This window comes from Podarcis muralis, chromosome 2, assembly GCF_964188315.1.
Source record: "Podarcis muralis chromosome 2, rPodMur119.hap1.1, whole genome shotgun sequence".
In the NCBI taxonomy this organism is placed as follows: Eukaryota; Metazoa; Chordata; class Lepidosauria; order Squamata; family Lacertidae; genus Podarcis; species Podarcis muralis.
In genome coordinates this window covers 62,962,272-63,084,477 of record NC_135656.1, presented here as the reverse complement: position 1 = coordinate 63,084,477, position 122,206 = coordinate 62,962,272, and the positions used below count along the sequence as shown (strand labels likewise).

The following is a 122,206-nucleotide window of genomic DNA, read 5'->3' as shown; positions in this document are numbered from 1 at the left end:
ACACTCAAGTGAGTCGGACACACTGTGAGATGTGCAGCTGCAAGTGAGAAGGGACCTTTTAAGAAGGGAACGGCTTTGTCTAAGAAAATGGCATTGATGGAAGTAGCACCTCATTGCCCACTTTCCTCACACCCTGGTGCACTGCAAATGTCTTTTCAGAGAGCCTTCGAGTTCAGTGGAGAAGCCTGCCTTGAAAAGAGCAGCCAGTGGTTTGTTATTTCTCCCCAGCCTTTTGGCCGACACAGACAGGGGAAATAAATTGCTATTTTAGAACAGCTTCTCTCTCCCTCCCTCCCTCCCCAGCCACTCTCTCTGACCTACTGCTTTGAATGTAAGAAACTGGGTTGCTTTGTGAGAGACGGGTGCTTTTTATCTGCTCCTAACTAGAAGCCTCTGCAGGCGTTCCAAGATTATAAAAGCAAGACCCAGGTGGCGAACTTGTGGAAAGGAGGTCAAACCAAACTGTCTTCCTCCCAGTTGCCTTTCTAGGGAAGTCTCCTTTGATCTTGGATTCCCGTCCATGGCCACTGAGCAAATCCCTGCCCCCTAAAATTAGGGAATCATAGCGTTGTAAAGTTGGGAGGGACCACGAGGGTCATCTAGTCCAACCCCCTTCAATGCAGGGATCTTTTGCCCAACGTGGGGCTTGAACCACAAACTCTGAGACTAAAAGCCTCATGCTCTACCAACTGTAAGGTAAAGGTAAAGGACCATTAGGTCCAGTCGTGGCCAACTCTGGGGTTGTGGCGCTCATCTCGCTTTATTGGCCGAGGGAGCCGGCATACAGCTTCCGGGTCATGTGGCCAGCATGACTAAGCCACTTCTGGCGAACCAGAGCAGCGCATGGAAACGCCGTTTACCTTCCCGCTGGAGCGGTACCTATTTATCTACTTGCACTTTGACGTGCTTTCGAACTGCTAGGTTGGCAGGAGCAGGGACGAGTTCACCCCGTCGCGGGGATTCGAACCACCGACCTTCTGATTGGCAAGTCCTAGGCTCTGTGGTTTAACCCACAGCGCCACCCACGTCCCTTTCTACCAACTGAGCTGTCCCCTTAAACTGCAATCCAATCAGCTTCACCATAGAGAAAAAGAAGCCTAGTGTCCATGTGCCTTTCTCATAATCCTTTGCTGAAAATGACTGCTGCTACTTCACAACTCACTTCAGTGAATACCGGTACTTACAGACTCCAGTGCCTACTCAGAGATCAGTCCTGCTGAGTAAATAAGCAGGTCTAAGATTGCAGCCCCAGCTTGTTCATTTTAAACATTCATTGCCTCAAGAAGCCCATGGTGACAAACAGCATGGATTAGCAGCCCTAATCAGAGTGGGACTGCGGGTGGACTATGGGTGTAAAGTGGTTTGTGTTAACCAAGGCAAGAGGTGAGAAAATGTATTAGTAGTAGCATTCTCCTAGTATTTTTATTTTATTACGGCCTCTCCAATGGGGTGGGTGGTGGCTGGGGATCAAATACACTAGATCCAGATCCGGTGGTTAGGATTATCCACTTAGCAACATCTGAAACAATTTGACTGCAGCAATAAATGCAACAAAATAGCCGGGAAACACTAAAAGGGCAGAGAGAAATGTGGCAACCCTTAATCATGGAAATCAAACCACTTAAAAAAGGGAGCAATCATTTTGTGACCCTCAAAAAAATCCTAAAAGGGAAGGTTTTAACTAACCTGGGGGTTTTTATTATTATTATTATGCTTTATTGGTTCTAAAAACAACACGACACAAAGCAATCAACGGGGGGTGGGGATAAAATATTCATTCCAAACTTAATACTTATTGTATGTGACCTTTTGTGATCATGACCTCCGGTCATCCCATTGTGATTCCCAAGTTACATTCTTAAACTACAAACTAAGCTTTACCTCTTCTAAGTTGTTTCGGTAACATTAATATTGTAAAGTACTCTTAATTCATGCAGAAAGTCAATCAAGGCCTGCCAATGGATTTACATTTTTACAGATAGACTCTGTATACGTCCCCATTCTCTATCAAATTTTTGGTCAGTGACATCTTGGAATTTTGCTGATAATCTAGCTAGTTCTACATATTCTCGCATTTTGTTCTGCCAGTCTAATTTTGATGGGATAGCATCTCCTTTCCTTAACTAACTTAGGTCAGGCCAACAGAATGGGGAAGTTCCAGAGCTGGGGTGAAGCCACTGGAGATCCTCTTCCTGGTGCCAATTAGGAGGCATCTGCAAGATGTTGGGAAACCTAGGAGAGCTTCTGATGATGATCTCAAAGGGGGGGGGGGGGGCAAGTTTTACTTGTTTTCAAACATTTTTATTCCACTTTTTCATAGGCGCTTCAAAGAGGTTCCAAAATTAGAAGAGGAAAGCAATAGATTATCCATTCAATTAAAAATCTAAATAAGCCTGAAATAAATAAATGTTTGGGCCCTCTGCTTCTTTTAAGACACAGGTGCACAATGGAAAAGGCAAGCCCTCCGTGTCTAGCCATTGCTAGCCAGTGACTTTATCACATGAAAATATTTGTGGGCTGGGGTAGTGTGTGATGCTGGTCTCCCCAAGCTGATGCCCTCTAGATGTTGTTGGACCCCAGTTCCCATCAGTCCCGGCCGATATGGTCAGAGGTGATGGGAGTTGTAGTCCAGCAACAGCTGTTGGACACCAGCTTGGGAAAGGCTCAACCCACTCCATGACATATTGGGGTCCAGGAACAACCTAGCAAAAAATTTGGAAACCTTCTGTTTCCAAATGAACTCCCCCCACACCAACACCTACAATATCCCAGCACAATTATTAATAAGGTCTCAGTCCTGTGCATACTTCGGAGGTCACAAATCTCACAGAACAATGCAATAGGGTATACTTGGATGTAAGAAGTGCACATAGATTTGAGCACAAGAACATAACAGCCTAGTGGATCAAGCCAAAGGCTCATTGCAGTCGACTATCCTGTTCTCATAATGGCCAACCATATGCCCAGGAAAAACCTGCCACCAGACCCAGAGCACAAGAACCCTCTGATTTAAGCCATTTAGGGCTAACCGGTATTTTGACATGTGCCCAGAAACGAATCAGTAATTTTGTAAAACTAGCACAAAACTTTGGCATAGTTTTATTTGTGGGTGGGGGGAGATTTGTGGGGAAGCTAATTTTGCTTCCAGGAGACGGTCATAAAAGACTGTAACTCAGTCCTAGACATGTCTACTCAGAAGTAAATGGTCTTTCTTCCTGGCAAGTGCATGGAATGACAGCCTTACTCCCAAAAGTAAGTTCCACTGACTTGGAAATATGTTATTTTGTTAAGGCTAAAGTCTTATTTTGGAAGCAAGGCTCGCTGACATACACAAGATTCAGTTCAAAGAGAACGTTTTAAGCTTCAGGTAAGAGGAAACTTCAGTTCACGGAAGGTTTTGGAACTTATAATCAAACTTAGAATGCTATTTCTGCCTTGGCCAAATTCGTTGTCCTGATCAATGACATCGATGCCCATGAAAAAGTCCGCCTATGAGCCGTTTTCAAGAGGACTGAATGGCAACCAGACAAAATCAGGTGCGGGGTGCGGGGTGGGGAGATGTTCAGGAAAGAAAAGACTTGTGGGCTTCATCACATCCTCCCACTGGCATTCAAATGTTTTTGATGGAATTCGTAAATAGGAAGGAAAAGGTGGTAATTCATTGCAAAGAAAATATCCCACTAAATTGAGAATGTGTGCAGACGTAATCATCGAGCAGCCTTCGAGCAACCAAAAGCAATAGATAGAATACATAGGCTTGTTTTGAAGAGCCCCGGCCAGACATTCTGTCTGCCTCGCGGGCTGGAAGGAGTTAATAGCCCGAACTAGCGTCCGCAGGCAGCAACAAGTGCAGGGACAGCGACTATATAACCGCAGGAAGCGGGCTGCAGTCCATCACTGCCTCCGACGCGTCCAGAGCCGAGAGGAGGGTAGGAAAGACACCCCCGAATCGTAGCCCCCTCGGGCCAGACCCGGGGCTGTTCTGGAGGGAGGAGAGAGAAAGAATTGATGGGGTGGTTCTCAAAGTAAGAGGGCAAAGAGTTGGCAACTTCGCCTCGCCGACGCCTTTCCCGCATCTCCAGAGAACTTTGCCCCTCCAGCGCGCGTCCCCTCCAGCCTGCCAGTGCGGCCGGCAGCGCGCAAGAAAGGGAGAGGGGCGGATCGCGAGTATGAATGGAGGCAAATCCATACGAGGCGAGTTGGTCGGCGGTCGCAAGGCGCGTGCATGACAAGAGCAGCTACGGGGGATAGACACAGCCGCGGGAACCTGGAAGCTGCCTTCTGCAGTCAGAGCATCCGTCCCATGCAGCTGAATGTTTGTCTGCGCCGAGAGGCGGCTCGACGGCCCTACTTGGGCACGCTGGGGATTGAACCCCACACCTTCTGCATCAGGCAGGGGCAGAGCAGATGGTCGGTCCTTCCAGTGCGTGAGCGCGCCCTGAACTGAACGGGAAGTGTGGCCATAGCAGCTGCGGCGTGGCGAGGCTCCCTCGACGAGCCCACACTCCTCCTCCTCTCCAGTGTCCCGCGGTCACTCTCAGCTGCTCTCCCCGCTGCTCAGCCTCGCTTGCATGACTTTAAGGAGCCGGGAGATCTCGTTGGGCGCAGCAGCTTCTGGGCGATCCGTCCGCGGCTCATAAGAAAAGGCGAGACGGGATCCGGGAACGGAGCGCTTAGACGAAATCCGCCGGGAAGATTTTCCCGATTCCTCCGACCTTGCCTTGAGTCTTTGCCAAACCCCGGAGTTGTGGATCGGCCGGCAATTGTCTTTCCAAAGAAGCCACCCGGCTGCCTGCGAGTCACCAGGATTTACCACGAGGCGAGAAGGAGGAGGAGTCCAGGCCATGCGCCTCTCCCCGCCGCGAGAAACTTCTCTGCAAAACTTCTGCAAGGCGGCGCGCAACGCTCTCCTCCGGCCTTAGTGTTTTCTGCGCCGGTTTCCAAAGGGGCCATGCAGCGTTGCTGGGCTCTTCCTTCGCGCCCGGCTTTGGCAGGAGCCTGGGAAGCGTTGCCCTCGATCCCCGTGCGATGAGCTTCCTCCTCTCAAACTGGGGGTCGCCCTCGATTGCCCTGCACGCTCACCTCCCCCCGCCCGGAAATCGGAGGTGGTGGGCGCCCCCCCACCCCAACCCCCGATAAGCGAGGATGGAAGAGGAAGGGTGGCTGCCGCAGAAGAATCAGTCTGCCCGGCTGGAAAGGGAAGAGGCTGGTCCCTATCCCGTTTGGGTGGCGGCCCTCCTCGCTGTCGTCCTCATTGTCACCATCGCCGTGGACATTCTGGGCAACCTGCTGGTGATCCTGTCCGTGTACAAGAACAAGAAGCTGAGGAAAGCAGGTAATGGCATTGCTGGCCAAAGGACACCTGTCCCCAGAGACAGCATCCCGCACCGCTCTCGTTCAGCCTCCGATGCTGCCATAACTGACCGGGGTTTGCCTGGGACGGGGTTACCTGCGCATTCTTTAACCTGCCTGTAAAGGTAGCAGGATGCAGAAGAATCTGCCCTCCTTGTTCCAAGTTCCCGTTCTCCACCGCCTGTCTGAGGAACTGCTGAGAGTCTTCACTCCAGCAGAAGCAGAATATCATGCTGTGTCTGCCCAGCAGGATCTCCAAGATAAATTTTCTTGTAGCACCAAATTAGATTCTGGAGAGGCATTTCTCCCCCACAATTTATGATGAAATGCAGAAGACATTATGTTTATTTTATTTAGGCATGCAGATATTTGCTGTCTGAGCAGGACCCTCCTTCTTGGTCAGAAGAAGTGCAGGATGCCACCTTGGGTTCATTCAAGGGCACCTGCGTCCTGAACAAACTCCCTTTCTAGGGTGCAGGTGGCATGTTTATTGAGCACTGTTTGCAGGGACATTAGATGATACGGGCGTAACCCTAGATCCACAAAAAAATTTGAAAAGCAATGAAATAACTCAATTAACTGAGGTTGTGCTCATCCCTCCCCTGGAGAAGCCTGCCTTCGTTAATGTCCTCCTTGGGGCAGGTATATTTCCCCCAAAAAGCTCAACAACTTGGGGGGGGGGCATCTCCTAAAAAAAGCTGAACAACTTTGGCTGCCTCCCCCCTAACAAAAATCCATGCATCAAAACAAGTGTGTTAGCCACACTTTCCAGCACATTTCCCCTGCAACTTTCCTTATTGCAAAACACACACAGTCCCAATCCAATCTTTTAGGAGAGTGTGTCCGCGGTGCAGGAGCATAAAATCAACGTTAATTGTGCAGCCTGAATTAGCTGGTGCGTGATTGAATCTCACTCCAAAATAGCTAGATGGTTTGAAAGTGCCCTGGTTCTTAAATACCATCATTCTAAATAGCAATTCTCTCTTTTGAAGACTAGAGAGATTTGCTTTGGAAAGATATTTTTAACACCCTCACACCTCATTTTCTGAAAGATGTCCTGCTTTCTAGAAAACACAACTTGTAAAGCAGGGGTTGGGACCCTGTGGCTCTCCAGTTGGCAGTGGCGTAGCGTGGGGGGTGCAGGGGGAGCCGGCCGCACCGGGCGCAACATCTGGGGTTAGGGCAAATCCACGGGTTAGGGGGCGCAAATCCACAGGTTAGGGGGCGCAAATTACTTGCCCTGCCCCGGGTGCTGACAACCCATGCTACGCCACTGCCAGTTGGCCATCCTGGCCAGGGCCGTCTTTAGCAGATGTGGTGTCAGGGTGAAAATATCCACTCAGCGCCCCCCAAATTGCCACGGATAGTGGGGGGATAGTGGGAGGGAGCCAACCATGGGGGGTGCGCAACTCTTCCCCCATGCCTCTGCGGGAGAGCGATCCCCGCAGAGGCTTGGGAGGGAAGCTGCGCACCCGCCAGCCATATAGTTGGTGGGGCGCAGCTTCCATCCTAAGCCTCTACGGGGATTGCTCTCCTCCTGCGGAGGCTTGGGAAGGAAGCTGCACACCTGTCAGCCATGTGGTTGACGGGGCACAGCTGGCGGGCATTCAGGGAAAGGGGAGGCCACCAGCAAAGCCGTGCAGTTCCCCCACTTGCTGGGGCGCCCCTGAGAGGCCAGCGCCCTGGCACAACGCACCACTAAGCCCTATGGGAAAGATGGCTCTGATCCTGGCTGGGGGTATCCAACAATATCTGGCCATAGGCTTCCCTGTCCCTGATTCAAAATTATCTGAAGTTGCCTTCAAAGTGATCTCCAAAACACAGAGACTCGGAATCAGCTACATGAAGGTGGGGAAAGTGCAGGGTGTTTTAGTACAGTTTTGCATAATTTAATTTTACTCAATAATGTATATACCACTTAACTGCATGCATCTCTGAGCAGTATACAAGGGATGCAATACAGAAAAGATTAAAACTATAAAAATTAACATGTCTGCTGGAATTTTTAGAAGACCTTAGTAGGTGCTGGAAGTTCAACAGGAAGGGATCCTGTCCGACCTCAGTGGGAAGGGAGGTTTGACAGAATTCCCATAATACTGAATTTGTGGTTGTGGGGCATGGTGGACTCAGTGGGGCATGAAGCAAGCACTGAAGGAATTTAAGGAGATAAGCTACGAGCAGTGGCAGAGGAAGCCTTCTTGGGCACCTGGGGCGGTCTGCATGACGCAGCATAGCACCCATAAGGGCTAGGGACAGAGCCCACCACGCAGTGCTCATAGGGACGGGCAGAGGTGGAGCCTGCGGCGATGTCACACACACACCCCGAGATGACACCTGGGGCGGGCCACACACACCTTGTTCTCCCTCTGGCTACAAGCCATAGGTTACTTGATAATTTCTGGGCAGCTTCACCTGTGTGGCTGTTGTCTGATATGTAAACATCACTAATCCCTGTTAATGCAAGACCAGGCTGGTGTCCCTCCCCCCTCCTCAGATGCTGTGGACTACAACTCCCATCATTCCTGATCACTGACTATTCTGAATGGGGCTGTTGCAAATCCAAAACTTCTAGAGGTCATCAGTTTGGAGAAGGCTGAACTAGATAAAATGGGACGGAAACTGGTCTCACCACCTGGCTCGGAATGGCTGTCCTTTTTGTGCTTACACGAAAACCCCGTTGAGCCATAATATCTCAAGCACACTTCTGCACAAGTAGTTTGAATTCATTGCATGTTATCTTCAAGTAGAAAACACAGCTGAAGCTTTTGAGCCTGAGGATATGGCTGGCTCTGCTGCGTCCACTTGCATTCTCTGCTTAGTTTTGCTTGCGCCTGACCCAGGGTGTCTGGAACAAACAGCCTTTCAGTCTATTGAAATTTTGCTGTGAGCAGCTTCAGCAAACAGCAGCTGCACTTCTGTTTGGGGATAAACATGTAGGGCTCTCTTGCTGGTTTTGTCCATCTGTAGACACTGCAAACAGCTTGCGTGCTTGCAGTGTTTCTAATATAAAGTAGCAAAAATAATGACACACTTCTTATAAATGCTTCGTAGACAAGGGGTGGCGGGAAAAACACAGAATTATAAGCTCTGGGGTTACTGCTGAGATCCATATCTGGAATAATAAATACACCTTCTCTGTCCTTGGGTCAATTAAACAGCAGGGGCTTTCTAGCCATAAACTATAGTGAAACAGAACCAGGCGTTCACAATTATTAGCATGGGTGACCACACTTCTGTTTCACTTTCCGCTTATACCAGAGGCCTATGATCTCAGTATTCAAAGTAAGTTGTGAAATGGCAAAAATATTTTGATTAAGGGCTATTTCATTTAACCTGTAATTAAAATAAAACAGGCAAACCTGTTTAGGGAAGTTTTTAATGTTTGATGTTTTATTGTGTTTTTAATATTCTGTTGGGAGCTGCCCAGAGTGGCTGGGGAAACCCAGCTGGATGGGCGGGATATAAATTTAAAAAGTATTATTATTATAAATAAAATTCCAGAACATCAAGTGCACAAATGCCTTCCTCTTGTTTTTGTGCTGAGTGACAAGGACACAGGTGAAAGCAGGCCATTTTTTTACTGAGTGGGTGGGCTGTTTACCCTCTGAGAGTCTGTAGAGCATGAGACTCTTAATCTTAGGGCTGTGGGTTCAAGCCTAACATTGGGCAAAAGATTCCTGCATCGCAACAGCTTGGACTAGATGATCCTCATGGTCCCTTCCAACTCTACAATCCTAGGAGCCAGCTCTCTGTTCCTGCATGACTCCTGCTGTCATGAAATTTAGTCCCTTTTTCTGCAGCGGAATGAAAACTCAAGCTACGGTCGTGCCTTGGATCTCAAACACCTTGGCTCCTGAACAAATCGGCTCCCGAACGATCGAAACCCGGAAGTGAGTGTTCCGGTTTTCGAACGTTCTTTTGGAAGCCGAATGTCCAACACGGCTTCCGATTGACTGCAGCCAATCAGAAGCCGTGCTTTGGTTTCCAAACATTTTGGAAGTCGAACAGACTTACGGAACGGATTCCGTTCGGCTTCCAAGGTACGACTATATTTCAAATATAGACAAGAAGCTTAAGGGTACAAGTATGCAGTCACCAGTAGTTTCTGTTTAAAGAAGGACGTTGCTAATTGTTTATTAACAATGGTTACTTTTCAAGTGCCTTTAACTGTTCAACTTTTGAATTCTAGGGAATGCCTTTGTGGTCAGCCTGGCTTTTGCAGACTTGCTGGTGGCTCTGTACCCCTACCCGCTGGCCCTGATCGCCATTTTCCACGACGAGTGGGTCATGGGCTACCTCCACTGCCAGGTCAGCGGGTTCCTGATGGGGATGAGCGTCATTGGCTCCATCTTCAACATCACCGGCATCGCCCTGAACCGCTACTGCTACATTTGCCACAGCCTGAAGTACGACAAGGTCTTCTCCCTCGGCAACACACTAGGCTACGTGGGGGGCGTTTGGGCCCTCACCTTGCTGGCCATCATGCCAAACCTCTTTGTCGACTCCCTCAGGTACGACCCGCGGGTGTACTCTTGCACTTTTGCCCAGTCCGTCAGCTCCCTTTACACCATTGCGGTGGTGGTGGTCCATTTCTTCTTGCCCATCGCCATCGTCAGCTTCTGCTACCTGAGGATCTGGGCCTTGGTGCTCCAGGTGCGGCGGCGAGTCAAGCCCGACGTCCGGCCCAAAATGAAGCCACATGACTTCCGGAACTTCCTCACCATGTTTATGGTCTTTGTGCTTTTCGCCATCTGTTGGGCGCCACTGAACTTTATTGGTTTTGTCGTAGCTCTGAATCCAGCGCTGGAGCCTTCCATCCCTAAATGGCTCTTCACGGGCAGTTACTTCATGGCGTACTTTAACAGCTGCTTAAACGCCGTGATTTATGGAGCCCTGAATCACAATTTCCGAAAGGAGTACAAGAAAATCATACTAACCCTTTGCCAGCTGGTTTGCAGAACTGACTGAAAGAAATCCACCAAAGCTCAAATGGGTTGGAGAGGTTGGGTCTCGGATAGCAAAGTAATTTGCAAAAGAGTTGTTTGTTACTTGCCTGCAACAGGATACTCAATGGTGGCTTGTTCAATGAGGTTTGAGAGTAGCACTTGAGAGCTGTGTTGGCATAGCAAACATCAGCTTCCTTAAATCCTTCTCTCCCACCCACAACCTGCCCCATTTTTCTTATCAGTAAAATCACTGTGGTGGCTGATAAGAGCTGAGCCAAATAATTCTTAGCAAATAATGCTTGTAATAATTTTGACCTGCTCTCCATACGGAACATCTTGCTGGTTTCTCCACTTGATTCTTAAAGTCCCACGGCATTTAAGATTGTTTTTGAGAAGCTATCCAAAAGCCCCAAAATGGGCTTTGTTGAACGAAGTCCAGGGACCTTGACTAGGAAAGAATTAAGACTGGTGCTTGCTTTCTTTCTTGGTAGATTTCTTTCTTCGGTAGATCCTGAGAATGCAATCTGCAAAGAGCTGTAGGTTTTTGTACATGGATCATCAGCTGTGCTGAGTACACAAAAACAGTGTGGGGTTGAGAGAGAGAAATGGACTGCTGAAATTGAAATAATCCTGGTATGAACAATTTTTTATCACAGTTCAAAAATCTATGTTCACGCATGCATCGCGGACCTCCAAAAGTGTGCACAGATTTTTCTCTTGTGGTTTCTTTGATGAAAAGTGAAATGATTTGGAAAATATCTGTGTAATTCACTTTGGCTACCATCTTTTTTTTTGTGGAGGAATGCAATGCAAAACTGAGTGCAAGCTAGGAAAAAGGGACAGGAGAAGGCTAGCTTTCAGGAAGACCGCTGCAAAACCTCAGGCTGAACTTTTGGAAAGTCCCATATTGTGAGCTAGAGGAGTCAGTGTGCCTGCTCCAAAATGCTGTGGTTTTTCCCCAAAATGAAAAATAAGCAATTATAGGGATCTAATCTCTGAGGCTATTCCTTGACTACCTGAAGAAGTGTCTCCCTTGGCTCTTCTTGTTTGGAGTGAAATTGGGAATGAGGCCATGTCCTTCCAGGCAATGCAGAAATCGGCTTTCCATCCTTCCATTGTTCATACTTGTCCCAGAGCAGATTTGAACTCAGCAAGGCAGGGGATGGAGTCAAGTAGGGATAGGATAGTCAGGCCTTACCAGGTCAGTGCACAGTCCAGCAGGATAATCTTTCCAGTTTTCTACTGCCCACATTTTGCTCATTTGTGCCAAGCACAACCAAGCATATGGAAGAAGGCCAGGTCCCTGTCTGTCTATCTGCCTAGTACAAAGACACTCAGAACATCTCCAGAAAGGGTAAGAGAACCAGAGAGGTTTATATAGGGCCTTAGCTTGGTGGTAGGGATGCGGGTGGCGCTGTGGGTAAAAGCCTCAGCGCCTAGGGCTTGCTGATTGAAAGGTCGGTGGTTCGAATCCCTGCGGCGGGGTGCGCTCCCGTTGTTCGGTCCCAGCGCCTGCCAACCTAGCAGTTCGAAAGCACCTCCGGGTGCAAGTAGATAAATAGGGACCGCTTACTGGCGGGAAGGTAAACGGCGTTTCCATGTGCGGCTCTGGCTCGCCAGAGCAGCGATGTCACGCTGGCCACGTGACCCGGAAGTGTCTCCGGACAGCGCTGGCCCCCGGCCTCTTGAGTGAGATGGGCACACAACCCTAGAGTCTGTCAAGACTGGCCCATACGGGCAGGGGTACCTTTACCTTTTACTAGCTTGGTGGTAGAGCATTTGCTGTGAATGCTGAAGATCCCATTTTCAGTCTCCAGCATCTCTGGGTAAAGCCGAGGGTCTAAAATCCTAGAGAGCTGCTGCCAGTCAGTGTAGACCCTACTGAGCTAGAGAGGCCAATGGTCTGATTCAGCAGAAGACATATTTCTGCAAACTTTCAAAAGAAGTTGATGGTCAAATGTGAATACTATTGAGATGGATGTTAAAGGATAATGGAAAGCCCTTAAATGAAAAATGAAGGTAGTCAGAAGGACACTCTACAACCCAGCCCATCGTTACAACTCATTTGGGTTAGATGAAATTCCACAGAAAATGATCACCAACCTTTCCAGGTTGATAGAAGAGCAGCAGAACCCAAAGACCGAGCCAAGTTTCTGTGTGGAATCTTCAGCAATCCTGGTGCAACAGGCTTTAAGAACATTTGCTGCTGAAACAACTCTCATGGATATGGATCAGAATGCAATAAATCATTTTTTAAAAAAACAGAGGGTGACCTATCCAACAAGCTGAAAGACTGGTGGTGAGAGGAGATGGTTATGGAACAATTTGAAGCCTTCTCTTGCCCTCTGACATATAAAATGCAACCCGCTACTCTCAATGCATGTGTATTTCTTTCTGTAGCCTGCACTGGCCATTTCTATAAACACAAGAAATTTTGCTCTGAATGCTTTGAGTAGCCACACCTCTGATGTCACAGGTGCAAACTAGTCCCAGCTCCCTGGTGTCCACACTTACAGCACAAACATCTGCAAGGATGGAGCCTTGGTGTGCATAGCTACATGTAGTCCCCAGGGGTGGGGCTAATTGACACATGTGACATGGAGGCTGTGAATGTTCTGGTCCCATCCCTGTACATTGGGGAAATGGGAGAGTAAGACTTGGATTGGGCTAAGTCTTCTTGTGAATCTGCTTCCTCTTCTGGAAAAGCAAACAGCTGCATTGCCTCCCACCGTACAAGGGGCTTTGTCATTTTTCAAAGAGTGTCAGTGTTCTGTGGAAATAGGGTTCGATTCAGTCCAGGGCTTACATAATTCGCACTTTATGGAACAATACAGAAACCAAAACACTGCCATCTTTCAAAATTCGCATTCTCTGAATTTTGCAGTGCAGTTCTCCAGCCAAGCAATGTGCACAAAACTGCATATACGAGGGTAAAGTGTGCACAGAAATGCACAGATTAGTGAATATAACATACAAAAATGTGTTTTATTAGGGAAAATCACACAAAAATAGATTACATTAGGGAATATTGCAGGCAAACATTCACATTAGGAGAAATGTGGGTGAAGGATTCTTAAGGGGGGGGAATCACAAAGGGATGCAAAAATATGGATAATTTAAAATTGGAAAAATGAGAAACTGAAACTGTCCTTCTGTGTGTGGAGAGAGCACTGCCTTCCCTTCCAATACTAAGAGCCTGGAAGTTTCGCTGCCTTTATCTGTTACATATATCCCCCTACGTCACTAAAGAATAACAGAGAAAAGGTTCTCTTGGCCCCCATCTTTCCTGCCTTCTCTTTAAATTCGCTTCCTGGGACACTTGCAGTATTTTTTTAAGGTAACATTTTCATCTCACCTTTCTTTAAGCAAAAAACAAAAAACCTCAAGGTGGCCAGCAGCAAGTTAGAAACTGTTAACTGGTGTGCAGAGTCCCCGCAACAAATGAAACTTTAAAAAATGATAACACATGGAACAGAGTCTAGGGATGGGTCCTGGGTTAGGAATGAGAGCCCAGCCAATCACATTTCTAAAGAAATGTGTAGGATCAGATTGTCTTAAATGTTGAGAGGTGGCACATCTTGCAGGAGCATTGGAACAGGTATGGATTTAACACACCTGCAAACAAACGTGTCATACACATGGCAAATTCCCTGTCAAAACGGTGTGTGTGTGTGTGTGTGTGTGTGTGTGTGTGTGTGTGTGTGTGTGTGGATGGAGATAGAAACAGAGATGATAGAGATGGAGAGAGAGAGAGAGAGAGAGAGAGAGAGAGAGAGAGAGAGAAGAAGAAGAAGAAGAAGAGTTTGGATTTGATATCCCGCTTTATCACTACCCGAAGGAGTCTCAAAGTGGCTAACATTTTCCTTTCCCTTCCTCCCCCACAACAAACACTGTGAGGTGAGTGAGGCTGAGAGACTTCAAGGAAGTGTGACTAGCCCAAGGTCACCCAGCAGCTGCATGTGGAGGAGTGGGGATGCGAACCCGGTTCACCAGATTACGAGTCCACCGCTCTTAACCACTACACCATGCTGGCTCGATAGATGATAGATAGATAGATGATAGATAGATAGATAGATAGATAGAGAGATAGAGAGATAGAGAGATAGATAGATAATAGATAGATAGATGATAGATAGATAGATAGATAGATAGATAGATAGATAGATAGATAGATGATAGATAGATAGATAGATAGATAGATGATAGATGATAGATAGATAGATCGATAGATAGATAGATAGATAGATAGATAGATAGATAGATAGATAGATAGATGATAGATAGATAGATGATAGATAGATAGATAGATAGATAGATAGATAGATAGATAGATGATAGATAGATAGATAGATGATAGATAGATAGATAGATAGATAGATAGATAGATAGATAGATAGATAGATGTAGCAGCTATGGAAGTCACAGTACACAACATGTTTTCCATGATTAAAACTGGAAAATTTGGGTTCTCCCCATTAAAGCAAGAGTGGGGAACCTGTGGCTTTCCAGATGATGTACAACAGCTTCTATCATCCTTGGTTATTGACTACACTGGGGAAAGGGCTGCTGATGGAAATTGGAGCCCAGCAACATCTGGAGCGCCATGGGTTGCTTGTCCCTACAGGAAAGTGGCCAGATGCAGAGGTGGAGAGAACCTCTGTGCATTTAACCGTAATGCAAAAGATGGCACTTGGGAAACTACAGGACCCGGGGGAGGAAAACGTAACCTCTCCACCTTCAAATGAAGCACATCTCATTACTATGTCAGCCAAGTTTTTTTCTCACTGTTTAAAAATACAAACCAAGCCCCTCTATTCTCACAGCCATCTCAAAACCGCAGAATAGAATTCAGGCAATACAAATATTTTCAGTACAAGGACATGAGGAGAAATTTGGCACTGGAACATGGAAGCTTTGATCAGCAGTGATGTAGAAAATTGCTCTCTAAATATCTGATGAAGCCCAAAAGAAATGGGGGGAGGGTGTGCTTATCAGGATTTGAAAACCATGACACTATTTAACATTTCCCAGAATCTACAAGTAATGTTCAACTTATGTTGAGTTTCAGGGCATGAAGAGTTCAAATCTTTATGAAAAGCCAGGGACTTAAATCATCCCATTAAAAATCGGAAGCAGCCAATCAATGGTTTTAGATTTTTAATGGAATGATTTATGGATTGACTAAGACTGCAATCTTGTGTGCACTTATATGTGAGTAAACTCCATTGAACTCAATGGGTCTTATGCCTTCCAGTTCTTAGGACGCTATGTTTGCTGGAGGGAAGGATTCTGTTTGCAATTTGGTTGCTGGGAAAACATAACCGAAATAGAAGAAATTATGGGAAGATGCTTCAAGTCCCCTTCAACAAATGATTGACAGATTGTGCATTTTCACACTGTACACTGATTGCCTGGGGAGACCAACTTGGACGGCTGTGTTATTCCTGGCACAGTTGTCAATTGTAAAGGTGCCAATGGCACATTCGAAACCAAGTGAAGTGCCCTCTGGTGGACAGAAAGCACACAGATTCTTCCTAACGGCACAAAAATTTTCCAGAGGCCAATGTGGGAACATCATATTTCTGATGCTTCTTCCTTAGGATGCCAAGATCAGCTTCCCAGGCATACAATAACTGGACAATGGAATCTGGCTCAGACTTCAGCTGAACTCATTTCAGCTGAACCCTATGAAAAATTCCAACCAAAAATCAATTTGAGGTTCTCAGGCCCTAGGAGTGATTTAACAACAACAATAAAAATCTACCACAAGCTCCAGATTTTTCTGCTTCCCCGCTCCTACCACATTTGTATCCTAAGTCTGCTTTCCCCCCTAAAATGAGTTTTGACTTCTGTCCTGAAGTCCTGCCTTGGTAGCACCACAGGGAGGGAGGGAGGTGAGGATTTGCAGTTTTGCCTGCAGCCACCACTACCCATCCTGTTCCAGAAGTTTGCCCAGAGAAGAATGTGAACTGCAGGGGAGGAAAGAGGCATTGGTGAGAACAAGCCTCCCCATGACCCCATTCCTCCTCCAGGAGTGTCCCCTCTTAACAGAGCAAAATTCCATCCTCCGAGAACTCTAGCTTCAAATTTCTATCCAATACTATGCTATAGTACACAGAAGAGGTGGGGAACCTCCACCCTGCCCTACCAGGTGTGTAAAGTCACAGCTGGGGCAAAAAAGGAGGTTGCACCCTCAGAACCCTTTGAAAGGCACTTTGAAGCCCCAACTACCAGCTGATTGTTGGGGCTTCAAAGTGCAGCACAGGGGTCTCTGCAAGCATCAAGGATCAGCTGGTTGTTAGGGCTTGCCAAAGCTTCAACAATCAAGTGGAATCGGCTGCAATACTTTATCATAACCTCTCTCTCTCTCTCTCTCTCTCTCTCTCTCTCTATCGGCTGCAATACTTTATCATAATCTCTCTCTCTCTCTCTCACACACACACACACACACACAGATGCCAAACATATGTTGCCAACAAATGTTCCTAAAGTAATGTTATGAGTTGTGAGTGCCAGATTTCCCTAAATTCCTGGGGCTGGTAGGTGCTAGAACTTAATTGATGCCTGGAGTGTTAAAATTGGCTGCCGGACACTGGATTTGGCAAAGCGTTAATATAACAGGCCATACCAACTTCTTGTGTGCAGGAAATGACCTGGGAGATCAGCCCTTAACCAAAAACATAGGGTAGGTAATAGGCCATCAGGAAAGCCAGAGAGAGGGGACTCTGTGGCAGATATGGAACTTGGGACAGGCCCCTCCCACAGTTCTGAGTTAGTTTGAAGACAAGATCAGTATTTTTGAGTTGATGGGCTTTTGGCAGTGATGTTGCAGGCAGCAAGCTGAGAAGAAGGTCAGAGCCACATGTTTGATTTCTGTTTGAATCCAAGGTTGCAGCTATGGGAGAAGCAAGACCCTTTTGGGGTATCAATGCTGCGAGCCCCACATCATCTTCTTCTTTGGTGATCACTCATAGCCGAGTAGGATTGTCTTCCATGAACACGGTCTTAACAGTGAGTCCGTAAGTGACTGTGGAGGCCAATTCTGGATCCACATGTCCTTCCACAGTGGGGACATTGGTTTCCGGGCGGGAGTTATTCACGGTGAGGGTTTGCCAAGTGTGCCTTCCTCTTAGCACGCTTCCCCCTTGCGTCCTGAGTTCAAGTGTCTTCAAAGCCCATGACACCTTTGGTAAAGGCTGTTCTCCAATTGGAGAGCTCACAGGCCGGTGTTTCCCAGTTGTCATGTTTATGCCACATTTTTTTTAGATTTGCCATGAGAGAGTCTTTAAACCTCTTTTGTGTAAATAAACGGTATATCACAAGGACACCATAGTCTTTGCTGTGCCTCAAAAGGAAACCTAGACCTCTGGTAAGTGCCTAGAAGCTCTAGATTCTTGCATCGCTCGGAGAGTGGGGTGGCGTGCAACAATAGTCTTTTGAAATGATAGACTAAGATGTTGCTATGCCTCATACTTGGAGTATCTTAAAGAATCTTGCAACTGGGTCACATAGAAGGACATGTGGTCCAGTCCCGTCCCGTCCCCCGTCCCCCACACCAAACTGCTCCCCAACATCTGAGGGCAAGACTAGGCATTCCTGTGTAAATAATCAACCCATGGAAAGTATGATGTGATGATTGCTAATTCCTCGGGGATGTTTTTGAAGTCATTTTGGGAACTGTAGAAAAATAACCAAAAAATACATTTTGTCAGAAGAGTAAGCCACACATCTGACATACAGAACTGGCAAAGTCCCATGTGTCGGACTCATTTCTTGTTTGCCATTGGAAAAGGCCACTTGACACATTCATGGACACCACTCAGTTATCCAGCATTTTGTGACTTGCAGCAGACAATGTGAACTGCCTCCACTGAGGTTTCCCATGTAGGGAGCTACAGTTTTTTGATGCATAAAATTTACATACTGGTTTATCTGAGGTTTGATACTTGGTATGGGTATTTTTACTTAGGTTCATAGTTTTATAGGATTGGGGTTGGGTGTCCTCACAGGCCCCCTCCAAACATCTAGGATTCTAGATCCTAAAAGTGCCAAACTGGAGATTGTTTTAGGATACGTTCACTATTTTGCAGGTGGGATAAATGCACATGTCAGAAAAAATAGCTTTGCATAATGAAAGCGGGTTAAACAATTGTTGTCTTAGCTCAAAAAATCCATTATTAAAAAAAACCCATTTAGGAAAGAGGCTGTAAAATGTATTGAAAAATTTCGGATGAACAATTAATCAGAAGATGTATTAACAACCCACTAGCAAAGTGGGATGAATACTCCTTGTCATCTAAACCCTCTACAAACAAGTTGGGATGCATGCTTAGAAAGACTAGCCTAACCTTCACATATGCTTTATGCAAGCAAATCAGGATGCTCAGTAAACAGGCTGTTGGAGTCATTAACAGAATAGTCAAGTATGTTTCCTTTGCTAGGGAGATTGCTCACCACCCACTGGACTCTTTTGCAAGAACTTTTGGAGTCAGGGCTTCATCTCCTCCCTCACAGCAACGGCCCATGCAAACCAGTGTCTGCATAAAGGCAAGCAGCTTGAAGCTGCAGCTGGAGTCTGTGAGTTGCTTCAGGCTAAGTCACACCCAGAGCACAACCACTGTAATCAATGGACACGAGTAATGTTAAATCCATTTATTTCAGTGGCTATATTCTGAGTATAGGTAAAGGTAAGCTAAAGGTAAAGGATCCCTGGACGATTAAGTCCAGTCAAAGGCAGCTCATCTCACTTTCAGGCTGAGGGAGCGGGCGTTTGTCCACAGACAGCTTTCCGGCTCATGTGGCCAGCATGACTAAACTGCTTCTGGCGCAGCAGGACACCATGACAGAAACCAGAGCGCACGGAAACACCATTTACCTTCCCGACGCAGCAGTACCTATTTATCTACTTGCATTAGTTTGCTTTTGAACTGCTAGGTTGGCAGAAGCTGGGACAGATCAACGGGAGCTCAACCCGTTGCACGGATTTGAACCACTGAACTTCCAATTGCCAAGTCCCAGAGGCTCGGTGGTTTAGACCACAGCGCCACCTGCGTCCCTACATTCTGAGTATAGCTTTATACAGTCCACTATAAGGCAAGGTCAGTGCTGGGTATTTCTTTGGCACTCTGAAGGGGTCCCCAATCGCCAAAATATGATAGGGAACAGTGTTTTGTGGTGTGATTTGAGCACAAGTGGCAGTTCACAGCTTAAAACTGCATATTTGTAAATAAAAGCAAATCTTTGAGAATGCCGTAAGCCTTGTGTGGTCCTTTTAAAAATGAAGTGAATCTGCATACATACAGGAATCCTTGGAATTTTTCACCTCTCAGATCATTGGTGCAAGCATAATGACGTTTTAGTTGTTGCCCATCATCTACTCAGTCCCCAGGAGGGGAAAAAATCACTTGTTTGAATGTCTGACATGGCCAAGATGTATAGACACAGAAACCCTGTTTGCTCATTTCTCTTCCCACACCTCCGAAGTATGGTTTCCATTTTTCACTTCAGAGATTAAATGTGCCAATCTCAAAATTGGGTTTCCAATTTTCAGTACTAAAACATTCTAATTTCACAGACTATTAGCCAGTGGTGCCATGTTCTGAATTCTAAATGAGAGATCATAATGAAAAATTAGATCAATGGCAGCCTTAAGTTGTTGCAGTCCTACTCTCCAGAGTGTGTGAAGTGCATAAGAAAAAAACAATTAAGAGACACTGGATCGTAGCAATTATGCTATGATATAACTTACATTATACTTCGCAGAGCTAAATTTTGTGATGTAGGTAATAAAGCACTGCTTTTATAGGTGATGTCACATTTTAGAAGATAAACTGAAATCAGGGAGCAAAGAAACTGATGCAAGAAGTACTTTGTGAAAAGTGTTATACTGGATTAGAAGTCCAATTCTGACAAGATCAAATTACCATATTTTTCGCTCTATAGGATGCACCCAACCATAGGACGCACCTTGTTTTAGAGGGGGAAAACAAGAAAAAAAATCTCGCCCTCTCTGCTCAGTGCCCCTTCAGTGAAGCGGCAGGAGAAACAGAGCCCCTTCCATTTCTCCTCCCGCTTGGCTGAAGGGGTGCTGCGCAGCTCTCCCTCTCTGCTGAAGCCAGGAGAGTCTTGCTCTCCCGGCTTCAGCAAAAGGAACCTGAAGTCTTTGGAGTGCAGCGCGAGGCCCCACTGCGCTCCAAAGCCTTCAGGCGGCTATCCCTGAAGCCTGCGCACTGACCCCTCTCGCTCTCCAGGCTTCAGTGAAAGCAACGCGTAGCCTCCGGAGCGCAGAGGGAGCGCTCCCTCTGCGCTTCGGAGGCTTTCCATTGCTATCGCTGAAGCCAAGGAGCCTGCATTCACTCCATAGGACACACACACATTTCCCCTTAATTTTTGGAGGGGGAAAAGTGCATCCTATAGAGCGAAAAATACGGTAAGTATATTTATCCCAAACACATGAGATGGTAGACACTCACTGGACTGCACTCCTCTTCAGAGTGCAGGTGGGAAGAGGGTTAAAATGATAAAATGCTGTCCCATACAAAGAAAACAAAAAAAACAAAACCCAACCCGAAAAGTAAGATAAGGAGAAAGTTCCCAGCTTAGTTTTCTTCTTGAGAAGCTAGGTTACCATGTATCTAAATTTTCCTTCCTTCAAAATGGGCAATATCCCATCACATGAGCTCCCAACTTGCAGTCAAGTTCAATTCAGATACAGTACAGCTCTTAACCACATTGTCTGTGGGAACAAGGCCTCAGCGCAGGGAGGAGGTTAGGCTTAGCCACAGCCAATATGGCCAGTGGTCAAGGATGATGGGACTTGTAGTTCAACAACATCAGGGCCAAGGGATTGCACAGGTTGCCCGTGCCTGCAACAGCGGGTTACCTTGAAATGGCTTTAGGACAGCCCATAAAAATATGGTGTCTAAAGCACTTCTGTAAATTGATCAGCAAAAGAAACCTCCATTCTGAGAGAGGAAAACCAATATATTTTTCAGAATGTGAGAACTGTTTGCCTGAAAACAGTGCTCTCACAAAACAGTGTATCAAAGGTTGATGGTAAACATATCATTAAGGCATAATAAAGGAGGACTAGACAGTTTTGAGTTTATTTTTCTTCATTAGAACCATGTTTCTTATCAATATCTCATATTCAGAAATCATCATACCATTATTGTAGTTGTTATTATTATTATTATGTTATACACAAAATTTCCCGGGCTATTTACATAAAGAAAAACACAGTGACAATTAAAATCCAGGTAAAACAACCCAGTTCTTTGTGTGGCTACCCAGTCCTCACCCACAGAGGCTTAAAAACTAAAATTAGTAATCTGCTGAAGTTAGATATTAGGAGACGTATACAAACAATCCAAAAACATTCCAAACAAAGTCATTGTTGAATACTTATAAAGTAAAAAACAGACTTTATTGAATAATATATCCAGTAAAGAACATGATTCAGGTACAGCACCATTATACACACCTACACAACTGAGCATTTCCATTTGATATGCACAGTAGCAGCAAACAAAATATTTGCTTGCAACAGACAAATTTAGGCACAAATAAATACATAATGAATGACTCCATATACACACACACAAACACACACACCCCTTTGCCCATCTTCAAAGCTACCTCTTCTTTCACAGCCATTTTGCGGATAATCCTATATATTTCCTTCTGCTTGGTCATTTTTGAGAAACAACAACATATTCCCCAATTTAACTTGCCATAAAAACTGGTTTGTTTGAATCTGCCCTATATTATATATATAAAAAAATGAGACAACACAGGAAGGTCCTTCAAAGGAACACAGACATTCCCATATTCTCCTCTAGGCAAACCCAGAATAACCTCATGGGATTTCAAAGTAATCCCAGAGGCTGGATCTGCAATGGCAACAAGGCTCTCCCATAGTCTTTTATAAGGAGGCAGATAAATGTTGTGCTTCAATCTGGCAACCATGTTGTCTGTGTCATTGTGCAGATCGAAAGGTTACCAATTTGGAGCTTCTGCTGTAAGTTTATGAAGGTCACAGCCAGCAATTCTCCTCCTATAGAAATTTAATGGAAGACCTGAGTTGCGTTTGGATCTTGTAAGCATCTTTTCCCCACAACTCTGATCACCATGGTAGTATTAAAACAACAACAATAAAAATAAATGAAGCATACATTTGGTTTGAGACGGAAATGCCCTTTCTATCCTTTTTCAAAGTCAACACAGAAATAACAATACAGATGACTTTCATGGAGAGAGTTTGTGAAAGGTCAGATTACTGTCTCAACTAGACCAAGAGACTATTTTGAAACTTCACGAGATATCAACTGTCCATAACCTGGGACATAGAAACCCTTCTCTGGATATAATCACAAGGTGCTGGAAATGTTTAACAGGGCAAAAATATTCAGTTCAGTGCCTCTGGAAAATCTCCTATTGTCTGCATTCTGTACAAAACACAACTAGGCCTTGGTTCACCTGCATGGTACTTTGAACAGCAAGTAAAATGGGTACTTCATAAACCATAGATCTCCAAAGACCACGATATACCCAGTAACAGTAACAGGGCTGCACAGATAAGAGTATTTGCCACCACCCAAACAATGCATATTATATTTAGCAGTAATCCAGATACTAATCTGTGGTGTCCCCCCACAATCTCCAGTTAAAGATTCATGGCTGTTAAAGCAGTTTATTTATCTAGGAGTCAGGTAGAACCATTATTCCCACTGAAAGGAGCACTTCAACTAATATTTAAATAGACTAGAAATTACTATGGTACCATTACAGTAACAGATTAAGACAGATTAAAATGTTTCTAAATGCAGTGGTATTGAATGTTTAATTCAATGTTTATCGATGCTGGACATTATGGGAGTGATGAAAGTCAAGGAGGACACATCATAATACAAAGAGAAAGGAAGAGGGCAGCATTCTGACCCAGAGAATGCAAAAACCATCTTCTTCCAGAAGGTTATTTTTAAGAGGACATGCAAAATAGTTTAAATGGCACTCAGTTGAGAAGCTGGATGAGCTCCAGGGCTAAACGAAGGCAACTCAGGTTCTCGGATGATTGCTTCATCGCCCCTTTAAAGTTCCCTTGTTCTGTTCACCCTACAACAAACAGCTGCTAGTCTTTAGACACTAATCGGACACTAAAATTTAAGATACAACATTGGAAGTGAAAGTCCCTACGAGTTGTAAGCCTAATGATTCTAGTAAACTAATACGAAACAATCAGAAACAGTCTTGAAGGAATGGACTGCCTAAATGCCAGCTCATAAAAAAGGAGTCCCTACTGTGAAATTACTGCTTAAAGCAATTTTATTTTTATCTCTTGTAATTCTTACTTAAAGCTGTGCGAGTGTTCTGTAAAATATAATCTAAAAATATTGTGCCCTAATTTCTACCTACCGACACAGTGGGGTTCTGCACTGTTAAGTGCCCACACTGAGGTTCTGGATCCAGTGGGCAAAACGTAAGTAATTTCAATTAATATCTCAGCATTAAGTAACAAGACAGTACAGTGGTACCTCGGTTTATGAACTTAATCCGTTCCAGAAGTCTGTTCTTAAACCGAAACCGTTCTGAAACTGAGGAGCGCTTTCCCTAATGAGGCCTCCTGCCGCCAGTGCCCTTCCACCATTCGACTTTCGTTCTTAGACCGAGGCAAAGTTCACAAACCGGGACACTACTTCCGGTTTTGCAGAGTTCGTAAACCGAATAGTTCATAAACAAGACTGTTCTTAAACTGAGGTACCACTGTATAGTGAATCTGTCCAGTTTTTAATTCTATTTCTCTAAACTCCTGCCTTCCTTACCATGTAGGAAGAGAAATGCTTTTCCAGTGTAAACCTAAAGTCTACCTCAAAGGAAAGGAGACATTTGTAGTAGTGTTATGAGAAGAAGAAGAAGAAGAAGAAGAAGAAGAAGAAGAAGAAGAAGAAGAAGAAGAAGAAGAGTAGTAGTAGTAGTAGTAGTAGTAGTAGTAGTAGTTTGGATTTGATATCCCGCCTTGAATTAAAAAGGGGCATAGAAAGCCATTCTAAATTTCTCTGAGAGTGGTAAGGTAAAGGTAAAGGTACCCCTGCCCGTACGGGCCAGTCTTGACAGACTCTAGGGTTGTGCGCCCATCTCACTCAAGAGACCGGGGGCCAGCGCTGTCCGGAGACACTTCCGGGTCACGTGGCCAGCGTGACATCGCTTCTCTGGCGAGCCGAGCCGCACACGGAAATGCCGTTTACCTTCCCGCTAGTAAGCGGTCCCTATTTATCTACTTGCACCCGGGAGTGCTTTCGAACTGCTAGGTTGGCAGGCGCTGGGACCGAACAACAGGAGCGCACCCCGCCGCAGGGATTCGAACCGCCGACCTTTCGATCGGCAAGCCCTAGGCGCTGAGGCTTTTACCCACAGCGCCACCCGCGTCCCAGAGTGGTAGTAGGATTTATATTGGAGACTAGTAAATAAAGTGTCATGATTACATATTTAAAGCCAGACTATATATATATTTAGAGAGAGAGAGAGAGAGAGAGAGAGAGAGAGAGTTAAAGGAACGTTTTTAAAAATGAAGTATGAATAAGTACTTCCTTACACTTACACTTGGGCAAAGCTATCTCAGAAACTTATTTTATGAACAGTAAAGTACAATGTCTGAAGTGTAATCTCTGGCACTCATGAAATCTCCCACTTCTAACCCTCTGGCCTGAAATTTGGGGTTTTATAGTTCTGTAAAGGCAGCCATATTGCTTAGCTGCTCTAAGTTTCTAGCTGCCATGCACATCATATATTTATTTCTTTAGCTGAGAAACTAACAGTAATTCTGCACAAATTTACCCACAAGCAAATCCCATTAAACTCAATAGGTCTTATACCCAGAGAAATAAATACAGGAATCTTCGGAAGCCTTGACGAATCAAGACAGAAGTGCAAGACACTGCAATGTAAGCTGTACGTATGTGCAAGGACTTTAGCAGTTATATTACATACTCAATAAATTAATGCCGTAACAAACAATTAAAATATACTTCTGAGCAAGTTTTTTAAAAAAGGAAGTTGGTCTGCTTCCACTATAAAGTTTTAAATGGGTAAGTGTACAATACCATGCAACATACACTGGAAGTTAAGTTGAACTCCGTAAGAGTCACTTCTGAGTAGACATATTTAGGACTGCACTCCAAGTTATGGTTAGCTAATGTGCAAAATTTGGATTTTAGACAAAATAACTCCGTCAAATCAAGCTGGCACATTAAGTTTTGCTTTTTCTGTAAAACCTGTATCAACAGAAGAGGAAATAATATAGTAGAAAACAAAAAACGCAAGGTTTTTTTAAAAAAGACTTTTCATGTACATATTCAACACCTTTATTTTTTGGTGGGGGGGCTTTGATTGGTTAGTTTTTCAGGGCCTTTTAACATAGGACATTTTACTCAGCAGGTGTAGTAAAAAATATACACATGTGAAGACCGCACAGATGAGAATAAACGAAAGTCATGTTCAACAGCAAGCTCCCAACAGTGCGCATAGGAGTCACAAGAGGGGCAGCCGAAATCATCCCACATCTCTCTCTCTAGATGGGTGTGCTTATTTTCCTCTCTCATGTAAAATGGCTCTCGTATGTAGGCAAAGTGAGATTCCATTGAATTATGACCCAATACATGGGCACAGCATCAACAGTTTTGATTTCTATACATTTTGTATGGTCACTGCTTCCTTTTCTTCAAAACTGTTATGTTTAGTAACTACTCGTTGCAACTTCCATTGCAAAACAGGAGAGGATGGCTTGTATCCTACGGTTGACTATGTCCTGCCGTGAATTATAATAAATATTATCTCCCTCTTTGAAATTATTACCGTATCCTATGCCCAATTCATACATGCACCTTTCTCCCAGTATGCTTGAAACCACAGAGTCTCAAGTATACCCTGCCATGGAGTACTGCTGAGAAGCAACAGAAACTGCCATCTTTTGCATACAGCCCAATTAGAGTGGTTCAAGTACTGTGAATTGTATTTTATTGTGCTTGAGTCTACCTACAACTCCGTCGTTCCTGCTGATATGTACCCAAAGGTGGAGAAGGGGGCAGGGCAGAAAGCAAGAAGGGAACATAACCAACAGGCTCTTCAATCTGTGCAATCCACTTTAAAAACTGCTAACAGACTTCTGCTGGTTTCTCTCCTGTTCTGTGCTTGCTGCCACTTCCAAGTTATACGTCATTTCCCCAAAAATGCAGATACACATTTGAAGCTCAATGCAATCAGTAAGCTGTCAGACAGAAGCATTTCAGAACAGCAGCAAAGAGATTCAAGGGTTTTTGTTTGTTTCAATCAATCCCATCATACTTCTGTCATGGAATCCATGGTGGCATTCAAGTGGTTTCCAGGCGGCCTCCCATCCAGACACTGACCAGACCCGACCCTGCTTAGCATCAGCAAAGTGGTGGCATCTTGTGCCTCCAGCCCATACACTTGGTCTTGGGTTCTCTTCCCAAGGAATGGTAACATGATGTTTAAAGGGCTTTGTCGCCCTTCTGACAGTATTGGAATTATTCATTCTCTAGATTCCAGAGGAGACTGTATAAACCAAGATCCCTGCAGACCATTCAGCATCATTCTATCAGAGAGACTCGCACTGGCGCAGACAACAGTATTCCACTCTTATCAAAGACTAATAACTGTGCTGTGAAGGTTCTTAAATCAACCACCCCTGACTAGTGCATAAAGAAGCATAGACGCGGATCGGAGTCCTGCCTTTCCCACTGTCCGCTTGCATTTAAATCAGCAAAATAAATACGGTTGGGAAGCAAAGAAGTCACTGCAGTTGCTACAATGGAAACCAGGATCCAGCCAGGCTGACGAAATATTCTATAGCAAAGAAAAATAGAAAGGTGTGCACAGGTTTAGTGTGTCATTTATAAGGCACGGGTGGCGTTGACGGCAGTGGGAGTTGGTACGATGAGTTCAAAGAGAGACTCATAGGTTCCCACCACAAACCCAGCAAAACCAATGAAACTGATCAGGATATCTTTGGCAATGGTCAAGGGATGCATGCCGTCGGAGTAGTAGGTGGCAATGTGCAGAAGGGGCGGGATGATCAGGGCGAGGGCACTGCTGCTGATTGAGCCCACCAGAGAGATGACAATGCCCAGTCGAGGAATCAGGATTGCTAGCAGACCTGAGACACAAAGAAACAAGAGGAAATAAAAACTTGGTTAGGAATGCATCTAACTGAAAACATTTACTGTTAGCCAAAGTAGATGCTACAACAGGGTGCCATCAACTTTAAATGTATAAGAGAAAACAGAGCACTGTGGCTGCTTTTTTTTAAACTGTGAATTTATCCAGCACTGGATAGCATAGGAGCCAACTCCTAGGAGCCAAGGTCTCTTTGCCCCCCCAAAAAAATATTTGAGGGGCCTAGCCCCCAACCAAGGTTAACAGGCATTGCCATTCAAATGGTGTGCCACGTCATGTGATCGATTATGTGGGCATGGCTTACCTGCCCCCCCATATTTTATTCAAGTTGGCACCCCTGCTGTAGAGGGAGGCTGTAGTGGAAGAGATCAAAACTCAGCAGCAGAATGTTTCGCATGTGTTAAGATCCTGGGTTTAATCCTCAACATCTCCTAATTAAAACTATCTCAAGTAGCAAGTAATGCAAAATAAAATATTCCTTCCTGAGACCTTGAAGACCTGCTGCCACTCTGGAGCACACAACAGGGCTCACCCCAGAGGCCACTGGGTCCCAACTCTAGTAGGGCACATGATGAAAACTATAGTCCAATAATGCTGGCTACGCCTGGAACAGACAGTATTGGGCTAGATGGGCAAATGGTCCAATTCAGTGAACAACAGCTACAAAATTTCCAAAGAACCAGTCTAGAGGTTCCTTCTAGCAGCAGAGATGGTACAGTGATGGGAAAGAGGCTGGGCAATTTGGAAATTCAATCCCCAGATCTATCATGCCACTGAACTTTAGAAATACAGTGGTACCTCTGGTTATGAACTTAATTCATTCCGGATGTCTGTTCTTAACCTGAAACCATTCTTAACCTGAGGTACCACTTTAGCAAGTTTTCTTGCTTCAGTTTAGCTCATTTGGGAGCAGCATAGCATCTGTGTTCTTCCAGGAAGTTTTGAGGCTAGGTTGAAAGGACCCACACACCAACAACCTCCCCTTCTATTATCCATAGATGAACAGGGATGTTGTTTCAAATCCATAGCACAGCAAACCCCAAGACTTCCCTGCCAGAGCTAGAAATTCCCAAAGAGTGCGCAATGGCTGGGTGAGTGGACCTCCAGAGACTTGTAAGAGCAGCTGCTTCATACTCAAGGGGGATACAGGCCTGGGAAGGACATGGCTAGAGACTAACAGGGCCTTTTCCCACTAAAGAACCACCAATGAAGTCAGCTTGGCTCGTTCCCCAGCTCCAACCAGCCCCCTGGGTCTCAGCCCCAGCCAGCTGCTCATACCACTCCATCCTAACTTCAGAGGCTAGGCTCATAACCCCAAATAAAACCCTTGCAGCCTTAACATCTGGAACGCCCAATCACAGGTCCCTGGGGCCCCAGCCAAGTGCAACTCATCCCCTTCTGTTTGAGAAAGCCACTTGAGGATCTTAAGGTATTACTTGTGCTACTGGCTTCTGGGCAATAAGTTATGAACAAGCAGCACATAATAATATTATTATTAATAATAATAATTTATTATTTATACCCCGCCCATCTGGCTGGGTTTTACCAGCCACTCTGGGCGGCTTCCAACAAAACACTAAAATACAATAACCTATTTAACATTAAAAGCTTCCCTAAACAGGGCTGCCTTCAGATGTCTTCTAAAAGTTTGGTAGTTATTTTTCTCTTTGACATCTGGTGGGAGGGCGTTCCACAGAGCAGGCACCACTACCGAGAAGGCCCTCTGCCTAGTTCCCTGTAACTTGGCTTCTTGCAGCGAGGGAACCGCAGAAGGCCCTTGGCACTGGACCTCAGTGTCCGGGCAGAACGATGGAGGTGTAGACGGTCCAGGTATACTGGACCGAGGCCGTTTAGGGCTTTAAAAGTCAGCACCAACACTTTGAATTGTGCTCGGAAACATACTGGGAGCCAGTGTAGGCCTTTCAAGACCGGTGTTATATGGTCTTGGCGGCCGCTCCCAGTCACCAGTCTAGCTGCTGCGTTCTGGATTAGTTGTAGTTTCTGGGTCACCTTCAAAGGTAGCCCCACATAGAGTGCATTGCAGTTCTATCTCATCTCATTCTATCTCATCCTCAGCACAAGAATTTGAGCAGGTAATATTGTAAGGGAGTGACAGTCTTTGGAATTTATTCATGTAGGATTCTGACATATTCTGTAGCTTCATTTATCTACTATTACATATGCATCCTGCCTTTCTTCCAAGAAACTCAAGCAGCCACACACCGTTCTCCTCTTTCCCACTTTATCCTCACAACAAACCTGTGAGGTAGGTTAGGTTGAGAAGCTATGACTTCTCTTTTAAAAATGCGCCAAGAAGTTCATTTGCGCCTGAAGACCAACAATACTGGACTTCAGGTAGAAGAAGATATTGTATTGAAGGAAACGAGAAATCAAAAAAGAACAACTAGGCACTCAGGTTAGAAGAAAATAGATATTGAGCTAAACATAAGCCAGACCATTTTTATATTGGGGAATTTGATAAAATGATACACAAATTTGCTCCAGCAAAGGCAAAGCTTATCAAAAACATGTATATCATGAGGTTCCATAAACCTCTGCCATCTTGCTCTCGCCTCTCTCTTCTTCTCTCAGCAGTAACAGTTTTGGAGGAATGTAAAAGCCCGTCTAGAGAGAGACAACCCTGCTTGAAAAATCTAAGATAAAACAAGTCCCATCCTGACAAATGTTTAAATGGGCTCATCTGCTGCTTTTATGGATTGAATCTAATTGGACTGCGGAACAGTGGGGCTGTTCTTCTGTTTTATGATAATGCCAGGCTGATTGTGATTTATGCTCCGACCGTTGTTTTTCAGGATCTTGGGCCTCTTAATAAGCTTTAAGCAGTGTTTTCGTATTGCATATTCGTTGTTCTTTTGTTTGTGTGTTATGCTCCTCCTTTTGCGAGGATACACTCCTTAAAATAAAATAAAGATGCCTGTAAACAAGTCTATTAAATAATACAGGGCTGGGGAAAGCCGTGGCCCTCCAGCTGATGTTGGGCTACAACTCTCATCAGCCCCAGCCAGCATGACCAAGTGCCACAAACAAGGAGCATATGACGCAGATAATTTGTTCTGTTGGGCTTGCAGTATATTAGCAGGAGGCCTGTGTTGTGCATGCTGACCCACAGCAAATATGCATTTAACACTAAGCCAAAATCCCTGGCTTATTAACTTCTTCCCTGCTCCTCTGTTGTATCCTATGCATGAGGTGTAATACAAGCCAGGGCGCAGCATGTTGTAAACTTAGCCACGGTTTGTGGGTTTGCATGTTATGGGAAGCTATGGGTAATGGTTTCAAAAGAAGAAGAAGAAGAGTTTGGATTTGATATCCCGCCTTTCACTCCCTTTAAGGAGTCTCAAAGCGGCTAACATTCTCCTTTCCCTTCCTCCCCCACAACAAACACTCTGTGAGGTGAGTGGGGCTGAGAGACTTCAGAGAAGTGTGACTGGCCCAAGGTCACCCAGCAGCTGCATGTGGAGGAGCGGAGACGCGAACCTGGTTCCCCAGATTAGGAGACTACCGCTCTTAACCACTACACTACACTGGCATGAAGCCATGGTTGAAAGTTGGCCAAAACAACACACAGCACACAATGTTAATTGTCCAGATGTTGCATCCAGAAATTAAGCCCTGAAACAGATGCTCTGAAGGCACAGTGCGTCAGAGAATTAAGACAGAGGTAAACCTTTAAGTGGGATGCTGGTGGTGCTGTGGTCTAAACCACTGAGCCTCTTGGGCTGGCCGATCAGAAGGTCAGCAGTTAGAATCCCCGCGACGGGGTGAGCTCCCGTTGCTCGGTCCCAGCTCCTGCCAACCTAGCAGTTCGAAAGCACGTCAAAGTGTGAGTAGATCAATAGGTACCACTCCGGCGGGAAGGTAAACGGCATTTCCGTGCGCTGCTCTGCTTTCACCAGAAGCGGCTTAGTCAAGCTGGCCACAAGACCTGGAAAAACTGTCTGCGGACAAACGTCGGCTCCCTCGGCCAGTAAAGTGAGATGAGCGCCACAACCTTAGAGTTGTCTGTGACTGGAATTAACTGTCCTTTACCTTTTTTTAAGCCTTTAAGTAACATTAGCGCACATTTTAAGGTGCTCATATTTCCGTCTTCCAGCTCCTTCCTTTTCTACCATTTTTTTTTTTGTCAGAGGCCAAAGACACCTCAAATTCAACCAAATACACATGCGTAAAATATGCAGCAATGCACAGGTTTGTTTGTTTGTTTGTTTGTTTAAAGATGCATTTCCCCTTTTCATGCCATTGCCCCCAAATCCCCTTTCTGGACACTCCATATACTCCATGCCGAGTTGGTGTTGAGTCGTGGCAGGGATTTTTTGGTGGCAGCTCCCCATATATGAATGCCCCCCCCCCCGAGGTGTGTCTGTCCCCCTCTTTATTTTCTTTCAAGAGGAATTTTACAACATACTGAAAGTTTCTGTGCATGGCAACCTTGAAAATATCTCTGTGAATATACATGATTGTCTTTACTATGCTTTTAATAGCATTGTTTTAACACATGAGTTTGCCACCCTGGCCTTCTTTAGGGGGGGTATAAATTTAATTCATAAAGTAATATGAGCCCAGCCAGATGGGCAGACTATATTATTTATTATTATTATTATTATTATTATTATTATTATTATTATTATTAGTTGTAACCTGGGGGTGATTCTGCTGCCTGATGCTTTTGTGGTATTTTAAGGCATAGACAACTCCTGCTAAAATGAAGCAGTAAAAGAGGAGAATTATCCATAATAAAGCTTGCTTTTGTTGGCAAAGAAAGTAGGGCACTTCAAAGAGAAGAATCACTATGACCAGAGAGAAGGAGGAATTGGTTTATTTCCTGAAAAAATCTGGTGTGTTTTCAAAGTAGGATGTTGCTTTGCCGTGTTTACAGACTGTCCTCCAGCCTTAGGGATGCTTACAACATCAAATCAAAAATGCATACATTCTATGTTTAGTGTATGCAAGGACCCCTGTCAGCAAATGCATCTGAAGTCTCAAGCTCCCATGTGTCAACTTGACCATATATGTATGCATGACTTGAAAGCCATCAATGACCATTCACCATGACAATTAAATGGGTATTCCATGTCCAGACCCAGAGAACCTCTGACTGTAGTCTGCTGGAGGCAAAACAGAAGAGTAGGGCTGCTATCCTACTTGTGAGTTTTTCAGAAGCTTAGGGTTAGCCACTAGTGGAGGAGATCATGGGTGCAGTTACATAATTTTGAACACTGGATTTAATGGCCTGGGGCGATACATCACTTCACTTACAGTGGTACCTCGGGTTAAGAACTTAATTCGTTCTGGAGGTTCGTTCTTAACCTGAAACTGTTCTTAACCTGAGGTCCCACTTTAGCTAATGGGGGCTCCTGCTGCCACTGCGCCGCCACCACACAATTTCTGTTCTCATCCTGAAGCAAAGTTCTTAACCCGAGGTACTATTTCTAGGTTAGTGGAGTCTGTAACCTGAAGCGTCTGTAACCTGAGGTACCACTGTACTTCAACATGTGGCAAGTCAACTCTGCTCTGTTTGGGGGCCCTCTTCCTCATTCAGCTGAGTGGAGTTTTGGTCTTCTACTCCAAAGTCCTGCCCTACCAGATCCACAACTGGACATTGACCAAAGCCCAGTGTTCTAAGGGATGCCTTACAATCATGGTGCCAGAACACAAACGCAACAGAAGGTGCCTTTCCCCCACAATTATTCAATGGTAGCTATTTGACGGGGATTGAGGGCAAGCAACTTCCATTGAACTCTGCTGTCTTGGGCCAGAGCACAATATTGTCTGGCCGTTTCTCAACATTATCCACACAGGTATCTACCAAAGAAACGTCCAGGTAAAAAACAAAAACAACGTGGGGACTCATTTTGAAGATAATCTTGTTTTCATTTTATATGAAAGCAGTGCAGTGTGTCTGGTGTGACATCGAAGAGACAACCTGACCTGGAAACACCTGAGGAGGAGTTTGTGTGAAACTTTGACAATTGCCTTCCTCATCCACAGCACACCTCTCAGATTCTGCCTTACAAAGCAAAAGCTTGTTTTGACTTAAGGAAGCAGGTTTTGAGGAGGACTGAAATGTGGGCTCCCCATTTTTAATGATTAAGGGCCTAACTTTTTAAATAAGTGTGCACATGAGGGCCAGACTGGACAAATAGCTATTGAAGGTGGAAAGGGGGAAAAGGGGAGAGTCTATGGCTAGGGGTTGAGAGGAGGAAGGCGCTGATCGCAAGGGGAAATAAGCGCAAGCAGATTCATGTTCTCCCTTTCATCTCTACCTTCCCTCCATCCTCTCAAGAAACAGCCCCCACCCAGGAGTGCTCAGCAGGACCAGCGGATTAGCTGCCTGTCCAAACACAGCGTCATGAGCCCCTTTATGACTCAGCCAATTGTCTCATCTCACAGCAAACAGGATTTTAAACGCCCACTTAAAAAAATAAAAACAGATAGGCAGCAAAACTAAATTACCCAGCTGCAGCTCTTCAGCCCTCAGGAGACAACGGTTATGCTTTCCATAGATATCAATTCAAAGGGCTTTTAAACTAGACCTCTCTTTCCTTTTGCTCAGCACTTCAAAACCCAAAATTACATCCTCTCTTCAGACACCCAAGCAGTGACGCAGACATGCTTTGAGGCCAGGAGATCATTTCAATTAATATTCATGCAACCCACTTAATTGCTTTTATCCTTGCTGAGAGCCCAATAAGCTTTTACTTCCTTGCCTCTGACGGCACAAAACCGATCAGGGATATCTTGTAGAATGGAAAGCGTCCTTGCCCTGAGCACCTTTCCAGCACAGGTCTACTTCTTCCCCATCACAACATCTGGGGGAATCACTTGCAGCCACATGCCATCAGCTACCTAAATCCATTGCCTTAAATCTTTGCCCTTCACTCTTGTTTGTCCCTGGATTCACCAAAGCCCATCTTTCTCAGTTACATGAACCTCCACCCACCATCCTGTTGGCTTTCCAACCAAGGCTGACAAAAATGTAAGAAAAGACTTGCTGGATCAGGCCAGTGGCCCATCTAGTCCACTATCCTGCCCTCTCAGTGTCCAACCAGATGCTGTTTTGAATCTCCATGGGGTCCTTCTGTGACCCCATGAAAATTGACTCTGGAGGTTTGGGGGACCCTCCAGACCAATGTGGGAAGGGTGAATTTATTCCAACTCCATCTGTGGGCTTCAACTCAAAATAAGTTATAGAAATGATTTTTGTCACGGAAACCCATGCTAGCAACTTTCCCTTCACATTTACAAGGGCTTTTAAAAAAACCACCAAGTAACTTCTTGTCAGCAGCAATCATTATTACTTGCTTCAGACGCCTCAGTAAAGCAATCTCACTAAGTAAAAGTGGAATAAAGGTAAAGGTACCCCTGCCCGTACGGGCCAGTCTTGACAGACTCTAGGGCTGTGCGCCCATCTCACTTAAGTGGAATAAGTAGTCATAATTTTGCAATTCCCCTGTTCAGGACACTTATTGCGTGCCAAAATGGAATGGAAAATATACAGCCACTGTGATCTCTTACTCACATGTTACGCAGACCAAGGATGCCCTCAGCAGCAGATTGCACCATAATGCCCAGCGCTCAGGGACCTGAGCGATGGCCGTAGGAATGATTATTTCTGCAGGGACGTAGAACTGTAGTGCGTAAGTGAAGAAGATCCCAATGGAGTACAGCAGCTTGACAGACTGATACAACCTGCATAAATAATACAAGAACCAAGAGTTACATCCACTCATCCTCCCAGGTGAAGCATTCATGTCAAAACCAAAAATGAACACAACCCAGAGACAAAGCATATTTGGAATGTTTCTGCTCCCTAATCCTGTGAGTACCAAGGGACTCTGGCATGCAATTTCCATTTGCAGGGGAGAGAGAGAGAGAGACTATGAACACTGTTCCAATCCCGGGCTTTGCAGAGACCAAGCTTAACACAGAAAGGTACTTGCCCTGATCTAATGACTTTGCTACTGTATGATGAGGCATGGACTTCTTTGGGCAAGTAATGTCTTTTTCAGAGTCAAGAGGACGGATGCTGAAAAGCTATCTGTCCTTAAGTGATCTCAGAATCACTGAAGTTCTTCTTTCATAAATAATCACAAGTTCATGGGTTGCAAAAATCAAGGGATTGTGTCTAATCAAGTCATAGTCGGAGAAGACCTACAGCAAAATCAGTGGGCTTAGGTTACATGTGTATACCTACAGTGGGTCTACTTAAGGGTATAACTTAGTGGGAGACAACCTAAGGATCCTTCTTTGAAATGGACGCTGGGAAGTCTCCCCATTATGTACAGATGTTTATCCAAAGGGTTAATTTCTTTCATAGACTCTTCCGTTTGGATTTTACTTTCATTAACGGAGCCTGTGAAGTGTCAGAAATCAATCTCCTAAAGTTCATCTCCAAGCAAAACAAGTAGATACAGCAAAGATAACAGCAGGCCATCAGATCACAACATGTGATTGGGCTGATGAAATCCATCAACGCCGAAAAATTAGACGGCCTTGCTAAAAGACAATAAATAGATATGAAGGGTGAATGGGGTGTTTTGTTCTTCAGAACAAAAATAGAAATAAACAGAATCCTTGGAAGGAACTGAAGTTCTGCATGTAATTATGCATTTTCATTACTGGCTGGCTCAACAGCTGAAAAGAAACGAGCAGGAAAGATTTCCGGATACTCTGCAACTGCAGTGTGTGTGAATGGAGGATGAATTAAAACTTGCCAATACTGTAAGGTCCCTGTGTAACTCAACAGCACACTGAAATTTTGAATACTGTGCACAGCTCAGGGTAATTTTATCTTAGTTATGTATAGTGATCACAGTGAAAGTGGACAGAAAGGGGTTTTCCTTCTTCTCTCATAATACTACAGCACCCAGGGCCATCCACTGAAACTGAAGGATAAAAGGTTCAAGAAAGGCAGAAGGAAGCACTTTTGTCACACTATAGAGCTCACAAGATGTGGCTGCCACCACCAACTTAGATGGCTTCTAAAAAGTCAGCAGAAAAACCCATAGAAGATGAAGTTTAGGATTAGAAATGCTGGGGAACAAAAGCAGGAGAGGACTATTGCTCATGTTGCTTATTTATTTTATTTTATCTACTGTACATACAGTAAAGTTGCAACTTAGGCACATTAAGCACCTGGCAATTTTTTATTTATTTTGTTGAAATTTTAAAAAAGGGAGCTGAAAGGGGGCAATCCCACCTGCCAATGCACCCAATGGGTTTTGACAATACGCAGTTTTGGCAATCCCCGGAACATAACCCCTGTGTAAGTTGAGGGCTTTCTATATATAAAGCTGCCCACAAATGTATATAAAAGCTGCCCACTGTTCTCTGAGTGGCATACGGAATGTTTTTTAACCACAGCATCATGAAACAAAGCTTTGCGGTATATATAAAAAAATATTCTGGTGGTAGACTATAAACAGTGGTTCAGAATGCCCAAGAGGCATGTGGTTAGCCACTGTGGGAAACAGGATGCGGCCCTAGCAGGCCTTTGGTCTGACCCAGCAGGGTTCTTTTTCTCTTTTAATGAAACAGTATTGATGAAAGGCACTGGGTGGGGCCAGTGAATGCTACATCCTATTTGGTTGATCTGCTTACAACAGGGATGGGGAACCTCAGGCCTGGGGATGGGGGGCAAATGTTGCCTTCCAGGTCACTCTCTCTTTGGCCCTCTCTTCAGATCACACACCTACTTGATTCACAACCTTCACCCTCTTGGAGGGTTTTTGCCTGGACTTGAACTCCAATAGAGCTTCCTGCTAGCCTGGAGGAGAGAGAGGCATGTGTGTGTATGAGTGTGAAGAAACTAGCCTAATGTACAAAGGTAAACGTTACATTTAACGCTCTGCACATTTCTGCCTTGCCCACTGCAGGGTGAGGCCATTGGAAGGGGAAGATGTGATCTCCAGGCTGAAAAAGGTTCTCCTTCCCCGATTTAAAAGAGGAGCAGGTGGAAAGAGGAGTGGCCAAGATGGTTATAAGATTAGCTGGACTGCAATAATCACAATTTCTGTTTTTCCCAAAAAATTAAAGTTTTGCCCAAGAACAGCTGTAACATTCTGGAAGTCTGCTTTCACACTGTCAAAAGAAGGAGCCAGCTACCAGCCGCATTCACAAGCCAACACTGGGTTTTGAACCTATAATTTGGAGCCATATGCCAAGGGTTATACATACTGTAAACAATCCCTCCGAAAACACAACGATTACGTCAAGGAAGCCAAATTTACATGCCCGCAATCACGCAGATTAAAACCCAATTTGCATATTCTTATTTTTTTCTCTATAGAGCATCAAAATGCGTTAACATTGTTTTGGCATGTGAATGAAGAAAGATGGGCATGGAGATTAGGCGGGGGAAGGGAAGAGAAAATTTGAAAGAGCACCCAGAAATTGATCAGGCCACTAAAACTGTAGCTCCACAACAGCACCATTCACTCCAATGTTTGAGCTGTGCCAGATGCTGTAACTACACACCCGGCTACTTCGATGATCAGTAACCTAAAACCTTTGCATTGCATCTTTCTGAGGAATTTCTATGTGCAGTTGAAAAGACGTCCGTCCCATCCTGCAGCAGCAAGCATGATTTTACCCTGACTTTATTCTTTTTTAAAGGAAAAGCTGAAGCATACCTTCAAAGTGTTTTTTATCAGTTTCAGTCATGAATATTTCACAGTTTTTGATTATTCCCTTTCTCCCACAGCCAAGCACTTGCCAGCTTTAGCGCGGGTGTAAGTCCTATGCAATACAGACGTCATCGCTGCTTGCACTTTCACCAGCTCGGCTCACAGGCAAGCTATTTCAGGAGCTACCCATAGAGCATGTTTACGTGGAAGACAGCGTGTTACGTAAAAATGGCAACGATCAAAAGTCCGGAAAAGAACAAACAAGCAAAAAGAAGGAAAGCGAGCCATCGGTGTGAGAGGAGCTGGATCTCAGTGTCCAGGCTAAATGAGACACTCCTTCAGGTATATAGGGACAAAGCTGCTCAGGACTTTAAAGGTCAGCACCAACACTTTGAACTGAGCTCAGGGAACCAGCATAGGTCTTTTGGGACTGGTGTTATATGGTCCCGGCAGCCGTTCCCAGTCACAAGTCTGGCAGCCACATTCCAGATTATTTGCAGTTTCCGAGTCTATGCTGAACTGAGCTTGCTTCTCAGCCACTACAGCTGGTCAGAACAGGCATCTCAAGAGAGAGGAGGGTTCAGTAGCAACACCTTGACACCTTGACAAAGGATCCAATAGGGGCCTATAAAGAGCAAGGCAGCCACTGGGGTGCAGCACCCCAAGAGGGACTTGCTACTTTGGCAGGCAGCTTTGGCAAAAAGTGAGGCGGCAAGGCAGAACGCCGTGCAGCTTAAGGAATACTTTGCAGTTGTAAGAAGAAGAAAAAAGGCAGCTGGACATTGAACTACAGGAGCGAAGAAAGAAATAAGATCAAAGTTAAACGAGGACTTGGTGAAAGGAACAAGGAATGTACAGAAGCTGAAGATATAAATTAACTAATGATAAACTGATAAGGAAATAGTGGATCAAAGATTTCATACACAAGTGATAGGCATATAAGGAACGGAATTACTAAGCCAAGTCAAACAAATGAACTTTGAACTGAAATAATAAAACAATAAATTGGATTACAAAGTGATTATTTAATGAATAATTGAATTACTAACTAACTCTAAAGTGATAACTTAATGAATTGGATTACAAATTAATTAACCCCTTGGTTATTGAATTACAAAGAGAAACAAATAAACTGAAATTAATTACGAATTGACTATCCACAGCAACAGCTGAAATGTCAGATTACAATAAGTAAATATATCAACTGCTTTACTGAAAATCAAACGCATAATTTACTAGAACGAAGATGAATAATTCAGAAGGCACATAATGAGTTATATGTATTATCAAGGAACTAAGCAGGAAAGTGAATGAATTGGAATTCTCATTTGATTAGCATCTCAGTGAAAACAGAAATAAAGCTAATACAAATAGAAATATTAAAGTGAATGGAAAGTCAAGGTAACCAAACAAAGGTAAGTGAGTATCTAGAAAACATGGGCCCCAGACAAGTGAAAGAAAAAGAGGATGGAGTCTCATATATTATTGAAATGGGGTGAGGGGGATCCAACAGATGTTTAACAAGGATATAAAATCTATGGAGGGAAGACTTCAGGAAGGGCTAAGTAACAAAGAAGTAAAAGTTGACCCATGGATTATATAACAAGACAAACCTCTGAAACTCAGACAATAACTTCAGCATAGATCTGGGATGCATTTGTGTATGTAGAGCTCTCTCTGTCCTCTGAGCCTTTCAGCTTGCAATGCATGACAAAGCTCTAGGCTAGTGGTTCCCAATTAGGGGTCCGGGGACTTCTGGGGGTCCGCAGAACACACCCAAGGGTCTGCAGCCCCATTCCTTGCCTCCCCCACAACTAAACTTTTGCCATTTTTGCTGTTTAGCTGCTGATATATCACAATGTTGAAAACTAGATATTGCTCAGTCCTAGTCTGTTTTTTAGTATACCTAAAATCCTTTGCTATTAGAGGCTATCCCACATTTTCTTCAAAAAATTGTTTTGCAGAGGTAACTACCACAGAGTTATCAAACATTTCAAAAGTAGGCTTGGCTTTTGAAAAATAGGGGTTCCTCAGCAATTAGCTCCGTAATGGATTTAAGTATAAGATAAACAAGCTATAGCTTAGGGCCCCACTCTTTTGGGGGCGCCAAAAAAATCTAAAGGGGGGAAAAAATGTAAGTACATTTCCAAAATATAAGATAAAAAACAAATAAAATAAAATCTACATACAGCAACAGTGTTCTGTGTTGTGTAGGCTCCTATGATGTAAGTAATGGACCCCGCCTGCTAGCCTGCTCCCTAAAATATCACTGGTTTCAGTTCAACAATTACTTTGATCAAATACATAGTTTGTTATGTGCAAATGGCTTTAGATACCTATTAGGTCCATAAATTACCATACAGCATATATTCAACACAAAAAACAGAGATAATTTGTTGTTGACAAAGGACAGCAGGACATATAAGGGGCCTTGTTACCTTCAGTAGCTCAGGGGCTCATCAAACCTAAATACGGCCCTGAATTAGCTAATGGGGAACCCCTGCTCTAGGCTATTTTCTCCAGAAAGAGGATCAATAGGAGCTGCATATAAGGTCTGACTGATGGGAAAGATGTGGACCCAGAGAACTAGGCCTTCTGGTGATCTGAACAAATGCAATGAACAGTAGACAAGAGGAGATAGTGTTCCTGCCTTGCAAGGAACAGAAATAATATGCCATGCAGCTGCTTGCCACAGGACAGGAACAGAAATTTGCACAATCCTCGGTGGCTTCAAAGTCCATGTTCGGCACAATCCCCGCCCCTTGCCCTGACTGAACAGTCTGTTCCCTGTCTTGCAAAAAAGGTCTCTAAGCTCCGGCAACGCAATGGAACACTTCCCTAAGGTGTGTTCCGCAGCACAGCACAGCTTCCCAGTCCTAATTAGAAGTGCTGATTTTGCACATCCCATGCCTGGAAGTCATATGGCGTACCCACTCTGCCTACAGAGTTGTTCCCTGCCCATCTGCGTGGCAGGCTGGTAGCAGCGATACGCGGCGCAAAATGAGCTCAGAGCAAGCACCGAAATCCACATACACAAGCGGTGCTGCTGGCAGAGAAAAAGCTTGTATTATATCATACCTCTCCACCCCCAACACCCAGCAATGATTTCTTCCAGCACTTCTGGATTTAGATTGGGGGGCGAGTGTTGCCAGACTCCAACTCCTATTAGCCCCAGTCCATGTGACCAATGGTCAGGGAGCAGTAGACCAGCAACATTTTGTGTGCTGCAGGTACGCCTAAAATAGATCTTCTTTGAACAGCCTAAGGCACCTTTGTGACATGAAACAGCCCAAACCAATGAAAATGCAGTGATAGGGGGCGGGAATCGACCTTAACTCAGTGCTATTTTCCAAATCTCCAGCCAGCATCACAGCCAAAGGAAGTTGCTGGGGGGCATGTATTTTTGTCTCCAGGTATAGCCAGTTTGGGGGCCATTTCACACACTACAAGACACTTTTTGCAACCTCACGCAACCTCCTACGACTGATGCTCCCCATAATAAATGATGACAAACCATGTGTCCGAATACACACATTACGATGGTGAATCAGCGTCCCCTTTTACCCGAGATCTGAAATCACAGTCTAAAGTAAAAGTCAGATCCAGGAGAAATCTGATCAGTGTTGGTGCTGTCATACTATTTAGCTACCATGGATAGAATTTGTGAACACGCCTGATGCTGGTGTTCAGTTTGTTAAAATGTAGTTAAGAGAGATCCAGCTTTGCATCCGCAGTTTCCTCAGATGCTCCATGTTAGGTGACTTCTTGGCTGCAAAAGCAGTGAGCTCATGCAGACCTGAGTTCGCCTAGAAGCATCTGAAGCTGACCGACTGGCATCAGCCAGGAGGAGGCCCTAAGTTCAGGCTAGTAGTTGCGGAAGAGAGACATACCCCTTTTCTTTGACCTCGATCGCCGACACTTTAAAGTGTGCTGACAAAACGACTGACCAATTAACATGGCCTTTAAATTTCCGAAAAAAAATGAACAAGCAACCAAGACTGTCAGCAAAAGCAGCCACCACTAGGCATTTAATTATATATATTTTCATCTGACGCAAACCTCAGCTCTGCTTAGTCCCTAGAAATGGGCTTTGCACAAAAGATAAAGCAGCTATGTAGACATTGAGGGCTTATAGATCAAAAGCTTTGTCTAGGGCCTCCTATGGAATTCCAATTTTAATGTTATTCTCTATGAAAATGCAGCTCTAGGCGTCATCCTTTTAGCCAGTGTGTTTAAAGATCTGATTGTGACACATATCTTTTAAAAACCAAGACACAAACTACCTAATGCCGTGTGCTACAAGCGGCACAGCTTGGGCCCATTTGGCTTTGAACAGTATCTTCATGAGTTGCCTTTGATTACTAAGAGAAGTGTGTCACACTGCAACGCACAAGGGTAACCTAATGTGATATTTTGCACTTCTGATTTCAGAGCGCTGTGGAAACTATTACCCTTCATTTTCAGAAAGATTCAGGTTGAAGCAGCAGGTTGTAGAGCAAGGAATCCACTAGAGAGCACCACAATCCCTGTCTTTCAATCCTTCCTTCATTCTGATTGGGTAACAGACAAGTATGCAAAGTGTTAGCTGGTAAAAACTCAGATGACAAACAGAAACTGAAAGAGTTCCAGTTTAAGCATCACTGGCAATGATGAAAGATTATTTCAACATCCTTTGAAATACAAGAATGGACTACTGCTTTCAAAAATCAGGTCCATCTGAAAACCAACGTTTGATGCAAAAGTTCTCATAGGTGCACAAAGAATTGCACAGCTAATGTCTGAATAAGTATGGGAGTCTCTTTTCTCATTATATTCTATTAAGAAATCCTGACCTGGCATGAATACATCTCTCCCTTTCCTGCTGAGACAAAGTAGTGACTGAAAGTCCCCATGTTGTGTTTCCTTGAATGCAGTATTCCCTTAACCAGCTGAAAACTCTCCATGCTTTCCTGGAGAATATTAGGTTGTCAGGAAGATCTTGCATCCAATAATATGGCACATACGAGTTCCTTTATTACTTTCTTTCCAAGGGAGAGAAGGGCTTGAGAGCCCAAGAATCACACTAGGTTAAAATATATCTCTCGAATGTAACATGCAAACAAGTCCCCTTAGTAGTTCTGGATTTAAAGATGCCCCATGTTGCATTGTGCCTTCAGGTTCAAAGTAGCCTGTAAAGTATATATCACAGGAAGGTGGAGAATAATCACCCCCAAAAAAGCTTCCATCATGAATTGAGCCGTGCATCAAAGAAACAAGGATTTAAGTTAAGTTAGTGCTTGCAGACTGGGTCATAGTCACTGTTTCATAACCAGCAATGAACTTTCAGAAGAGGCAGTGTCCAATATGTGGCAACACATGCAGTCAAATTACTTGAATAGTAAACAGATTTTCAGGGACATGAATAAGGAAGGAGGAAATTTTGCAGGTACCGGATCCTAAGAAAGTCAAATAAGAAGTAGGCAGGTCACTTGCAAAAGCAAGATGACGTATTGCAATTACAGGTGTTGGCTGCTCTGTTTAATGCTTCCATGGCAGCAACCCATTAAATATGTTTCCCCAGAGCGATACTAGCCTCCTGTATGGCTACACCCAGTGCAACTCAGAAGTGTTTGTCTTTATCATCAGTTTTTGACAGGAAGTATCTGCTTGGTTATAGCACCACAGCCGGTCTCTGGATCATCTCAGTCAAAACACAAAGATGAGTGGAAGAAAAGTGGACTGTTAAGAGTGATTATGCAGAAGGCAGAAGGATGACTCTTGAGGAGCCTGAACCCATGAAGGCTTGACCACAAACACAAACAAACACACACAGTGCACTCCACTTGAACATCTTCTGGCCACAGAGTGAGTGCCTTAGGTCTCTTGCAAATTGTTTCCTACACCTCAGCATCTATCTGCGTATTTTCATTCTAAACCAACCAAGAGTAACCTGTCATTCAGAAGCTTATTTGCACAGGGAGAGAGACTTCCCCTGACTCAACTCACCAACAGTTAGGCAGATTGAGAGTGATGCTGGCCTGGATGTTTTCTCCAAAGCGCAAATATCCCAGGGTTCCCAGGCTGAGGTAGAGGGTGCTGACAATTGCCATTCCCACATAGAGGATGATGGGGAAATGGTGAGGGGTCTTCATCTTGTTTTCCAGAGGGAGCACCTTGGTGGGGAAAGAGGAAAATCTTTTAAGTCACCTTACTCTTCACTCGAACGACGCTTCAGCCCGTGAATTCTGCCACAGAACCTCAAAAAACATAACACAATGCACCAGGGCAGACCAATTTCATCAATCCAGTCTCCTCAGGATTCAGCCAGATGCCAAAAATGTATTTTCAGTATCAACCCGCTGTTAATTCCCAGCATCTGATAACAAAATACACCATCTCTTGAACACTGAAGTTGTCTAGATCTTGATAACTTATAGCCACCAATAAATCTACTGAACAGTTAGCTGTCTAATCCAGTCACCAGGGAAAGACCTCTGGAGTACCACTGAGCCCCCAGGCAACCCCCCAATATATAGTTTTTTTAATATAAAGTATCTTTTGGTGGCATACGAGATGCATCTTATGTTTCACTAATTATGTTGCACCTTATTTTTAACGGGCTTCTATTTGTGGAAGAAAGGACTTCAAAAACTAAAAGTTTTAATTTCTTCTCACTGCTCATTTAAGGAACACATATTACTGGCATTGTTGTACAGGATGTTCTGTAACAATGAAGAAATCTTAATCGACTTTGGGCTTTGATGTTTACACAGTGACCCAATAACGATAAAGGACATGAAGCACAGTTGCTAAGTAACATTCCATCCAAAGCTTCAGATTCCTCCCCCTTATTCAGTGGCTCATGTTCGGATGTTCTGGGCAGCTAAAGCTACCCTTCCTGGTGTACCAATAATGAAAAGCTCAAAGTCCATTGGGATATTTCAACAGTTTAAGAATACTGAGCCTCAGTCCATCTCTAAAAGCTGTCTGAAAATCATTTTCTGCCATTCTAGCCCTTGCCAAATAAATGTAAGACACTTTTCTTGTGTTACAGGATTCAAAAAGACACACACACAAGAAGCAATCTGCAGGGACTCAAATACAACTGCTGGTTCCAGAGAAAACAAGCGTACATAGGTCAGAGGAAAAAACAACTCTTCAACATTGTGTATACTGTACCGTATACACGATACAGCCCTGACCCTTGCTGAAATCATAGACCAATGAGCCAATCTGCACTTTACAAAGAAAAACAGAAACAAGCAGAGATGCTCTATATAGAAGGGACTTAGAGATTTCAAAACCAAACACAAGTAATCATGGATGAAACCTACAAGTCACAAATTCATAACGTTACACGACTTAAATTGCATTTCTGCCATATATGCATGTATATGTTTTAAATATTGGCAGTGGCAAAGTTTTTATCGGTGGTTGCAAGAACAAATGGGCCCTCTATTCCAAACAAAGTGCTTGATTAACCTGGAGGAAGGCTGTATGAACTCTGTATTGATTTGTAATGTTTTGTTGGTCTCTGGACCGTAATAAAGATTGTTGTTGTTGTTGTTTTAAATATCCTGCTTTCTTTAAAAAAAAAGAAAGAAATCTGTGGACCAATCAACAAAGATCAAAACAGCAAAGATGCAGGTCAGTTTTCCAACAGAATTTTTAGTTATTGAATTTAGATATTTCACAGTGTGCACACATACCAACCCAAACGTTGCTATCTTTTTCACTCAAATCTACAAACGTGCAAGTCAACCAGAACAAGAGATTCTATAAATGTGCAAATCAACTAGCTTTTCCAGTTAAGAACATTCCTTGCTGTTCTGATCAGATGTACTCAACATAACCTCTTTGCCTCTCCACCTCCCTACAGCGATCGTACAAACCCATTTCATACCTTCCCTCTCAACTAAACAAATATCTACTTCCTTCAGAGTCTCATAATACCCCTTGCACTTTAAGCCTTTTACTACCTTGCCTGCTCTGAACCATGGCCAATTTGTTGACATACTTCTCAACGAGAGAACTCAAAACTGAACTCAGTTGCTCCAGCTGTGACCTAACCAGTGTTGATTAGAAGTGTACTGTTGTGAACGCAATGCTTCTTCAGCTAATGCATCCCAGAATGGCACCAGGAGCTCAGAAACAAGATCGCCACTGAACTAAATTGAAGCTAAAACCACTGCTCCATAAAAAGAGACAATTACCTGAGGAATAAAGGGAAGGATGGGAGAGATCAAACATTTCCCATTTTACCCCACTCTCCTCCAGCAAGCCACCTCTGAAGACCACGAAAATAAAGCTATGCAGGCAAGTCAACTCACATACATCGGTTATGCGTCACAACTACAAATACAAATTTTAAGCTAGAAAAATAATAATCTAAAAGTGTTTGATCCCAGTACCCCAGACCATTTTTCTGCAGGCTTATCAATAGCCTGCAAAGGGAAACATGGACTCTCTCCAAAAACTGAGGCAACAAGAAAATATCTATGACTAGAATGCATAGATTGCCTTCCCATATGTTCAGCAACTGATGCCTAAGTGCTACAGGATTCACAGCACGCCAGGGAGCTGCTGCATCCAAACCCCTAATTAAATGTTTATGCAAAACAAGCCAAGCACACACAAGGGAAAGACTTACCACTCCAATGCCTTCGAAAGCAAAGATGGCTGTGCCAAAAAACAGAGGATAGGTCTTCCACTGGGACACCAGAGGCAGATGGGAAGGATCTGGGATGCCCTGGCAAAGGGCAAGAGAAAAGGTCATTTATATTTGAGAGAAAAGGTCCCAAAGACTTCCTTGGGGGAGTTCCAATAGGAACATAGGAGCTGTTTCATCCCAGCTGAGACCATTGGTCCATCTAGCCCAGTGCCCACAAAGGCTTTCACTGGTGCCCCCAAGCAGTTGCCCCCAGACTCTGAACTTTCATTTTTAAAGAGTGTTGTTGACCCTCCTAGGAAGCTATGGGACAAAATGTGCAGGTACCTTTTAAGCAAATGGAAGAGCTTGACATCAAATTCTACCCTTTGCTTGTAAAGCATCAGCTGTACCACACAGCTACTTTGTTTTTTAGCTCATCTGCTCTGAGAGGAAATGTAGAATATCTAATGTTTATCTACCACTCCTACACCCTACTCACAACAGAACTAATGCAAGGTAAAGCCAACTAACATTAGAGAACTTGCCCATGTAACACTATGCTTATTCCTAAACTTGCCTAACACATTACCAATATCAGTTCTGCAACACTAGCGGCGGCTAGTCTTTTGGGATGTATTGTAGCCCATGTGACAAAGTGTTTTGTCTCTCTCTCTCTCTCTCCTTGTGTTCAACCCATAGCAAAAGCATTCTGCTTCTTCCTGTACATCAGGAAAGGTGAGCCTCCAGCCCTCTAGATGTTGTTGAACTTAAAAAAAAAATCTAACTCTTTGCACTTTTTCCTAGGTCAGAATTCTACTCAAAATGCAAAAGGCTTGGTTTTTAACCTCTTAATCTTCACCTTTCAACTGTAGCAAAACACATTTTGCTTGCCATTCTCTGTTGAAATTTAAATCATAAGCTGGTAAAGGCAGAAACCCGTCTTGTTGTTTACTTATTCTATATAGCACCATGTACATTGAGGGTGCTATATTAAAATGGAAACACTCCATCCAAGGGACTGTGCTGATCTTGGAGCTGCAGCAACCTCCTACAATTGCAAGAGGCCCTGCAAAATGGCACCACCATTGCTACAGGGAAATTCTGAGAAGATTCCATACTGATCTTTGTACATACCCTCACAATGTACTGGTATATCATTATCAGGCTGCTCAGCATGAGAAGATTGGCCAGCATGGAGAAAATGGAAAGGAACTTGAGATTCTGGATAAAGACGAGCAATATCACAAATGGCAACAAGGACAGGATGTATAACTGGGAGCTCATGGTTGGAGCCAATAGCGAAGTTTCGTTGGCACTGCAGTCGTTGGTTGTGCCATTGGCCGCAGATATCACCTAAGGATCAAGAGAAAAAGAAGAAGAAGAAGAAGAAGAAGAAGAAGAAGAAGAAGAAGAAGAAGAAGAAGAAGAAGAAGAAAGTTGAATGGGTGATTAACAAGCAGGTGGTTTTTGCTTGATTTGTAATACAATGCTGAGTGTGTGATTGTCAGTAAGTTAATATGCGACTATCTAATTCTAACTAGGGGACTATAAGGAGCTAGGAATTAGAGCAGGAGTAGCCAATGAGGTTTTGGTTGGCCATGCTGGCTGGGGCTGATAAGCATTGTAGTTCACAATATCTCAGGACACCACTATTTCTGGATTTTAAAGGTAAAGGTAAAGGGACCCCTGACCATTAGGTCCAGTCGCGGACAACTCTGGGGGTGCAGCGCTCATCTCACTTTATCGGCCGAGGGAGCCGGTGTACAGCATGACTAAGCCACTTCTGGAGAACCAGAGCAGCACACAGAAACGCCGTTTACCTTCCCGCTGGAGCACTACCTATTTATCTACTTGCACTTCGTGCTTTCGAACTGCTAGGTTGGCAGGAGCAGGGACCGAGCAACGGGAGCTCACCCTGTCATGAGGATTCGAACCGCCAACCTTCTGATCGGCAAGCCCTAGGCTCTGTTTAACCCACAGTGCCCATGCATTTTACCAGTATAAAAGGGCTTTTAAGCACCCTGACTTTCTTGGGAGCAAGGACCTCTCCATGTGATGGCTCCAGTTGGTCTCATGAGATCTTGCGGGGTCATCTGAGCTCCCACAAGATCTCATGGGAGCATCCCAGACCCAAGGTGCAGAGAAGGCCCTACTTCCCAAGCAAGGCAGAGAACTTGTGTTTATATAATTTGTATTTGCAGGTACACAGCCACAGGGTGCCTGTTGGGTACATTACCCTATTCCAGGCCAGGGGCAACACATTATCCAACAGGTCTAAGGCAAGACCAAGCCTGATATGTAAGAGGGTCCTGAGTTTTGTATATCATAGCCAAGCCATGCATTTGTCACAAGTTAAAAGGAGAATAAGAAGGGGTGGATTTTTTTACCAGCTAAGACAGCTCTAGTCGTAGAAACAAGTCCCTTCTCTGCCAGTCTTAGCATTTTCTACTAATTACAGCAGTAATGAAGATGCTAAGATCTCTTAAATCCCTGAATTCTCAACTATGCTGCCTGCAGACAAAAGAACCAGTAAATTATCTATAGACTTACCTGTCTCAGATTGTCAGCTAGGAATACAAAATATACGCAGCAAAACCCCAGTTGAGTGATAATCAAGAAAAAACCAATCAGGTACCTGAAAAAATAATGAATTGTAGCAATTCAGTCTAAATCAGTGGTTCCCAACCTTTTTTGGCCATGCCCCACCTAAGCATCTCTAAAATCCCGAATTCCCTCCCCCCAGTGACATATAATTCTTATTATACAAAAAGTGAATTCCTACTCACTTGGAGAAAGCCTAAAAGCCATTAACTGTTAATAACTCCTTCTTGAATTGCTCCTCCTTAAAAATCAAATTGCCCCCTGCTGGGCATGTGCCCCATGTTGGGAATCACAGGTCTAAATAGATAAATTCAGCATTCAGCACTAGTGTCAGAACTGCAACTTCCAGTTTTTAAAAAGCCCTCATGGTTTCAGAAATTTGAAAGCTTATTTGCCAAAAGGGACGTCAATGGCACTAGTAGATTTGTTTTTTTATGTTTTCTATTATAATGATTACCAAGTTAATATATAAATGTTTTCTGAAGACCCAGTCAAGTTTTTCATATTTAGAAAGCTGATTTCATAGCAAGAACTCTGCAGAATAAATGCAACATACCTTATCAATCATCTACCATCTGCCAAATATAGGAGATCTATACATTCTGTGCCAAACAGGCTGGTTTTTACTTACAGCTTAATGCAACTAAGTCACATAATGCTTATAATCATTAAGCCAACAATAAAAACCATGGGGGGGGGGGGGACAGACAACCATGAACTTTTGCAATGAATGAGCACCTCCCCGCTCCATGAAGGAAATATTTTAAAAGCATTGTTAAACATAACATTTGTCTCTCCCACCACAGTCACTACCCGCCCACACACACTTAAGATGCTAAAGAGATTGAGGGGGGTCAAATCTGTGTCCTTTCAGATGTTGTCAGACTCCAACTCCCATCAGCCGAAGTAGCATAGCCAAAGCTCAGGAATGATGAGAGCTGCATCCTTCCAGATGTCGCTGTAATGCTTCCCTAGCCTCTTCCACATGCACAAGCTGCTTACACCCAGACTCACACCTCCAGCAATGCAACTAAGGTGAGCAAGTACCTTCCCCAGATGGAGTGAGCCCTAAGCCATGCAACGGGGCTGGCTTCCAGTCCATGCATCACAGCATCGCCATAATCCACAAATCGTTTCTGATGCCTATTTGAAAAGAAAGGGGACAAAAGGACACGTGAGCAAGGAGCAAGAAGGGAGAAAACGAAGACAATTTGGAAGCCTCTTAGACTGTTTGCTGCCTAACGCTAGGCCTCAAGTCTTAATAATAAAAGTAATTTATTATTTATACCCCACCCATCTGGCTGAGTTTCCCTAGCTACTCTGGGCGGCTAGCAATCGAGTGTTAAAAACAATACAGAATTAAGTATGAAAAACTTCCCTAAACAGGGCTGCCTTCAGATGTCTTTTAAAGATAGGATAGCTGTTTATTTCCTTCACATCTGAAGGGAGGGTGTTCCACAGGGTGGGCGCCACTACCGAGAAGGCCCTCTGTCTAGTTCCCTGTAACCTCACTTCTCGCAATGAGGGAACCGCCAGAAGGCCCTCGGCGCTGAATCTCTGTCTTGGGTGGGCTTCAGTGAGACTCATAGAAAACTTGCCTCTCACACACTTTCATCAACTTGGTTCATGTTGTGTGTGTGTGTTTGTGTAGGTGGGCCTTAACAGAGAAAGGCAAGCTACCTTGGGCTCTGGAGAGAGAGAGAGAGAGAGAGAGAGAGAGAGAGAGAGAGAGAGAGAAGCAAAAGCTGGATGCTCTTTTTGCTTCCCCTCCTAAGTATTTGTCTTGGACCCCCCTGAAAGCACTGTCCCATCCAGGGATAGAAGGATCCTAAGAAGAGTTTGGTGGCAGCCTACCTGAAAGCCTCTGGTACAACTAGTCTACCCAGACTGGCAGTCATGGAAGGAAGGGAATGGAAGCCAGCGTCCCTGCCCCCCCCCCCCAAGTTCCATTATGTTCAAAGAATGGAAAGGGAATACAGAGAGGGATGTCACTGACAGGCAAGGCAAATTCATGTTCTTTGAGGAATAACAGTAGTCAGAGTTTCTTCTTACTTGTTGCAGAAGTGGTGAGCACACTTAACCAGCATCTGCATGCAGTGCACCGCAATTATTCCAATCCCAAGCAAGCTGAGAGGACCCATCTAAACAGCGCAAGAAAGAGAAGAGCATTAGGAGTACACTCTTGTGGCTGAAGAGAGAAATGCAAGTTCTCATTTCAGTAAACCCAACCGTAGCCACTCGTCAGAAAGAGAAGCTCACGCTCTCCAAGAGGTTTGTTTCCGAGGGACTTACCATCACTGGGTTAACAATGATAGAATGTTGCATGTGCGTGTGTTCTTGTATCTTCTTACAACAGGAATGGGAAAGTCATGGCCCGGGAGATGTTGCTACGACTACCATCAGCCTCAGCCACCACGGCCAATGGCCAGGGATGATGGCGTTGTAGTCCAAGGCCATATGGAGGGCCTTTGGTTTCCCATTCCTGGCTTACACACCACCTTGTGTGGCAACTTAACATTGCAGGTGGGAGGCTACCAGATCTGGCTTGCCTGGATGGCTATGTTATGCCTCCACCATCGGAGACAGTCTGCCTCTGAAGAACACAAATGGGGAGAGTGTTTTTGTTCACTAGTCCTACTTATGGGCTTCCCACAGGCAGCTGGTTGGCCAATGTGGGAAGAGGAGGCTGGATTAGTCTGATCTGGCAAAGGCTCTTCTTCTTCAATACTAGTTGATGACCTAAGTCACATTTGAACTGGGACTTCCTGATCGACAACTTAGTCACTCAGCCACTATGTTGCACCAACTCTAATGGAGCATAGAGGTCTGTGTAACTGAGAGGAGCTCTGAAGATGGGCATCAAGTGGTCCAGTTACCACAGTAATCAAGAAAGGCACGGAAAGGGCCTGGTGTCTTGGTAAAGGCCATTTCCCCTCATTATGGCACTGCTAGGTTTCACCTTTTGGGAAGACACACAGCTCAGCCTTCCACTTGCAGGAGTCCATTTTCTGCCAGCAATGCTGAAGAAGGACAACCACCTCCTGCTCACTGCTGGCTAGGAAGGACCCTTTGTTAGAGGCTCTTCCTACACTTCACGGGCAAACCAAGAGCAGCAGATCATCAGCAGCTCAGAAGGAGGAGGAGACCGCTTGATAGATCAAGGGCTAAGGAGGAGGACTAGAACAAGGATAAGGAAGGGGGAAACGGAATCTCTTCTTAATGCGCAGGCTCTTTGCCTCACATGGTTGGGGTGGAAGGCGCATGCACCAAACGCAATCACAGAGGTGCTGGTGCTTCGAAATGCAGGCGTCTGAGGTTCCACTGTTAAGTAGAGGGGGCACTAGTTGTTTGTGCATGCCTGTTGCTTTATTTAAACACAACTATATCCTGAAGAAACTCTTTTCAGTCCTATTTCACTTTTTTCACCTGAAAAAGTTCAGTTTCTTCTATTACTTCTTTGTTGGCTCCTTTTGGTTCTTGTTTTCTGCTCTGACCATTCCTCCTTGGAAACATGGCGTATGCAAAAGGCGGCTCACGATCCAGTCACGCTTAAGTGCCACTCTCAGCCAATTTCACTGGGAGAGTTATGTACCTGCCCCGGTCCTTTCCACTCCCTTTTCCAAATTGCCTTGTTTGCTGGTAAGCCCATGGGTAGAGTTTGTTCTTTTAAACTCAAGTTATTTACGGTATCAAGCACTTAGGATTTAAAAACAATAAATATTACAGATTAACTTGTTTGTGGCTAAAATATTGCTAATAGCTTGTGTGTAGCTAACATAAATTCTTTTGTATACAGTATCTCGTAATATGAAATTAGAACTATTTTGATGCAACATAGCTTAATTGCAGTTTTCATCATCTTGATTATGTGTCCCTGAAGAACCTTGTTGTGTTGGAAGAATCGCAGAACTGTAGGGTTGGAAGCGACCCCGAGGGTCATCTAGTCCGGCCCCCTGCAATGCAGGAATCTCAGCTAAAGCATCCATGACAGATGGACATCCAACCTCTGCTGAAGAAACCTTCCAGGAACCTCTCATGGGAGTCTGTTCTACTGTCTAGCAGCTCTCACTGCCAGATAGTTTCTCCTGATGTTTCGTCAGAATCTAATGTTTAGCTGGAATGCCTATGCCCACATTGCATATCCTAGAAGAAAGTTAGGGAGCATAATTTCAACACGCTTGAGGAAATTTTTTTTTAGGTTATGGCCTACATCTAATACCTAAGCAATGTTACAAAACAGAGAGTAGATCTGTTGCTCAGGCTGGGCTGGGCTGCTGTTGCATAATGCACAAACAGGCACTTCCCTGCTCTTGTGGGGACTTACTAGTAGAACAGGAAGGAGAGAACCCCGATAATGTTTTTGGCTTAGATGTTTTGGATGGCTCCTTTGAAATTGCTAGAAATCAGCTCTGTGGCTGAAAGCTTCCATTTATTTAAAAGGGCGGGTAGTCTTAGTACATGCTTTCTCTGTTCTGCTTGCAGCCTGAAGTAGGATGCTGGAGCTTGCTAAAAGCAGTCAAGGACTACTTCCCATGCTACAACTCTAATTAATGAAGAAATTGCTCCCTTGATTTCTTCCATTCTTTCCTTTGATTCTCCCTCCCACAACGAGTGAATCGGTAACCAGACGCAGGTACACAGAAAATGCACCAGCATCTCAATATACGTGGTCTGATATAGAAGAAAGGGAGAAAAGAAAAAAAAAGGAATAGGGAGAAGTTACCCACAGATTTCATTTCACCTTTGCTGTCTTGGTGGTTCTTCCATGCCCACCAGAAAATGAATGTGCAGCTTACCAACTGCTAGTGATTAGATTATTTTGTGACTGCGGTAGCCCAACTAAAATTAGAACCGAGAGTTCAGATCTTAGGGATGGTGGGAGTTGTAGTGCAAAAATATATGGAACCCCACAGGCTCCCTCTTCTGTCCTAAGCCATCAGAACAAACGCCATTTGTCAAACAATGAAACCTGCAAGCTCATCTTGCCTTGTACAAAAGCTGGCTGAGAGTTAACCACAGAATCTGAGCAACTGGAACAAACGCAAAAGTCTTACCACAATGCCAGCATTTTTGATGGCCAATGGGAGCCCCAGCAGGCCGGTACCAATGTTGCCTTTCAAAAGGTGTATTAAGGTTTGAAACCATCTGAGGAGAAAAGAAATGGAGAGAAGGCCATCAATAACTTTCAAGGGAGCATTCCTATTTCTCCCCAGTGGAGACAGTGAATTGTACATAATCTGAGAAACTATTTTCAATTGTGGTTTAAACTCCATGCAAAAGTTAAGATACAATTAAGGATTAGGATGCACTAATGGACAAGCTGAAAAACTGATTCTGTTATTAACTTATATTTGAACTTATTTGTTTATTTCCACTCAGAAGATGCTCTAAGTGGTTAATAAAAATAAAAGGCCAACTAACATCTTTTTTATTTTTTACTTTTACTAACATATTTTATAAACTTCGTAGTAACAAAGAACCATCATGATTAAGAAAATGTGGACAAAATAAAAAAGGTGAAGAAGTAGGAAAGATGGAGGTGGATTAAGTTCATTTGAAAGAAGGCAAAACAGATGAATCTTCACTAGACACTTACAAGGTTTTGATGCATTAGACAAGCCTCTCTAGAGAGGCAGCTGCATAAACCACCAAGAGAACTGAATTTTGGGGCATACAATCTTATTTCAGGTCTTACATTTAGAGCAGAATAATTCCCATTAGTCTTCTCTCACAAGTCTTCTCTCACAGAATATATGGGAGAAGACACTCTTTAAGGGTAACCCAGGCCCAAGCTTTAAGCAGTCAAACACATTTAGTGTAATCTGGAAACAAATCAGTAGGATGTAGCCAATGAGCAACTGCTCTCACATGCTTCTGGCAGCTGGCAGCATTCTAGACCAGCTGAGATTTCTAGAGTACAGAGAGCATGCTATAATGACATATCACAGCCTTCAGAACAACGGTCAGATCTTTCGTCTACAGCAGGGATAGTCAGGATGGTGCCTTAACCATGCTGTTGGACTACAGCTTCTATCAGCGCCAGCTGGCATGGACAGTGTACATGGATTATAGATGCTGTAGTCCAACATCACTTGTAGACCACCATGTTGTCTATCTCTAGTCTGCAGGAAAGGTGAATCAACAGGTGAATCAACTGAAGCTGTAAAAACAAACTCCAGGCTGCAGGTAGGACCCTGCTCTGAAGCTTCCTCCAAGTTCTTCAACGGATTAACCAGCTGCACCTGAAACTCCTTTTGTATGGGAAAAGGGTGATAAGAACAATAGCCAGGGCAAAGAGCAAAATCACATACGATATAAGTTAGAGATGTTTCGGTCATTTGAACGAAGAACTATGAAATCAAATACTTTTTGAGGCTGGGAAGCGTTGCATTTTCTCCTGGAAACTAACACAAATTTATTGCATTTCTCTATAGCAAAGTCTTGGTTTGCTCCTGCACATAACTGTTACTGATCAGGGACACCAAGCCTGGGACTTCAAGGAACCAAATACATAAACAGAGAGCAAAGCAAAGTAGGGCTCATTATTTTAATTGGTTTCAGTACACAGAACGTGGGCAGAGGGCAGGTTTTCCAAGTTCAGAGTAGCCCAGAGGAAGTAATGTAGATGTGCAATGCCTCTTGGAAAAAAGGTGTGCTTGCAAATCATGGAGTCCTGCGGAAATAAAGGGGCCAGAAAATTTATAGAGCCCTGGTCTTAAATAATCTGAAACTTCACAATAACCTTGGTGGACTGAATTCATGCACCCAAGGGTCTAAGAAGTGCCCCAACAAGTGACATACCTGCTAGATGAAAGAAGAATTTGGGTTCAAGTCTGAATGCTTACTCCCAACAAACTTAGTGAACTTAGCCATGCATAAGTGGTGCATATGATTACTCTCTGAGGGTTTGTTTTTTTGTATTTACGTCCTGGATAAAGCCTTAAATGATGCAATGTCCACTAATTTTATCTCTCTCTCGCCTCACTGAAAGCAATTTGTCCGTGCAACAGCAAGCAAACAGATTCCGATGAATCACTTACGTTGTCCCGTTTGCTTCTCCAAACCGCTGATAGGACGAGGGGCTGGAAAAGTTGCTCAAGCCCTCGGGAGGGCTACCATCTGGAGACGCTTCTGTGGAGCTGTAGTCATTGTAGTCTTCACTGCGCAACCGCCTGGTGGACATTGTGGCTGCGGGAGAAGAAGCATTAGAAACCACAGCCCCTGCCAGCTCAATGCTTCCTCCTGGGGCTGCATCCATCGCATGAGGTTTCTCTGGATGGGACATTGCTGCAGCACCGGTGCCCTGCTCTGATCCCGTGGAGCAGGAGCTGCCAGGGAGAGTTATTATATAGTGGCACACCTCCTGACCCACGCAGGAGGAGTTGCAACAGGAGCAACCTCAGAGGAGAACTCCAGATCAGAGGAGTGCTTTAGCACCAGCACTTAGCTATAATTATCACTGGAGTCAAAGAGTAACCCTGTCAAAGTCCGGGACACCCACACTTTCCCCCTGAAGGCAAAACCAAGAGAGCCACTCTTGATTTCTTCGGCCATCGCCGCTACCTTGAACGTTATCAGTATAGGTATCCAAATTTAGCTGCTGAATTTGTGTCGGTTGCCTGTCCCCCATAATCAGAATAAGAGGCACGTTAGAAGTCAGCACCTATTTCCTGAATCCTGCAATTTGCCCCTGAGTGATACTGATGAAAAACTAAAAAAGGGGGCAGGGGCTTTTTCTATCACCCAGGTTAAAGAGGTGGGCTTAGATTTCAGGAAAAAGAAAGTGTTCATGCAAAGAACTGAAAGTTTTGCTTCCTCTTCCATGCACACTGATCAACTTGGGTACAAAAGAGTTTACTCATACCTTTTTAAAACATTGCAGTGATTAACATCAGATACGGCTCCCACATGTTTCTAGGTTAAGCAGGTAAATCCTACAGTACTTTCACCTACAAAGACTGTGATCTATCTCAACCTCTGCCAAGGTGATGTCCTTCAGTTGTTTCAGACTACAACTCCCATCAGCCTCAGCCAGCAAGGCCAATGGGAGCTGTTGTCCCTAAACAGAGGGGCTGATGGGAGCTGTAGTATGAAACACCTGGAAGGCACCAGATTGGCAAAGGTCAATTCAGCTACAGTGGTGCCCCGCAAGACGAATGCCTCGCAAGACGGAAAACCCGCTAGACGAAAGGGTTTTCCGTTTCGGAGGCGCTTCGCAAGACAAATTTCCCTATGGGCTTCCTTCGCAAGACGAAAATGTCTTGCGAGTCTTGCCATTTCCCCCCCCCCCCCGCTACCCCCCCTTTTTCAAAGCCGCTAAGCCGTTAATAGCCTTTTAGCAGCTTAGCTGCTAATCCTTTAATAGCCGCTAAGCCGCTAATAGCGCTAATCCGCTTAGCCGCTAATGGGGTTGCTTCGCAAGACGAAAAAACCGCTAGACGAAGAGAATCGCGGAACGGATTCTTTTCGTCTTGCGAGGCACCACTCTATTCCTGTTCTTCCTAGACACCTCCTGTTGCTAAAATATACCTTTCCATTGGGAAATAAAATGCAAGAAAACATAAACAGATGCTACTCAACACCTTTCTTTTTCTCTTTTGGAAATGATAACCATAGCTGTCAACTTTTCCCTTTTCTTGTGAGGAATCCTATTCAGAATAAGGGAATTTCCCTTTTAAAAAGGGAAATGTTGACAGCTATGATGATAACTGATACTCAGTCTGCAGAAGACTGGATGTAATGAAGTTCACTGTGGAGATTGAGAACTTCTTTCTTGGCTCCCCCCCCCCCCCCGCCAAGCTTTTATGGCTTTTGATTTCCAAGAAAACAGTTTTAGCAAGTCTGATGGTTCCTTGTGACTTTAGGAGCAACAAACTAGAAATATGTCAGTAGGCTTGATGCATATAAGTGGCATGACTAATAAGGACTAACTAAGAGGGAGGCACACCCATTGAACCTGTGGCCCGTGCATTGCCTTGTCGCAAAGGGGGAGCAAGACCAAAATTTGACACACACATGCCCTCATGCTGCTAAGCAAGGTGCAGGGATTTGGGAAGGAGGTGCAAGGCTCTGGCAGGGTCCTAGACCCCTCCCACCTTCTTCCCAAAAAGAAAAGCACTTACCAGGCTTCCAGAAGGAAGTGGAAGGACTCTAGGACCTTGGCAGAGCTTTCATGCCTCCTTCCCAAAGCCCAGCACCTCCTTACCTGACTTTGGGAGGGGAGCATGAGGGCTGCCAGGGGCGTCAAATGTTGCCAAGGGCTGCCAAAAAAAGCCTAGAGAGCCACATGTTGGACTGCCTTGCTTCAGACCTACTATTCCCAGTGCTTCAAACCACAGTTTAGAGGATCAAAAACCTATTTTGTGATTCTCTGTTCTCTCCTTCCAAAGAAATAAATTCTCTCCTGTTATTCAGAGTTAGTGATAAACTACAGTTTGCCATTACAGCCAAACGATAATTTGTACAACTAGACAGAGGAAAGAATGAGAAAGTGGAATACTCATTCATGTACCACCAAATCATGGTTTTGTGTTACATCTATCTGAGCCATTGTTTAAGAAGAATTTAAAATATTTTTTTCTATTTTATGTCCATGCAGCCCATACCGTTCCATATACACACAATGTGTGAACCAAATTATTCATATATTTATTTAATTAACAACAGTTTCTGTAGGTTCACTTCCCTTAGGTATTATAAGTTCTAATGTGACTTAAAATCTGCCAAGATTTTGGACTGCCAGGTGCAAGTTTTTTGATATTTTTTGCTGCTCTTCTGCTGGCAACTGCTTTTCTGCTGGAATTTGTCTGGCACCTATTCTGCTTTATATTAATATGTTTGTTTCACTCTTCAGCATAGGGCTATCTTGCTGTAACGCAAATTCAGTGCCAGTAGTAATTGTCTAATTTATTTATCTGGATTTCTATTCCAACAGCTCATATCTTGAACCTGCAATAGAAACGTACTACAAAACACACCTCAGAAATATGCAAGCTATGCAAATGCATAGTATAGAGATAAGTTTTCACTGTACACAGAATGGAATGGAAGTTTCAGTTTCATCATTAAATTATCACAAAAACAATTGCTGCACCATCTTAGCTGAATTTAACATACATCCAGAATATTCCAATAACCTGCCACTGCCAAAACATATTAAACATGGAGCAATCTCAGCCTTTTCACCAAAAATGGACCCTAAACTCTATCCTTTTTTGCAATTGTAAAAGGCTACAATTTCCAACCTTTATATAACAAAGCAAACCCTAGTTACACAGAGCCTAACGACTTAAACTGCAAGCTGTTGTGCACAAAGAAAACTCTTGCACAAAGTAGTCCAAGTACAGATAATTACACAGCAATAGCTGTGTACTCCCTCCTATCCCACTAGATATATCATAGCTGAAGTGGAACACTCAGCAACTAGGAATTAGAGTCTGAGTACTGCAAGGCACAGATAATCACTCTCTTATTCTCCTATCCACCCCTGGCATAATGCCATCCTATAATTACCCCATCAATAGGTAGTGGGGTTCTTCTCTTTTGAAAACTAGCCAGGGAAACTAGCCAGGGAAAAGTCTCCTCCCCACTGATGGCATGGATTAGATTAGAGACTATGAAGTAGCAGGAAGCACAAGAGGCCAATTCCACTACAATCAGCAAGAACAGCTAGAGGAGGTGAGACCTGGAAAAGTACTGGAGGAAGGGTTACAACCTCAGATACAAGAAGAAAAAATCAGAGAACAGAGAGATCCTGAGAAGATATTGACATCATAACTGGTCATATACCTTAGTGAAAAATCAATCGTGGCAACAGTACTGTAAAAAGAAAAAAGTTTACATAGCTTTGTTGTCTCCTAGGTGACTGCCTCCTCAGTACTGCAAAACAGCTGCATTATTGGTCCCAGTGCTTTTTATCTAAAAAAAATGTTTAAGGGTACTCTCATTTTCCCACTCATATTGAAATACTGCCCCACAATGAGGCCAAACTTAGATTCACAAAATGTTTAGGGGTATGTGTCCCCCCAGAAAATGAAATGAAAGCAGTTCTCCAAGGTTTGGGACATTTTTTCCCCCAGTCCTACCTGGATACCATCTGAAGCTGGGATCTTCCACATACAAATGTTGGATTTGCCAGTGAGTTACGACCCTTCGCCAATTCTTTGATAATGCTGTCACTCACAGGGGCCTTCACTGAAGTGAATGCAAATATCTACTTGCCACGGAAAATCACAAGCTTGTGAATTGCTCCAGATTCTGCACTGCTTTTAATCACGACTTGGACTCTCCCTCCCCCCCCCCAACCCCCTGTCCTTCCTTTAGTTTTTCCCCCATTGTGTTTACTTTGATATCGCACTACAAATTGCTATGATCCATTGCAGAGATTTCTTTTTCCTTTTCTTGTTTTTCTTCATTGGTTGTATTGTTAAGGAAAAACCAAAACCAGCAACAGTAATAATACTTTGTAAGGAGTAAAGAAAAAGAAAAAGAAAGTATTGGAGGAGAAATGCCCATAACATACTTACATGACCACCCTTGTGTACACACAGTGCTCAGGTAGCTCCTAGAAGACAGCAGTTCAATGACAGCCCCAGTCCCTGAGGCATGCTTCCTTCCTCGCATCCTCACCTAAATTTAATTAACCTAGCAGTGTCTTCCTACTGAGCGCTGTATCCCAAGCACTTACTGCTGAGAGATATTGTCTATGAGATTCAGTTGGCACTTCAAATCCACCATATATTATCCGCCCGCTCCAACCTCTCTGCTGGACTACATTTCTTCACAGCTTTCCCAATCTACACTGGTTCCTCAGCAAGAAAACCTTCTTTTAGCAGCTACTTCCACCTAACTTGCGTAACTACTGCAATGTACCGGTAACTGGATTCCAGTTCTGCTATGCAACTTCCTCCACTTGGGCCCTCGCTTTCCCAAACAGAAATAACTTCTGATTAGAACATGAAAAGGACATCTCCGTGTGCAGTCATTTGCTGCGGCTACTAATTTGGACATTGCTGCGTACAGCAGCGTCCAAGTGCATTAAACAAAGAATAATAAAATGACACCTACCCGATTCGCAAGTGCCGCCTTCTCTCCTCTGTTAAGCAGCTCTTGTTTCCCTCCTTCATGATTCCTGAACTGACACTCCAATGACTGCTACCCACCCACCCCAGCCCTGCAGGGCAAGCCAAACGTTATCCTTGGCAAAGAACAAAGTCACCCATGACATCTGCATGCTTAACGTTAAAAACAACATAATTCGTCCTCGCCAAGCATGCATCTCATGATCTAGCCTCTGACATGCCCTTTTCTGGGGTACGTTGTCTCGTGACCCATTCCAGATCTGTACGTTATTCAAGACCATAACAATAAACAAAAACAAAAACACGGCCAATCAATCCCTCCCACACCGATGCGCAAGCACATATGCAGCTGCACCTGACAGGCTCCTGAGCCCACACCTCTGCGCGCACCCCTTGGGCTGCGCACCTATCCTTGGAGCCGAGTCACTACACCACTTAACTTTGCTGCCTGGAGACACCTACCGACTTAGCATCTCCACGTCGTGCAGCAGGGAACGCGCGTGGCCCCCTTTGCCAGGCTGCGTCCGCGCCCACTTAGGCTGGCACCAGCCCCAGCAACCCCCAGCGCCCGTCCCCCCGTGCCAGCTTCCCCGCAAGCCTTGCAAACATCCCCGCTCTGACCCCCGCTCCATCACTCACCAGTCCCACCCCGGCAGGCAGTATCCTTGTTCCGCCTTTCCCCTTTCACCGCCTTTCCATCTTGGCCTCTTCCTGCGGCAGGTCATCTGATCGAACCGGCTTTGTATGCTCACGTGGCTCAGCCGGAGACGCAGACGTCACGCCGAACTCTTCCTGCCCAGGGTGGGGATTTCTCTGAAGCTGCCGGTTTCCACTTCCGCCCGGACAAGGAGCGCTGCTGGGGATAACGCGGGTGCGCAGCGCCGAAGCCGGCTCATCGCCTGGGTTGGACGGCGAGGCTGCTGCCGGTTAGGCGCGCCTCCTAGAGGGCAGCGCCAGAAAGGAACTCTTCCAGGGTTGTTCAAACTTGGATTCCCCCCTCCCCAGCCGTTGTTGGACTACCACTCCCATCACCCCTGACCACTGGGGCCTGCTAGCTAGGGCTGATGGGAGTTGTAGTCCCAGAACAGCTGGGGACCCCAAGCTGGCTAGCCAGCCCCAGAGTGGGAAGGAGCGCCTCTCGAGAGCAGGGGCGTTTGAGGTGCCCTGCAATTGCAGGAGCCCCACCTGGTCGTCGCCTTCGCCTTCTTTGCATCTGGTCCTGGAGTTGGGACCACGAGGGTCATCTAGCCCAACCCTCACAAAGTTCATCTTTTGCCCAACGTGGGGCTCGAACCCACAGCCCTGAGATTAAGAGTCTAATGTTCTACCAACTGAGCTGTTTCAAAGAATTTTTCAACAAATGCTGCAGGCCTTTTAAAAGCACACTCTTTCCCTCAGAGATTTCTGGGTACTTATCGATTACCCCTTACAGAGTGACTTCTTGTTGTTATATATTTATTTACACCCTGCTTTCCCCCCTGATGGGACTCAAGGTGGCTTGCAGATAAAAAGAAGAACCGCCAAAGACGATCATTAAAAACAATTGAACATGGCTAAAAATTAAAACATATTAAATTAAATTAAAAAGAATATATATATTCTATCAAAATTATATGTGCTTAAAAGGTGTGGTGTGTGTAAACAGCAATTTTGACTCTCTCTCACAACTGCTAAATGGCTTCCACGACAATTTTCAGCAAGAAGCTGAAAATTGCAACTTGCTTTAATGACAAGAACAGAACCACACCCAAAGAAAGAAAGCCAAAGCTTAGGCTGGGTGGAGGGCCGGGCTCTGGCCATTTCCACGCAGTGCTCTCTTCTTACCTTATCTACAAAAACTGGGAGCAGTTCGCCTCAGGCCAGGCTTGTGCTAGGCTCTGCCTCATTCTATAGCTGACCACCACAACAAATTGCACAATGCACATTGCTCCCATTCTACAGTGAGAGAGGGTGATGGGGTGTGGGAGCTTACCTGCGTTTTCTCCAGGACATTTCCTGAGCTTCCAGGTTGGGACTACAGCACCAAACCAGACTGGTGAAGGGGTGCAGCTCAGTGGTAGAGGACTTGCTTTGCATTCAGAAGGTGCTAGGTGCAAGCTCCAGCTATTGGGGGAAAGGGGCTTCTGTCGGACACCCTGGAAAACCAGCTAGTGTTGGGTGAGTTGGGGGATGTTTGGCTCTCCAGATCAACTCTCATAATTCCTGATCATTGGCTATGCAGGTTGGGACGGATGGAAGTTGGGAGTCATACATATCTTGAGGGCTACAAGCTTCCCATCCCAGGTATAGACCAAGGGTCTAACTTGGCAGAAGGCAGCTTCCTGCATTCCACGGTCACAAAAAAGCTGATTTCCAAATTCAGAATGGATGATTTCTCAGATGCCACCACCAAGCAGCATTCATCTCAAGGTCTGAGACTCAACTGAGCTTGTGTACGCATTGCATATTCACTTATAATGGGGTTTCCATAGCGTTGTATTCACTGCTACATCTAAACAAGAATACAGTGGTACCTCAGGTTAAGTACTTAATTCGTTCCGGAGGTCCGTTCTTAACCTGAAACTGTTCTTAACCTGAAGCACCACTTTAGCTAATGGGGCCTCCTGCTGCTGCCTTCTGTTCTCATCCTGAAGCAAAGTTCTTAACCAGAGATATTTCTGGGTTAGCGGAGTCTGTAATCTGAAGCGTATGTAACCTGAAGCGTATGTAACCCAAGGTACCACTGGATTCTGTTTGAGGCTAAATGGACTACATAATCTCTGTAACTATCAGCCACTCTATCCAGATGTAGTTATGTAGAGTAATGGTAAAAATCCAGCGCAAGGCTCAGTAATACTCCAGTCCTCAACCTTCAGCATATCTCTCCTATCTACTTTGGCATAATAATAAGAGGAAATAGTGGAAAAAAAGATGCAGCATCATTGCAGCGTGGGTGCATTTTGTATTATGCCTAGGCAACCCCAGTTTAGGCCAGTCTTAAAATAAGCCTTGCATTTGAAGACTTGAAGAGAAATGCAAAACTTACATAAAACGGAGGTGTACGCAACTGCCGAAAAGTGTAAGTTAGAAAGGATCCTATAGGGACGATTGATAAATTTTTGGCTCCGTGTTGATAGTGTTTTTTTCTATTCTTGCATTTTTACCGTTAGGTGGATTCACATGTTGAAAAGATGTGGCAGCAGCTTGTGGTAAGAAACTATAAATACAACTGCCTGCACAACAAATTGCCAGTTCGACAAGCTCCAAGAACCCAGGACCAGACAACAATGTCTTCTGAATTTGCAGTGGGCTCCTTCTGTATGTGATCATTGTAACCTTTGTTCTTTGTCAACGAAATCCAGTGTTGCAGCATGTGTCACTGTGACCCTCTCAAAGATTTGCATGGCCGCACTTCCACATAAGTACACAATCGTAGACCAATCAGACACTAACACAGCAGCTATGGAATAAAAAGATTTTATTCAATACTCTCTTATGGCACCAACACTTAAGGCCACTTGATTTCCCCCCCCCCCCCATCATAAAGTTGGATACCACAAAATAAATCAGCTAGCCGCTGCTAAGCATTTAGGGTACAGATAATTTAAGAGATGATTAGAATGCAGATGAAATCAGTAGGAAATTGTGATTATTTGTGAAATGTAGCTAGCTCAAAAAGGTTTTTTTTTTTGAAGAATGAAAGGTGTTTTCCTAAGTAATATATTCCACAGGTACATATGCTACATCCGTCATTTTCTATACATCTATCCATGTGATTATATCCAGCATCTGGACACACCACGGCCATTATTATTTAAGGCTTACAAGGCACTTTAGCAACATGGTCATAGAAAAATATGGAGTAATACTAGCAGGCTGCCATATACCCAGGGCACAGGTCTGACAGTTTAACATGGGGAGCACAATAACAACTGCATGCTTACATTGCAAGACAGCACAGCAGTGGTTTTGTGTGCAAACCTCTTAGGCAGTGCTGTGGGGAAACACTTTTTATTGATGCATTTGGGTGCAATTATTTGGAAGAGGCTGTGGGGTTATTGTATGATGCAAGAGGAAACGAAAGAGTTGTTTCTAAGCTAGAGGGCAATATATTTTCTTGTGCCACTCCCCATAACTCTGGACGTGTGCACATTAAATATATTAAATATATTTGAAAACCTACGCAGATAAAGCAATGCTGCCTTGCCAAGTCTAGCGCTGACAAAGGGATTTGTCACTAGGACTTAGGCCCTCCAGGCTGATATTTTAAGTGGACTGGAATCATGATTTGTTAGGACTAGAGACGGAAGTGGGCTGGAAGGACTATGATGGTACGGTAGTTTTTCCTTTAGACTCTTGCTCCTCTATAAGTTGCAATGCATTTTCCCCAGTCTCAATATTTGTTTGCATAGGAGGGGAACAAGAAGCACATGGTGCATGGTAGAGATGGGTTAGACACAAAAGTATGTTTGGAACATGGAAGGACCAGCTTTTGGGGAGTTCAGATATTCAAGATGGCACTGTGAAATAAAGTGCACAGTCATCGTCGCCTATCCAGTATGGCACAAGGTAAGGAGGGTTACTACAATTAACACCCCCACTGAATACATCAGGCAGAGTTCTATTAATGTCAGTACCAACAAGGGTAATAAAACAGGGCAAAGTATGTTGTATACCTGGAGTACAGGTACAAATCCTTAAAAACGTGTGAGGCTTAAAACAATCACCCTACAAGCTTAAGGTCTCATTGGGAGGAAAGCAAGGTGGAGGGAAAGAAAAGGAGGAAACACACCCAAGGGCTCCATCACACATTATGGAGGTTGAGGGAAGAGTTTCCATGAGCACCAACCAAGCAGGCGACTAATTCTTAGTCCAGGCTCATTGTAACAGTCTCTTACCAGTTCCGCACATGCAATATGTATTTGGCAAATCTGTTCATCACCTCAAGAACACAGAAATTATACACAGTACTCAAACTGTCACCATATGGCACAACAACTATACATCTTATATTCATGTCATCAGATTACTTGGCTGATTCATGCAATTAGATTACTTGGTTCATAATGGTACCATTTAGAATGTTAGAATTTTTGTTCTCCTTCAATCCAGAGCACATCTCCTTGAGAATAATAGAGATCTGTGATTCCCCCGCCGCCACCCCCCGACTCCCATCAGTGTGGGATTAATTGGTTCCTTGGGAAATAGAAGTTAAGTAAGCATCTTTCATTTTCTAGTTGAACAAGAAGAGAAAATTCCCACAGAATTGGAGATGTGTCACTTTGCCCAACAGTCCCCAAACTGTCCACAGATACCTTGGGAGAGCACTGCAAGCATTTGGTCCTTTTCCAGAAATGTTGGCAAGAGTCTTGCATGAAATACCATAGAGATCTTTTATGTTGAGCGTTTTCCTTCTGCTTTTATCAGAAGCTAACTTGAACAGATACCGGTAAATCCCACCAAAAACCCCTCTCTCTGACCAAGCACCAAACTTCTGTTCAGAAGATAAACAGGAGCATGAAACAGCATATACGGTTTGGAATCAGGAGGTGTAAAGTGTGTGTGTGTGTGTGTGTGTGTGTGTGTGTGTGTGTGTGTGTGTGTGTTGTGTGTTATAGAAGGGTTAGTTCCCTTCATTGTCCCACTCTCTTGGTTGGATCTAGTCCTCATGCACAAAGTTCAACTTAGGCAGCACAAGACTAACAGATATGGGCCTTTTGAGGGACTGGAACTGCTTGATCATATAGCGTGCTTGGTGTATGGCAGAGTGAAGGAGCCACCTTGACCAAGCAGGGGTTGCAGAAGTAAATACAGAGGAGATGGTGGAGCCTGCCTGGCTATTTTGATCTGTGATGCAGAAAGCAGGAAGTGTGGTTTCTTCCTTTGGTTACTGCTTCATGAGTCTGCTCAAGCTATCCTGTCAGAATACCCCAACAACCTTTCAGTATTCTCACAACCCCATAGTCTGAGACCCTGGGGGTGTAGAGGAATCTTATGGACAGTGATGCATAAAGATTATGCATGTGTCACTTTACCAAGCTGAGAAGCTGTACTTACATCTATTCACATAGCCATTATGCACTCCCTGCCCCTTTGTAGCATATATATCCAGGGTGATGTGGTCCTGATCCAGCCTTCCCCAACTGGCTCCCCTGGGAATTATTGGACCACACCTTCCACCATCCCCGGCTGGCCTAGCCAATGTTTAGAGATGATGAGAGCTCTGGTCCAACAGTGCCTTGGGGGAGAAGGGACCAAGGTTAGGAAAGCTGCCCTCATTATAACCAATGCATAAACACTAGTTAGGCACAGACATCTCAATTTCTGATTTTTTAAAAAAATATTTCTGAACATTTCTTCATTGAGTTTGGTGGTTTTTCCAAGTGATTAAAAGCAATCAGCAGAAGTAAAAAAAAAATTTTTTTTAAGCAGAGTGAAAGATAGAGGCTGCTGTTCACATCATCATCTTGGCTCCTTCTCAGAAGCCATCATAAAAGCAGTTGCAGCTAAGAAGTCTCAGTATTAGCAATTCAAGGGGGGGCGGGGAGAGTAAGAAATGTGGCACTCAAGCCCAAAGATGCCTGCGTTGTAGTCACCAATACCACCGGCTCTCAGAGTGCAGGGAAAGCGACAACCTGAGACAGCCCAGCTGTTGGTCACCATTGCTCAGCACAACCTGGAACTTGTAGTCCCCATTGGTGAGCATGGGAGGCAAATCCAAGGTGGGGATGTAGAAGGTGGAGGAAGGCAAGTTGTAAGAACCCTGAAAGGAGAAAACACACACAAAAATCTGTCAGCCCATATCAGCCAACACTTTCTGCTCCCTCCATCAGGTATACTAAGAGTGCCAATAGGTAACACTCAATAAGCAGATCTTTTACAGTATGAAATCAAGGAGAAATTACAGGTTGATAGGTATGGCCACTGAAATATTCCAGCCCCTCACTGGGAGCCAGCAGGCTCACCCAGTTTGCACAACTGAAAACATACAAACCAATGCACTCAAGCCTGTCAAAATCTAGAAGATGATCTTTTCTAGAAGCATGAGTGGGTTAGCTGGAGTCAGCAGCTTCTGACTACTCCATCGCATATAAGGCCCAAGCTGCCGCCTAGAGATGTCCCTATATAAGCAATGCACTAACTCTGAACCTTGCCTTAGGACACAAGGAGCTGCTAAAAGCATCCCTGAAAAATACCTCGTAGGCTGCCCCTTTTCGGTTTACAGGATGCAGATGTGGAGCAGAGTTGGGCAGAAATTGGACTGAATTAAAGGTCTGCAAAACTTGCATGAGGAATGCCATTTTAAAACTCATCTTTCCGGCTCCAAGTATTGGTTTTCCAGAGGAAACCCAGCTATCTGTTGGAAAGACAGCCAGCTCCATCATTCCTTTACTGAACTTCATCATTCTCCCTTAATTTCTTTTAATGCACATGGGGCTTAATTATAGGTGCAGTGCACTGCACTACGGGGGTTTCAAATCTTTACATGGAGATGTATCTATAAGCTTTCTTATCTGCTCTGCCCCCGTACTTCCTTGATTATTAAACATGCAGCAAATTTGACTGCAAACCTTGGTTAAGCCTATCAGCTGTATGGAACCCCTGTCCTTCTCTGATGGGCCTGCACATTCCACAGGGATGTGGAATTTGGTGGCATGCCTTGCAGCTGCCCATCTCATGTGGGATTTGTTTCTTTGGTTCCCAAGAGGGGGAAGCTTAAACTTACCGCTCTGAAGGGGCAATGGCAAGGAATGTCATAAGACTGCAATGGTTCCGGACATGGCTGGCCGGGAGGAATAGCCTGATCCAGTATGGCACACAAATCTTTATAGGTGCAGCTGCCAAGATCTTGCACGCAGGGGACCTTTATCCACATATCGCCAATCTTCTTCTCCAAAACAACCTCTCCCTAGAAGTAAACATTACACACAAACATTAATTTAACCTCCGACTTTCCTCCTCAAAAATGCTCAATGATTACTATAGCTTGGACAACTGGCCATCCTACCTATAGGCCAAGGTTGGGGAGCCTGTAGTCCATCACCATTTGAAAGACCGCAACTCCCATTATCCCTCATCGTTGGCCTCATCATCATCACCATTGATAACATCGATATATGGCGCCTCTTATTACCAGAGGCTGGGAAGTTGTCAGTCCCCAGAAGCACCTGAGTGGGCTCTAATTTGCAGCTTTGATTGGAGTCAGCTCTTAGGTACCACCACAAGAGGGCAGTAAGGAGCAACAATTCATGATTTCTTTATGCTTTTCCCCCCTGACTTGACCTTCACTGTAACAGATTACTGGGCAGTATGCAACAATAAAGAAACACAGAACAACACCGCAACATTCGACAGGCAGAGGCAATACGTAAAACTGAGAAGAAACAAATGAATGGCCACATTAGAGCAAGTTCTTGTCCCAGATATGCAAGTTCTTGTCCCAGATATGAAAAGCTCCTGCTTCAAAGTGTGCTTGTGTACAGAGGAACTGCTTAACCATTTCCTTCCCAGACACTGAACTGCTCAGAATTCCTTCTCCCCTCTGCATCTTCCCTCTCAATGAGAGAAAAACAAATGTGGGTGGGTGGGTGCGCATGGGTGTGCATTTCTGAACAGACAAAGTGAAGGGGTAAACAGCTTCTGTTAAACCCTCTCAATCTGAAACTACCTGCTGCTTCTTCACAGGGTTTTTAAAAAACAAAAAAACAAAAACCAATAATATATTTGAAGACGGCTTTCATATCTCCTCTCAGTCTCCTCTTATCCAGCCTAAACATACCCAACTTCCTCAATTGTTCCTCATAAGACTTTGTTTCCAGACCCTTGATCATCTTGGTCTCCCCTCCTCGGCACATGTTCCAGCTTGTCAATATCCTTCTTAATTTGTGGACATAGTACTCCAGGTGTGGTCTGACCAAGGCAGAATAGAGCGGGACTATGACTTCCCTTGATCTGAACACTCGACTTCTGTTGATGCAGCCTAGAAGATCATTAGCTTTTTTTTGCTGCTGCACCACGCTATTGACTCAAGTTAAGGTTGTGGTCCACCAAGACCCCTAGATCTTTCCCACATGTACTTCTGCCACACTTGGGTTTAAACATGCAACCTGGCTGAATAGGCAAGGAACAACCCTAATTAAGCCTCCCAGCTCCAACTGGTTTGAAAACAGGCCCTACCTGCATGATAGCTCACAAGGCCTCTCTTGCTTTCAGAGATGTTTCAGGAGCAGCTGAGCTTAGCTATTTTCCTTCCTCTCACTGAACATAAGGCTGCTCTGTATAATAATGCCAGGCATTTCCCTCAATGAGCAAAGTTCCATTTTTCTGCAACATCGGAGAATTCAGGCATTTGCCGTGGCGCCTAAGTGGGCCCATGTCCCTCTGCCCCAGCTGCATCTTCACTGTCATCAGAACATAAGAGCCCTGATGGATCAGGTCAAAGACCCATCTAGTCCAGATTCCTCTTCTCACATCCAGATGCCTGAGAGAAGCCCCTAAGCAGAACCTGAGGGCAAGAGCACTCTCCAGGCTTGCACTCCCCAGCAACTAGCTTTCAGAGGAATACTGGCTCTGACAGTATAAGGAGAACATACTGTGATTATTAGCCATTGCTAGCCTCATCTCCTCCCCATGGATTTTTCTAATCCTCTTTTAAAGCCATCCAGGTTGGTGGTGAGCACTGCCACTACAGTTTAACCGTGAAGAAGAAGAAGAAGAAGAAGAGGAGGAGGAGGAGGAGGAGGAGGAGGAGGAAGAAGAAGAAGAGGAGGAGGAGTTTGGACTTGATATCCCGCTTTATCACTACCCGAAGGAGTCTCAAAGCTGCTAACATTCTCCTTTCCCTTCCCCACAACAAACACTCTGTGAGGTGAGTGGGGCTGAGAGACTTCAGAGAAGTGTGACTAGCCCAAGGTCACCCAGCAGCTGCATGTGGAGGAGCGGAGATGCGAACCCGGTTCACCAGATTACGAGTCTACCACTCTTAACCACTACACCACACTGGCTCTCATGCTTTCCTTTGCCTGACCTGTCGCTTTGCATGGAGAGTTTGAGAAAACCAGAGGCAGTGTAAGGATATTCCCAGGGTGTATGCCCCACCTGATCCCACTGCTCAAGCGCCCGCCATTGCCTCCCCGAGTCTCTTCTCCAGCAAGCTGTTCTCTGACAGTGTCCTTCTTTAGGAATTGCCATTATGGACCAATGTGCTCTTGCTAAATAGGACGGGCACCAGGGAGAGTGCGCCAGCCCCAGCTCAAGGAGGATTCCTGTCCCATGTGTGAGAGTCCTAAAAAGCAGCACCGGACAGGAACACACAAGCGAGTCATGCTACCTCTTGTGACGCTTCTTCCCCATGTTTCAAAAAAGGAATCTTGCAAAAAAAATTAGGGAGCTTGCTGGAGGGGAGATGCAGGAAAGCAGTGTAAGTGGAGGGGTGGCAAGGCGTCCACTGGGGTCCCAGAAATGGTGGCACCCACAATGAGAATGAAGCAAAAGGCCACAGCTTTCTGAATGGGAAACGGGTGGTGCATGCATGCATACACACACACACACAGGTTCCTCTTTGGAGGTCACCTCCTCTTTCCATATTGCATCTGAAGCCTCGTAAAAGGAAGTGAAGCTCACTTGCACTTCCTCCGATGCCTCACGTTTAAACTCTCTACATCTACTTGGTTATAAAGACTCATTACAGCCTTCTTTCTCATATCTCAAGTCCATTCGAGAAAGGTGCATGCTTTTGCTGTGGCAAGATGGAATGGCAGACCACGGTTTAGCATTACAAATGTGAGCCCGGACTGAGCATCCAAGCACACACTTCTCCCTCCCTTGCAGCAATTTCCCGCCTCCTTTCCTGGTTTGCGGCAACCTCGGTTTGCCATTTTGGCCTAACGGGCCAACTATGGTTTGTGCTTGCCCTGCAGGAAAGAATAAGGAACCAAGATCGAACCCTCACACCAAGTCCGTGCGCTTGACAAATCATGGTTTGCTGTGGCACCTGGACCAACCCAGGAAGAATTCCATCTCTGCAGCTGTCCAGGGAATCTGTCACAGGAGAGGAAGTGGCAAAAAACAATTGGTAGCCTAAAGGCCCGATATAAGCTCAAGTGTGGAGCTGCTTATAAGAAAGGTCTTTAAGGAGGTTGAAGGGCTTCCCTGCTAGTTAAGTCCTATAGGTTATCTCATGGTCAGTGGAGTGCATTTTCCTCTTCTGCTTCAGTTTCCCTGCAGGTCATCAGACAAGCTGGAACGTGTGCAGAGGAGGGTTTGGAAAGCAAGCCTTAAGGGGAATGGTTGAAGGAGTTGGATACGTTCAGCCTGGAAAAGAGGAGACTGAGAGGAGATATGATACGATAGCCTTCTTCAAATATCTGAAGGGCTGTCACATGGAATAGGGAACATGCTTGTTTTCTCCTGCTGTAGAGGGTAGGACTCGAACCAACAGTTCCAATTTAAAAGAAAGGAGATTCTGACTAAACCTAACTCTCTGAAGGGAAGAGCTGCTCAGCAGCAGAACTGACTACATCAGAAGGTGGTGGACTCTACTTCTTTGGAAGTTTTTAAACAGTGGCTGGATGGCCTCAGGGATTCTGTAGATGTAAATTTGGCATTGTAGGGGGACTAGAGATCCCTTCCAACTCTATGATTCTACACACAGGAGCTCTGTGCTCCTGTTTCCTTCATCTCTCTAAAGCAGGAATACCACCACTAAACAAGAGCATGAGATTAAAGACAGCTCTGAAAATCACCAGTAGAATTATACAATGGTACCTCTGGATGCGAACGGGATCCGTTCCGGAGCCCTGTTCGCATGCTGAAGTGAACGCAACCCATGTCTGCGCGTGCGTGCGTCGTGATTCGCCGCTTCCGCACATGCGAGTGACATCATTTTTGAGCGTCTGTGCATGTGCGAGTGGCAAAACCCAGAAGTAACACGCTCCGTTACTTCCGGGGCGCTGCGGACCGTAACCTGAAAATGCTCAACCTGAAGTACATTTAACCTGAGGTATGACTGTACTAGCAAGAGAGGTAAAGACCCAAGCGACTTGCATCATCGAAGTCACACAATCAAAGTTTCCAGGCCTAGGGCCCGGAAAGAGAAGGTGTTTGTGTGTAGGCATTTGACATACAGTGGTACCTCAGGTTAAGTACTTAATTCGTTCCGGAGGTCCGCTCTTAACCTGAAACTGTTCTTAACCTGAAGCACCACTTTAGCTAATAGGGACTCCCACTGCTGTGGCTGGTTTCTGTTCTCATGCTGAAGCAAAGTTCTTAACCCGAGGTACTATTTCTGGGTTAGCAGAGTCTGTAACCTGAAGTGTATGTAACCTGAGGTACCACTGTATACATATCTTAGCTACCAATATTTTGATCAGATGTGTTGCTTCAATGCAACCCACAAACACAGACCAGCATGTTTTCGCCTGCGTTAGGAGTACTCTCTATAAATAATCACCATCTTTCCAAAAGGGAGGCCATTTCAATACTGACACTGCCTCTTCCAGGGTTCTCTGCCAAGCCCCCAAGCCCACCCCCTACCCCGCCCCACTTGACTGCACTAAGAGGTAAGGTTGAGACTTAACACATGCAAATGAAACAGATTTCAACATCCAGTGCAGGGGGTGGAACCCCCAAGGTCCCTCCCAGGTCTACAATTCTATGGTCGTGCAGTTGCTTAACAGGGGAGGATGCGGCTGAGCCCAGCCCAGTTCCTGCTGATAGGCAGTCAGGTGCTCAGCGGTGGTTAGCATAGCAGGAATTTCGAGTGCTTCATACCAACACCAGCAGAACTTGATCCCACTGAAAACCGCACAGTAACATTTCAGCATAGGTGGTCGTGGTAAGGCCAGCTCCTACCAGCCACAGGACTAAGGGGTTTGCTCAACTCAGCACAACATGCTTCAGTTTCAAAAAGGGGATTCTGGAGCACTAGCTTGTCCCAGTTTTGTTTCTTTGGCCATGGCAGCCTGTTAAGGGGTCTGAATTGTTGTGTAGAAGAAAGCTCCCATTTCTGCTCAGCCTACCTGTGTGACATGTCAAGTAGAAATGTTCATATGTCGTCTACCTAATGACTAGATGTTTTAGGCTCAAATTACCCCACAGTAGCACATTAGAGAAGGGAAACCTCTTATTAGGGAAAACATCCCTCAGGAGCTTTTCACAAGCCCTGTCCCATCTAAAGATTTGTATTATGCTGGCTGATTTACAGGGAGAAAGGCAGTGCACACCCCTCTGCCTTATCCTAAGGGATATTTCCCATTTAAACACAGGACTGGATAGCTCAGCTGGTTAAAGAGCAGTACTGATAATGCCAAGGTTGCAGGTTCAGTCCCTGTATGGGACAGCTGCGTAGTCCTGCATTGCAGGGGGTTGGACTAGGCGACCCTCAGGGTCCCTTCCAACTCCATGATTCTATGACTTCAGTTCTCCATTCAGAGACTCGGACGGAGATGCTATGTCAATGAGAGAGACTCGTCCCATCTAGTGAAGTCCTTTTTTTCCCAGATCACATTTTCTTGGCTCATATTTTCTTGACATGCACTTACATATCAAATTCCTTTACTTGGAAAAGAAAAACAGAAAAGAAAAGAGGGGCCTGTAAATCTCAAATATATCCTCTATGCTAGCTCCTGCTACTGAGCTCTTATTCCCACCAGCCCCAGCCAGCACGGCCAATGGTCAGAGGTGATGGGAGGTCTAGCAGTGTCTAGAAGGCCACAAGTTCCCCATGCCTGTCCTTCTGGAAAAGATGTCTTCTTTCTGACCACAATTCTGGAGGGGAAGAAAAAGGAGGAAAGTGGGGAAAGCTATGGTCCACACCTGGATTTGGCATTCCTGATGCCCCAATGCAATCTAGTGCCAGTCCCAGATAGGCCTCGGTCCGCACTTCCACTTGTCCCATGCCTAAAAAGCACAGGTCCAAGCAGTTTTGCCTTTGTCCTGCCTCTTTTCCCGGGTAAACCTGCAGTTTAGTGCAAAATGGGAACCAACGGCAACCTGTGGAAAACCCCATTGCAGATTGTTCTGACTCCGTGTGAAACCGCGGGTTTTCCTGGGAGAAAGCAGTGGGGCAAACGGAAGTGCAGAGGAGCCCATAGTTGCAAACAAGTCATGTTTGTCCTCGTTAGAGCACTGAAACTGTTCCCAGTGTGAAGGAACCACTTCTGCCTGGCTTGGCCCACCGGCCTTCCACATACATACCTGCAGAGGTGAAGTGAGGGCCACAGTGGTAGCTGCGGCTACGCTGACTGTCACATCTCCTGGCATCGAAACTGGATCTGGAGATACGGACAAACTCCTGATTACAGCAGGATCAGATGGAGGGCCACAGTTCTGCCATGCGAAGTTTTGGATCTGAAGGGTTTAGAGGAGAAAAAAACGTTAAAATAAACGTGTGGAGCTTAAAGCGGAGGAAGGTACTCAGTCTGGCCCTTGTCATCACACTCAGCAAATAAAGCGAAGGTGAACATAGCGGAAGATTCCAAAGCAGACTTTTGTGGGAATCTTCCAACCAGCAGGCCTTGGTTAAGGGAAGCGGGAGTCCTATTTCAAACAATGCTCCGTGGACCTTGCATTCCTGTCTTCTGATAACACAAACAAGCTTCTATCTACCCAGGCGTCACAGTACTGGAAAACTTGGCGATGCTGCACTAAGCAGACTATGCCATTGCCTTAGGCCAGCCCCCATATACCGCAGGAAGAGGCTTTATTTGGCAAAAGTTCTGCACCACTTAATCAAGAACAAAAAAACTTACAAACAAAAAGGCATGCAACCTTAATTTAAAAATTGCAACAAAACCAGCAGACGTAATAAAATTATCAAAAGTAGATGACACCAACAGATTTTAAGACAAATGCACATAATAAAATTGCATGGCTGGGCAGGCTTGCCCTTGGTGGTCTTCAATTCATTTCCCACCACTATTGGAGGGCTGTTCCCCTCCGCTTTTGTCGGCAAGCATGCCAATGATCCATGTTCATCTGCAGGTGATGACAGCACTTTTAAGGTCACCTCAGGCGACGTCCATTTCCTAAGCTCTGTAATCAGAATCCAGCACACCTGGCAAGCATGCCTGCCGTCGAGACTCCAACTCATTCCCAGAAATGCTTTTTTGGGGCTTAGGAGTTTCCCAATGTTTAATTCAGCCGTTGAACAGACTGGTTAGACAGGGGCAACTCCCCTTGGCCCCAACCCGTAAAACCTCTGTCATCTCAAGGGCACCTGCCTAGATGTTCCCAAGGATCTCTTTTGACAGAGTACAGCACCAAAATCTTATTTCATCACACAGCACTCCAGGCCTCTACAAGTTGGAGCCGCAGCACTCCTCAGACACTCCGTGAAGCTCACGGTGTCCTGCCCACTGTCCTCCGTTTGGGGTACAGCCCAACTTCAATGATTCACCAACCTTGAGAAAGGCACGTATCCTTCTAAGGCTCCCCCATCCCATTTCTCAGCTTAGGGTCCTTTATCAGAGATCAGACTCCCAACGTTTAACATTAAATAAGTGATATGGAAGGGTGTTCTCATGAAGCTCTCGGCTGAGATTTTCTCTCTCTAAAAAACGGTGGTCTAAGAGCAGGGTTGGGAATCCTGTGGCCCTCCAGAGGTGGTTGGATACCCAAATCCCATCTGCCAGGATGGCCCATGCTCAGGGATAATGGGAGCTGAGTCAAGGAAAAACCAGTGGGCCACAAATGAGGCACTGCTGGTCTAAAGCAGGCTTCCTCAAACTTGGCCCTCCAGATGTTTTTGGCCTACAACTCCCATGATCCCTAGCTAGAAGGACCAGTGGTCAGGGACGATGCAAATTGTAGTCTCAAAACATCTGCAGGGCTAAGTTTGAGGAAGCCTAGTCTAAAGTGTCCCTTGACCACCCACTTAGCCCAACAAGGACCAAAATACTGGGCAACCATATGCCACTGTAGCTTTGCAAATGAAAAGCCACATTGCCAAAACATGTCTAAGGCTGGGCATTATTTCTTCTTTTATCTGACAACATTTACAAACTGTTTCATCACAAAACAAACTAACAAGCCTCTGAGCAGTTTAAAACAAAGCATGAAAATATATCGAGTAACGAAAAGGTATGGGCATGCCAGTAAGGTCTTCAGTGCAACACTGAAAAGAGGTTTCAGTTTTCTGCTGCTGCAAATGGGGACTTCTACAAACAATTTCCATGCGCCTCAAGAGTGGTCAATGTAGAGACTCTGGTTTGCCATAGCTCAGGAGATAGAGCATGAGACTCTTAATCGCAGGGTTGTGGGTTCGAGCCCCACATTAGGCAAAAAGATTCCGGTATTGCAGGGGGTTGGACTAGATGACTCTCGAGGTCCCTTCCGACTCTACAATTCTACACTACTATGATAATTAGAACATCCAGAGCAAGGCAGCAGTTGGGTGTTGAGCAATCGGCAAGAGTACACTACTTCAAAAAGTAGTAAAGAATTTGACAGGATACTGGAACATCAGCTGATGTTCTCAAGTTCACTGTGGGTCTTGTTAAACAGGCCTAGCTTTTGCCCTAAAGCAAGTAGAACTGTCAGGAGGGAAGGCATTGGCATTCCAGAAGCAAGATAACCTTGGCTTTCTTCCATCCTGCTCAGATATATGCTCAGAATGTACAACCCTCCTCCCACATCAGCATGTCGACACAGTTTGTTAGCCACAGTTACGCAATATACTTTGAAGTGATTGCTACGATTAGCTTTGTAACTTACTTCTGTGACTGGTGAAATGTGGACTAGAACGCTGGTTACGGAAATTATCCGAAACATTTTGGCAGTGAACAACACCCCACTCACCAAGACAATTATCATTAGTTTGCCCTTGTAATTAAAGAACGACATTCCTCCTTCAAAGATAATTTTTTTGAAAGGGTAAATTAAAGTACTGAATAGCCATGGCTTTTCTAACCGGTTACATTTGACCAACCAGCTAACCTTTCATTTTGGACTTCACGGAGGTCACAGATGGAAAAGGCTGTTTGACCATGGAATGGACTTCCTCAGAAGGTGGTGGACTCTCCTTCACTGAAGAAGAGGTTGGATGGCCACCTGTCATGGATGCTTTAGTAGAGGTGCCTTGGGCATCTCTTCCAAATCTATGATTCTATGCTAGCTTCCCACAAGCATACAAGTTTTGAAAAGGAAGAAAGTTCCATCGTACAATAGCATGCCTGAATTCTGAAGCAGCACAGTGCCAGAAATGCTATGTGGCATTTCTGACAATGCAGATCAGCTCCAAATGTGACCCAAGAGGGAGGGGAAAACCTTAGGCACTTTTGGGAAAGGATGCAGCGGCTGGGAACAATTCCTTACCTGAAACCCTGGAGAGCCAGACAATGTGGGAACCAATGGTCTGACTCAGTAGGAGACAGCTTCCTATGTAGCCAGTATAGGAATTGAGCACACGTAATTCTGTATTGCTCATTTTGTATCATTTTTTAACCTATCACCATTTATTTTGGGTACTCTTTTTAAAATTATTCTCAGCTGTTTTTATGTTTGTAAATTGTAGGTGGCGATTCATAAACTAAGTTAATAAAAACAAACCATTCTAGACAGGAAAGTTTTGTCCCAAGGTTTAATGTCTTGGGAAGGTTGCTACTAATACAAAGCTGGAATTCAGAGGTAGCAAAAAAAACAACCAACAAATTGGAGAGGGGGCTGTTTACAGTTAGGTTATGGAAGAAACACTTCTGCTTGTCATGACCTCTACAAAATTTCTTTTTTCAGACATGGAATGGAGAAGTGCTGTATTTCACATGTTTTGATTGCAAAAGATCACAGTTTCAGTTCTCAGCATCTGCATATAAGCAGGGCCCAACCACCAGCTGAAGTGATCTATAGGCCCGCAGGTTCCCCATTTTTGATGTAGAAACTCTTATATTATACACAGTGCTGAACAGATAGAACAAATGACTTGCTTCAGGATCTTATTGCTATAGAGAATCATAGAATTGTAGAGTTGGACAGGACCACAAGGGTCACCCAATCCAACCCCCTGCAATGCAGATTTTGTCCAACGTGAGGTTCGAACCCACAACCCTGAGATTACAAGTCTTATGCTCTACCAATTGAGCTATAATATTTGAGGATCAGTCGCAGTACGCTGCTTAGTCACATAGTGCCAAGAGAGACATCTAACTGCACTTGCAACATCGTTTTTATAGTTGAAATGAAATGGAAAGAAAGAGAGATCAGCATATTGAGCAATGGGAGGTTTGGGGCGTGTAGGCAAATTCTGATTCAAATTCACATTCAACTGCAAAGCCTTGGGCATTTTCCTATTACCAACAGTTACTACGATCCATGGGCTTGTCCACACTTGAGCATTACTCTGCTGTTAACTCTCCCCCCATCCTACCCCACCAGTTTGAATTAGACCACAGAAATCCACACCCACACATGTGAATTTGCATATGAGGAACAACTTTGTTCTTTTCCCAATCATAACAGCAGGCTTTCCCTTTTGTGCTTGTGTTTGCCTTCAGATTTGTTGCTTCTATTACGCCAGTTACATACTGACAAGGCATGTGCACAGAGCCTTTTTTTAAAAAAAGATTCCCCACTCAAGAAGTTTGCAAAAGCACATCATCAGGCAACTTGTAAATTTGCTTGTACAGTTTTCTTGCAAATCTGAGGGAAGAGAGAGAGAGAGAGAGAGAGAGAGAGAGAGAGAGAGAGAGAGAGGCTAAGTGCCTCTCCATTACTGGCATGCTGGAAAAGAAATTAAAGTGACTGTAAACACTCAACACACACTTTTCGGATTGCTGCCCAATATATCTGGTAATGGTTTTTTAAATATGATTTGCTTCTGCAGTATTCAGGCTTACTGCAAATCTGAGGGATCAAAAAGATCGGGAGAGCACCGGAAATAGTTATGACCACAGCTGGGGGAGGGGGGGATGAAAGCACTAAGGAAGCAGCAGGCATGGAAAGGAGAATAGCAGAAAGTGACCATTAATCCACCCACCCCAAAACACTGAAACAAATAGCCTGTGACCCTGGTGGAGCAGTTTAGAGCCCCATTTCCCCTATCTTGGGCAAACCTGAATATACAGGGGGTAAGTATTGATACTACAGTGGTACCTCGAGTTAAGAACTTAATTCGTTCCAGAGGTCCGTTCTTAACCTGAAACTGTTCTTAACCTGAAGCACCACTTTAGCTAATGGGGCCTCCTCCTGCTGCTGCTGCTGCGCCGCCACCGCTGCACGATTTCCCGAGGTAATATTTCTGGGTTAGCGGAGTCTGTAATCTGAAGCGTATGTAACCTGAAGCGTATGTAACCTGAGGTACCACTATACTGTTCTTTGAGGGCAATGTCCTGTGGTCTGTGAATTAAATGGGAACGCAAATAGCTGCAAACACACAGGAAAACCTGGTGCAAATAAGTCGTACACTATAACTGTAATTACTACCTTACATCTTGACTTGTACAAGTCCACATGACCCAGGTGAGGCTTTGCATGTAGCCATATTCGCCTGGGTCAAGATGCTGCCGCTGAATGACACAGCAATAACGGTTGATGAGCTTACCAAAGATCATTACAGTCTGAAAACCTTCCAACCCAATAACTGGCTCTGATCCATCCCACATCAGGTAGGCAGACTGTAATGCTCCACATTCCACCTGTCACTAGTGACCGCAGTATTATCCTGGCAGAGTCAAGCAGGCCCAATTAGAGCCTGGACTATGTTATGCAAACCTATTAATGCCACACCACCACACTGATGAACATCTAACACTTATCCAATTAACACTTATCTAATTCACTTTCCGTAAGTGGCAAGCATTAACTGAAACACTAAACCCAGCATATGCAGAGTCATTGTGGCTGCCTATGGAAACAGAAGTTTAAGGACTGAATCTTAGCACAGCTCCCCGAGCGTCATCTAGTCCAACCCTGTGCAATGCAGCTAAAGCATCCCTGACAGATGGCCAGCCAACGTCTGCTTAAAAACCTCCAAGGAAGGAGAACCCACCACCTTCCAGAGAGTCCATTCCACCACTGAACAGCTCCTGATTGCAGCACATTGAAAGATCATGCCAGGATAAATTTATTAATCTTTAAGGTGCCACAAGACTCTCAGCTTTGTTGCTAGAGCTTCATTAATTATATCGACTTTTGGAAGGGGCTAGCTATCAATGCAGACAGCAACAGAGAGGCTAAAGGAAGCAGGCAGCGTCAGCTGTGAGAATAGCCTCCCACCACATGGAATGAGAAGAGTTTAAGTGTTTTCCACATGCAAATGCATCTCTGGGCAGAAATGCACTTATAGCCTGAAAGAGAAAGCAATTTTTGGAAGCCTTTTACAAGGCACACACTTCTGCGGAAGCAAATTTAGGAACCGAGAAATATGTTGAAGCAGAGATTCCTGACATAGTATTGGAGTGCACCTGCAATTGACCCCAGCCATCATGGCCAAAGGTCAGGGATAAGGGGGGTAGCAGTTCATCCAGCAACATCTGGAGGAAGCTATGCTGGCTAGCCCTGCCATAATGGGCTATCCTAGCAGAGGTGTGTGTGACTTACCAGTGCCAAGATGGGTACCACCAGTGTGCAAACATTGGAGACATGCCCCCCACCCGAATATTTCCCATTTAACAACGACACCCCCCATCCCACACTTCCTTTAATATTAAGTTTTATTAGTTTTCAATTTCAATCCAATAATAGCCTCATTATAACAATATCAATTTATAATACAATTATTAATACCAATCGTTCAAATCCAAAATTATATAATTTAGATAAAGTTGCCCCCCCACGTGCTAGATTTGATGATTTTCTTTACAGTAGTTCTGCATTCCAAAATCTTAATTTCAATTATTATTTCATTTCTATACCGCTTTATATATCAAAGTGGTTTACAGCATATTAAACATCAATAAAACAATGCAAACATTTCTGAAGAAAGTTAGATATCAAGTACAGTCAAAGCAACACAGTTAACAGGAAACCAAAATACCACCTCAAAAGATTTCAAAAGAAAACACTACAAAGGAAGTCAACTACAGAATACATATTTAACAGAAAGTTAACAAAAAACAAAATCTTAAACATTTCAAAAGAAAACACTGCGAAGAGAAGTCAAATATAAAATGCACATTTAAGACAGCATAATTAACAAGAGAATAAAATATTATAAGCATGACACGGCTGTTAGGCAGGCACAAAAAGATGGGCCACAATAATAATCCCTCCTCCAACAAATGCACTTCTATTCGTGTTGACACATTAAATGATTTATAAAACCGCAAGGGAGGAACTCAGAACTATATCCTTGTTCTTCCTGTGTGCGGCAATGATTCTGTCCGTGGTGCTTCTTCCACCCCGCGCTCCCACCCCGCAAGAGATGCCGAACAGCTGGCCCCTTACCTTGGTGAGCCTCAAGGGCCAGTGTTTGTCCAGCACGGCGAACCGCTGTTGGGGAGGACTCCCGACCACAGCTGGCCACATCTGCAGGGCGCACAGCGCCAGCGAGAGCGCCAAAGCGGGCATTTCTGGGTCTGCTCCGGAACGCAGGAAGGCGAGGCTGAAACTGAACGCAGCGCCAAGGAGACCGAGGAAGCGAGGCGAGCAGGCGGATCACAAGCGCGGAAAGGGCGGGTGCAAAACGAGACGCTGGACTTTAGTTGCTCAGGAGCTGGAGACAGCAAGCACCTGACACCGTTCCAAGCAAGCGCAGCAGGAGACGCTTGCTCAGTTCAAGTACCGGCTTGTCCTTTCCCCCGCAGGTACTAGACACACAGGTTCCCCTCCTTCCTCTATCGCATTTAAAGAGGGATTCCCCCCCCCTCCGCGAGATCAGGCACCGGGAAATGATCACCCAGCATGCCCTTGATGGAGGGAAGCGGCTCTGCCCTCTGCTGGGATGGAAGGCGCATTTCCCCCAGATAACGCAGGAAAGGAAGAGGAGGAGGAGGAGGAGGACGCAGGCGCTTCCATTCACGCGCAGACCGTGTTTCATTGATTAAATAAAAGGTCAGGATCAGGCATTCGAGAGCATCGCATCCTTCTCACCCCACCTGTGGCTTGGCTACTCTAGAGCGATGAGGCCAGGGCCCTTTGCACGCGCACAAAGGCATCTTGTGTAGCCATAAATTCCAGAGCCTAAGAAATAGTTTTGTCGGTAGGGAGAGAGAGCGAGAGAGCCCTGTCCAAATTAAGTGGTACTTATAAACGGGAACTTCAGGTTTGACGTACTTTTGGGGAATGGTTTTTAGGTATTTTTTAGTTTGAGGGCCAAGGGTTGTTGGTTATAACTCATTTGTTAATAATAAGGCTACACTTCTATGCACATTTACCTGGAAGTAAATCCCATTAAAATCGGTGGGAGTTCCTTCTGATGCAACATGTATAGGAATGCAGTGTAAACATATAATTGCAGGTGAATGCAGGGGACTCAAATTACTAACAATAATTTACTTAAAGTTCATTGAAAAGATGCATACATTGTCATTCTGTGGAATGATATCCAAGGCAGTATTTGCAAGAGGTGTTTTTGTTTGTGAGTAGAGATATTAAAAAAATAAAACAACCCTTCAAGCTAAGAAACAAAAATCCTGAAGGAAGCGGAGTTATGTGCCTCATTCACTTGAATTCACAATACCTTAGTTTCTTAAAGGATAATATGTCTGGCTGATGAAAACTAAAGCATCTGATGCTTGGATGCTGAGCAGGTTTTGCTCCACCGCATTACAAATTCCAGTCATTCACTTTTATGGGAGGAAGTAAAGATGCATCTGCTCAGGCCTCAGGGCCACCATCCCTTTGAGGGCTAAATCTGCCTTCATCCTCTGGTAAACACCTCTCTCTGCCTCAGTAACTGGGTCTGGTGGGAGACAGAGGCCAACAACACCTGGGGAGCTACACCTTTCCCCATCCCTGCCACAGGTGGGCTGCTGTTGCTGATGGCAACTGTTGACAGGGAAGGGTGGGAAGCCATTCAGCAACCTCTGGGCCAAGGGTACATGTGTACGTGGTGTGGGTGTGGGTGTGTTGTATACTGCCTCTTCAAGAGGCAAGCCCAGAAGGGCTCAGCATAAGTAGGTTGTGTGAGAGAACTGAGTAGGATTGTTTTATTTTTGAGGCAGAGACCTATGTTAAGTGGTTGGGCCAGAATAAACTTCTCTTCAGCTACCTGAGAGGCCCAAATGGACTACTAATCAGGGCCAGTTTCCCACTTAAGTTGAACTTGCTTTTTAATATTCTATTGAGTCGCCCAGAGTGGCTGGGGAAACCCAGCTAGATGGGCAGGGTATAAATGAATTATTATTATTATTATTATTATTATTATTATTATTATTATTATTTATTACAGTGGTACCTTGAGTTAAGAACTTAATTAATTCCAGAGGTCCGTTCTTAACCTGAAACTGTTCTTAACCTGAAGCACCACTTCAGCTAATGGGGCCTCCCACTGCCGCCCCGCCGCCGGAGCACGATTTCTGTTCTCATCCTGAAGCAAAGTTCTTAACCCGAGGTACTATTTCTGGGTTAGCGGAGTCTGTAAACTGAAGCATCTGTAACCCGAGGTACCACTGTATTATTAATTCTTTGGCTTGAGATCTTTGCCCTGGGCAGGAGTGGCCCATCTGGTTTCAACACCTGCCCTCTCCCTCCAAAGCTTCACTTACCAGGGCCATAAGGCAGTGCCTTCCGGCAAGTTCTCGCAAGATCACGCGGGAGTTTCACAAGATCTCACAAGAGTTCCGACCCTGGAAGCTGCTGCCATAGCCGGAAGCTGCTGCCATAGCCATCAAAGCAGCATTCCACCAACAAAAGCATCTGCTTCAGTCTACCGCATGGGCAGGCCGGCCCTGGACTTGGGCATCTGTAAACAATAAACAGCCGAGTTATTAGAATAAATGTGTTGCTGTTCTCCCATATTCAACAGAGGTGAGGGCTCTGTACCGATGCCTGAATTGCAGGTGTGGCTGAGCCCCCTCACCTTTTGCTTCATCCCCCTTTGCTCCTATTTTAGAAGGAACAGGCATTATTTGGCTAAATCTGCAGACGGCAGGATGTGTTTGTGCATGGATTTAATTTAGCCCCCAGACAAACACACACACTTTTTCTCCCACAGCGGCTACCTCAGTCTGCCTCATGGGTGGCCCTGCAGGCAAGGATCTCCCAGCCCTACCTGCATGCAACTTCTGCATGCAAAGCAGATGCTGTACCACTGAACTGAATTCACTTTTCTCCTCCCCACCTTTATCTTCAGCTGGAGAACTGGAGAGCCTAGGAAACTGTAGGGGAGACTCTGTTGGCTTCTCCACTTTCTAGTTATGCTGAATATTCCAATGGAAATGCACCATACAGGTGGGGAACCTTTGGTGCTCCAGATGCAGAACCTCAGTTAGTTAAGTATTTTTATTGATTTACTTGATTGGGGGGCAGCTGCTCCTCCTGCCCCCCCTCCAGCTATGTCCACGCTGATGGAAGTTGTAGTTCAGCAATATCTGGAGGGTTTCACATGTGCCATAAAGATTAGAGTGTAGAAGCAGAATGGGGGAGAACCAGGTTCAAATCCCAGATCAGTTATGCATCTCAATAGGTGACTTGGACCAAATTGTCATCTCTCACCCTATATAGCTGTTGAGAGGATCAATTGAGAGTGGAGCATCATGTACTTGACCTTGACCTCCTTGGAGGAAAGGTAGAATATAAATTCCACACATACCCCTAGAAATTTAGCAAAAGCATAAGACAAAAATAATTGCAGGAAGCCAGCTGAGCTGGAGAGCTGCATGCTAGGATGCCTCCACCAAAAAATCCTAAAGAAACTCTCAAAATCAAAATGATGGATAGGCAGTATAGTGGTTGTGGACTGGCCCATTACTTACTCTACTGGGCTGGATGAAATTGCCTGCAAGAGTTTCTCCAATGCTGTTGTAATATTCCATACCCACCAGGTCAAAGTCATGGGTCGTTACTGCCCTGAATATAAGGAAAGAATGAACAGAAGACTTAAAAAAAAAAATTATTTAAATGTGTGTCCTGTTTTCGCCCACCCTGAAAAGGAAAACTAAAAGTGGCTTACAGCAAATGAAATATGCAAACCATAAAACCAAATCCACAAAAAGCATTAAACAACAACCATCAGAAAATATTATCTTTCATAAATGACAGGTGAGCTAGACCAACGCATCTTCTGAGAAAATGGGAAGCCATTATGCAACTGTATGGCGCATGTGAATCAGGTGTGGAACTTACACACAGGTTTTTTCCCCCTCAGGGCACATACATTTAACCAAAGAGTTTGTTGCATTATCTGTAAAAGATGTATTAAGGTTTTATTATGGGTGGAAGTCTCTGGGAAACAAGTGTGAGCTGCATTTTTGGGTGTGCAGAACACATGACACTGAAGCAATCTTTTGATGATATACTAAAAGGAGGGAGGGGGTTGTTATATGATATTTACATGGGAAAGGCCCTGTTTAACCCACACTCTAGGTGTAACTTCCTGCTGTTACACCCACTCGACTGACTCAGCCAGCCTCTTATCCAACCTTGCCATGCCACCGCCACTCAACTCTTATCCTCATCTCACATATTCAACCTCTCGATCACGTTGGAGGTCTGCTTTTTATTTATTTTCTTTCTGCTTCAGTTTATTTGGTCTAAAGACCATAAATATCAAATGCAGCATACAATTTTCAAGATACCCATAGCAGAGAGAGAGAGAAAATATTATATACATGCACACAAATTGTGCCTTTTAGAATATGTGTACAGTATTGCAAAATCCATGAGCAGTCAGAAGGGAGATACACCAAGGGGATCCACATTCTGTCTCTCAGGCCCAGCACTACAAATGCAGTCAAAGGGTTGTCCAGATTCCTGGCAAAAATGGTGGAACGCTTATGAATGACAGTGACTCCCCACACCACTGCCCTCCTCACATTCCTATCCATCCTCACCTTAGGATTGCTCCCTTAAAACTTACAACGCACTACGTAGAACTTTGCAGCTAAAATTCCACTGTTAGCTTTGTAACAAAAGTGTAAGTCTACAATACTACCCACTTTCCTGAGATTAAACCCTATTAAGCTTGAGACTTCTGAGAAGTTATGTATGTACAGTCATACCTTGGTTCTCAAATGCCTTGGTACTCGTACGTTTTGGCTCCCGAATGCCGAAAACCTGGGAGTAAGTGTTCCGGTTTTCGAATGTTTTCCGGAAGCCGAACGTCCAACGCGGCTTCCGCTTGAGTGCAGGAAGCTCCTGCAGCCAATCAGAAGCCGCGCCTTGGTTTTCAGAAGTTGAACGGACTTCCGGAACGGATTACATTCAAGAACCAAGGTACAACTGTATGTCGGTTGCTTTAGGTTTATTTGTCAATAACATCTGGAATGCTCCTGCATTAGATAAATCTGGAGTGGCTAACCTGTGGCCCTTCAGATGCTCCTGAACTGCAGCTCCCATCATCCCCAACCATTGGCCATGCACTGGCTGGGGCTGATGGGAACTGGAGTCCAACAACAACTGGAGGGCCCCACAGGTTTCCCCACTCCGAGATGAAGGGACAGTCTTGTTGACATCTAATCATGCAGTGCATGAGTCAAAGAGATGTTAGCTTTCCATAGCTTGTTGTCTCTACCAGGTGAGTACTAAATCCTGCAACTGTGCTCGAAAGGAGAATGGAGGGAGGGAGCATGTCTCTCCAGCACCTTGGAGGTGCCAAAGTCATCTGAAGAGCTATTGCTCTCCTTCTTTAAACCACATTTTCTGGCTGCACGAGAGGGAGCATCTGGAAGGTCAAGGAGGGCACGAGAACGCTTGGCTATTTTTAGCAGGCCTGGGTTTGCAACAGCCTTATTTAGCAATTGGGCTTAACAAGAGTTGGAGTGTCCATATATCACTGTGTGTGAGAGAAAGTTTGCAGAGGACTGAGACAATGAGATGTATTCACAGAACATATTGCTTCGTTTCGCACCAGCCAGGCAATGACAACTGCTTCTTCCCTTGTCCTCTCCAAAGGCTTAAAGGGAGGAAATAAATAGTGTATCTCCTACCAGCCCTTCCCTCCCTCCCTTCTGTGGAGGCACGATCTTTTCATTTTCTTGGTATCTGCAGAGGAGAGAATCCCTCTACCATGGGTTGATTTGCACTGCCAAGCTCTGGTCCCTTCTGGGCCTGAGAAATACCAGGGAAGCAGTAGGCCGCCAGGCCTAATCCTCAGAGTTATCATAACAGTGTCAGCCAATACATTGGCTGACAAACGCCCCAGCTGGCTGCCAGATGGAGCCAGTGCTGGCTGCCTAGGTTGAGCTCCTGGTTACACTGACTCAATAGACAGAAGTTGGGCAGGAAGCCGTGCATCTAAAGCTGGCCTAAAACACAGGGTTGTATTAAGCAAATTTGAATTAATAGGCATGGCTAACTTGAGTGTCAGTGGGTCTGCTGCTCCAGCCTTCTGCAACCTAGTGCCCTCCTTAGAACTCCCATCAACTCCAACCAGCACGAGCTGATGGGAGCTGTGGTCTGAAATATTTGGAGGGCACCAAGTTGAGGACAGCTGAGCTATTCTATGTAGAGGAGGGATGGGACACCTGTGGTACTACAGATGTGGATTTCCCAACTCCCATCAGCCCGACACTCTAACCACTGCTGGTCCATAGCTCTGACATTGCCACGCATTCCTGTATTTGCAGCGGCATCTGCTTGCAAGCTATTTGGTACAGACTCTCTGGGGGAGAGAATGATGATCTGTTTAACACAGGCATAAGGAGTAGGTGTTATGTACCTCTTTCTATGAGAGTTATACAACTAAGCGGTAAATTTGACTTACAGCCCTATCAATTGTCCTTTGAGTACTTTCTAGAGATATGTGACTTGTTTGCATGCTTATTAATACATTTAAGAGTTTTATGTCGGCATTGAAAGATAACATGTATGGTCATTAAAAGATAACATATACCTGGAATAATAGTTATATTCACCTGTATCTTGATTTTTATTTATTTTTTAAAAAATGAGATCTAAAGGGCACAAACAAAACTGGTGGAAAGTATGGTTACAGAGAAAATAACCAAGCACAAAGAAGAACAAATTGCTGAAGCAGAGCCATCACGACTTTAGCAATTTTATTTATTTATTTAAATAATTTTTTTCTAATTTTTTTATTAGGAATTTAAACAAAACATATTATCTTAAAACATATCATCCTTAATCCCCCCCATTTCCCCCCTCCCCCTCCCTCCCATAAAACCTCTCAGAATCTATTATCGAGCTGCTATCATGTACATGGCTGTAAAAAGTGTACTCTTTATCAAACATATGTCTTATTCTCCAAATATCTATCAAATTTATATTTTGAGTCATGTCAAAAAAGGTTTTTGACAGTTTACCTTCTTTAGTCTCTTTTTTCCTGGCTGATCTGTCTTTATCTAAGGATGGAACTCCGTTTAAATCTCCCATTAAAATAATTTTTTGATCTGTGAATTCAAGTAGTTCTGTCTCTAGCTTTTTGAAAAAAATTGCTTTTTTATCATTAGGTGCATAGATACCAACTGGTATCACTTTCTCTCCCTGGATTTTGATTTGTATAATTAAAATTCAGCCTTTTTCATCCTTCTGAATCAATTTGGGTTCAAGTTCAGGATTAATATAGAAAACAACTCCTCTCTTTTTTGTTTTATCTGATAAGATGAAGTACATACCTAATTTTTTATTAATTAAAATCCTTTTATGCTTTTTTGCAATGTGTCTCTTGTAGACAAATTATGTCTAATTTCTGTTTTGCTATTACATGCTCAATTAGATAACATTTGGCTCCACAGTTTAAACCATTTACATTCCAACTCAATATTTTAAGATTGGCCATTTTCGAAGTCAGTTACAATATTTGTTTTCCCTGATGCTACCTCTTCCAATGCTAGTTGTTCCAGAGCTTTCTTTTGTTATGCTCAGGGGTCTCCCCTATCTTGTTTAGGGTCTAAGTCTCTCCTGTTTTTGTCCAAAACCTCTCTTGCCTGAAATTCTGATGTCAGTCTGTATCTCCTCTTCATGTATGTAAAGGAAATGTCAGCTCTCCTGAGTACTGTGGTCAAAAACCTATATTTTGTTCTTCTTAATCTCAATTTCAGTGGAATTTCTCTAAAAATGTCTACCTTCTGCTCAGCAACCATGAGATCTTTCTCAAAACTATTCTGAAGGATTGCATCCTTCACTTCTTTTGTCACTAATGTTAACAAGATATCTCCTGGCTGTTTCCGTTCTCTGCTTTGTAACAATTTAATTCTACAACAGCTTTCTACTAGGTCATCCAACCAGTCTTTACTTTCCCCCATCCATTCTGAGATTGCCTGTGTGACATTTGTCTCTAAGATTGGCTCAGAGTCAGAGTATGGAAGACCTCTGATTCTGAGCGTCCTGTCTTTATCTCTTAATTGAAAAAGAAGAACCTGATCTTCTAAGTCATTCTGTTTCTCTCGAACCCCTTGTATCAGTCCCAACGCCCCTTTTTGTTCCTCTTTTACTTCTGCTACCTCCTCTCTTAGTTTTTATAATTTGTCTACTTTTGTTTCCAAATTAGTGACCTTGTCTCCCAATATCCCAAACTGTTCTTTCAGAACTTTGTTTGAGTTCTCAATGTCTCTATGTACTTGTTCCTTCAATGATAAGTTAGATTTTTCCATATCACTGCGAACCAGTTGTGTAAATTCTTGCATTGATTGATTGATCTCTTTCCTGAATTCCGAAAGCTGCAATGCAAAAGGATCTGCCTGCTCTTTCTCTCCCTTATCTCCTATGTCTCCCAATTGTACACTGGCCCATCTGGCAGCAGTCACAGCAATGGCTTTCCTTGTTGCTCTTTCCATGCCAGACATTTCTTATTTGTTGGTTCCCAGCATTATATGAGTTGTTCAAGGTCACACTTGCAAATTCTGAGTCTATTCAGCTGTGAGACTATCCCCCCTCCCAGACTTCTCTTAGTTTCTCTTTCCCTTTAGTTTGCTTTCTCCCCCGCCCCACACTGTAACATGCACTTTTATCACAAAAGCAGAGGGGAAACATAAAAAGTAAAAGTAAAACTTCCAATAAGTAAAAAAAACATAAAATGTACAAATGCAATGTTGAACAGTGAAAGAGAAAAGTAGTTAATTAGTATTCCAAAAGACTGAGAAGGTAGAGTAATAAGTAAGTTAGGCCAGTCCAGTTTCCAATTATTGTCTCTTAAAGAAAAGGGGGGGAAAGGAAAAAAGAAAAAAGGGTTGTTCTTGGAGTTATACTTATCCACTTATGAGGTCTCTAATAGTGATGGATTGCAATAGTTCTAGAAATTGTAGCTCCTTTTAAATAAATAAATAAATATTTAAATTTAACAATTTGACACACAGCTGTGAGGCATTTGCGAGCTTTTTTGCGGAGAAGGTCCTGTTGCTCCGCCATGACCTCCCCGCCAATTTGGATACAATAAAGGAACTGGAGGCCCCTCGACTGTCCTCGGGTCCAGTATTGGACCACTTTGACCGGATATCCCCAGCCGATGTGGACAGACTCCTCCGAGCTGGAAAGACCACCACGTGTCCTCTCGACCCGTGCCCGTCCTGGCTGATTAGAGCGTGTCCAGACGAGGTGCGGGCCCCCCTGGGGGCTATCATCAATCTCTCCCTTGGCACCGGGACATTCCCAGGGGAACTGAAGGAGGCAGTGGTGCGCCCGCTTTTAAAGAAAACATCATTAGATCCCTTAGATCTATCCAATTACCGCCCGGTTTCGAATCTTCCATTCCTGGGTAAGGTGATTGAGAGAGCGGTTGCGGAACAGCTTGGTAGGTTTCTGGATGAAACATCGGCTCTGGATCCATTCCAGTCCGGCTTCCGCGCTGGTCATGGGACTGAGACGGCTCTGGTCGCCTTAACAGATGATTTCCGCAGGCAGCTAGATCGAGGCGGGTCGGGGCTGCTGATTCTTCTAGACCTGTCAGCAGCCTTCGACATGGTCGATCACGAACTCCTGGACCACCGCCTTGCCGATGTGGGGATCCAGGGCACAGTCCTTCAATGGCTGCGCTCATTTCTCTCTGGTCGGGGACAGAGGGTGGCGCTTGGGGGGGAATTGTCATCCCGCCACTCCTTGGTGTGTGGAGTGCCCCAGGGTGCGATACTCTCCCCAATGCTTTTTAACATCTTTATGCGCCCCCTTGCCCAGCTTGTCCGGAGTTTTGGGCTGGGCTGCCATCAGTATGCTGATGACACCCAACTCTATCTGTTGATGGATGGCCATCCTGACTCGGCCCCAGACACACTGATCAGATGCTTGGAAGCTGTGGCTGGATGGTTACGTGGGAGCCGGTTGAAGTTAAATCCTTCGAAGACAGAGGTCCTCTGGCTGGGACGGGATGATATGAGATTGAGGGGGCAACTCCCATCTCTTGCGGGGGCGCAATTAGTGCCAGCACCGTCCGTTAAGAGTTTGGGTGTAATCTTCAATACCTCCCTCTCCATGGAGGCGCAGATTGCAGCTATAACAAAGGCGGCATTTTTTCATCTCCGCCAAGCTAAGCAGTTGGCTCCTTACCTCTCTCGCCCTGGCCTAGCCACTGTGATCCACGCGACGGTCACCTCCAGACTGGATTATTGTAACTCGCTCTACGTGGGGCTGCCCTTGAGACTGACCCAGAAACTCCAGCGGGTGCAGAATGCCGCAGCGAGACTCCTTACGGGGGCTTCACTGCGAGATCACATTCATCCAGTGCTATACCAGCTGCACTGGCTCCCGGTGGAGTACAGGATCAGGTTTAAGGTGCTGGTTTTAACCTTCAAAGCCCTATACGGCTTAGGACCCTCGTACCTACGGGACCGCCTCTCCTGGTATGCCCCGCAGAGGAACTTACGGTCTTCAAATAAAAACATCTTGAAGGTCCCAGGCCACAGAGAGGTTAGGCTAGCCTCAACTAGAGCCAGAGCTTTTTCGGCTGCGGCTCCAACCTGGTGGAACGCTCTGTCGCAAGAGACAAGGGCCCTGCAGGACTTGACATCTTTTCGCAGGGCCTGTAAGACAGAGCTGTTCCACCAGGCCTTTGGTCAGGGCGCAGCCTGACTCCCTCCTTTGGCAATCTTTACAAAACTTTAGTTTATGGTTGCCATCAATTTGTATTTTAATTAATTTTTATAATGTTTCACTGTTTTAGTGTTGTTAGCCGCCCTGAGCCCGGCTTTGGCTGGGGAGGGCGGGATATAAATAAAATTTATTATTATTATTATTATTATTATTATTATTATTATTATTATTATTAAATTTATTTAATAATTGATTGATTATTCTGTATACATTCTTATACCCATAGATCTCAGGGCAGTTCACAACATAAAATCATAATATAAAAAACACAAAATACATAAGAAAAACAAACAAACGCAACCACCTGTTTCATGAACCTGTTACATTTCTTAGAGTGTATCAACAAGCATGGAGATAGTGTCCAGACTGACTTAATGTACTTGGGCTATAGTTCCCAGAGTGTTTCAACAGTCCAGCCCTCTTCCCAGGGAACTCTGGGAAATGTAGCTCTCTGAAGGGAATAAGGGTCTCCTAACAACTCTCAACAACCTTAGAAAACTACGGCTCCCAGGATTCTTTGGCAGAAGGCATGACTGCATAAAGTGGAATGATACTGCTTTAACCGTTGAGCACAGATGGGGGCTGAATTCAAGGTTACTTCAGTCTTCAAAGGCAAGGACATAAAGGTGAGAACATGTCAATGGTGGACCTCGGCACCTCAAATTTCAGTGGTGCCCTGTGCGGTGCCAAAACCCAGCACCCTCCCCCACCTCTCACTTTCTGTTGGATGTAATAGTTGTGGCACCCCAGAAGCTCCGTGCTGGGTGCGACCAGTCGCACACCCCTCGATCCGACTTTGAACAAGTAGCTGTCTAGGATGCAATATATATAGCCCCAAAAGAAAACATGAATACTGGACTGTGTCAAGGACAGGGAAAGTCAGCTAGACTAGAGGAACAAGTAACTGGAAGCTTTTCATATCAGTGATAAGGTTCACGTGGCAACTGACAAGTTGCCTAAAGATAATACTGTGAGAACTGTCCTTCTGTGGAGCCTATTGACATTGGACAAGGACAATGTCCTTGCTTTTATCCCTCGCAGTAGTCCAATTCTTCTCAGGTTAAATGGTCGACTAGTACAAGAGTCACTGCAGACATTACAGAAAAGCAAAGTTCTGTTTTTTACATTTTCCAGTGAACACTAGTGCGTGGACGACAGGGCCATGCCTGGAAATAACGAAAATAATACAGTTGTGGGTTTGAGGGGTCAGTCTAGTTGATGCCGTTAGTCCCGGTGCTTTTTTTCTGAGGGGTATGCAGGGGTACACATACCCCTGAACATTTTGCGAGTCTATGTTTGACCTCATTGAGGGGCAGTATTTCAATATGAGTAGGAAAATGAGAGTACCCCTAAACATTTTTTATTTTTTGGGGGGGGGAGCACTGCTTAGTCCCTTCCAATTCTTGGTGTCCTGTGTACCCAGTGAGTGTTAGACTCTAATAGAGGACTCATTCCATTGTCAAGTAAAACTACCTCAGCAATGCCAAGTGTCAATGCAGGTGTCTCCTTTTTTAAAAGAAGATTGCAGCTGCTCTCTCCCTGTTTCTACTGCATTCAGTCTCCAGCAAGGTTGCTTATTGTTTTCCCTACTGGGGACAAAGTGCTACATTTGTTATTGCAGTCCATGTTCAGTTTTACTTGCTGCTGACTCTAATGAAACATCCCAGCCTTGACGCTTATTGCATAGGAAGCATGCTTAGGACTGCAGTTTTCTTTCTAAATATCTTTATTAACAATTTCAACATACAGACTATCAAAACATATCATATTATTATTTTTCCCCCCTTCCCCCTTCAAACCCTCCCTCCCCCATCCCAGAGACTTCCCATAGCTCCTCTCTCTGATTTCTCAGCACATATTATTCTCTGCATGTTATAAAATTATACATATCCTTACGTTATCTATCTATCATGTTATCAACCTATAAATTTGTATATGTTTATTCAAACCCTGCCAAGGAGTCCAGTTCATTTTGTTGTCTTTTTAGATGATTTGTAAAAAGCTCCTATTCTTCCTTAAAGTCACAGTTGTCCTTGTCCTGCAGTTTGTATCCCAATTTAGCCAGTTCTGCATAACTCATCCATTTTTATTGCCACTGTTCTTTCGTTGGGATTTCCTCATTCTTCCATCCTTGTGCTATCAAGGATTGCAGTTTTCTCATTCTTCCATCCTTGTGCTATCAAGGATTGCAGCGATGTCCCCATTTGGTGTGGCTTCAAGTGGCTTCCATGTCTCCTGACCGCTGTGCCCATGACCCTGGCTCTTTCCTTTGAATCATTTCCGGGTGGTAAGCAATAGAGTAACACATCACACCGCCTGTGTCAGCATGGCCCGCTTGTCCCTTCAAATGCGTCAGCGATGCTTCGTTCGTTCACGGGGAGCAGCATGACATTGCAATTGCATCCTAAGTCAGGAAAAAAACCTGCTGCAAGTCACCACTTCTGGAGAAAAACACACACCACACAACAGGTACAGGAATGCAGCAGCTTGACAGTGACAGCTGGGCGAAACGAATGATTCCAATTCTAGAGAAAACAGCTTGGAAGGAACTTTTCCCAGCCCATATAGAAATGCACTTCCATTTTCTATCCAGCAGGTGGGGCCCCAAACTCCAGAGTACAGTACTCAGGCAGCTGGTTTGGCAGCTTCAGGCTGCTCATGCTGTACACATTGCAGAGTACAGTAGTTTGATTGATGGATAAGAATCAGGTCCCATGAAGGTTTGCAGTGTCACTACCTGCTCCACCAGTGCCTGGCAGCCACATCTGGGTGACTGCAGCACAACTAAATTGCTTGGGGCTGCCAGAGGACTCGAATTTTGAAGGGCATCTATGCTACTGAATATAAAAGTAAAAAGGTAAAGGACCCCTGGACGGTTAAGTCCAGTCAAAGGCAACTATGGGATTGCGGCGCTCATCTCACTTCTGGCCGAGGGAGCCGAGGGCTGTATGCAGACAGCTTTCTGGGTCATGTGGCCAGCATGACTAAATCACTTCTGGCGCAACAGAACACCATGACGGAAACCAGAATGCACAGAAATACTGTTTACCTTCCTGCCACAGTGGTACCTATTTATCTACTTGCACTGGTGTGCTTTCGAACTGCTAGGTTGGCAGGAGCTGGGACAGAGCAATGGGAGCACACTGTGTCACGGGGATTTGAATCTACTTAGGGGAGTCCATCTCCACAAGCCAAAGCATAGATTCAACTGAGCATTGAAGTGACAAGTGACACTGGCAACATAAGGTTGCCTTGTTTCCACACCTTGCTCCTAACTGAAGTGCTCTTGAAATGCCTGTCTCCATCTTGCCATACTTGTGAACTTTGTGAGACAAAGTGGAACTCTGGTAGTTATTATACACTTACATTCTTAATTGGGGCTGCCACCCCACTTGCTCTGCTTGACAATCCCCCTACCTGCCAAGCCCCCTTCCTCTGCACCCAGATAACTCCTTCTCCCTTTATACCCCACCCACCTACTCACCATCCCCTCTCAGGTTGTCCCAAACCACTCCCACTCCCTCATAACTTGACCCAACTCCTTTTACAGGAGGTTAAGAGGCACTTCAGAGAGCCCAAGTGCCTCCTGAAGTGTCTCCCCCTCCCTTTAAGCAGCTCTCCTGGGCCAATTTCCTCCCACACTACTTGCTTGCTCACTTCCCTGCCTCCCTGCCAGTCTGTCATCATGTTGGAGTTGCCTGTTGGCAGCCATGCAAAATGCAGCATGACGATAGTCTTACAATTTTATTATAGAGCAAGGCATCACATTCCTATAGTTAATAACACACACAAAGCCATTATTTCAGCACTTTATTTAACTACTGTAACAGAAATTGTATATCACTTAATTATAATGAAACCTCTAAAAGGGGGTTTGCTAGAAATATTAAAGTTATTAAGGAAAACAGTTGTAAAATTAAAAACCCTTAAAGATCATTAAAATGAGCAGTAAAGGTGTCTGGGCAGTCTTGCCTAAACATTACCCATTCATCTAACTGATACAGTGGTACCATGGGTTACATACACTTCAGGTTACATACGCTTCAGGTTACAGACTAACCCAAAAATATTACCTCGGGTTAAGAACTTTGCTTCAGGATGAGAACAGAAATCGTGGCAGCGGCGCGGCAGCAGTGGGAGGCCCCATTAGCTAAAGTGGTGTTTCAGGTTAAGAACAGTTTCAGGTTAAGAGCGGACCTCTAGAACGAATTAAGTACTTAACCCGAGGTACCACTGTACTTTGTATTACTTCAGACACAAGAGCTCCCCATTATTTTTGCAATTCTGATCTGACATCCTTTGTATGTTTAGGTCTGGGGTTCCCAAGGTGGTGCCAATGAGCACCACAACACCCTCAGATTACAATCTTTATTTTTATTTATTTTTAAAATGAGTATTTGTGTCTTTGCGGATTGTTTGCTTGGGAGCAGGTTGCCTTATTTTTTGTGGGGAGGGTCTTGCTTTTTAGTTTATGTCTCATTCATTTTTTGTTTGACCATCACTAGTTTTTCCTCTGCATGTGACATGGCGATTTTGTGCTGCCCATGAGAGTTCCTTAGATTCTCAAATGTGCCCAAAATGGTTGGACATCCTTGCTTTAAGCAGTAGAGCTCAAAGGCCCAGAGCTAGTTGTGCAGTTTACATAGCAAGTGTCATGCTAGAAGCTGCAGCGGCTTTTCCAGGATATTTGCTTTGTGTTTGCTTCCTGCTATTCAGGTTTGGCACACCAAGGCCAGACTGAAATTGTGGGGCACTGCTAACAAGACATGCCCTGAGTTTAAATATCTACTTGTTAAGCTGGGGGAGTTCAAGAGGCATGCCAATGCCCCTCAGATGCAGGATCCAAAATGGGGTGGAGAGGAAAGGAGGAGGCAGCAGCAAGAACAACAGGAAGTAGCTGTTTCCTCTGTCAGCCACTTACCTTGAGTCTGAAAGAGGCTTCCTCCTTCCGCCTTCCCACAAATCATAGGTATATAAATAATGAAGTCAGGTGCTGTATTATGGTCAATGTGGTGGGACTGGTCATTGGCCGTTGTTATGGTTCACATTTAAATACCACCTTTATCTCCCAAGGCTCTCAAGGTGGTGGACATGGTCCTTCCCCCCCCCCCACCCGTTTCAACCTCACAACAACCCTGTGAGGTAGGTCAGGCTAAGAGATGTTGACTGGTCCAAGGTCGTCCAGTGAGCTTCCTGGCTGAGTGGGGATTAGAACTCTACTCTCCCAGGTCCCAGTCTAACACTCTAACCATTGCACCACGCGAAAGGAATCACACCATGCAATAAGAGTGTCAGGGAAGGTGAATGGAATGGGATATCCTCGAAGAGCGATGGCAACCGGAGTGCTGCAACATTTTGTTGGAAGAGCCTGCTCTCAAGTCAGGCAAAGACATGTGTGAAGAGGCAGAATAAAGTGGAGGTCTGTTGCTCTCCCTGGCCCAGGCGGCATTGTGCCAGAAGTCTTGGAGAACCTAAGAACTTAAGAAAAGCCTGCAGGATCAGGCCCATCTAGTCCAGCATCCTCTTCTGACAGTGGCCAGCCAGCTGCCTCTTGTGGGAGGAGAAGGAACAGGCTCAGAATATCCCTGAAAAGCAGTGCACTTGCCTCAAGAGCCATATTATGGGTGGACACCAAAGGCTCCCAGTTTCCATGTCTTTGGATACAGCCCGCCAGCTGAATGAACTAGATCTCTGTAGCAAAGACCCTTTGCTGCACACTAGGATATACTGTATCCCAGGCACCATGCAAATATGGATGCCCCTGTAATTATTTACAGCCAGCTAGTTTAACAGATATTTTTTCCCTTCCAAGGAGGAGGCAACAAACGTGTCCATTTATCTGGATTCCTCCCAGCCAGGCATTTGCCATTCTTCTTACTGAGGGAAGGGTCTTAAGGGATGTAACCGAATCTCGCCTAGGGCCCCCCCGATTTAAATGGCAACATTTTAAAAACAAACATGTGCTGTAACTGAAGTCTGTAACCACAACACTCCCTGCCATGCTGCTGCCCAGAAAGCAGGAAGCCCGCCCTATCAACATATCCGAAAAGGTTATCGTATTACAGCTAATACTGGGCTGTTCTGAGGGAAAGGAGACGGCAGGGCTGAGGAACAGCCAAAACCACAACATGCCACAAAACCCGCTGCAGCGCTGCCCTTAAATCCAGACGGGAAACACCACACAAGTGGGAAAGAGGAATGTATGTACCTGTGCAATGTTGCCTGGTTTGAGCAAGGGCGTCAGCCACTATTTGTGTGGGTTTGGGCTGCAGATGCTTGGGATTCTGTAGCTGTAATCCTAGAGCTCTTTACCTGGGATTAAAGGTAAAGCTACCTCTGACTGTTAGGTCCAGTCGCGGACAACTCTGGGGTTGCGGCGCTCATCTCGCTTTACTGGCCAAGGGAGCCAGTGTACAGCTTCCAGGTCATGTGGCCAGCATGACTAAGCTGCTTCTGGCGAACCAGAGCAGCGCACGGAAACACCGTTTACCTTCCCGCCGGGGTGGTACCTATTTATCTACTTGCACTTGGGCGTGCTTTCAAACTGCTAGGTTGGCAGGAGCAGGGACCGAGCAACGGGAGCTTACCCGGTCGCAGGGATTCAAACCACCGACCTTCTGAGCAGCAAGTCCTAGGCTCTGTGGTTTAGACCACAGTGCCACCCACGTCCCTTACCTGGGATTAAGCTCCATTAAATTCAACAGGACTTCCTTTAGAGCAGACACATGCATAGTATAGCGCTGTAACTGTACATGCTTTGGAGCTGATGGCCCAGTTTTAAAAAAGATGCCAGGCATATACAACTCCAAATGCATATATTCCACCAACCCACTCATATCCTGCTTAAAATGGGGCCGAAAGCAGAAAGTGTGACATCACCATCTTGGGCTTTTAAGGAAAGGCAGGATACAAATCTAAGAAGAAGAAACTCCAGTTAGCTCACTCGGTTAGAATGTGGTGCTGATCAAGCCAGGGTTGCAGGTTTGATCCCCATATGGGCTACCTGCATATTCCTGCATTGCAGAGAGTTGGACTCAATGATCTTGGATTGACCATTCCAACTCTACGAAATCACAGACAATGTGGTGTAATGGTTCGAATGTCACAGTAGGTGTGGGAGACCTGTGTCCAAACCCCTACCTAGCCATGAAACACATAGGCTTTTTCTTTTCTTTTTTGCATGGGTGGGATGTTTTAATTTAGTTTAACAACAACAAAAAATAGAATTGTCTTTTTAAATTGTTCTTCTAATGCCGGTTTTAATGTATCTATGTTTGTGTTTGTATTTTCCTTAAAATATTATAAGTCTCTTTGAGTTGCCATGGCAAAAAAAGAGAAACTAATAAAATTAATTAATTCATTACAACTATTTGCCTTTTAGAAGTGGGCAGGGGCATAGGAAGGGGGGTGCGGGGGTGCAGCAGCCCTGGGTGTTATCCCTGAGGGGGTGACAAAATGGCTCACCACGGAGGGGGGGCACTTAATGTGGGGCCTGTCCTGCAGCGCGCCCGAGCCACGCGTCTCTCCTGGGAGTGAAGCAGTGGCTTAGGGTCCTGCACTACCCAAAACGGCAGTGTGGGGCTTGTGTCCACCAGGCAGACTCTAGGGGCAGCTCGCCACACTGCCCCCCTGGGCAGATGGCCCCTGCCCTGCCGCTCTGTGTGCCGGAGCAGCTAGCTATGCCCCGGGGAGGGGGTGGGATTTTGAAAAGCTACTTCTTTTTCCTCTCAGTTTTAATATATCTACTGTATGCTGGGGTTGTTGTTGTTGTCTGCCTGTCTGTCTGTTTGGCTGTAAGTTGCTTTGGGTTGCTCCAGGCAAGATAAAGTGACTGACAAATGTACAGTGGTACCTCCGGTTAAGTACTTAATTCGTTCCGGAGGTCTGTACTTAACCTGAAACTGTTCTCAATCTGAAGCACCACTTTAGCTCATGGAGCCTCCTGCTGCTGCTGTGCCGCCGGAGCACAATTTCTGTTCTCATCCTGAAGCAAAGTTCTTAACCTGAAGCACTATTTCTGGGTTAGCAGAGTCTGTAACCTGAAGAGTATGTAACCCGAGGTACCATTGTAATTGATAAGATATGATATGATTTTAGAGCATGGTGCTGATAAGGCATGGTTGCAAGTTCTATCCCGGTATGGAACAGCTATATATTCCTGCATTGCAGTGGGTTGGACTATAACAGGCATAGGCAAACTCGGCCCTCCAGATGTTTTGGACTACAATTCCCATCATCCCTGACTACTGGTTCTGTTAGCTAGGGATGATGGGAGCTGTAGTCCCAAAACATCTGGAGGGCCAAGTTTGCCTATGCTTGGACTACAATGATCCTCAGGATCCCTTCTAAGGCTACAATTTTATGATTCAATGATAATTCTTCTTCTTTGGCGATGGAAGTGACTGGGAGGAGGAGTAACCCCTACATTTCGGACTCCCTCTTGCATATAATCAACGCGTATAATCAACAACCGCCGGTGCTTCTCTTAACTTTCCCGCAGCTGGAGTTTTATCTCGTTTCCCTTTCTTTCTTTTGCAAGGGAACCATTCGAAGGGGCATCTCTTCGGAGACTTACGGCGCGCGACGGTCTCCGCATGAAGTTCATGCAGGCTGTTGTCAGGTTCACTTTCGGGGTCTTGTCGTCGGAGGAGGCAGCGCGCGGGATGAGGGAGACCTCCCCGTCCCGCGGCGGCGGCGGCGGCGGCTCTTAACCCCTGGGATTCCGCGGAGAGCTTTCCCCGCGCTGCGCTCTGAGAGGGATGGGCTGCAAGGGGAGCAAAATGGGCTGCTGCGAATCGGGAAGAAAGGTAACGGCGGCGGGGGGCGCGAAGTTTTTTAAAGGGGAGGTGAAGTTTTGTTGGACGGGTTTCCTTTGACAGGCACCCGGAGGGGAACGAAAGGGCAGCGGGTCTGGCGCGCTAGACACCCCGCATCTAATCGGTGAGCGGGTCAGAGCGGGGAGAGAGACTTTTAGCCTGCAAGAAAGAGAGAGAGAGAGAGGAAGGAAGGAAGGAAGGAGCAGTTAGCAACCGAGCCACCGTGCTCGACTGCCCCGGAGACAAGGCTCCTTGCGTGGGAGGAAAAGTTAGAGACACGAGCCCGCCCCGCACCCCCCGCGCGCAAAAAAGAAGCAAGTCGAGGAGCCCAGCGGTCACTAAAGTCCTTCCTTTGGGAAGGGGGGCGGCGGCTGGGGAGGCGCGTTGCCCTCCAGCCGCTTCCAAACAAAGAGATTTCTTCCGAAGTATAATCTGAAAGGGAGGGGAGCGCGGGGCAACTTTGGGAACGCGCGATTGGCTGGAAGGAGTGTAGGGGATTTTCGTACCTGGGGAGGGGAGGGGGGCAGTGAAGTGTCTGCAGACCCGGGTTGCCGCTGTTCGACTGGCGTGTACACGTGGGGCATGCTCAAACTCGCGTCACGTGTGAACGATCTCGTTCTCTGGCCTTTCCCTGGGGGGTGGAAGGGTGGAGGTTGGGTGTGCAAAGCTGCCACAGAGGAGAAAGGATTTCCTCGGGTGGTGGTTTGTTTTGGTTCTTGTTTTTATTATGAATTTTGTGTTTTTTATCTTGTATTTCTGTGTTGTGAGCCCCCTGAGATCTACAGATGAAGCGCGGTAACCAAATAAGAATAATATAATAATAACAAACAAACAAATAGGTGATGATGCAGGGAAAGTAGTCCGCACGTATTTATGCAGGAATGAATGGTCCTGCAGGTTGGCTGACACTAGTCCCTGGGTGGGGTAGGGTGGGGGTAGTAATTCTGGATCAAGTGATCCGGGGTTAAAACGTGGGTCGTGTATCCTAAATCGCTTCTGGTTGCCGAGGTCATAGGCTGAGTTTCTGAAAACTCGGCAAAAAGTTATGTGTGGTCTTCCCAAAGCATCTGCCTGTAATTCTCCAGGGTCGCTCCTGGCAAGTGCTAGATCCCACGTCTTTAAAAGGGAGTGCATTCCATGAAAGGCAGCGGAAATCTCCACTCATATTCTCCGTTGCTACTTTGTTTTTAAGAAAATAAAAGCACTTTCCCAATTATTGTCCTAGAAAGAAGAAAGATGTTTTGGCAATCTTCAGCTTAAGTCAAAGCAAATGTGAGGCTTGTTTGGGAGATAGGATGGGAGCGTGCAGATTCAGGGTGCTGTCTCTGGGTTAGAGGTGAGGTTCTATCCAGCATTGTATAAAGACAGGTTTTGGGTACTTTTATGCGTTCCAGTTGTGTGCTGTTAAACTCAAGTGAGAGATCAGGCTAAGCTACCCTGAAGCTCTGGTGTACATTTCAAGCTTCTCAAAATCCGAAATCAGGACAATGTCTTCATTCTTGTAAATAGCTTCTTGTTCTCATGCGTGTGTGTGTGTGTGTGTGTGTGTGTGTGTGTTTGATGGTGAAATGTATGATAAAATGTTGATATTGGCAATTTCCTGTTAAAAAAACCACCGCCACAAAACAGCCCACAGCTTTGCTGGAACATTTATGCTGGCTGTTCAGGAGCTGGCGTATTCTGATTAATGTTTACATCCTTGTCCTCTGAATTTTAATATATTCTCTGATGTTGGGGACCTTTTTTTTCTTCCAAGAGCTGCCTTGAGGATAAATTTGGGGGCATATGCTGGCAGTAGGTGGGCACCAAGCTCAAAGTAGACAGTGCCACCTGCCTTTCTATTTGCCACTCCTTACCCCGTGGGCATAGCCAGGATTTATGTTGGGGAGGGGTCAGGCTTCATGTCAGTAGGGACAGAACCTCAGTTAGTTAAGTATTTTTATTGATTTGCTTGCTGGGGGAGTGGACAGCTGCCCCTCTGCCCTCCCTTGGCTATGCTCATGCCTTACCTCCACACACACCCCCTTTGGTTATCCACATGAAATTAGGCTGAGGGCTACATACAATCCTTGCACCACAGGTTCCCAACCCTGGAATAGACCATTAAAGCTGCATAATATACAACAGCATACAGAACACACTTACCTGGGAGTAAGTCCCACTGAACATGTGTAGGATTGCACAGTTTGTCTATATAGGTTACAGAGTAGCTTGAATGAAAAAAGCTGTGCTGCCTTTTCTTTCAGTGGTCAGTTATCTGCCACAAAATGCAGCATTTCATTTTACATGACCAAGCAAGATGAATTCACTTTTGAATCATGTTGTTTGAATAAGTCTGTCTCTGATTGCCACGGTCAGGTGGGACTGTTTCTGCTTCCTGATTCGGACAGATTGCTATAACAACAGATTTCACAATGTGCCATTGTTAATTTCTAAGAGATATGTGCGTTCTCTTTTTTTCCCCTCTTAATGATATTTATTAAAGGTTTAACAGTTACATAAAAAAGAAAAAAAGAAACAATAAAAAGTTACAATACTTCAAAAATGAAAAGCAAAATAAAAAACAATACAACAAAACAATAAGAAAAACAAAAACATTTAAAGACAAAAACATTTAAAAGCACATCCAGTATTTCCATATCTTTGTCTTTCATTTACTTGTTTCATTGACCTCCTCACACCTCCCTTTTTTGTATTCTAGTTCAATTAGCTATTTCAGCAAATCCTTTCCATCTTTCTCAATTTTTGTTCTATAATTTATCTTAACACAATCTGACCTTAAATTTTACACTTTGGCCCATTAACAATCCATTTTTACTTAGTTCTTTATAACATTTCTGCTAAAACCATGTAGCTTCATTCCAGCATCCTTCTAGCATTTGTTAATTTTACAATATTTCTGTAAATATACTTTAAATTTTTTCCAATCTTCTTCCACCGACTCTTCTCCCTGGTCTCGGATTCTGCCAGTCATTTCCGCCAATTCCATGAAGAGATATGTGCGTTCTCAAGCCACTGATCACAAAACTCTGCCTTCTGTTCGCAGAAGGGATGGGCCAAAGAAAACACGCTTTGCCCATGCTCAGAAGTGCCCTTGCTTTCAATATGGCACCATGAGCACATTTTTCTAGGGCTGAAGCCTGGTGAGCTTGGCTCAAATGAAGCCTTGCCAAAATGAGGGGGCAAACCCCAGCATATAACTTAATCTTTCTGCAAGTAAATATTCATAAGCTTTCACTGTCCATAAACATTCCTTTCTTGACACACATTTTTGCTCATTTCTCAGGGAAAAAGAGATCTCAGAAGACAAACATGTCATTCTATATGTTTGAATTCTGTGGGAAGGTTTACTAAAGAACATCTGTGACTGTTGCTCTTTTCTTCCTTTCTTTTTTGTTGTAGTGTGCACCTGTCTCTGCTCAATAAATATGCTTAACTGTATTGCAAAGTACGTTAATCCCCTTATAAGCAAAGTCAAACAATTTCCTATCAGACCAGTCAGAGCTGTGACAGCAACTTTTCTCCAGTTTGCACTACATTTTAAAATTGCAGTGAGCAGGAGGGACAGTGTTTGGGACATTACTTTCAGAGATATGGAAAGAACTAGAATGGGAACATACCATGCACTCGAATTACTACTATCCATACTTAGGAGAACTTACACCAAGCAAATCTGAGTGACAGCTTCTCACAAATTTCACACCATGAATATCATCTTAAAGTATTCCGTCTCTACACTAAGCTAGACAAATCTCAGTATCCCAATTTTTCAAACTTAAAATCAGCTTTCCACATTGGTTTGTGAATGTTCTTTTTAAAAGTTAGCGTGAAAATCAACACACATTTGTATGTGCATTTTTCCTAATCTACACATTTTTGCTTGGAATTTCCCCCAATTTTTGTATATTATTTTCACAAACATATGCACACTTCCCCCTAATAGATGTTGTTTGGTTGGACAACTGCATGCCAAAATTTGGAGAAGTCTGAATTGTGCATGCACATGAAAGCATATACCCAGAACAAACTTAGTCGGTCTCTAAGGTGCTACTGGACAAATGTTTAATTTTTAAATTTATTTCAGCTGCATTTGGGTTTGTGTATTGGTTTGGGAAATATGAATTCACTTAAACGGCTCCTTTGAACAGAAGCAAGCAACATTCGATACCTATCTAAGGTTTCTTCAGAATAGTATTTTATTTATTTATATTAAAAATTATAAACTGCACCGAGTCCAATAATAGATTTTACGGTGGCATGGAAATAAATTTAAAACTACAAATGCATTATATTATAATACAAACCAAAAATATGATAAAATTAAGAGAGGTGAAACATGAAACCAGCTAAAACTATCACAATCTAAATTGCCCAGTGCACATAAAAAGGTTTTAACAGTGTAGCACAAAGAATACAGTGTCCACACTAAATGTCTCGGGTTCAACAATCCCCAGCATCTACAGGTAGGATTTAGAAAGACACCTGTCTATATACAATACTGAGCTCTGTTGACCAATGGTTTGGCTCTGTAGAAGGCAGCTTCCCCGCACATCACAGAGAGGGCTATTCAAAAGCTTTGTCTCTGACCACGCAGTAACCTAAATCCCGTGCTTCTTGCACATGTGCAAGAATTGAGGTTGGAAACTTACACCACCACCCTTTGGAACTTACTCAAAAGAAGAGACAAATACCCTCCGAGTGAGGAAGGTTTTGACTGTGGGATCCTAGCCAGTGTTAATCTGCTCAGGTGGAGCTGTTCAGCTGCTGCTTTGCCATTTCAGGCCTGTGGGCTCTGGTAGGCCTCAGCCTTTCCTGTCATTTATTTTTGTTTCTCCCAAGAGTGAGAAGATAAGGAAGCGATTGTCTTGGTGCAGCACACCAGAATCCTGTGGGGATGTGTTCAATAAGAATGCTGCTGTGCGCTGCCAGGACATTGCAGAGACACATTATATCGGGGTGTGGAATTCCTCCGCCTGGCACAGGACGACACGCACTCTGTTCTTGCAGTCTGATTTCCAATGGAGAGGAAGGCTGGGAGATACCTTGCCATCTTGGAAGATCGGGGCTGAGCCCTGGCTTCCCCACCCCAGACCTAGATTGAACATATTGCACTGTTCGGAGAACGACACTACATCCATTGGGTGGCCACATATTCGACTTGAAAGAGGCCATTTCCTCTGCTTGAATAAGTCCTCTCTTTGAAGGGATGTCTGGTCCAAGTCTGGTAGTCAAGATGAAGAGTCACAGAGTGTAGACCCCTGAAATTGATGGGCATGACTTAACTTGGGACATAAGTCATGTCCATCAGTTTCAGGGGTCTACTCTGTGACTCTTCATCTTGGCAACCAGACCAGGTCACCTTAACCTGAGGGGATACAACCCAAAGACAGGAGAGCAGGTTACTAGAATGTGGCCGGCAACAGTTGGTGTGGGGACAAGAGACTAAGCAGGCACACAAGCACCATGCTGAGATATACTGTACTTCTATTTACATTATAGTAATGGCTCCTCTTGGGTTTTATGGTGATGCATTAAGTGGCCATCCTAAGCAACAAGTTATATAAAATGTAAGGAAGCAGAACCTGATCAGCAGGCTAGAACAATGTACAAGGAAGAGGAAACACTGGGCATAATTGTGTGGGAATAAGAGGGCGTTCGGTGGGGGCTTTTCACGCATTCTTGGGTTGCAGTTAACCATCTCTTTGTGCTGTGACCTGTGTGGGTTGGCCATACTTTAAAGTGATAGTAGCCTTGATCATCAACTCTGCATAGGAAGTCAGAACACTGGTCTATCTTTCTAGCTCAGCATTGGTGACAGAGCAGTGGCTATCCGGGGTTTCAGGCAGGAGTCGCCTCTGGCCTGACCTGGAGATCCTGGGGATTGAACCTGTGACCTTTTGCAAGCAAATCAGGTGCTTAACCACTGAGCTACAGCCCATTCCCAACAACTCCCCCCCCCAAATGATCATCTGTGATCTTCCCAGGCATATATTAAGCAGCTGAAGAAGACAGTCCACAAATTGTCAACAGAAGGTTATATGGACAGCACTTCCAACCAGTTTTCAGAATGGGAAGATGTCTATCGACTTCTTCTTTCCATGTTTTGATTGCTGTGCTCTCTCTTCTTCCGTATAAGTATGGTGGTCTGCCTGAGAGAGAAGTGACTATCCTATGAGGCAGGAGTGAGGCCTGTGGCGTTTCAGACCTTGCTGAACTACAACTCCCATCATCCCTGATCATTGGCTATGCTGCCTGAGGCTGATGGGAGCTGGAGTTCCATCTGGAGGACGACTGATCAGATGGAAAAGAAGAATCCACAGTCTTTTCCTTAATAAGAAATGCCTTGAATGGGCTGCATCTGGGGTTGGATTGGAGAAGTGTTTGAGAAGCAGCTCAGTTCAGAAGAGACCGCTTGAATAGTGTGTCCTAGTAAACTGCCCAAGTCCAAGTAATACTTGTGTCACACCTGCAGTTAATTTGTACATAAAACCTGTTATATATTACAATATTTTATATGTCAATGGCCATATCAAAACAGTCCAGTGAGCTTTATATATTGGAGAAAGGTCTGAAGGAAAACTACCCTTTAACCCACTTATATGAGCTGATGCTGATGTAACATTCATCCTCCAAGTATCCATGGAAGAATATGCATTAACAAGGTTGCATCATAGTAGAAGTAGTAGTAGTAATTTATTTATACCCCACCCATCTGGCTGGGTTGCCCCAGCAACTTTGGGCAGCTTCCAAAACATATAAAAACATAACAAAACATCAAACATTAATAGCAACGATCTGATCCAATATAAAAAGTCACAATAACAACGAATCTAATGCTCACCTTTTTTGGCCAAATTACGTTGCGAAAATTAAGGTGCGCATTAGATTCCGTGGCACATTTACATTTGCCAGCAAATACTTTTTTTTATTTCAAGGCTCTGAAAATTGAGGTGCACGTTAGATCTGATGGTGAATACATGGATTTTCCAGGGATCCTCCAGGGATCCATGTCATGGAGGGAAAGTATATGAAGCCTACTTTGCAAGCAGCCAGAAATTCAGAGAAAGGAATACTTCTTCTACTCTTGTCCCTCCCTTTGGGTCATCTTTCCATCTGCAACTGTGGTTAGGAACACACCCTGTGTCAAAACTAGACACCTGTCCTAAAAGAGGAAACAGTCACTAACAATGCACTATTATGCATCTCTGTTCAGAACTAAGTCCCATTTAGTTCCATGGGACATGCTCCCAGGGAAGTGTTTGCTGGACTGCAGCCCCAGAGGCATGAACAGAGGCCAGGAAATGGAGAATGATTGTTAGCACATGTGGCAGGGTCTGGCTGCTCTTCTGCATCTCCATTACCTTCTTGTGTTCTGCAAGAATATCGTAACATTCTCTCAATATGGCTGCATTGCAAAAGCAGTGACTCGTTTAAAAATGTAGCAAACAGGCACAGAGACTCAAGCTGCAAGAGTTGTACTAGAAGCCTTGACTGGACCATTATGGGATGTGCATGATTGCACAGCAGGTGATCCCAAGGGAAGTCAACAAAATCAATTCCTCTAGAGGTGTGTGTGTGTAGGTCACATGCATTGCTCAGGAATTATAAGAAACCCTGCAAGCAGTACAGTTTTGAAAAGTTAAGTTACACCATCATGTTTCAAAATGGTTAGGGGTGCCACATGTCCAGATTTCCCCGGACATTACCGGGATTTCAAAGGTGGAACTGGAGGAATTTCTGAAAGGTAGTGTTTGGTCAATCGAAAAAACCGTGAGGGGTTTTTTGGCGTTTTGTAAAGCTTAACAACTCTCAGGGTGTCCTGGTTTTTTACTTTTTGAAATATGGCAACCCTAAAAATGGTGTCCGGTTGTATCCAAACATAGACAAAAAACTGCTCATTGATCTCAGGCACCATCATGCAAAATTTAGTTGCGATGTCTTACGCAGTGTCCAAATGCATAGAGAACAGACAAAACAACAACTTTTCAAAATATATATGCTATAAACATGCGTGCGCGCACAGAACCCCATAGCGGCAAGCACGCGTTTTACACAAAGTTCTCATTCTCAGAAGCAGCACATGAAGACAACTACAGTATAATAATGGGTAGTATGGAGTTAAACATTGTCTGTAATTATTATGAGTTTGTGCTCCACCCTTTAGTTTGTTATGCTGTTACTTTCATTTTCCCATCAAATTGCATTAACCTGTTGATCCAAAGGTTTTCAACCTTTTTGAGTCCATGGCTCCCTTGACCAACTACATTCTTTCTGTGGCAGCCCTGTGGGGCTCGGGAGCCCAGTTAGATCACCCCTTGCCTGCAGAGCTGGCAGCCCCACACCCTTTTTCAAACACCCTCCCTTGTGGAGTGTTTCCTCAGCCTCCTTTCCTCTCCCCTCTTCTTGGGAGTCCTCTGGACAGCTACACCACCGCTCCTGGTCTCTGAGCTCCCACCCACCCGCCCCAAAGAGAGGTGCCTCCTCATGCTGCCCCACAGGGGCCTAGGAAGAGGATTCCCCCATTTGCCTGGGGAATTTGTAGCCAGGGCTCCTGTAACAAACAGCCACACAAGCCTTTGTGGGGCAGAGACACAAGAGGGCATCAGAGGAGGGAGGGAAGGAAAGAGGGACAGAGGCCAGTGTTGCCCACAGCACCCCTGACCATCATTCATGGCACCCCAGGGTGCGCCACAGCACACTGGTTGAAAACCACTGTGTTAATCGATAAACAGTCCCTCTTTCTGGGTCTGCAAAGTGAAGAACTCTTTTTTATATGAAATAAGAACTTAACAGCATTAAGCCTGTTTCTTGGTGACCCTTCCTGATAGTAGGTGCAGGTTCACATGCCAACTAGATACTTCTACCTCATAAATGAAAATGCCCTACATGGGTGTGTTTTTTTTAATTAAAGAAATAGGGAACCCAGAACATCAGGGGGAAAGGTTCTAGTCTTCTATGTGTGTGAGAACCCATGGGAAAACATTCCCTCAGAGGAGCCCTCTCCAGGACTTAGGAAATTGGTATGCCCCTTTTTTGTTTGGCAGTGCACACAGCAGCTCGCAGTGAGGTCACAAAATCAGAAAAGTCTATTAGCACAGTTATGAACTCACACAAGACACCCACAATAAACAATAAACTATGTTGTGTAAAATAAATAAAATGGGTTGTATGCAACATGGCACGAAGTACACAGTTTCATCAGCACAAAGATTTCTGCTTGCACAATTCCCCCCACTCCACTTGCAAGTTTCCAGAGCAGATGTGGAGAGGGGACTGGGTGCCTACAGTGGGAGGCGGAGGAAGCAGTAATCCTTGTGCTGCCAGGATGAGTTACCAGGAAACCACCCAATGGAGTCACATACCCTCCAACACTTATCTGATGAAAATAGGGGCGCCCCATTCCATAATGATAATTTTGGAATAGTGCAGGACCCTATTCAGCAGAATGGGCAGGAGGGGCCTCAGATACAGCAACAGGGCTGGGTTACTGCATTTTTTAAGTCAGCGGAGTACAGTGGTACCTTGGGTTACAGATGCTTCAGGGTACAGACTCTGCTAACCCAGAAATAGTACCTTGTGTTAAGAACTCTGCTTCAGGATGAGAACAGAAATAGTGCGGTGGCGGCGTGATAGGCCCCATTAGCTAAAGTGGTACCTCAGGTTAAGAACAGTTTCAGGTTAACGGACCTCCGGAACGAATTGTTCTTAACCCGAGGTACCGCTGTAATTCATATTTTTAATGAAAGGGGAATCTTTTTCCTTCTGGTAAAACCATTCACTCCAGAGTCTAAAATTACCTAATTGTACCACTGGCCATATTTTGGGGGTGTGCTTTGTGGATGCGCTGAACCCTAGTTCTAGTCAAGCACACTTCTAGTGCTGTAGCTGGGATTGAGAAGAAAAGGGGAAACGAGAAGCGTAAAGGAACACACAGGTTCCTGCAGACAGGAAGCACATTTTGCAACGCTCTTTGCTCTAAAAATTGGTGCTATATTTTGTTTGAGAGAGAGAACTGGGCCTGTGTTTTCACAGGTATACACTGTATAATATAGAAACTGGGATTAGCCATAACTTCCTGCTCTATATTGGGGTGAACATTTACAACACCTCATCCTTAAGGAAATGTCAGATAACAGAAATCTAGAGCTTGATTGGGCCAGGACAAGTTACCGTATTTTTTGCTCTATAAGACTCACTTTTTCCCTCCTAAAAAGTAAGGGGAAATGTGTGTGCGTCTTATGGAGCGAATGCAGGCTGTACAGCTATCCCAGAAGCCAGAACAGCAAGAGGGATCGCTGCTTTCGCTGCACAGCGATCCCTCTCGTTCTGGCTTCTGAGATTCAGAATATTTTTTTTCTTGTTTTCCTCCTCCAAAATCTAGGTGCGTCTTATGGTCTGGTGTGTCTTATAGTGCGAAAAATACGGTAATATGTTAAGTCCTAAGCCATGATGATAATAGGATAAAAGGTGTTGTAACTAAATTTTGCCTACCAGACAATCTGAAAAGATGAAACTTGGCAGTGGTTTGGGGTTCATGACTGTTGTTAAATGTTCTATCCGCAGAGGTCCAGGGCATATGTTTTTACTTAATTTTAATTAAAAGTCTTTCCATATTGCCAAATAAAATGAAGGGGGGGGGGGGAAAGATGGTTGCTGCACAGTTCTAAATGTTTTGCAAGCTCACACATTTCATAAAGCTGGTCACTAATTACAGTATAGGGCCTGATTGATCCACAAAGTGCTCAGCATCAGCACATGTTTACACAGCGAAGTAAATAGTCCTTAGAAACTGTAGTTAGGATTGCAGCCTAAGTCTAACCCTACATCATGTCCATTACATGTACGGTAATTGTTTGGTTATGTGTACATTTACACAAAAACAACAATGTTCTTTCTTCCATCTCTAAATCTAATCAATAGAGCATTCCAGATGGCTATTGATTAATTTCCAAGTTTTGGAGTCTGCAGTTCTTGGCTAATTGGAACCATTGGCCTAGAAAGAGTAAGGCTAGCAAGTTGGAGGGAAAGGACTTTCCATGTGGTGTCTCCTGCCTTCTGCCAAGTTTGTGATTAAGTAAAACTTCCATACCACTTCCCAAACCACTGCTGTAAAGCAAAGGAAATGACTGGGAGCATTCCAGCTTTAACAGCACATTGACAGGGAGACAGGCAACTCAAGGAATGAGGCTCTCCCCTTCTCTCTTTGACTTGCCATATGCATTTTATTTTTTTAATTATGGCGATTGCGCCACAGAAGAAAACATGTATGGATGCATGTACTGTAGAAAATCATGGCTTTATAATGCTCCACAAAAGCCATATTCACTCCTTATATGTCTTAATCTTCAACCCCACACACAGTGGCTGGAGCTGGCAGAGATACCCATTTAAACCAAGATAACTTGCTTCAGTTCCAAATAACATTGCAGAGATCACAGATACAGAAGACGATTATTTTTCCAGGGATTGTGTATGAAACGACCCAAATTCGCACTGTGTGTGTGTGTGTGTTTGTGTGTGTTTAATTTTCATTTTCATTCAACTGTATTTCTCCCCATTATTCATTTATTCCTAAATGTGATTGAAATTCTTGCCTAATTAATTAAAAATATTTATAAACAACAACAACAACAGCCTGCATCTTTCCAGGATCTCAGAGCACAAACTTGTCTGAAGTGCTGTTTGATGCTTTAAAAACCATCTGTTGACAGGACCCTTTGATTCATGGCAGAGCAGCTGAGGAAGGCATTTTGCTATCAGAAATTAATCTCTCTTTTTTTGTTAGTCACTGTAATACACACAACAGATACATGTGCCCTTCTTTCTTACCCAGCTATCTATCTTTACACACACTGTATTTTTTTAAAAAAACAACCACCCAGACTCATAGGGTTACTGCAGCACTCCCTAACATGCAACACTCCTCTCCCCCAAAACAGTGCCCAACCTCACTCTACTGCTCTCTGAATTTGGATGCTACCTTTGATTATAAGCAGACGCTATGCAGCTATTTTATATCTTGAAACATCTTTCCTCCTCCACCGCATACATAGCATTCTACAAAGAGAAAACCTGGCAGAGATCGGCTCTAGTACTTAGTGCAGCAAATGTAGGACAGTGTGATCATGTACAGAACAAGCAGTGCCCAAAACTCTCTGCTTTGTCTCACTGGGCACTGATGCCCACATCGTTATGTTTTTAAAGTCCTTTTGCAGCCCGCAGCTTCCCGAAAACATTTTGCATGTACTTCTTCCTCTAGAGACATAGCAGCGGACAGCAAATCCTTCGAAGTCTGTTTTGCGAAATAATTGCAGAAAACCCAAGTGCCAGGATGAGTTTTAAAGGAGCAGTAGTAATTCTCCCTCCCCAATTTACCCGTGGCTCTTTCTTGCATTCTATATAGTGGTTGGAGTTGTGAGCGGGGATGAGCTATAACCCTCCAGATGTTCCTGAATTACAACTCCCATCATCCCCATGCTGGCTGGGGCTGATGTGAGCTGGAGTCCAATAACACCAAAGTTGCAGGTTCGATTCCTGTATGGGGCAGTTGCATATTCCTGCACTAGGGTCCCTTCCAGCCCTACAATAGATAAAGCAACAGATTCACCATTCCTGCTGTATGAGATCAGAAGAAATGGTGGCTCAGAACGGCAACAGACACCACTGCCTTTGGTAGTCCATGAAGGAAGCAAAAGACCCATTCACTGGCTGTTCTTTCCTCCCCACCCTTACTCTTGGGGGTATTTATTTATTACATATCCTACCTTTCTTCCAAGGAGTTGAACTACCTGTGAGGTAGTTTAGGCTAAGAGGCAGTGACTGACCCGAGGTCTCCAAAGGTACCTCATGGCTGAGTGGGGATTTGAACCCAGGTCTCCCAGGTTCTGGTCAACACTCTAACCACTACACCACACAAGGGGGGCCAAGGTGACAGGCCTTTCCTGCTCCCTTAAATCTCACAAGCATTGCATTTAATTTGTACCAAAATAGGTTGCATGCCAACCTTGTGAGGATTTTTTTTTAAAAAGAGTACTATTGTAACAATATTTGGGACTCTTAATACGAACAGGTCTGCCTGTGCTCACCCACTTCACCTCCTCAGTCTGCTAGGAGGCGGGTGGCCCTGTGGTCTAAACCACTGAGCCTCTTGGGCTTGCCAATCGGAAGGTTGATGGCACAATGGGCTGTGCTCCCATTGCTCTGTCCCAGCTTCTGTCAACCTAGCCTGTGATGGCCTGGGATTCTGAGTCTGAGAGCGATCCGGAGGAATCCCAGCCGGCACAGGAGTCCCCGCCTCCAGGGCCGGCTGAACTGGGGCAAGGCCTAGATGCTGAGGAAACTCAAGAGCAGGCACCAGGTGAAATCATTCAGGCCCCAGAGGTGCTGGAAGACTCAGTGGCTACAGGTGAGCCTCCCCCGGGGCCCAGTAACCCTTCGGCCTCTCCTGATCTGCAGAGGCTTAGGGCAGAGAGGCGAAGGGAACTGGTGTCTCCCAGGAGGAGTGCTCGCCTTAAGGCCAAGAGAGGCGGGGCTTCTGGGGGCCGGGACCGCCCCCGGCCTTAGAAGAAGATAAAGGTCAGGCAGCCCGGCCCCAGGTTGCGGGAGCAACGTCGTTGTGGAGTACCTGTTTTACCCAGTCCTTGTTCGGCACTCCCAGTGTGCCTATTCCTCGCCCGGCTTCCTGTTTCTGACTCTCCGGTGTTCCTGTTCCTCGCCTGGATTCCTGCTTCTGCCCTACCAGTGCTCCTGTTCCTCGCCTGGACTCCTGCTTCTGCCCTACCAGTGTTCCTGTTCCTCGCCTGGCTACCTGCTTCTGCCCTACCATCGTTCCTGTTACCCCGCCCGGCTCCCTGTCTCGGACCTCGCGTCTCATCTACCCTGCTAGAGACTCTGAACTGATCTTGGCCTACGGTAATAGTACCTTATTCCCCCTGGGACCAGCACATAGCCCTTCAAAAGCACACCAGTGCAAGTCGATAAATAGACACCGCTGTGGCGGGAAGGTAAATGGTGTTTCCATGAGCTCTGGCTTCCGTCACGGTGTTCTGTTGCACCAGATGCTGGCCACATGACCACCCAAAAAGCTGTCTGTGGACAAACACCGGCTCCCTTGGCCTGAAAGCAAGATGGGCGCTGCAACCCCATAGTCGCCTTTGACGGGACTTAACCATCCAGGGGTCCTTTACCTTACCTTTGCTGTTTAGACTAGAATGAATCGAAATTGAGACCAGCACAATACTTACCGTATATGAATAACACCTGGAAAAATCCTGCTTGTTCTAGTCAACTCTGTCTTTGAGTGTGAGATACAGGATTATATAAACAAATAGTGGGATGCTGAGGTGAGCTGAGTGCAGAGATCTCTAGGGACACACTGTGACCTCTGAATGACCAAAAATAATATAAAAACCCAGGAATGTCAACCAGTTTGTCCACAGATTGATGTTTCCTCCAATTCAGTAAAGAGACTGTTTTCCCGGGGAAAGCGGTGGCGCAAACAGAAGACCATTTGGTCCTGAGCCGAAAGCAGACAACAAGCAGAAAACTAGCTAGACCTGTGCTTTCTAGGCGTGGGGCAAACAAAGTGTGAAGGAACCCTGTAGCAAGAATCGGCTTCTACCTACTGTTGGTCTCTCGGCCTTCCACCCCACCAGCACTGCTGAGCACCAGCTACCATTGCTGTCAAGCTGCTAAAAGACAGGCCTGGAGTCACAGAAACACAACAGTGATCAAGGAGGGAGCCCCTTGTGGAATTTGTGAAGAGCCCCCTTGCCCGCTGGGGTCAGTGGGGAAGGGAGAAAAACCCATCCTTCTTGGGCCATTTAGAAACATCTAAATATAATTGTTTTCCTTCTTCCATTCTTGTTAATGCAAATAAACTTGACCCGCCTGGGGCTACGAGGAGGACTGCCAAGTCCATATTACCAAGCAAGGTCCTAAATCCCATTTTTATATAAACCCCTATTTAAAACCGAGGCTGGGATGGAAACTCTGACAGGACCAGAGCTCAAGTGGGGATGGTAGCAGCAGTTGACGCTCCAACAAAGCATTCCTTGGGTGATGATGTAACCGCTTGAACGGCAGCCTAAGCGAGTTTTGCTTGTGCCAGATATTTGGAGGAGTTATTAGGACTGGGCTTTATCCTTGTAATTGCCTGTGATTTATTGCCCCTTTTTAAAAAATATGCGCACACAAACCCTTCTCATTCCTGCACTCACTCTGCGCCCTGGAACAGGCTATTTCTAGGCTCCAGAGCTGGCTATAAAAAGCATCCTCAGAGCTGTGGATCTGCAGGAGCAGCAAACTAAGCTTCCCCCAGTTGCCTGACGTCGCGATTGACCATCCAGTTGCTCGTGCAGAACAGGGCATCTGCGGTGTGAAGTTCGGGTGAAGGGGAGGTGCATGGCAAGGCCGTTGGAAAGTGTGTTCTGCACACCCCGGCCCTCTGCAGTTTGATGCCAGACACACTCCTTGTTTGTCAGTTCTTTAAGCCTCCTTCATGTTTTCCAGCTGTTCCTTCCCCTCGAGGGAGCGAGGGGCCCAATGTGCTCCTTGCTCTGCAAAGGTGGAGGCTTGGAGTCGGGAACGCCAGCTGCGAGGATGCAAAGCAGAAAGTTAGGTAGAAGGAGGAGGAAGGTTCATAAATCTCAAGGGAGTGGGGTGGGTGTGATGATCTATGCGCATTCCGAGACATGAGGGGATCTTTCTTTTAACTCTCTCTGCTTCATCGTGTGAGTTGGCAGCAGGAAAGAGGAGTGTCCGAGGCCACAGCAAGATCTTCCCTGTTCACACCATCAGGCAGCTGGTTCATTGGGGTGAATCGAGGCCCTGCCCCGCCAACCCTTTGCCACAGTGGCATGCTCTCATGCTAAGAGAAATTAAGCCTGGCAGTGGATTGTGAAACATCCTTCAATGCAGTAGCTGTTCCTGGCACACTAGGGCAGTCCTCTGGGAGGTGAGGGAGTCACATGTCTGCCTGAGGAGCTGAGATTTTAATTGTGCTGCAGCTCCCATGTCAAAGAATTGCTGAATTATTTTAGTGTCTCAGGAAACCAGGAGGAAATGTCCCAATACCGGCCAGCATAAAGGTTGCTCAGAAATGCGTAGTTCTTTCCCTGTTTTGGTTCAACATTCCCAAATGGAAAAAAGAGAGAGTTGTGATCCTGTTTGTGTCTTTTCTACAGAAAAAGATCAAAATTCAGCATGAAAGAGGGCAGGCATCCTGTGAACTAAAGGCACTGAAGACAGAAAATGGTAAGATACAAACAGACATAAATCATCTTGAAGCTTCTCCATTTTAAAATCAGTAATGTCTATTTTATTTTTTAAAGGTATATAATATACAGGGCTTTTTTTCAGGGGAAACTCACAAGAACTCAGTTCCGGCACCCCTCAGATGAGCACCATTGCCATTATAAGGGATCAAGGGTGAGTTCCTAGTGAGTTCCAGCCAGTGCTATTTTTCTAGAAAAAGAGGTGCCACTGTGAACACCTCCCTCGTCCTCTTCGAATGGCAAAAGTGCCCACCTGAGAGGTGCCAGAACTGAGTTCTTCTGAGTTCCCCCTGAAAAAAAGCCCTGGTTGCTGCACCTGTTTTTCTAGGAAAATAGCACTGGTAATATGTAAAGAGTCCCAACCAATCCTCACCATGCATTCACAAGGGCAGGCATTGAACACATGAAAAGGTAACGACAGGTACATCTAGCTGCAGAAACAAAGGCTTCAGAAATGGTAACTTATGAGTCCAGCCTTCAGTGGGTAAGTGCTTCCACCTGCTATGACAAGCAGCAAACTGAGGTGCTTATTCATGAGTAGATCTTTTCCTGGTAGAACTTCCAGCTTGCCTTGATATGTAGTCTGGGGTCTGCTGACAGATGTGTACAGGCTAGACTGTTAATTGGTGAGTAGACTTGTTTTGGGTGGATGTGCCAGTTTGTTGCTTTAAACAGCCGGGATCGCCAGTGATTAAATCCTAGGGAAATAGATGGTGTGGACATTTACCAAGCATTTTACACTCCTGCAATCTGATTATTTAATATTCTGGCTTTACAAATGGCAATGGAAAATCAGTTAGGCTAGCCGACATTTCTTTTCTTGTAATATTTGAATTTTTTTAAAAAAAACAAACAAACAAAATAGCGCCCTAAATTTCAACATGGAATAGGGATTTTAATCCAGGATTTCTGGATCTGAGGCAAATCCAGCTCTAGTTTCATTTTAAAATGGTATTTACAAGTGACAAACTGTCCCAGAGTATGAATTGGGGATTCACTTTCAAATGTGCATCTCATTAAAAGCAACGCAGTGTAGACAGGTGGTACCCAGACTCAGGAAATGATGCATGTTTGGGAGGTTTCTTATATATCCAGATCTGCTTAGTTAGACTGGAACAACTGTGCAACACTGGATAACATAGATTCCCCTGTGCATATTAAACTGAAGCTTTAGGCAATATAGGTGCAAGGAACTGAGCAGGACAGGCACGCTTCTCCCTAAACAACAGAGCATTAGTAATGCTAGCAGTATCTGCATAAGCTACTCCCAGGTGGAACATAAATAAAATTACTATCTAAAATTCCTATGAGAAACTAATTTCATCCATGCAGCGTATAAGTCTACATTCTGTGTGATGCCCATGGTACTAGCCTGTCCTGATATTACTTGTCGTAGGCAGGTAGAATTTATTGAGATGAATTATGTATTTGTTGAGTGAAGTGAAAAACTGACCGTGGTCTAAAGTTTTGGCAGCTGCGCTGTCTCACTTAGCCAAGGAATTTCCCCTAAATAAGCAACACCTCCATTTAACGAACAGTGAAGTCCAGTCCGGTCAGGAGGGGGAAGCAGCAATATCTTGAAGGAGAGGGTAGTTCCAGCAGAGGATGTAAAAAGAATCAACATTTATCCGTATAACTGCCTTTATAGCTGTTAAATGTGCAGCTATGCTCCTGATATGTTTTAGGGAGAGCATAGCACTATTGGAGTGGCAAGGTTTACTCCAATTACTTGAGCAAAGGAGTAATCTCTGCATTTCTCCACTAACTGTGCCAGCTTGACATTCTGCTCTCAAAGGCATTGCTTACAAACCAGCACACACTGGCCTGTGTCACAGTGCAGATCTTACAAGCAATACAGTCCCAAAACAAACCATGAATTTGGGAGCACCATTCCTGCCCTGTAGCTGTTGAGCAGTGGGGCAGACTCTCTCTTGGGGTCCCTTTCAACTCATTGATTTTTGACTCAGATGGGTGAATGGTTTTTATTTGTAGAGCTGTGTGTGGAAATGGCCTTTCAAAGTTCTCTTATTTGTGTGCAGACAAATTGGATTTAACATGTCACCAAATTTCTCCAGAGGGAGGAGAAGTTTTGCAACAGTTTCTCAGAGAAGCGGCTCAGCACTAGCAGTAGCAATACCTTCTTCCCCTTCCTGTCTATCTATCTATCTATCTATCTATCTATCTATCTATCTATCTATCTATCTATATCTATCTATCATCTATTTGCCACCACCATACAAAATGGTGGCAGCCTGGCCACCATTTGTATTTTCCGCAATGCCCCAGGTGTTGCTCCAGGGCAGTGAATGTGGAGGGAAAGGGGGAAGAGAAGGAATGGTGGCCGCCACAAAAAATGGCAGAGAATATTTGGCCACAATTCTGCAAAGTGATCACCCTTTTGGGGGGACGATGGAAGTAAACCCTCTGGAATTTTCTCAGGAAAATGTCTTTTGAGACACTTTGGCTCAGCTCTAGTTTTCTGTTAAATACCTGGGTTTGTGAGTAATCTTGACAGGTTCCTATCTCCCCCTTTTTAAGGAGATTAGCTGATGGCTCTCAGTAGCTGGAATTTGGATAGCAAAGTTGGCAAGGGTCAAGAGGGCATGTCTGTCTTCTCATACCTTTCCACCCTTGTTTTGGTTGAGGATGATGCCAGCAAGCTGTGTGAATCGGCAGCTTTTAAGAAAGAGAAGAGACATGATCTGGGACTTTGGGCTGTCCTAGGATGCAGGCTGTTCTGCCAGCAGCCTTGATGTGAGAACGGCAGACTTTGGAGCCTCCATCTATGTTCAGCCTGTATATTTGTTAGTACACGCAGATGTTACAAAACACTAAAACCCTCCAGGGCTCTTATTCCAAAGGAGACAAGCGAGCCGTTTGCCCCTGAAACATCTTGCTGCTCCTAGAATCGGAAAGAGCATAACTGTTTGATCAGTCATCCATGTTATTATTTGATGCAAGTGCTTAATATACACAAGTTTCATTTAAAGTGTTCAAAGCACTACATGCATATTACTTACATGGTATTGTGTTCATCCTTTGTGCTAAATATGAATCCCGTAAACCAGTTTTAGTTGCCCAATAAGGAAGCTGTACCAAATATTAGTTGAAAGGACTCCAAAGGCAGCCATGATCCTTCCACAGTTGTGATCATCTCCCAGATGTGGCATTTGCAGGCAATGCCCAAAAGTCTTCTGAGCATTCATTGCCTTTTTAGGGTCTGGTGGTGTGGGTCATGGTCTACTTAAAGGGCCAGCAAGCTCTGGTGGGGGGACGCGGGTGGTGCTGTGGGTAAAAGGGCTTGCCGATCGAAAGGTCAGCGGCTCGAATCCCCGCGGCGGGGTGCGCTCTCGTTGTTCGGTCCCAGCACCTGCCAACCTAGCAGTTCGAAAGCACCCCCGGGTGCAAGTAGATAAATAGGGACCGCTTACTAGCGGGAAGGTAAACGGCGTTTCCATGTGCGGCTCTGGCTCGCCAGAGCAGCGATGTCACGCTGGCCACGTGACCCGGAAGTGTCTGCGGACAGCGCTGGCCCCCGGCCTCTTGAGTGAGATGGGCGCACAACCCTAGAGTCTGGCAAGACTGGCCCATACGGGCAGGGGTACCTTTACCTTTACCTT

General features: G+C 44.9%; 4 protein-coding genes across 6 annotated transcripts in view; 2 read left to right on the top strand and 2 right to left on the bottom strand.

The window, feature by feature from the left end:
* The first annotated feature begins 3,873 nt into the window (after positions 1-3,873).
* Positions 3,874-11,069, top strand: LOC114591369 (melatonin receptor type 1A-like). Its single transcript, XM_028718312.2, has 2 exons — positions 3,874-5,335; positions 9,542-11,069. The coding sequence occupies exons 1-2, from the start codon at positions 5,146-5,148 to the stop codon at positions 10,318-10,320; spliced, it is 969 nt and encodes a 322-aa protein (XP_028574145.1). The 5' UTR covers positions 3,874-5,145; the 3' UTR covers positions 10,321-11,069.
* Positions 11,070-21,384: 10,315 nt separating this feature from the next.
* On the bottom strand, positions 21,385-62,248 carry LOC114591368 (proton-coupled amino acid transporter 1-like). Of its 3 annotated transcripts, XM_077924620.1 has the most exons (12): positions 62,084-62,248; positions 60,205-60,281; positions 56,405-56,552; positions 54,419-54,509; positions 51,417-51,505; positions 50,412-50,507; positions 49,314-49,398; positions 47,898-48,116; positions 46,764-46,862; positions 44,120-44,286; positions 35,029-35,198; positions 21,385-27,468 (listed from the first exon to the last, which is right to left on the bottom strand). In XM_077924620.1, exons 3-12 carry the CDS (start codon positions 56,545-56,547, stop codon positions 27,206-27,208), a joined length of 1,422 nt encoding a protein of 473 aa, XP_077780746.1. In that variant the 5' UTR covers positions 56,548-56,552; positions 60,205-60,281; positions 62,084-62,248; the 3' UTR covers positions 21,385-27,205. The 3 variants fall into 3 exon arrangements, with proteins under 3 accessions (XP_077780746.1, XP_028574144.1, XP_077780747.1); XM_028718311.2 differs by lacking the exon at positions 60,205-60,281 and having other exon boundaries at positions 62,084-62,247; XM_077924621.1 differs by lacking the exons at positions 60,205-60,281; positions 62,084-62,248 and adding an exon at positions 61,431-61,995.
* Positions 62,249-64,955: 2,707 nt separating this feature from the next.
* On the bottom strand, positions 64,956-83,204 carry GM2A (ganglioside GM2 activator). The gene is made up of 4 exons (XM_028718310.2): positions 82,802-83,204; positions 75,620-75,772; positions 69,150-69,332; positions 64,956-68,186 (listed from the first exon to the last, which is right to left on the bottom strand). The coding sequence occupies exons 1-4, from the start codon at positions 82,922-82,924 to the stop codon at positions 68,016-68,018; spliced, it is 630 nt and encodes a 209-aa protein (XP_028574143.2). The 5' UTR covers positions 82,925-83,204; the 3' UTR covers positions 64,956-68,015.
* An 18,891-nt stretch (positions 83,205-102,095) lies between these two features.
* Positions 102,096-122,206, top strand: part of CCDC69 (coiled-coil domain containing 69) — a 30,925-nt gene continuing 10,814 nt past the window's right edge. The window contains exons 1-2 of the mRNA XM_028718308.2: positions 102,096-102,303; positions 118,497-118,566. Coding sequence (XP_028574141.2) covers positions 102,256-102,303; positions 118,497-118,566 — 118 coding nt within the window. The 5' untranslated portion in view covers positions 102,096-102,255. The remainder of the gene's footprint in view (positions 102,304-118,496; positions 118,567-122,206) is intronic.

What these genes read in the sequence shown, in the direction of transcription:
- LOC114591369 (XM_028718312.2), top strand. Translation starts at nt 5,146, where the DNA reads ATGGAAGAGGAAGGGTGGCTGCCGCAGAAGAATCAGTCTGCCCGGCTG. An exon ending in CAAGAAGCTGAGGAAAGCAG is followed by an intron (nt 5,336 to 9,541) that starts GTAATGGCATTG and finishes TTTGAATTCTAG; the next exon opens with GGAATGCCTTTGTGGTCAGC.
- LOC114591368 (XM_077924620.1), bottom strand. Translation starts at nt 56,547, where the DNA reads ATGTCCACCAGGCGGTTGCGCAGTGAAGACTACAATGACTACAGCTCC. An exon ending in GCTCACCACTTCTGCAACAA is followed by an intron (nt 50,508 to 51,416) that starts GTAAGAAGAAAC and finishes CTTTTCAAATAG; the next exon opens with GCATCAGAAACGATTTGTGG. An exon ending in CTCAATCTGCCTAACTGTTG is followed by an intron (nt 35,199 to 44,119) that starts GTGAGTTGAGTC and finishes TTATTTATGCAG; the next exon opens with GTTGTATCAGTCTGTCAAGC.
- GM2A (XM_028718310.2), bottom strand. Translation starts at nt 82,924, where the DNA reads ATGCCCGCTTTGGCGCTCTCGCTGGCGCTGTGCGCCCTGCAGATGTGG. An exon ending in CCCTCACTTCACCTCTGCAG is followed by an intron (nt 69,333 to 75,619) that starts GTATGTATGTGG and finishes GTTTACTTCTAG; the next exon opens with GGAGAGGTTGTTTTGGAGAA. An exon ending in GCCATTGCCCCTTCAGAGCG is followed by an intron (nt 68,187 to 69,149) that starts GTAAGTTTAAGC and finishes TTCTCCTTTCAG; the next exon opens with GGTTCTTACAACTTGCCTTC.